Below are 124,777 nucleotides of genomic sequence, written 5' to 3' on the forward strand. Positions count from 1 at the left end.
GGGAAATATCTAGCACAGTTCTTGGAATGTGGTTAATGGTCTGTGAATTTAGTTCCCCTCTTCCCGACCCTCTGACTCTCTGTCCCCTTTCCTATCCTGTCAAATAAGTAAGGTCCTCTTACTTCTTCTTGAAATTAGAAAAAAGTTAAGTTGCATCTCCTCCGGAGGAGCTCCTTAAACAGAAGGCACCCCCAGTTCACAAGACATGGAAAGAAAAAAACCTGGAAAGAACCTAAATCCTGAAAATTCTGAGGTTGGTATTCTCCAACCACAAGATCCTTAACAACTGCCTGGTTCATGAAGGAGATATGCAAAGAGGCCCTGTAAATCACTGAAGGCTTTGTGTAGTCTTCTGTATGAAGTTCCTAGTTTTTTATGATCTGGGGTGCATTGCCTATGAACCTTGAGGTCCCCTTTTCCCTGTCTGCCTTAAGACCTTGCCCAAAAGGCAGAACATGCACCTCGGCCTCCTTTCCCAGCCTACACTTTTGCATGGCCATAAAGGTGATTCCAGTTTAAAGGCAAGGAGAGGACTTCATCATGGGTCAGGGGTTCTTTCACCAAGTTCCCAGAGCTCTCTGGGCATATTTCTGTCACCTATCCTCAAATAGCTAACATGATTTGTCTTCCACTGGGCTAGAAACCTGGTTAGAACAAGTTTGCACCTTATTTGACTTTGTTATATCCTAAATTCCAAGCACAATGCCATTTATCTAATCCTGGATATCTCTGATTGGTGATGCAGTGGTTGTCATTTTGTCTTTGCTTCTTAGTCATTTTTGTATTCGTGTGTGTGTGTGTTAGCCAAAAAACATGAATCACTTTTATAGTAAGGAAAAAAAAACCCAAAAAACGTAGCTCTCTCTGGCTAGGTGTTTCAGAGACTGGGTTGTCTTCTCTTAGTGCTGTCTGCTTTAGTGATATTGAAATGGAAGGCATGTTGGCTAAAAATTAGAATGTTCTGAGATGAGAGACATTCGGGGAATATGGAATGGATGGGTGTGACCCAAGCTGACCTAGTGTGGAAGCAGGATCATGGTCCACGTGTTGATATTAAATTCCCTAAGGAGGGGTCCTAGGACATGGTAGACAGGGGGCTTAGGAGAGTTGATTTTACCAGTTGGAACAGAAATGCTTCAATATTTTCACAACCACAATGGTACATGTAGACTAATTATCAGTTCCAGGTTACGAGGGGTGAAACTTCAGTGGCAGGCACGATCCTTGCTTAGAAAGTCCTCTGAGATGGTAAATGTTCCTTGATTTCTTCAGGTTAGTCAGTAAAAGTGAAAATTTGACCAGTGGTGGAATGGGCTGGAGTTTATAAACTCCGTTGTTCCTTCCAGACATGGAACTCTGTTGTAGTTTAGCTGCCCACTCTGTGCGTTCCACTACCATGGCCTCCACTGTCCTACGGTCATTTCTCACTCATTTGTAGTTTTAAGTGATTTTGTCGGTGTGTGGTCTGGATTCCTCCTTATGTATCCATGAAACATTCAGGCCCACGTGAAGTAGAGGGCTAAAGGCAAGGCTTTCATGTCAGGTCCATCTGGAGGTGGAGCCTGCCTCATCTTGATGAGTGAGTGACTCCAAGCAAGTGGCCAAGACTCTCTGAGTCTCAGTTCTTTCAACTCAAACGGGAAACATAATACTTACTTCACAGGGTTGATGGGATTAAAGGAGGTGGTATTGAACCCAGTGTCTGGAACAGAATAAGTGCTCAATAAATGATAGCTAATATTAGAGCATGGGCTCTGGAGCCAGCCCATGAGGGAAATGAGGCTCAAGAGTTTCAAGGAATGTGTCTAAGGTCACAGAACTAATAAGAGAAAGAGCAGAGATTGAGCCCAGACAGGCTGGCCCAGAGTCCATGCTCTAATATTAGTTATCATTTATTGCAAATGCTTCATGGGGTTATTGTGAGAATTAAAAATGCTTAAATCAGTGTCTGACACATTACTAATGTTGAGTAAAGCTTAACTATTATTAAAATGATTATTAATAGAGATTTGGTCATTCATCTGCTTTGTGCTTGCCTGATTGACATGAGTTATGAGATATGAATTGTCTTGGTTAAATAAGCCCACATCATATTGGAGGAGATAGACAGGTGTACAAATAACATTAGAATATTATTCTGAGGACTGAAATAGTATTCCTATATGCTATGACAGCCCAGAAGAGAGGGCGATTTATTCTGCTTATCTGTATTGTGTTGGAGCAAAAATACTATTTTTCCAGGACATCATCTCAATTCTCCCTTATGTGTCAAAGAAACATTGGGGCTACTTAAAGAGGAGGCCTATAGACAAAGCTTTTAAATTAGGAAGTCTGGAGGTGCAACCTTCAGGAATGAGTAGCCGTGGTTCTGGGGAGAAGGCGAGGAGGGCACCAAACACAGACAGAAGTAACACAGAACAGAAGTACAGGATGTACTCAGTGGAGGGTCAAGCAAAGAAAGAGCAGGCTGGCAGGATAGTTGGGGCCCCAGTGTAGACGTGCCTGAGCATCTTCAGCCTACGGAATTTGGGCTAAAAATGTCACCATAAAATGCTTTTGCTAAACAAATGATATTTCAATATACTACTGTAGGAGTATAGAAGCAAATCCTTTTGCTAATTCTATTAAAAACACATAGCAACATTCTCATGGTTTTCACTCTTGAGAGTTCACATTTTGTGAAAAGAGAATTTCCAAAATATTGCAGAATGGTGAGAGGATTAGGTACTTCAAAATCTGGGCACATCTCATTCTTTTCCCTCTGGAGGCCATTCTCTGACCCTATACAATCTTATACAACTGCTGTCTAGAGGGTTTATTTTTCTTAGTTTCTTCTCTGGTTCATTGTATGTTACCCTTATTCCCAAGCACCATGAGAGCAGAAGTCTTACTGGTCTCTTGGAATAATTTCAGACATAGAAAAATTGCAGGCAATATTCAAAGAATGCTTGTATATTCTTCACCCAATTCCTCAGTTTTTAATGTTACATTTGCCATATGCTTTACTGGTTTCTCTTTATGTATATGCATTGTTATAGACTGAATTGTGCTCCCCCCCTTGCATTCATACGAAGCCCTAACCTTCGGTACCTAAGAATGGGACCGTATTTGGAAATAGAGCCTTTAAAAGGTAATAAGGTTAAAATGAGATCTTAAGTGTGTGTCCTAACCAATCTAACTGGTGTCCATATAAGAAGAGAATATTAGGACATACAGAGAGAGACGCAGGAGGTGTACTGCTACAAAGAAAAGGCCGTGTGAGTACAGTGAGAGGGCAGCCATATGTAAGACAAGGAGAGCGGTCTTAAGAGAAAACAAATCTGCCAACACTTTGATCCTGGACTTCCAGCCTCCAAAACTGGGGGGAAATACATTTCTGTTTGTTTAAGCAAATCAGTCTGTAGTATTTTGTTATGGCAGCCCCAACAAACTAATATTTATATCATATATTATATTCTATGTACATATATTTTTGAAACTATTTGAATTTAATGCCCCTTTATCTCTATAAGTAAGGACATTTTCTTTCTTCTCCTCTTTAATCCCACCCCCTTCTACCCCTGACCCATGGATATTGCCATTTCTCCTTAAGAACTGGATCTCTGAAGGCAGGGTGTCTCTTCCCACACACTTGTGGCATGTGCCCTGGGTTGGTACACCCGGCGAGCCTGGCGGGCCTGGCGGACCTGGCGGGCCCGGTGAACCCTTGGTGGGCCTGGCAGGCCCGGCGAACCTCTGGTACACCCAGGGTGCGAGCCTGGCAGGCCCGCGAACCCCTGGTGGCGGCAAAGCCCTGGCGCACCCCTGGTGGGCCCGGCAAACCCCTGGCGCACCCAGCGTGCGGGCCTGGCGGGTTTGGCGGCGAACCCCTGGCGGGCCTGGCAGGCCTGGCGAACCCCTGGTGGCCGGCGAACCCCTGGCGTACCTCAGGTGGGCCTGGCGAACCCTTGGCCGCACCAATGGTGTGGGCCTGGCAGGCCTGTGGTCAGGTGAACCTGGGGGGCCTGGTGCACTTGGGGTGCAGGCCTGGTGGCCCTGGCGAACTCATGGCAGCCCATATATCCCTGGCACACCCCTGGCGGGCCTAGCGGGCCCGGCGAACCCCTGGCGGGCCCGGCGAACCCTTAGCGGGCCCGGCGAACCCCTGGAAGCCCGGTGAACCCCTGGCCCACCCGCGTGCGGGCCTGGCAGGCCTGGCACACTCTGGGGGCCTGGCGTGCCAGAGGTACTCAGGGGGCTTGGCACGCCCAGGGTGTGTGTGTGTGGGGGGGGGGGGGTGCCTGGCGCACCCAGGGTGCAAACCCAGGACCTTCTGCATGTAAAGCAGACATGCTAATCACTACACTATGAAGCCACCCCCAGGACATTTTCTTATGTAACCACAATTTGACTAGGTAAATCAGGAATTTAACACTGAAACCATGTTATCAGCTAATCTACAAACATTATTAATATTTTGTCAATTGTTCTACAATGCCTTTTTAACAAACGAGAAAGAGAATAAAAGAATGAAAGAAAGAGAAAAAATTATTTTGGTTTGGAAATCACACATTACATTTAATTGTCATGTCTACACTCTTTTAGAACAGTTCCTCATTCTTTGTCTTTCATGAGTGACATTTTCAAAGAGTACAGGCTATTTTTCTTGTAGAAAAAGTTTGGGCTTGTCTGATCTTTTCTCATGATTAGATTATGATCTACTGGCATATTCCAAAATTTCAGAAATACAGTCTTTTCTTGAACTGTTTTAACATTTCAGGTCTGTCATCTTTCCTCTCAATGTGTAAATGCAAAATTAGGAACAATTTTTAGGAAACTCGATGGTTTAGGAAAATGACTTCATTCAGTTTTCAAACTTGTTAAGAGTTAAGAAGTCATGCTTCTGCCTCCATGCATCATATCTAGGGGACACACAATACGTGTCTATCCTTTTACTGGTGGTAAGTTTGATCACTTGTTTAAGGTGATCACTGTCAGGTTTCTTGACTGCCAATTTACCTTTACTATTAACATGTATTTCGCATACACTTAGTTTCATGAAACTAATATAATATTGCATGCCAACTGTAATGGAAAATTTTTAAAATAAAAATAATTTTAAAAATATGTATTTTGTGGAAGAGATACTTTGAGGCTACACAAATAGGGCAGTCAGATAAAATACAGGAAACCCAATTTAATTTGACTTTCAGATAACCAATAAATACTTTTTTTTAGCGTCAGTACGATCCTTCTCCCAAATCGTTTTTCTAAAATTCAAATTTAATTGGATGAGAGTCTCATATTTTTATTTGCAGTATCTGAGAACCTGATATGTGAGTATCTTGTTCCAAATCCAACTTCACCCTGTTATTTTGACATCCATTGATAATTCTGAATCAATTTTCACAATGATTTGCCAAATAGTTCTAACTCCAACATTCTTCTACATTTATTAGTTGGTATTTTATCTATCTTTTTATCCACTCCTTAGAGAGAGTGGCACACAGTAGGTGCTAATATTTGCTCAAGCCATGAATGAACAAACGCTTATGTTGGCGAGCCTTCGGTGGCACCAGCTGCGTCTGGCAGCTTGCGTTCCTCAGCCAATCATGGGATGCTCCCGTAGCTTCCGAGGCTTCCAGGGCTTCGCTCTGGGGCCCTTCTTGCTCCAATCACAAGCAGGGCTTTATTGGACAGGGACCAATGGGTGTCGGCGGGAGGCGGGGCCTGCCACGCGCCAGCCGTATAATCGCGCGGCCCGCGCGCGCGCTTTCCGCCTAGCACCGACACCTGAGCCAGGCTATGGCTGCTGCTGCTTCGCTCGTGTCCACGTTGGCCGCCCGGCTGCTACGGCCCGTACAGAACTCCCGCCTCTACCACCGTCCTTTCCACCTCTCGGCAGTTCGGTAAGAGGATCGGGAGCTGGATCAGCGCGGAAAGCCGAGGGGAGCCGAGCGCTGTCGGGTCGCCTGGGCTCCCGAGGGACCCCGAGGGCTTTTCTTCCTGAGCGCCTGCGTCCCAGGCGGTGGTGGCCACCGAGAGGGGTGTGGCCCGGCGACGTGGCAGCCGAGCGCGGCCGCAGCTGGAGACTTGGGCACTCGCTGGGCGGGGTAGCCTTTCCCAGGAGCCTTCCTTTTGGATGGAGCGGGCCTCCCTCAGGCTCCGGGCATCGCCTTGTTTTCGTGACTCGTCCGCAGGCGAGCGGGACGGGGCCCCGGGTGCGAAGCAAAGGCACTGGCAGGCTCTGGGGCGCCGTGACTTACGAGAACATAACAGGGGTTACGGACCACAAGGTGCTGGCCGCCCTTGGCGGTGAGGCCGAGAGCCGGCTTGCGGAAAGTGCAGTAGACACTTTGGGGAGCGCCGGTAAGGGTTCTGGAAAGAGCAGTCCTCGGCGAACGGTCCTTGCCCACGATTCTAGCGGCGGAGAGGGTTGGGGCATTCTGATGGAATTCGAGTCAGCTTACTCCCCGGGTCCCCGCATTTCCCTTCTCCTCCCCGAGGTGGGTGTGGCTTGCGTTGCTCTTCACGCTGCCCTTTTTCCTCTCAAGAGAATAAATGTGCTGTGGTCACCAGGGCTTTGTCTGCAGCCCACCCAGAGCGGGTCAGTGCCAGGCTGAGTAAATTGAGGTAATAAATACCCGGGAGGAGGAGAAGGAAAGCTGTGTTTCCATAAGAAGGTAATAAGTTTTTCCTGATCTTTCTGATTCAAACTCTCATTCTTAAACCTACATTGAAGTGTCGTTTTGGCGGGGGGTGGGGGGCGGGGAAGGCTGTGAGCACTTTTCCTTCCATCTTTAGAGCATTTATGTTGCCGGAGATCTAAGCCTTGTAACAGCAACTCCTCCTTTCATCCAGACACTGTGCTAGACTATGCAAATTTACAGATGATAAAAACTTGATTAGTGAAACTCACCTACCTGTGAGGGGACAAAACACATGTGTAATTTCCACTCTGTAAAAATGTTATTAGAGACATTGCCAAGGTGCTATTGAATGAAGCACAGAATGAAGATTAATGCGTTCTTGAAAGAAGACTTGGGAGGGGACACGCAAAGCTTTTCTTGGTCTGACCATCGTGACCTGCCTTTCCAGTCCCGTCTCTCATTGCTGTCCTTTACCCTTTTCCTCCGTCCCTGAGTGCTGGCCATGTGTGCCTTTCATGATGGAAAAGAAATTTATAAAAGATCCTCTAATTCATTACCTGAAGAACTGGACCAGTTTGCTTACTCTGCAGTAACAAATGCTTTCTTTTCACTTGCCTTTCTGAAGGAACAATTAGACTTCCACATGTCTGAAGGCAAAACTATGATTGGTATTTATCGTTATGTTGTATTGCTTTGATTACTGCTGGCTGGCAAAATAATATTTTAAAAAATATGAGTCTACACATAGTCCTTTTGGGGGGGCAGTTGATAAGAGGGTTTCAGGAACATAAAGTCATGCTTAGAGAGAGTACTGTGGTCTAGGAGACGATGGGCTGTATAGGGGAAAATGGACTTTGGCGGCAGAGGTTTGCGTTTATATATTGTTTCTTCTGTCCTCGCTTTCCCCTTCTACATAACAGGGTTACTGTAAGAGCTGCAAGGTAACTGAGAACATGCAAAAATTTTAGCAAAATACCTAATATTTAATAGATGTTAGTTCCATCCCCTATTGCATCTGTCTTCACTCATTTCTGTTCCTGTTAATTAGTGGATAACAGAACTCTTCCTAAAATGACACTCTTAAATTGTAAAATGCACCTGATATTAATTTTTGTGAGGAAAATTACAGTACTGTAAGCTATCGAATTAGGAGGAAAGTGAAGATGCTCTCTTGGATTTTAGTTTTTAACTTTATTCAAATAGTCTTTTTGACTTTTTAGTTGTTCATAATTTTAATGGAAAATTTTCTAAACACATCTGTGAAAGCATTTAATTCTGAAATAAATATTAGCTAATATAGTTCATACATTTTGGATTCCTGTGGGATTGAGCTGAGTTTGTGTTTCTATTTGAGGATAGTAGTTTGTCCTTTAGCAAAAGAGATGATGGGAAATTAGATGGTGACTCACTTGTGGGACTGTTTCACATTGCAGAGTTGTGGTATGCAGAAGAGGGCTAAAACAGTTACGTCATTAGAGATATGCAGGCACAGTGCATTGTGTGGCTTTTTTTTTGTCCTTTTGACAGTGTTTTTTGTTTTTTGTTTTTTTTTTAACAAATTGGCATAACATTCAGAACCTGCCTTTGGGACTTGGAACACTAAGTTCTCCCAGAACCCTGTGTCCTTAACTTTAGTGTATCATTCTTCGCACAAATGTGCTGCTTCCATTTTTTCCAAGCTTATTGCTTTCAAAAGGAACTTTTGAATGAAGTGCAAGCTAAGTCCTTCTCACTGATATCTCCTTATGTATAAATAGATTAAATATACCTACTGTATATTAAGAATATGTATGTATGTATGCATGTATGTGTGAAATGTATCTATCATGTATTAAGGGTACGTGTGTATGTATATGTGGATATAAATCTAACCAACAGAATAAGATTAATTTTTATTGAATATATATGCCTGGAACTTTATATGTGTTATTTCATTCAATTTAAATGCATGTCCTGAGCCCTCTGTAAGTAGCGTTTCACTCTACAGTATTCTAGGGTTGGGAATGTATTTCTGGCCTGGGATGGGTATTTCTGGTACTGATATAGATCAGGAATGATAGCAGGGGTATTTGTATCAGCAAAGTCCTTTTAATGAAATCCCCTTCAACTCATTCTGAAATTGATTTGTAAATATTAACACGTTTTCAATTTCTTGATGTACTATGGGTGTATAGGAAATGCTGTTATTATTTTGTGCTATGCTAGTATCATTACATAAAATCTGGGTAAAAGTATTTGGTTTGCTATAAAATTATATCTTCTTAATACCTCACAAAATGCAAATACAGATTAATATAAGGTTTATATATAAAATTACTGCATTATATCTAAGACATTGAGATTTGGTTTAAAGTAGGTATTTAATTGTAATGCAAGTAAAAAGCAGGCATTTTGGCTTAAAAGATGTTAAAACTTTAAAAGAATTAATCGTTTCTAACCATATAAGACATTAGTACCTGGATGTTATTCTTGAGAATTAAATATGTTTCATAAGGGGAAACAGATTGTTTCAATGTTTCAAACAATTGTACATTTTAATGGTCATGAGGTTGGAGCGTTCCTCATGATACAAATCTAAAGGGGCATCTTTTTGCTTAAGGAGCAGATGCTTATCTTACTTTAAGTAATGGAAACTTTATTGGAAGGATTTGTGTAGGAATATAAAAATCAGGAGTCTTCCATATTGGAATCCAGGAAGAGCTACCTAACCAGTTCTTGAATGGAAGAGATAGCCTTTCAGAGATCTGAACATGGTTTTGGTAATTGGAGTTTCCTCCAGTTCTTGAGTTTCCTCATTGCCCATCCCCAACAGCAGTTTGGTCATCTTACTCTGTCTACCATTAACCTGACTACTATTATCTCTGTCATATGACTGGATGCTAACAACACGGGCAAAACACATACTACAAATGGTATATTAGCATACAAGAAAAACAATTTAATCTCTTATTGGTGAGGGGTCAAATAAAACAATGCAAATTAAAACAATGGAATTTTTTTTATTCTTTGCTTCTCAATTTGTCAATGATCAGGAGGAAGAATGGTATGGCATTGAGAGCCCGGACTCTGGATTCAGACAGAGCTGGATGAGGCCCAGCTTTACCAAATACTAGCTATCAATTACTTAAAATTTCTGAGCTTCAGATTAATGATAGTAACTGTTTCAATGAACTTTATCCTTCTAAACATGCAACTGGACACAGATTTTCCACTTTAAACTTGTCCTTCAGATTTTCGTTGTCCCTCTGATTAGGCACCATGTATTTTAATCTAAACTTTAAGTTTTAGGTATGTTTTTCTTTTTCCCCCCAGTGTTATTGAGAAATAATTGACATACAACACCGTATGAGTTTAAGGTGTACAGCATGGTTCGATTCACATATATTGTGACATGATTACCACAATAGGTTTAATGGACTATCATCTCGTATAGATAACAGTAAAAAGAAAATAGAATTTCTCCTTGTAATGAGAACTTTCTTAACTTTCCTGTATATCATACAACAGTGTTAGCTGTAGTCTTCACATTGTACATTACATTCCTGGTACTTATTTATCTTATAACTGGAAGTTTGTATCTTTTGACCACTTTCCTCCAATTCCCTCTCCTCTTACCCCTAAGGTTTTAAGTATTTAATAACACATTTTTATAGTCTGAAATTTACTTTTTACAAAAATTCAAGCTAGTATTGGTTTTGTGACCTGCAGAAATGAAGCTATTGTTATTTCTGGAAGGAAACTTGCCCAGGAGATCAAGCAGGAAGTGCGACAGGAGGTTGAAGAGTGGGTGGCATCGGGCAACAAACGGCCACACCTGAGTGTGGTTCTGGTTGGCGAGAATCCTGCAAGTCATTCCTATGTCCTCAACAAAACCAGGGCCGCTGCAGATGTGGGTACGTGTCACTCCCAGATCCCAACTGCTATTAAATTGAGGCTTATCTGAGACCAACTTCATTGCAATTTATTATTCCTTTTTTTTTTTTTTTTTTTTTTTCTGATTAGAAACCCAAGCAGAAGAGGCTAATGTGATTGCGCTGTAGCCCAAACTTTGTCATCATGAAATCAGGCTGTATCTATTGGGAAGTAGACTAGGACAGAAGGAATATGGTTTCTATTTTTGGTGTCTTTTGAAATGTAAACTAAATTCTTAGTTTATCTTATCTTTGCCTATCATTCTTAGTCTTGGCATTGGACAGACAGGTGGTCTTGAACATAGTTGACATCTACTGACTGATGAGCGTCTCTGGCTATAGTGTTTGAGCACTAGCAGTTTAAGGCAACAAAGTGTTGGTGGGGGAAGATTAGGAGACTTCAGCAATGTATAGCCTAGGACACAGTCATAGATTAGAAGAAGATTAATGACTCTTCCTTCTGGGAAACAGCTTTCGATTTCCTTACCAATTGGTTCCAAAGCCAATGAAATTCTGCAGTTTTGAAGTGGTTGGAGTTTTGAATTCAAAAGGAATAGGTCTGGGCAAAGGGAGGTTTGTGTTCTAAGTCTCGCTGTACTACAGACTGTGTGGCAGTGGACCAGAGGTGGGTGGGCTCGTCTGTGGGTCAGTAGTCTGAACACCAGGTATTCTGCCCTTCTGAAGGGCTGCAAAAGCACTGGCATGGCTGGGCAGTGTTACTGGACCATGACCTCTTAGTATACCCTGTTCTTTATTACTAAGGATTGAGGCTTCCTGCCCTTTTCATTGGAAACCTTTAGAACCTCTAGAAGATAGCAAGCCATGGCTTTCTAAACATTGGTATAGTGGAAAGAACAGGGACTTTGGAACTGGAAAGACTGGCTTCATCACTAGCTGGCTTGTGTTTCAGTGTTGTGCCTGTCTCCTTTCCATAAAATGAGGTTAATGAGGATTACATAATGTACAGAAAATGTCAAGCTGGCATTCTCTAGTGTATATATTTGTGAAGTTGCTGTTTTAGGTTCCTTTCAAGCTGATTCAAGCTTTTCTGCTACCAGGGTAGGTGTGATAATAACAAACCTCAGTGGTAGAAGACCGTGGCAGGCAACATAGCATCGCTCATTAAATGCCTCAATGTTTTTTAATCTAGAAATTTTCTCATAGGAATCAACAGTGAGACAATTGCGAAACCAGCTTCAATTTCAGAGGAAGAACTGTTGAATTTAATTAGTAAACTCAATAATGATGACAATGTCGATGGTCTCCTTGTTCAGCTGCCTCTTCCAGGTGAGTTTTGGACTCCGCCATTTAAAGTGATTTCTGAGGAATGGAAAGGCTTGGTTACTTTATAGAGCTTGCCCCTCTTATGAACTTGACTTAAAGAGAGTGAATATTTTATTAGATATAGGACAGACTACTTAGTGAGGGGAAGCAGTTTGCCACCCTAAAAATAGGCCTTTTGGGATATTGATTATTCTAAGCTAGTTATTCTCAAGAAACAAAAGACTTGGGGAAAACCTTTGACCTTCTCCCTAACTGCCCAAAAGAATTTAGGTAGAGGACCTGCTCTAGCAAGGGAGATATCCTTAGAGATAACTATAGTTCAATATGAACTAGGCGTGATAAGCAGGGAGGTAACCTAGCAAGGCCTCTTTGATCAAAGTCCCTAGTTCCCATTGTTAAAGATGGCTGAGCAAACATTTTATTTACCAAACATTTGCTTTTCCATCTCCATGTGAATTGCCTTCCTGTCCTTTGAAGTCCCCAACCACAACCCCCTTTTTCCTTAACTAAAGATGGCATATAAGCCTCAACTGCTCAATCTGTCATGGGTCTCATATTCTTATGGAACCCCCATATATACATATGTAATAAATTTTGACATTTTCCTCTATTAATGTTTCATATTAATTTGATTATTAATCCAGCCAGAAGAATTTTAGAAAAGTAGAAAGAAAGGTAAATTTTCCTCCCCTACATCAGAATACCTAATACTCCTTGATTTTGAGATCTTGATACAAAGGTCAGAGCAGGGAAGCAGTTGTACAAGAGGACATTGACTTCGGTGTTGGCATTTGGCTTTGCTTGATATGTGTTCCTTCTGTGCAGATGGAGGAGGTAAATCATGGAGGCAAACAGGCACGTTGTGGAAGGGGAACGGTTTGTGCAGCAAACCACATACACTGGGGTCAAGCAGTGCCAACTCTGAAACCATGACTTAAGCCCACTGCTCTGATTTCTTTTTAGAGCACATTGATGAGAGAAAGATCTGCAATGCTGTTTCTCCAGACAAGGATGTCGATGGCTTCCATGTAATTAATGTAGGGCGAATGTGTTTGGACCAGTATTCCATGTTACCAGCTACCCCATGGGGTGTATGGGAAATAATTAAGCGAACTGGTAGGTATACTCCATAATTGTATGTTTGTGTTAGTATTTTAAAAGTAGTACTTGCAAATGGTAAAAATTCATATAGTAGCAAAAAGTGTCAACTCCCACCCTATGACCTCTAGTTCTCCCCAGAGCCTTCCTCTCTTAGCAATTGCCTATGACTATTTTTGCTATTTAATCCAGAAGCGTCAGTGAAGGAAAATTAAACTTTAATAGTGGTGATAGTTCATATTCATATAGCATTTTGTGGTTTACTAAATATTTTCTTTTAGCCCTCACTATGTGAAGGAAGTGATAGGGCCAATTGACTGATGAGGCAGTAAGCTGAGCGACTTCCTTCATTATCACAATTAGATTCATGTCCTAGGCCATCTGCTTTCCTTTTCCTTTGGTTCTCATTCTAAGACAGTCTGGCATTGCTTTTATGCAGGTATGCATATTTTTTCATAGGTATTCCAACCCTTGGGAAAAATGTGGTTGTAGCTGGAAGGTCAAAAAATGTTGGAATGCCCATTGCAATGTTACTGCACACAGATGGGGCCCACGAACGTCCTGGAGGTAAGGAAATTGTTTTATGAGGAGTGTCTTCTTTATGTGAGAGCCTTCAGAGGCTATCCTGGATGTCTAGAAGTGCTGACTTTCAGGGAAACATTGTATTGGTATTTGAATTTGTTATAATTTTGTTAACAGATATTGGGGGTGTAATCTTTGTAGGAGAAGCTGTACTCAGTGTTACTTGAGAGTTTATATAATTTATTATGAAGGTAGTTCAGAAATGGATATGCCTCAAATAAATTTGAGTTTTGCATATAAGCATGGTTGTAGGAGTTAGAAATTTTTAATTATGGCTTTGATAGTTGGATCTAAGAAGCAATTCTTATTCAAAGTTAGTATCCCATTCTGTGTTATTGGTAGAAAAAAATTTTAGACCATTGCAAAGGACTGAATTGATATGACTATAATGTGTCATTATGTCAAATTCTTGTTAATTTGGGAAAAAGCCTCAATTCAGAGTTATTGTGATTATCATATTACGATCCTATATGATTATATCAGAAATAATAGCAAAACTAAATATTTCCAGATATCTTTTAGCACACTTTTTAAAAATGACCTTGAATAATTCCTGTGATATTTTGTTTAGAAAAGATAAAATTCTTGAAAAACTTAAATAGGATAAGGAATAAATCTAATTAGATATGACTGAGGAGTAGAGCTAGGACCAACAGGTAAAAGTTACAAGAAATCGAGTATTAATTTTTTTTAAAAATGCTAATTGGCTGTCCAGAAAATATGGCACACAAATTAAGTCAATTATTTTTCAGAGATGTTGAATTTCTACAATGGTTTGCCTAGCTGAGACCTAGTCTAATCCCAGCTTTGATTCAGAAATCAAGACATTTAATTTTTAACTCATAGGTGATGCCACTGTTACAATATCTCACCGATACACTCCCAAAGAGCAGCTGAAGAAACATACAATTCTTGCAGATATTGTGGTCTCTGCTGCAGGTAAGAACACCAGGTGGACGGAAGGATGTCACCCCAGAAAATGGACTAGAATTTGCCTGCCTCACTATCCTTCCATTCATTGCCCTAGGATTGACAGTGTGAGCTGCTTACAAAGATGAGAAAAGAGTTGTGGTTGGAATAGTGGTTTCTGGCATTCTATTATAGACTTGATGGATGAATGTTATTTCTATAATTTCAAAAGATTTCTATTTACTGTATGAAGTGTAAATGTTTCCTTGTTTAATAGTTTGTACAGGTTTTTATAAAACAAACTAATTAGTTCTTTTGGGTCACTTGAAATTGAAATTAGATAAGATTCTGACAGGTGGAATCTTCTTTTCAGTACTAAATCGATCATTCCTGTCACCATTTCCAGGCATTCCAAATCTAATCACAGCAGACATGATCAAGGAAGGAGCAGCCGTTATTGATGTGGGGATAAATAGAATTCAAGATCCCATCACTGCTAAACCCAAGTTGGTTGGAGACGTGGATTTTGAAGGTAAATAGTATAATTTTTAAAAAATATGTAAAATCAGTAAATATTACCTTTAATGGACATTTAGGACCAATCATTTACTTTTTCTTTAATTTTTAAACTTATGTTACCCTACTAATACCATTTAAAATGCTTTCCACAAGAATTAAGAGGAATCTTTTTTAAAATTATAGACATTTTAGAATTTTTTCAGGTATTTATATCATAAAATTATGGAGACCAGGTATAAACTTTTCAGGGAATTGTTTTTTTTTTTCCTTAGCATTATCATAATTAAAACAACTTCAAGACTTTTAACAAGTCTGACAATTTAATGTGATTTTCTTAAACTGCTGAGCCTCCTAAAAATTGTTACGGATTTCTTATTTCCATATTGAGAGGAGAGATCCCAGACCTGAAATGTTATCACAGTCCAGGAAAAAGCCATATTCTTTAAATTTTGGAATTTTCTAGTAGATTTCTCTTTTCAGTTCTTAAGGTACCATGTTTATCTGAATTTTATGGTAATAATTCTATTTCCAGCTTTCTGTTTCTATTAAAGTAGTCAAACCCAAGCCTAGGTATCCAAGTATCTTTCCTTTAAGATTGAGTTAAAAAATCTTACTTTTTATTTTCCAGAAAATTACTTTGCTTGGTGCTTTGGGAAACAGTATAAATAAATATTATATGTAGAGTAAAATTAAGAAATTGTTTTATACAGACTAATTGAAGTAATGCTTATTATTATTATAGATATACTTCTCGTACAGTTAACCTACTGAGATGTTTCTTTTTAAGTTGACTTAATATGGAAGAAAGTATGTACGGTAAGTTATAGGTTATTTAGATATGTAAATATTCATCTCTGCTTATTCCGTTAATGTTACTTTATTAGTATATTCAAAAGCCTTTAGTCTTGAGTAATTAGATGTGATTTTTTTTATGATTTCAAGGCTTACGAAGGAGGTTATGTATATTATTATTCGAATGCTTTCTCCATGACATGTTAAAAAATGCTTGCATTTTCTTTGTCGTAATAAAGCAAACTGTCTTGTTTCTATTTAGGAGTCAAGAAGAAAGCTGGTTACATCACTCCAGTCCCTGGGGGCGTTGGTCCCATGACAGTGGCGATGCTGATGAAGAATACCATTCTTGCTGCAAAAAAGGTGCTGAGGCTTGAAGAGCAGGAAGTACTGAAGTTTAAGGAGCTTGGAATGGCAACTAATTAGCTGTTGTGTTTTCTGTGTAATGATCAGTATTCCAAGTCAATTCAAGAGGCAAAACAGATCACGAGAAATGCCGAATTTTTATTTATTCTGCTGAAGTGGTTTTAAATGATGCTTTGTATTTACTGAAAGCTTAAATGGGTGGGTGTTTGTGCATATAGTTCTGTAGCACCTCACCAGGGAGCATGCCAGTATCATGCTGGGTCATGTGATCTAGCTATGGGAGAAGCCATTAATCTAGTGATTAACCTGGAAGAACACTGTCACATTGAGAATTGCTGCTTAACTTTATCAGACCACTATAGTTACAATTTGCCTTTTCTAGGTTTGCATTTCCTAAGTGCTATTCCAGAAAGAGTTGATACTCACTTTAGGTTCCAAACCTTTTGAGTTCAACTGGTTACACCAAAGGAAAAATGTTGCTATAGAAAATTAGGGAAAAGGTAAAAAGGATGGTAATTGAGTAAAAAAAGTTACCCTAATTTTATACGTATTGACCAATGACCAGAAGAAAAGCTACATGTTAATAGTTTCCTGAGTGGTCATTTGATAGCTTAGTCATTGGGAAAATGTCTAGAGTTGTTCCATGTGCTGTTAGCCCTTGTTTTATGTGTCCATGAGGTCTCCCCATTTTAGTTTTCTAGGATTGAAAGGCTTATTTTATAAATTGTGTGTATTATCACATTTGGTTTTTTTCTATATCCTTAAACTTCACTGCTAAGTTATTTTTTTTACTATTAGGGGTTTCTGGGTGGTTTCTTTGGTAGATCTTGAAACCTATGTTTAAAAAACAAACCTTGGGCTTGGTGATCATTGGGGCAGCCTATATAAGTAGGGAACTTACTTTTCCACCAAAGAATTGTTAGCAGCTGTCTGCTTTTCTCTGAAGCACCTGTTGGTCCACTGCCCCCACCCCTCATAGGTTTTTGAGAGCTTGAATTACTATTGAATTTAACCAGACTTTCTGATTAAAGGGTTTTCTTGTTTGTTTTTTAATAAAATACTTCCGACAGGTATGGAATGAGTTTCTGAAATACTGTTATCTTCCTCCCTTGTATTGTTTTGTTTTTACCTAACCTAACTTTTCTCATTGGATGTAATTGATCTCTATATTCCTATATGTAGTAACACCCAGCCCTGTGCCTTAAACAATTTGGTTTAAAGAGCAATGGAGAAACCAGCGTACTCTTTTCAGTCTTACATCCCAACAGATTGTACCAAGCTAGCGTTTAATCTGTAAGATTCATTTAAGGGGTTAGTCTTCTAAACCAGCAGTCTCCAACCTTTTTGGCACGAGGGACCGGTACTCCTTTGAAAATTTAATGCCTGATGATCTGAGGTGGAGCTGAGGCCGTGATGCTAGCGCTGGGGAGCAGCTGCAAATACAGATGAAACTTCTCTCGTTTACTTGCCCACCACTCACCTTCTGCTGTGCGGCCTGGTTGCTAACAGGCAACTGACTGGAACCGGTCTGCAACCTGGGGATTGGGGACCCCTGTTCTAAACCATGTGTTCAGTTTACACACTGTTCAGTTTGCAAAGGACTTGATGTACTTGCCACGTTCTCTCTCCACATTTACACACACACACATTTTTTAAATTGGTGTATTTGATTTAACAGATTGTGCACATTTTGAGGCTAGGATGAGTCGCTGTGTATCCTCCACCAGGACTGGGCATTTGGCTTTCATGGAGGCAGAAATAGCTCCTGCTCCAGGCAGCTTAAGGTAGACAAAGGAGAACAATGGAGAGTTGACCTACTTCCTCTTGTTCCTCTGCCAACTGTCTTTACTCTTTTGTTAGTTTTCTGGAAATGAAAGATGATAGTTTTCTGGATTTGCTTTTGTTTAAGTGAAGTGTGTAGCTCGTGTCCATAGGATGCCTGCTGACTTATCTAAATTATTAAATGTGGAGCAAGATGAGACAGCATTAAGTTTTATTGAATTGTAGTTACAAGTGGATTAAAGTACTGACCTACTGCATGGAGAAGTAACAATATGTCAAAGCTATCAAAATTAAAATGTTCATGTATATACAAAATATAAATGATGTGTATAAGGTGAAAAATTACAGCGATCAATTTACAAGAACAAAAAAATTAACATTGTAGTTTTCCAGCTTGTTTGATTAATCAAGCACATTTACTCCTGAATCCATAACATTTCTATAATTAAATTCGGACAAAACGCTATTGAAAATCAAGTTTTAAAACCAAAATGTTAAGGGTAGATTGTTAGCTCTCCCAGGATTGGTACAGATAGATGAAGATAAAGAATTTGTACTTAAATTCAGGTGATAGTTCTAGATTAGCGAGCAGCTAAGAAATTCTGCAGCTATCAAATGATAGCGGTTTAGAGCTTTACCTCTTGGCAGTATCCCTTGGAAGGGAGCTCTGAAATTTAATAAACAGTGAAGAGTTTTCTATGGAGCAGTCACTATGCTAGGCTCTGGGGATTACAGAGGCATTTAACTGTCCCCAATATACAAGGTGTTGACAATCTAGTGTCATTTGTCTTTAAAAAATAAGGAATAAGAGCACCTGCATTTGTCATCTTGAGTAACTGTAGTAACTCTTACCAAACTGATTTATTGAAGATTCAAATCCATAGTTGTTTTTGAGAAGGTGCATTATGGCTATCGGGCACATAGTAGGTGCTAAATAAACATAGTTGGCATTTGTTTAACATGGATTAACGATAAAGACTGATCTTAAGTTTTATGAGGAAAGGATTTACTTCATTAATGACGGGTTTTAATCTGACTTGCTTCCAATCATTCCTTTAAAGTATAATCTAATATTGCAAAGTTATAATCTTTCAAAATTTTGACATCAGCTCTGCCTGGCATGCAATGTTTATGTGAATAGGAGTTTGACTTTGGGAATCAGGCCACTGAAAACTTGCAGGAAGGATTTACCCAAATACGTAAATTTTGATTCTGGGCATGAAAAACCAGTCATGTTAATTTAAAAGATCATTTTTTTGATTTAACATGGTTTGGGATTTTACTCTAACAAGAACTATTTTATTTTAAAAAAAAACATTTATCCACTCAAATGTGTTGGTTCTTTCATTAACAGACTTTTGGAACTGGCTTTTCAATTTGGAAAAGCCCCAGTCACACTTCTGTGCTGGAGCAAGGCGCATTATGCAGGTGGCTCAAAGTTTTCATAAGACCCTTAGCAAACGGAATGAGGGGGATATAAGAGAAGGAACTTTGAGCATTTCTTAATAGTCAAAATTGCAAAACAAAATTTCCAAACTTACTTTGTTGAAGTACGAGTATTTTTAAAGTTTTTTCAAGATCATTTAGACACTTTAAAATCTAACTTTAAAAATTGACTATTGCCCCTTTATCTTAACTACAGTTTAGGAGGCAAGCTTTTTCTTTTTTTAATTTCAAAAGAAATGTTATAATTTCTATATTGGACTGCATTTTAAAATAAGGTATACTATTGAGCTTTAGTTGTTTCATAGTTACAAAGGGAAGAAAACAGTATTGCATCTCAGTAGTACTTTTTATCGACAGCTCTCCAGTTTTCTGTCAAGTGGAATAATGGCCCAGTCTGTTTGGTAAATAAGGAAACAGGCTCAGAGAAGTTCAGGGTTGGGCTCAGACCCTCACAATGAAGACTAAACCATGCCCTCCTTCTGTGCCCTATCAGGGGACACCGTGTCCTAGAGGGTGGTCTCGCCGTCAGTGTCTCTTCCATATATGTCCATGTCTGTGAAGTCACAGTCTGACTCCATCTCTATCTTCACCTGTGGCACCATGAACATTGGGCTCTGTGAATAGTTGAAAGCAGGTGATGCTGGACAGGAAATTTTGAAGTGCAAGGTAATACTAAATGAGAAAAAGGAGGGAAGCATAATTCATTTGGTGTTTAGTTTTCATGCATTTCCCAGAGCAGGGTTCTAATGCAAACAAGTAGTCCTGTCTTTGCTTATGAATTCTTAATGCCCATGGGAACTAGCCGGATCCTAGTTGCTCAGTCTTCAGCTGTCATTACCGGTCTCACTCTGTTTCAACCTATGCCAAAGTGAACTTTCTGGATCACACATCTGTGGTTCTGTTTAAATTTTTCTGTGGATTCAAAACAGAATCCAAGCTCCTTAGTGTGGCAAGACAAGGCCTCCTGTGCTCACACCCATTTGCTTGCAGTTTGACTGCTCCATCTATTGCTGTATTCTTTGCTCTGCGTGTACATTTTCAAATGGTAATTCCGGCCCATTCTCACAGCCTGAAATGCCCTTTTCTCTCCTTCGCTCTATATGATGGACTCCTGCTTATCGTTCCTAGGCTCTCCAGATAAGGCAAATCCCTTCCTTTAGACCACTGTTCTCTTACATGTGCTCTATTGTTCTTGGCACAAGGTGCTATGCGCCTTTGTTCACATACCTGTCTTTATCCTCAGGGATTAATCATCCTGCCTGATTGATCATGATCCTGAATCTTTGTTAAACTAGGCCATTTTGCTGGAATGGAATCCTGCTGGTTAGTGGTCTCTGCTTCCATAGATTTGACAGAATACTAGTGTAGTTGAGAAGTGCTACTGCCAGTTACCAAATTTTCTACATTTCTGACCTGGTCCCATGTTTTTTATTATTGAACAGGGTTTTGGAAATGCCCTATCTTGGTCCAAATTCTTTTTCCACTGATTGAAATTGGGGCAATTAGAGATTCAATTTAGTGTAGACTATTTTAAAATGAAAATAAATCGAGATAGGCAGACTGCTTTCTCCTAACATATTTGTATGTAAAGATCAGTGACTTTAAGGGCACAAGAGCCTTAGTTGGGGCGATGGGATAAGAAGGCAGGCAGGGACGTAATTTGGACGTAATTTGGCTAGAGTGGTCCTGGGCCCACCGCTTAGGGAGGCTTGTACCAGTGTTAAGTTTCTTTTCATCCTAGCATGTGATAACAGCCCCGACTTATAACTCAGATCTCATCATATTTCCTAAAATTTCTTGAGAGTACCATCTAAGTCTGGAAATTTATCTGTCTCTAGACTTTCACTGGCTCAGTGCAGAGTGATTCCTGTCCAGTTTAGGGCACAACAGAGGAGTAAGACTGCCCCTACCATCTTCCCTAGTAATAACTAAGGCAGACTTTCTTGCTTCTGAATTCCTCATTTCCATTTCTGAGCCCCCTTTATTTCCAACCATCCAGGAGTACTACCTTCTTCATGGGTGGCTTCTCATTTAGAACAGGTAGGAATCACATGGTTGGCATGGGGCCTCCTGGAAATCGGGTCTTGAATCCTTTCTAGACTGTTCTTATCTCCACTTAATCTTTGATATTTCCTTGATACCCTTTCTCACCCTTGCTTACTAACCATGCTGTTATTTTATTCCACAGAGTATTAGATTAGCTGGTGTTTTGATTCTTAGAGTTCATCTATCCTAGCTTTCAATACTATATACTTAAGTCATGTCTAATTTTCCTGTTGCTTTCTTTTTTCAGTATTTACTTTCAATTTTCATGTTACCTAATATAATTCCCTTTTCTAAAATGGAATACCATTGTGTGTTGTAATCATGTTATTATGTCAATAAGAGAACAAATTTGTTAGTGGACACTCAGTAATCATACCTGTCAGCCTTTCTTTCTGTGGTGGACCACAAAGGGCTTTTACTGAGACACTGGCTAGTCTGGGAGCTCCATGTCCCTCAAGCTTCCTGGCCATTGCTTAGTCTCTTATCCAACACCCAAAGCATACACCTCATGGCTGTTACCTTCGATCAGGTTCTGAGTCACTGAAGGAAGAATCAGAATGAGTAACTCCAACTGGAAGATCTTTTTCCTGGCAGGAAAATTAAGATGTCAGATGTGGAGCAGTTTTGAGGACTATACTGGAAAATATCCTCTTTTTTCCAGTGCTTCCCTCACCCATTTCTTTTTTCTATTCTCCAACCCCATGGCTAACACTACTCAGAGGAATACAGGGCCCTCAGAGGGATAAGTGACTTCCGGTTCAATTATTCCTTCACCAGAGGGCTCTTAGCCAGGGAAGAGTAAGAAAGGATGATGTAATTATATAAATAAGAAGGAGGAAGAAGACTGAGAAACTCCAAGAGGTACCTCTGATGGAGTGTGATGGGAAGCCCTTTGAGGGCCTTTGAGGAAAGCGGCAAAATCTATTTTAGGAACTAGGTCTGAACTCTGGTTGGGATCTCAAGCTGTGCTGTCTCAATGACAGAACTGTCCATCGATAGGGAGCTGAGGCTGGGAAGCGGTAAAGGCAGCTACAGAATCCCCCAGGCTCTCCATAAGCAATGTCTGATCTCTTCTAGGCAGCCTCCCTTTCAGCAGTTGGAAGGTGCTTGTGATTCATACAGAATCACAGCCTAACCACTAGGACTTCTCTAATTTATAATCCAAATGTGATGCTACCTGTTGCTTCTAAAGAACAACTCAGCTTGGATTTGAGCTCTCAATCTTTTCAACAATCACTGGAAAAACATGGAAGGCTCAGCTGGTCATGTTTAGTCATGTCTGAAATAACAAGAGAGGGCCAGGTGGTGCCACAGGCATCTAAGGGAACCAGGGGAAAGGAGAGGATGATAGATTTTGCCTAAATTAAAGACTGATTATTGGAGTCCCATTCCTGTGGCCCAATTCCCTTTGGCCTTTACCTAGCATAGGGGTCCTCTAGCATCTAAGACCACTAGATCTCATGAATTAAAGATGGAAGTTCCTTGAGGAAGAGGAGGAGGATTAGTAGGAAGGGAGAGACATTATGTGTTTTACTTACTGGCAATGCAGTGGATACCATTTTGGGGATCTGTTTGAACACTTTCCATGGGAATCTTTATAACTGAGGGAGGAGGGAACTGGGGCTGGAGAGAAACAGTGGGAAGAGCTGATAAACACCACCAATACAACAGCTTTGGCTTTCTTGCCAAGATGGAAAATATATCCACAATGTGTAAACTACCATCCTCTTCACATCCAGACTAAACAGTTAGGGGGTGCTGCAAATACTCTGGGGCTCACTGAGGCATCACACAGTTAACCCCCGTCCTCTTCTGGGAACATTACCAATCAGAACAGTTTCAGCTGTCATAGTAACCAGTCATTGGGAGTGAACCTCACACAATAGCTGTGTAAAGACGTGTGTAAAATGAATTTGTGTAAATCGAATCCCGTTTTTCCATTGAATATTATATAATCTAGAGATACTTATTCCCAACCCTGGAATAGTTCCTGGCACATGGTAGCCACTCAAATATTTATTGAATGAATCAATGAAAGGATAATTATTTGCCTTTAAAAGGCACTTAGGTTCTCGGTTTCTTTGTTCTCAGAACCTATCCTTGCAAATACTCTAAAACATCAATGAAAACATGAATGACCAATGGGCCTTCCTGGAAGAGGACAGTGATTAAGGATAAGGGGAGTTTCAGTCTATCGCTACCACCAGAAGATGATTTAATTGCCACCAATCAGTCAGCAAGAATTCGCCGGAGAATAGGTTTGATCTGCAAAAGGCAAGGTCACTAGAAGAACAATTCAAGGATGAGGCAGGGATGTGGTTTTGGGTCAAACTCGAAGATGTTATGGGGAGCTCAGTATATTGGAAATATCAGATTCAAAGTGAGAAATGGTTTTCTTAATTCCTTCTGAGACATTTAGATCTATGCCCATCTTGGGTGAATCACTTACTTTTGGGGGGACAGTTTCATCATCTGTAATAAGCACTTGGACTAGACAATCTTTCTGCCTAACAACATTTTGTGGTTTGCTCTTAGTTCTGAACTGGCTTCTTGTATATTGATTCCCTGAGTGTTTTGCAGGGGCGATGGGGAGGAAATGTGAGAGAAGGGTGGGGTAGTCAGAGCAACCTCGCAGGTATCTGAGGAATGTAGGCACCTCCTTTCAGTGAGGACATGTGCCTCTTTCCCCACCTCCCTCTTTCCTTAGGGCAGAACCAAGCAAACCTGGTCCCCAGTCCTCCCATCTGCTGTGGGCAGTGAGCACCCATCAGTCTCCTCTCCCTAAGCCTGCTCCATTCTTTGTAGGTCAGTTCTCCTAACCTGCTCCCTGGTAGAGCCAGTCTCCACCCTGCTCCCTCAGGGGACTGCACCTCTGTTGATAATGACCCCAAGAGTCCACCAGAGCTGGAAAGAGTGGGGTTAGCTAAACTCTTCACTGGTTAGGGGGCTCTTTCACTTTGGCCCACCCTGAGGATATTCACATTAACAGATAAGCTCTCAGCACCCCAGGCCAACATAAGCAGAAGCCTCAGCTCATCCTGGACTGGGTTGCTGCTGGCCACCTGAAAAGCCACCCACCCCTGGCCCTGGCAGACGTAGAGAGAGAGCCTCTTGATCTCTCCCCCAGGCTTAGGCCTCACATCCTCCCCACCTCCTCGTCACTGTCTTCATGAGCCCCTTTCCTTTTCTTTTTCTTCTTGTCTGTCTCCTTCTTCTCCTTCTCTGGGAGGATGTTGTCAATCCAGGCCAGATCGTGCTGGGAGAAGATGAGGTCCAACAGCCTTCGGACAATGATGAGGCCCAGGATCTGTGGTGACAGTTCATAAGAAATGGCAGGCTCAAGGCCCCAAACTTGGGCACAGTTTTTTCTCCCTCGGCCATGTTCAGGGACTTTTTCTGGTCAGTGTTTTTGGAGCCATCTTACAGCTCTCACAAACCATTATTCACCTCCCGCCCATCATGGTTCCTCTCTGGCTTTCTTCAGTTCAGTGACAATGCCTACCAGTGACCCAGAGGGACAGAAGCTGCGATGGCTGAGGTGGGGAGCCAGGTAGAGACCGTGGGCTAGAGAACTACAGTTATTCTTTAAATCAGTGCTCTTTATACTTGAGCTGGCACCAAATCACTTGGCAGGCTGTTAATACACACACTGCTGGCTGCTGGGTGCCTCAAATGAAAAGCCGGGGTCAAAAATCAGTGACATAGAGCCCTCTCAAGGGGGCACATTTCAAACCCACCTCTGCATCCTCACTCTGGCCCCAACTCCAGCCCTGCAGCCTTCCCTAAGTGCCAGCTCACAGGCTCCGGTAACCCCCAGGAGGGTCCTAGGGCCTCTTCCCTACAGTGGGGCTGAATGGATGCAATATGTTTTTGGCTCTTTTAGTTTTTGTTTTGGAATACTTTCAAAATTTGGAATAGTTACATAAAACTTGCAAGAACAGTCAAAGAACTTCCATGCACTTTCCCCAGCATCACCAAATATCACTTTAATGACAGGGACTTTGAAGTTCTTGATGTCTGATTCTAGTTCTCTCTCTCCACCCCCATTTATCTTGTCAAATTCAGTTAGTTTGAATGGTGAGAGGATTTATATTTAGCATGCATCTACTTCTGTGTTTGGTTTGAATTTCAGCAGTGGTAGCCTCCATCTCCTTATTGATGTGCCCAGCCTCTCCATCCTGCCCCAGAGCAGGGGTGGCTGGGGCTTTTGCTATCTCACTGAGCTTCCCCACCTGAGCTGGGAAGGGGCGGGGGTGCTGAGTTGTCACTACAGGGTCCGCCCACCACACGCACCTTCCCCCATTCCCTCCTCTCTATCTCCCCCAACCCATCTGACTTGGACTCACAACTGCAATCTTGTTCTGTGCCTGCCCCTGTGACCTGGAGAGAGTCAGGCCATTGGGGAAGAGAAGGTGAGGCGGCCCTCCCCATGGACACCTGCCCAGGACGAATCCACTGAGCAAGAGGGGGAAGCCGGCCCCACCTCACCATGACTGGGAAGATGATGGCGGCCATCGTGGACTTGAGGATCCAGAGCACCGCCAGGCAGAGCATCTGCACCAAGGTGAAGAGGTGGATCCGGCGCAGGGGCACGTGCCGCAGGAAAGCGTGATCTGGCTGGTGCTTGGCTGGCATCAGGAAGAGCTTGCAGCGTTCCCAGAACTGGCAAGGATAGCTCGAGGCTCAGCCAGGTAGTGGGGACCCGGGTGGCCCTGCTGGGGGCTTGGGATGTGGGGGAAGGGGTGCTGTGGTGGGGTCTTGCAGTGGGGAGCTCCTCGTCAGATTTTAAGGATGCACAGGAAGGGGATTGGAGGTATAGGAGAACGTATAGCAAGATCTTAGGGGAGGGGGCTTGAGCCCTGGGTGAGGGGTATAGCCATGGAGCTGTCACAAATGAACACTGTCCATAGTCAAGAAAAATGCAACTTAATTGCAACATAAACAATCCAAGACATCCCCGTGTATCATAAATAAAGAACAAGACAAAATGTTTTCTTCTGCCAGAGTTGCCTTAGAGAAGAGAGAGAGGTAGTGAAAGGCTCATTGGAGTCAGCCCAATCTGGGTTTTGAATTCCAAGCCTCAGTTTCCTCATCTATAAAATAGGTATCAGAGGACCTACTAATACAGATTTTATTATATAACACCTATAAAGTGCCTGGTATAGTTATTTTACTTGGCACATAGTAAATGGCAATGTCATTATTGCTATTATTCTTTCATTGAACTGGGAAAGTGAGCACTTGGGGTCTTGGTGACAGAACCAGACTTGGAGCACTGACTACATCCAATCAGTTTGGGGAGGGGAGAGCCTTACCTGGATGCCATTCAGAGAGGCCACGCCCATGTAGAGGAAGACTCCGTACAGCACTGGCATAGGGATGTACTAAAAGAGAGAGGGAAGCAGAGCTTTGGACTGGACCTCCCCCTGTCTGTTCTGTGTGACAGTGTCTGCCAAGTCACAGAGACAGTCTGGCCTGCCTTGATTTTCCCCAGGTGGTAAAGGAACTGGATGTTTGGGAGAACTGAGAGCCTGAGAGCAGATCTGGAGCCAGAGTGTCAGTGGGGAGAGCGATGGTCCCTGGGGCTCTCGTCCCACCTTCTCTAGCTGGGGATAGTTAGCTCAGTATGCCGCTGCTCTTCCAGCTGGTCCCCCACTTCGGGCCCTGCCGAAGCCACATGGTCTGAAGACATACCTTCTAGAACATGAGAAAGCTCCATAGAAAGTCTCCTACTTACTCCTGTCAGCCTCTTCCTACATCTAGCCCTAGCTGAGGGACCCCCAAAGCTGCAGTGCTCAGATTGCAGGAGGCTGGGTACCTTTGGTGATCTGACCCACATTGGCTAGGAGTACCTGCTGATTAACAAAACTCATGAATCACACACACACAATCATATATATATATATATATATATATATATATATATATATATATATATATATGAAAATAGGATGTGTAAATCAGCCACCACTAACTGTCAGCTAAGCAGTTTGGTGGATATGGTTTGGTGGGTATCTTTCCTTCTTATCATGCTCACAGGTAGTTCGTTTACTTTTTCAAAAATGGGATTATATAATTGATACTGTTCTACAGTCATCATTAGGACTCTTAGGGAACCTTTTGAGATATTTCTCCACTGTCATTCTAAGCTGTGTTTCTGCTTCTTGTCTCATCCTCTTTATCTGCACCTGCGGCTTGCCGTAATGAACAGGCTGCTCTGGGGCTGTCATGTTGGATTGCACGGGAGAACCAAAGTACTATGCCCAACTGTTAGACAACATTCAGAATGTCAATAAATCTAACCAAATAAATATCTTCTCTTTTAAAAGAATTTAGACTGTTTTTTATTTTTATTTTTTTAAACAAAGCATGATTTGAACCTGTGCTGTAAACCTCAATCTAAGACATTTGAACTTAAAGAATGGAAATTTGGGGCCATGGCATCATTGTGCATAGCTTATGAGATTTTGTCCTAATTATGAAATAACGTAAAAATTTTAATAAGCAGCACTGTCCTTATCATTCTCAAAGTTCAGGGGCAGTTGAAAGAGAAATAAATCTTAAATAAAAACTTAGATATAATCTGTAATGACAGAAATTTAAGATGGCTTAAAACTTCCCTTTTGCCCTAATTAGTATGAAAACCATATCAAACAGGAGAACTGGGCCAAATATTAGATAATTTGTAGTTACTAAGGACTGATTAGCAAGCTTAGAAAATTGTCTCCAGTTCTGTTATTTGCAGATTCATGCAGTTTTTCCAGCAAATCCCAGAGGCCCATGACATCAAATTCCAAGCAGTGATGGGGCTGTGGTCTCGATTTCTAGATTAATCAGCACAAATCTTCCTTGGATCCCCAGGGAACAGCCCCTTTTCAATACTAATGATACAACAAAGTGGCAAAAAGGTGCCTCTAGTATAATCTTTATGTCACATTTGGACTCTTTTCCCATTTAGAAAAAGAATGCAACTCACTGCCAGGGTTAATTTGACATCACATGTAGGGATGCTATGTCTTCTAGGACTTGACATTTTTGGCAATCGAGAATTATTATATTTTGTAAATGGAAATACCACTACTAAAAACAGAATGCTATAAATAGAATGATGTCATTTGTTTCCAAAGGCTATCAATATACTAGAGCAATGCAAAAATAATAATAAAAGTGAGACATTTCTTGGCAAACTTTGTGGGTAAGCGTAGGACTGTAATCTGCCAGTTATCTCAGGGTAAATGCTGTAGCCGCAAGCGCCACCAGCGAGTGTTCTCAAGGCAAATGTGAAATGGGTTAAAGCAGTCAACAATTATCATAGTCCCACCAACATAAGGACATCACAGCTTTCCCACAGAATTTGAGGATGAGATCATGAGAACAACATGGTGTTCAGAGGGAGAGCTTCTGACATGGTCAGGAGCTTTTCTGAGGCAGAATGCAGAAATCCACAGTCTCGAAGAGCTGTGGCAAAGAGCAAGCAAAAAACAAAACAAAACTTTAGGGTAGAATCAGTCTCTGAGAAAGTGTATGTCCTTATGTTGGTGGAATCAGTCTCTGAGGAAGCTCACTGTCAGTGTTAATTTAACGTCACATGTAGGGATGCTATGTCTTCTAGGACTTGACATTTTTGGCAATCGAGAATTATTATATTTTGTAAATGGAAATACCACTACTAAAAACAGAATGCTATAAATAGAATGATGTCATTTGTTTCCAAAGACTATCAATATACTAGAGCAATGCAAAAATAATAATAAAAGTGAGATATTTTGTATGGGTCTTTTCTGCTATAAAATTTACCAAATAGATAGAGATAAAAGAGTGAAGACAGAGAATATGCAAAATGAAACCATTTTACCCAAGCTGCTAAAATAATTAACATTATGAAATTTGAAGCATGAGGAAAGACTATTCTTATTCTGACTAGCCTGGGAATTGAAACTTATTTTGAACTTTCCAGTTCTGCATCAATGCCTGGATATACATCTGGACCTCTAGATAACCCTCTAATTACCCCCAAAGGATTCATATATACCTCCACCTGACAGCCATTATCCAGACCACGGGGATGTGGCCAAATCTCCTGACACCTATCTTCTAGACTGCCTGGCATCCATCATGCTGACTGCCTGACGTCTGACTGATAACCATCCTGGAACAAGCCTAGGGGTAAGAATGAAGGACTGATAATTCTCAAGAATATACTTTTTACTATAAGAACTTTTAACCTTTCTTTCTTATTGGGAAAATTTCTAGGTTTTTGCTTAACTGTGTTCCTGGTTTGGAAACTCTAGGACCCTTGGATAAATCTCTATCATTTATTTCTAGAAAAGCCTCCAGATTCTTTTTGAGTTTGTTTGATAGATTAACTGGTGATTTAAAATATTATACTTTTTCTATGCTTATTATAAAAGAACATGGGCAGGATTTTTCAAATCCTTTTGTGACAATATCAGAGCATTTGGAGCTACGTAGCCCCATGGAAACTTTTCCATGATTGCCAGAGTAATAATTAACATCTCCCCACATCTGGCATCTTACCCTATTAATAAAGCCCATTTATTTTTATAAGGTGCATAAATTAATACAGAGATACAGTCCACAGCTTGGACAAGTTACAACATTTGAGCCAAGAACTGCATCTTGGAAAAGTTACAACATTTGAGCCAAGAACTGCAGCAGAAAGAGGTTTCCATTACTGCTTAAAATAGAAAACTATTACATATCACCCCAGAACAAGCAATATGACAACACAGCCTTTAAAGAATGACCATCCAAGGCTTTGGTAATGTCAAACCTTATGCACAGAACTATTTTCATTTCCATTATTTTAAGTATATTCTGTTGGTATGCTATTTATATTCAGAAGATGGACAATATTAGTGTCAAAACAAAAATTTACTAAAATCGGATATGTCAAGTATAGAGTGCAGAAGCCTGAGCCCCTCTCACAGGGACAGGGACACAACAGCCATCGCAAAGTGTTTGCAGCAACTTTTGTCCCCTAAAGTAGGATGTTCTTGGATTTGAGCTTTTTAATGCAAATGCTTGCATTTATTACTTTTAAATAAACAAAATACCTGCCTTCCTGTATGTAATCTGTTGCCTGCAACAGATTAGGTAAAATATCCAACCTCAAACCTACTGTTTGGGTGTGTCCAGCACCAGTTCTCAAGCTAGAAATATTTTCCATTGTAAACGAATCATGGTTCCTCAGCCTTTGTTTCTTACAAGGTCATCCTTGAATGAGTTGTTTCGAGATATTCAAAAGGGAAAATATCTGCAAAAGATTGGGGCAACTACAACTAAGATTAATTCGAGGAAAGAAAGTCTGTAGGTATTGATTATGGGAAAGGACCAGTGATAGGGGTTATAGGCTGAATTATGTCCCCATCAAATTTATATGTTGAAGTCCTAACCCTCTGTACTTCAAAATGTGACAGACTTTGGAGACGGGCTCTTTAAAGAAGTAATTAAGGTAAAACGAGGTAATGTGGGTGGGCTCTACTTTAACGACTGGCACAAGAAGAAGGGGTTAAGACACAGACATGTGCACACACATAGGAAAGACCATGTAAAGACAAAGGGAGAAGGTGGCCATGCGCAAGCCGAGGAGAGGCTTCGGCAGAAACCAATCCTGCCAATATGATCTCGAACTTCTAGCCCCAGAACTGTGAGAACATAAGTATCAGTTGTTGAAGCCGCACAGTCTGTGGTATTTTGTTATGGCAGCAAACAAACAGCAACAGGTGAATGGCTGGAATGGAGAGAGGGAGAAACCTGAGCAGAGAGAGACGTTTCTGGGGACACACGTTCAAAGGTTCTCCCATTTGATTTTGTTTCTTCCAGCTGGTCTGGAGGGCCATGAGCAAGAGGAGCTTCGGACTGTGGGAAAAAGCCACTTATGTGCCCAAGACATTCAAGACAGAGAAGCAGAAAACAGGCCCCAAGAACACTTACAGAGGCCTCCCCTGCAAGTTTTAAACTTCAGAAAATGGGTGAGCAAAGAGGGCTCTAGTGAGCCATAAACACAGCAATGAAACACAACCAGTTCGGGAAATTTCTGATCTAGGCAAGGATGGAAATTTCTGAGGGAAGAGTGTTTTTCAGAAAGGTGAGGGTGAACCCCGGGAGGGGTGGAAAGAGCAATAAGGACTGCCTGCTGCTGATAACAAATGATGCAATCATCCAGAAAACAGTGATGACGATGAACCATCTCTTTGGCCTGACAGGATCCTGTCTTTTTAGGGGCCATGTGGGGACCCTCCTCCACCTCTGAGGCATCAGGCCAGTGCTTTCTTAGGTAGATGGGGCCCTAGGAAAGGGTGCAGAGCCTCACCTTCAGGATAGGAGCCAGGAAGACAGAGATCCCAGTTAGGATGAAGACGATGGTGCCTGTCACTCTCTGTTCCCTGGCAGAGAAGAGGACACAGTCAGGGTGGACTAAGAGATGCTCCCTGACCATTCCAGCCTTAGGCCCTCTGTGGCACCTCAAGGCGTGTCAAGGCCCTGGCCTCTGCCTTGCTCCCCTATTCCAGAGAGTAAGCCTGCCACCTGAGGCTCAGCAGACTGGCACATAGGGAGAGAGGGAGCCCCAACAGAGGTGAGGGCATTTTGTAGGGGTATTTGGGAGGTTGTCCAGTGCAGTGCTAATAGCCAGGGTACTTGAGCCAGACCAACTTGGGTGTGCCTTTGCCACTTACTAGTTGTGTGGTATCGGGCAAGACCCTAAATGTCTTCACCTCTGTAGGAGAGAAAATGGCACCTACCCGGAGGGTAGGTTGTCGTGAGGATGAAATGGGATATAAAGTGCTTCTTAGACATACTCTTTCTTTGACTATAATAAGGTCCCATGTCTGTAGGGCATGACTAATGAGGATTCAGGGGAAGAGGGCCTGCTGCTGGCAGAGCGGGTAGGAGGGGTGGGAGGGCAGGTGTGTTTTCCTTTGTGCCCAGGCCCAGACACAATATAGGTGGGAGTTGGCAGCTCTGGGATAGATTGCTCAGGCTCAGCCATCAGGGGCTCAGGAGTCTGGCAGGGGATCCTGCCCTCAGTAGAGAAGCCTCAATCCGGAACGCTGGTAGCCCTGGTCTCCAGAGGCAGTGGAGAGAAGCTCACAGGACAGCCACTTCTGAGAATGCCAGTGTCTGGTGTGGGCTCACCCTGGAGGCCTTTAGAGGTAGAAGATGTGCTTCTCTGTCTGAAACAGGTCAGGGGCCTGACATGGGGCATGAGGGGAGGGGTGAGCGAAGGAACAGAGGTGACAGGCCATGGGCTACAGACCAGGGATGGGAGTGGTTCTGGAAGGCTTTCTGGAAGAATGGAGATGGAGTAGGTTCTGAACCCACAGGAGGGGTTTGGGAGACAGTAGGGGCAGAGCATCTTACAGAGGAGACAAAGGGATAGGTCAGAGGTGGCCTGTGGGGCTCTTGAGTGGCCTATACAGGTGAGAGGTGAGAGTGTGAGTATGGGCCGAGGTGGTGTACTGCTTGGATTCTATTAAGAAGAAAACACCACTTAGAACTGAATTTTCATCTCCCTCCCTTCAGGAATATCACTTCTGTACATGTAGCTCTTGTCAGAGCAGGGGCCCTTTGCACCAAGATACGGTGATGGTAAGAAAAACCTGCTTCCCCTCCCTCAACCTGACCACTCCTGCTCAGGTGGTCCCCAGGCCCAGACCCCCACCTACCTGACCCCCAGGAACTGAGGCTGCTCCCCAGGGGCACTGGTTTCTGTTTCCATCTTGAGGCTGTCGATGTGGGCAATGGAGATGACTGTGGCAGCCACGTACCAGGGGAGCCCCATGAAGGAGCACAGGGCCATAAGAATGCCCACCCAGAACAGGTCCAGATGGTAGCCAGCAGCCTTCTGCAGGGGCGGCAGGAGAGGAGAAGCTATCTAGGAGCCTGTTGCTGACCATCTGTTGGGGCGGATGGGTTAGATAGAAATCTCCCCAGAGCAGACATTTTGTGGACCATGGTTCAAGAGCTCCTTGGGCCTTCTAGAGGGTACCCTGAAGTGGCTACCATTCTGAGGTGCTTACATCTCACCAACCCCAGAGTTTGGTGAACCGGGGAAGGGACACAGGTGTGGGAAAGGTTGGGTGTTCAGGCTTGGAGAAGCCCAGGGCTTGCGTCCTTGTGAAGAAGGGCTTTTAGCAGTGGCCACAATATAGTTGCACTTCCTGAATGAGGGACCCTACCTCGATTGAGCCTAAAGTGATCCAGATTGGGATGGGGGAGAAGGTAGCCCGAATCTGCTTAGATGGAGGCCGGGTGGGAGCTTCAGGGACCAAGTGGGTGAAGGATGCCTCTGCCTCATTGTTCTGGGCCAAAATCCCTATGCAGATCTGTTCAAACTTCCAGGTTCACTGTCAGGAGACACAGAAGCTGGAAGGCCTCTTTGGGAGAAGCAAGGTGCCCAGTGGCTCGCCCTGGGCTTGGTTGCGATCTTTAGATCAAGCCGCCCTGTCCATGGAAGACTTACTGCCAACTAGAGGTCACAGTTCCTCACCGCCCCCACCCACACACACACCAGAACTCCAGTCTTCTGACCTCATATTTTGCTTCACAAGTGGCCCAAAATTTTTATAGACTATCTCTCTTCTTTGTTTCTTCTGACTTTGTGGGAAAAAAGAGGTTGTGCTCCTGCTCCTAACACCAGACTTACCCTCAGCTTGTTCTCCTTCCTGTTGACGATTACGGCCGTGATCTGCTGGTCCATGAAGATCAGGATGGTCACCAGTAGGGCAGGCAGGATGCTCGCTGGGTACACCCACCATGGGTTCTTCCCAAAAGGGGCCACAAACCAGCCTCGATCTGGCCGTGTGGGCTGAGTGAAGCAAACGGAGAGGGCCCTTTCCTCTCCCCCTTGTCCCAGGGCACTTGCTGCCCAGGCTGCACTCTGCCGCCTTCCTGCCTTGCCCTGACCAGGGGTACTTTTCAAATGTAATCTTTTCCCTTAAGACATTGATGCCTGCAACTTTAGAGCAAAGAAACCTGATGCAAACAGGATGCAGGAGATCTTTTGTGGCGGCCGCCCGGGATTGGCTGGGAAATAGGGAAGTGGGCATTGGGAGGGAGCTTGCAGTTACGACTTAATTTCAAAGCAACAAGAAGCAGAAATGAGGCCCAACGGGCGAGAGGAAAGCATTTGTTGGGGCCAGTGCCTGATGCTTCTGTCACTCATCTCAAGTCACCCGTCCAGGGAGTATTACAGAATTGTCTATAAAACACTGCATATCAATTCAGCCTTATATATTGAGGATAAGGAATTCTCTGTGCAGGAGCTGTCTGAAGTTCATCTTTTGTTTTAAGAGAAAGAGGTGCTTTAATTTTCAAGGCCCATACCAGTTTTATGAGATAAGTTTAAGCTCCTCAGGAGAACTCTCCAGTAACGTTGTGAAGGTCAAGCCCTCAAAGGCAGGGAGGGCAGGTTCTAGAACCCGTAGCCCCCAGCCAATGCCTTTGAGAGGGAGCAGGGCTCAGAGCTTAGCTACAAGCAAATGGCACCAACTCTAGACTAATGGGGAACTTGGGAAGCAGTGGTTGAGCAGCTCCCAGAATGCCCTGCAGGTCTTGTTAATATGGAGAATGCTGGGCCCCACCTAAGTGCTTCTGATTCCATAGGTCTGGGGCTGGGCTAATTTACATTTCTAAAAAGTTCCAAGTGATGATGTGATGGTGGTCTGGGCACCACACTTTGAGAATCACTGTTCGAAGGGATTATTTTCAGAACCCAGATGGCCCAGCTTGCAGACTGCCAGGAGCTGGGAAACTGTAGACCCTCAAGTGGAAATCAAGGGCTTCGGCTAGATTCCAGCACCTTTCTCATCCTGTGGCTACGCAGTGGGATTTCAGTATTGTGAATACTGTGGCCAACCCACCATTTCAAAGGACTGCCCCCATCCTATACAAGGAGGGTGGAGTTTGCATGGAGAACCCACATGGTGAAAGTTTGATCAGTGAAAAAGGGAAAAGGATCTGCAACTGGGGACAGGCAGAGCTAGTGCCCAAAGCAAACCTTGATGACACTGGGAACGTGAAGCTTGGGGGTTTCCAGCCCGAAACAGGCATCGATTCCACAGAACAGCATGATGGAGAAGACAATGGAAAAATCAGCTACCAGGGCCCGGACCTGCAGAAAGATGAGCAAGTGAGTGAAGTACCTGCCTGCCTGCAGGTGGACCCGGTCCTCAGGCAGCAAAGTGGAGACTGGTTAAGAACTTGGGCTCTGAAGTCAGCAGGCCTAGGCTCAGATCCCTGCTCTGCAATCTTGGGGAAGCATGTCATCTCTTGGAGCATCAGTTACCTCATAGGCATAAGTGAGCTATGATGCATACTGAAGGCTTGGCATGTATCAGTCAAAGTGGAACTTGTTGTTATCCATGTGGCATGGGAGCCATCTCTGACCACACTTTCTGGTGTGACAGACTGAATTGGGTAACCCATGAGGGGTGGTAAGGGCAAAGGCTAAACTCTGAAGGAAATCTTAGCTCCTAAAAACGTGTGACACATTGTTGCATTGCCACCCAAGCTGGAGGGGAGAGCCCCCCAACTCTGTTGGGAACCCCTGGCTACTCTCACACCTTCTGTCTTCTAAGAGTCCTTGGCTTCTTGCTCCTCTCTTTCAGGAGGCCCATCCTAGGCCAGGCTCTGGACCTCACCTCCCTGCCCTCCGACAGCCCTTCCAGACCACCAGCTATCCTGCGTCCTTTTCTCTGTCTCTTCAGAGACATCAGTTTCCAGAGAACAAGGAAAGAAATTAGGAAGGGCAGGGCAGTTTGTGGCACAACGAATTCACTCCCTACTCCTACTTCCTACTCCTCTTTAAAATCGATACCAAAATAACATGTGTAATTAATTAAAAACCCATGTAGTATAAAAAATAAAGTCCCCCACTTCATCTCTTCTTACTCAGGTTCCCCTTCTGGATACTCCCGTATGTCTACTTGATTTCAGTTGTTCTGGTGGTTTCTTTCGTGTCGTTAATGAATATGCTACACTTTTATATTTTGATTCACTAACTTAAGGCATTATCGATTGATAAGATTTAGCTTACTTCACTATCCCTCCTGCCCTTTCCTCATTCTCAGCCTTGAGAGTTATTTTTAGACTCATTCTATGGGTTTCCTTGGTACTTTCAAGTTATATAAACAAACCTCTCCACTAACTTTTCCAGTATCGCTCATTCTCCAACATATGAGCCCAGGCTCGCTGCCCCAGCCTCCCCACCACGTTTCTTCTCCCCCAACCCCTTCCATTCTGTGACTCCTCCACTTTGATCTTTACACTGTCAAAGCTGAGAATGTTCATAGTCTCTTCTGTAAACACGTCTTCTGTGTTTCATCTATAAGTTGATCCTAAAAGTTGAAAATCAATAATGGCTTTATATAATGATCATACAAAAACATGGGTCACAGCAAAACCAAGCAGTGCGCCAGGTTTACACTTGCCTTCCTCAATATTCCTAGCACCCAGATCAAAAAGTTATTAAGTTAAACCATATGAATTTTTTTTTTTGTAGATCAAAACAGTCATAGATAATGGTAGATCCTCAAATAACGTCATTTCATTCAACATTGTTTCATTATAATGTTGAATGGGAAAAAATTGATTCCCAGCCAGGACCACTGTCTGTGTGGAGTGTGCAAGTTAAATGGTGTGGTCTCATTCTTCTCTGCCACACCAAGTTCCAAGAGGCAACAGATCAATTTAGAAGTAATTTGAGGGGGGTTGGGGAAGATGGTGGTTAAAGAATTTCAGGCTACATGAATTATATTTCATCCTTCAGGAAACAGACATTCTCAGATGCAGTCGCTGCTCTACAATTTTTATGTAAGAGGTGACTTAGGGGTATGATCTGGTTAGAAGCGGGTAAGAAGGAAGAGAATTTATCTTGAGGCATTTGTGTTGCAAGCACACTATTTTTTACTCATTTTATATATTGCAAAGCTTCATAAAGAGATTTTCTTTAATCTTTACAAAATATTGGGAAAGATCCAATTAAAAATTTTTATCATTATTGTTATCAGTAGCAGTAGTAGTAGCGGTAGCAGTATTTAAGATGGCTTTAGGAGAATGCTCATGGGTTTATGGTAGAAGAGGGTTGCTAAAATTCTACTGAATGTTTCTCTCCATTGTGCAGCCGTTGTTCACATATGCATGTTCTGTTTTGATTAATTAATATTTTATTCTGGCCACAGAACAGAAAATAAAATTAAAACTAATAGTTAGCATTTATAAGAGCATTAAAAAAAACCTAAATACCTAGGAATAAATCTAATAAAAAAACATGCAAGACCTAAAGACCGAAACCTGTGAAACATTATGGAGAGAAAGAAGTCCTTAATAAATGATGAGGTATATACTATATTCATGAGTAAGAAGATTTAAAATTTGAAGGGTGTTAGTTCTTCCCAAATTGACATGTAGAGTCAATACATTCTTATCAAAATTCCAACAAGTTTTTATTTCGATGAAAAATTTAAGATGGCTCTAAAACTTATGTGGAAATGCGAAAGGCCAAGGTATTATTGAAAAAGAAAGACAAAGAAGGAGAGGTCAGTCTGTAAAATATAAGCCACAGGCTTATAAGCCATAGAAATGGAGATTGTTATATTGGCATGCAAATAAACCAGGGAAACAGAAGAAAGAACCTAGAAATAAACCCCATCATGTATGAACATTTGATTTATCAAAGAAAATATTGCAGAGCAGTGGGGGAAAGGATGATCTTTTTTTAAAAAAAGTGCTGGAACAATTGGCTACCTATATAAAAACAAAGAAATATTATCTCACACTATATGTCAAAAGCAATTCTGATAGATTGTAGATCTAACATAAAAGGAAAAACAATGAAACTTTTAGAAGATAACATAGGAGACTATCTCTTGTCTAATATTTTCCTTGAGGAAAATTTTGGTATATTTGATTACAGTAAAACTAAGAATTTCTATTAATCAGAAGATACCATTAAGAAATTAAAAAGGCCAGTCATGAACCAGGAGAAGATATTTGCAATACATATGATCACAGGTAGGTTTCTATCCAGAATATGTAAAGAACTCTTGCAAAAATAAAAAGTCAGACACTCCAACGGAAAATGTGTGAGAGATTTAAACGAGCACTTCAAAGAAAAAGGTCAAATGTCTGTATGGCCATGATAAGATTTTCAACTTCATTAGTCATCGGGGAAATGAAAATTTTAAAAACACAAAGAGTTACTACTAGACACAAAGACTAAAGATAAAAGTCTGACAACACAAAGTGTTGTCAAGGGTACTTGGCAACAAGGGAACCCAGTTGTCTCTGACTTCAAGTCTGAGCTCTTAACTTGAAAAGCCTCAGTGAGCCAGTGCTGATGTGTCCATTCTGTGAGTGGGTCAGAATCCTTGCAGGGAGATCTTGAGAACAGTCTGACTACAGGTCTCCTCCTAACGGCAGGGTGAGCTTACCTTGGTAGGGAAATAGCGGCTGAACTTGAACTTTTTGAGGGTCAGGGTCATGGAGTATGTCCCGAAGAAAAGGATGAAGGACATGAGTGCCAGGTCTGGGATGAACTGGCAGGAATTCCCAAGCAGGCGCCCACCATAGTACAGACACTCTTTCTTGCTCAGCAGGGACCAGTCCAGCTCTGTGAGGTTTAGGGGGTTGTACTTGGAGACCAAGCACAGGAGAGAAAGGGTCAGGATCTTCCCAGCAGGTTACCTGTGTCCTCCCCCTGCAGTCCTCAGGCAGCCCACACTCCCCGTCTGTCCTCAGAGGGACCCCTACCCTACCTGGCCCATGGTGCCCAGCAACAGAATGATGTTCCTGGGGATAGGTTGCCTTAAGGAAAGACCAAGAGGAGGCTCCTTGGAAAGATTAGGAGCTGACATGTGTTTCTTCGTTGTGTTCTAGGATGTGCTGCTGTGTTAGCAAGGAGCAAAAGCAGAGGGGGGGGTTGCCCTCTCCCTCAGCAGGCCTGTCTTCTGTCTCCGTCAATCAACCACGGGTCCTGTCAGCACTTCCTGGAGTGTCTCACATTTGTTCTCCACTTTCCTTCCCCTATGCACACCCCTTCACCTGTGGGGGCTCACATCCCACCCTTGTCAGGTTCTTCTCGGGTCAGTTGCTTCAGTCACTTCCCCTTTTGGTCTCCCAGATGCCTGAAGTCCAGGGCACACAAGATAATTATTTATATATATTCTTATTTATGTTCCTATACATCTATATTCCTATATATGTGTTCCTAAGTGTGTGTGTGTATATATGTGTGTGTGTGTGTGTACAAATATTACATATATACACATATATACAGACATGTATTTATATATGTTTCTAACTATAATAAAAGGAAAGCAATTTGTAATAAAATTTAATATATATTTTAAAAATTTACTGTGTAAATGTTCAGGAACCTACATAATGAAGTAAACAGATGCTTGCAACTAGCAATGATGGATATTTGGATTGAGAGAAGTGTAGTAGTTTGATATGACGGTCCCCAATAAATCTTGCCTCCCTGTGTTCATGCTCCTTTGCAATGTGATGCTGATGGTCCTCCCATCGAAAGGAGAACTCTATTTCTCCACCTCTTTGAATCTTGACTCCCCCAGGCCTGCTTAGACCAATAGAATGGGGAGGAAGTGGCTTTGAGCAGGTTCTCAGCCGAAGCCTCGAGGGGCCTTGCAGTGTCTGCTCTCACCTTCTTGAACCCTGAGACCATCATGCCGAGAGAAAGCTCAGGCTTGGAGAAAACCACAGGAAGAGAGAGGCCTGGCCATCTACTGAATGTCAGAGAGTCCCTCAATCCCTGTAGCGATTAAAAATGCTTCCTGCAGTGTAACATGCCTCTACCACCCACTGGCCTGGCCCAGAGTCTCTCTCCCAGCTCATCTCTGTGGCTTCCCTGTGCAACCCCGCCCTCACACTGCCTCGGCTCATAGTCCACCCACTGCCCTGGAAAAGGTTTGTGCTTTTCCTCCAGTGCTGGTCCCTTGGCCTGGAATGTACCTCTCTCTACAGAACCAACTTTCCCAACCTCCAAGACCAGATCACATTCCGGTTTCTCCATGAGGCTTTTCTCTCCAGCACGGAAGTGCACATTTGGCCATATTTGACGCATGGCATGCTCTGCTTTGCTATCCATTACTTTTCAGGTTTGTCTCCACAGGCTTATTGCAAGCAAGTTTGAGGGAAGGCCATGTCTCTTTCTTACATGTCTTTTTAACCTTCAAAGGGCACACAGCACCTTGCTGAATATAATAAGTATTCAGACATAGGTGATGACTAATTCCATTCTTCTCTCAAAATCAGATATTTGAAAATCTTCAGTTAAGCTGCCAACTGAGCAGTCAGCTACCTGTACGGTGGTAACTAAAGCAACCTTGGGGACATGAGATGTCTAAGAATCCTCCCCAGGGCCTACCAGGTGCTACCCCTTCACCTGGTTTTGGACTTCCCACCACTAGAGCCACTTAGGCTGGGCGTTCTCTCCTGAGGGCCACCATTCATTCTTACTGGAAGAGGCAGACCAGATCTGGGGGCTGGGGGACTCATGAGCACAAAGGACAGATCGGGTTCACTGAGGGGGGAGCAGGAATATACTTTCTGGTGCTGGGGAATGGCATTGTTGGGTGAGAATTGGGAGTCCTAGGCAGAAAGACAGGGAAGAAGGAAGAAAGATATGGGAAACTTTGTTTACACATTGTTTGTGCACTCCCATTTACCATTCCTCATGTCTACCTCCCCTTGTGTGTGTGGATGTGATATTCATGCACATGGAGTTAATGGAATAAGACATGTTTTAAAATGGGATTTTGACAGTATGTATGTAAAATAAAATTGTGCATTGACTAGGCTCCACAAGTGACCTTTCGGGCAGCTGGGGTTGACCTCTGTAAGTGTCGGGTGCCATAAGATGGTCTCAGTTTCCCAACTTTCCTCACTCTCCCCCAAGACGAAAGCTCTCGAATGTCTGATGTAAGAGGAAAGGACTTACCAGAGAAGTGTTGGTGTTTGGTGGCAGCAAGGCTGAAGCATTGAACCCAGATGTATTTGCTGTGGATGAGCACAGAGCACAGGGTCAGCAGCTGTGGGGAGGGGAGCCTGCGATCGTCCCCCTCCTGGGCCCCCTCCCTTTCCCATCTCCCTCCAGCTCCTTGGTGCCAAGGGTTGGCTTCCATTGTGAGGGCAGCTCGTCAAACCCCTGCCCCTTTTCACCTCCTCTCTTTGTCCAGGGAGGCGGCGGTGGTAAGGGGAACCCAGGCGGTGGTAAGGGGAACCCAGGGAGGCGGCGGTGGTAAGGGGAACCCAGGCCACAGCTGTGACAGACCAGCTGGGCCAGGCTAAGGCAGCTCCTGACTGACACTGAAAAGGTGGCTTTAAAATCTGAAGTAAGGGGTCTGCCGCCAAGACAGTGCTGACACAAATTAGTGAATGTGCTTTATGAATCCCTACCAGCCATGGGACCCATGTCTGTGCTCTTTTTTTTTTTTTTAACTGCAGAAAAGTAAAGCTTTATTAGAAGGGATAATACACTTCCAGACATGGAAGCAGGCCTGAGCAAGAGAAGCGTGGCTCAAAGGACAATGTCTGCACTCTTAAACATTGTCAAAGAACTTACTCTATGCCATGCACCATGCCAAACCCTTACACACACATCTTGCTAAGTTCTTAAATCCGGAAGAACTATCCCTGTTTTAAAGCTGAGGTAATTGAGGCCCAGAAAGGTTAAGTGACCTGCCCATTGCCCAATGTCACACAGCTTGGAGGAGCCATGACCCATACCAGGCAGGCCGGCCCAGAGCCTGAACACCTCTTGGCTCCACGCAGCAAGCTCCCTTCCCTGCTCTGCTCTCCTCCGCACACACTTCCCTTCTCTCCTGCCCTGTCCATATGTATTTGTTGTTGTTGTTGCTGTTGCTTTTCAGGTCAGCTGGGCCTATAAGCATTCATTGGCTTGATATTATCTTCTCTAATCTGCCTCTTGAGTGTAAGCTGAAGAAAATTAAACCCAGGACCTGGCCTCAGCATCCTTAACTTTAAGCGGAACATATGGAAGTTTCCATCAGAAGAGTTGAGTGGAACTGTGACCACCCCCCTCCCTGGGGGATGTGGCCATTCATTATAAAGGCAGGCCTTGGGTGGCCCCATTTTTCCTCTCTCTTGTTCCTACCCTGCATAGGTGGAGGAGAAGGGCCAGGTCCTCCTCACCTTCCTCCTCCAAGTGAAGGCAGACCGAGCAGGTTTAGGGGGGCGGAGTGGGGGAAGGCCTGCCAGTTTGCTGGCAATAAATCTGAAATGCATTGCAAGCCCCTTTTAGCTCCTGCTGGCTGTGGTTAAGAACCCAAAGAAGAGGCTATTATTGAAGCTCTCTTCAGCCTTCCAGCTGTTACAGGGTGGTTGTGATCACAGGGCTCCTCTATGTTGCCTGCTTCTGGGGCAGTTGGGCTGGGAGTGGCTAAGGAATTCGGCCTCGACTTAGGTCAGAATACTCCTAGAAGCTCTCTAACTCAGAAGTTTGTTATGATTGTTCTGAAGAAAGCTTCGCTCCATAGCCGCCATGGACATTTGCTTTCTTTTCTCATACCACTGACCATTGTGTGACGTGCAATGAACCATGGAGCAGAGAAGGTGGGCGTGAAGGCTAACTCAGGGCTATGCACACAAATGCTAGAGGACTCCCAGCTAATGCCTGAGCCTGGTGAGTTCAGATGCCTTTCCACTGCCGTGGTATCACACCAGACCGTCCTTGATGTCTTCTGCTGAGGCTTAGCCATTCTTTTATATTGAGAACTTTGTATGATTTATCTGAAAGCCACTTTGAGAAGAAGGAAGAGATATAATATGGCAAATTCCAGAGAGTGTCCAAGTATCAAATATTTTAAAATTCTAGTGTTTATAAACGGTACTCACTTGGGATTGAAAGCAGCCAAGTCAGTGTGTGCAGCGTCCGTAAACAGAATACAAATCAGTTACAATGGAAACAAGATTAAATTTTAAAAGAGCGTGCCCCTAAACAAGCTCTTATGATAGATGAAGAGTGACAATGTGTGATAGTGTGCCATAGTCAGACTGGGTTTTACAGTAAAACTAGGAATATGAAACAATTGATACACGAGTAGTCCATGGACTGAGAAAGAAACCCTCCTCAGTGAGTTCCCCCCTCCTCAGTCTCCTAAATGTCTAGAACTTTCCTTTTCTCATTCTTCTAATCAAACCTAACTTGTCTTAGTTTCAGTTCCTTTGTTCTCTGCGAAGAAACTGAACGTCCAATCTTACTAGTTAGTGGTTAATAATGGCTCAGTATTCCTAATTACTAGTTCAACAGAGCAATAGCTCTCAAACTTAAGTATGCATCAGAATCACCTGGAAGGCTTGTTAATATACAGATGGTGCTACCCCAGACTTTCTGATTCAACAGGTCTGGGATAGGGCCCAAGACTTTGCATTTCTAACAAATTCCTAGATGGTGCTGATGCTCCCAGTCCGGAGGACACACTTTGAGAACCGTGGCAATAACATGACCCAGAAATAGGAGGTGACATCAGGCACCTGGGTCAGTCCAGAGGGGATGCTGTTTGGAGGCAGTTAAATTTCTTTATGCCCCTCAAATCCTGTCTTATTGCTTCTACATGCCCTGTTTCTAGGATACCCCTGGATTTGGTTTCTCCTGTGGACACAGGATGCTCAGGATGGCCAAAGACCCTCACATGACCCCAGAATTTGGGCTGTTCATTCCTAAAAGATAACAAGGACATGTATTTCCAAAAGCTTTGTTTGTAGGAATATTTGTGTTCAATGCAATGCATCTACAGAGGGCACAAGTAGCACATGAGAATACCATGATGGGGCCCAGCCCACAGAGGTGGGATTTGCTGTAGGGAAGAACAAAAAAGGCCTACAGGTAGTATCGCCTTGATTCCATGGGCAACCAAGGTGTCCCAGCTTGGGACAATGTGTCCATTCACTCATCATTGGAGTTAAATGGAATAACTCAAAATTAATGATAGAAAAAAAATTAAGTCTGGACTTCTTTACAAAATCAGTGCAGTGATGCAGGGAGAGAGGACACTACCAGAATCATACTCCCTATGACCAGGACAACTTTATCTCCGCACGGCCTAGACTGAAACAGGGTGCACGATAATTGTGCAGCATATATCTTTGATTGACTTATGATACATTTTTTTAATTGATAGTATTGTTAAAGGGCTGAGCAACACAATATCTACTTATTTCCTCCTACCCAATTTGGATACCTCGCAAGAGTTCCATGAGACTGGTAGGGCCAGCATTGATGTCCCTCTCTTACAGCTAGAGAAACCAAAGTTCGCTGTGACCTCGGGTGGTCTCTGGACCTCAGTTTTCTCTCTGTAGTTTCAGCCTGGTGGTACTCAGAAATATGAATGGATTTCTGGGTCCTGCTCCGGAGCATTCTGGGCACTCTGGGCACATCCCACTGAAGGCTCTTTGGGTCATGATTATGACTGGGAAGGAGGTCAGGGGTTCAGAATATGGGATGCTCTAACTTTACAGATGACAATTTTTTGGTCAGAAAGGAACCATAGGATTGGCATAGAGGATTGACCAGTTGTTGATTTAGCCCCCTGTCCAGTGCAGGGGTCCTTTTTATAACACCCTTGGCAGATGGACATCTAGGTAGTGTCCAAGTAGTTTGCGGCCACCCAGTGGGGCTAATACTCAGGATGATGGCTCCTGCCGCTCTAAGTTATCCCCTGAATTTAGTCAGCATCTTGTTCCCTGGAGCTTCTGCTTCTTGCTCCTTGTTCTGCATCCTGTAGTAACACAGGGTGAATCAGGGACCCCTGTGACGTGACAGTCCTTCTCTCATACCTCTCCAAGATGCTGAATAACCCCAGGTTCTCCAATTGTTTTTCAAATGACATGGTTGTCAAACCTTCCCTCACCCTGACCAGCCTTCCACCTTAGATGTATCCTCATCTGTAGGGATGTTCATCTCTCTGGTGTGGCCTCACCTTACATTCTGGGAGCAAAGTCATGGAGAGCTTGTGATATCATGCTCTCATGGAACTAGAAGGGATTTTAGGCCCCATCAGGTCCACCTTTGGCCTGCAGCAGGGACCTTGGGCAGCATTCCTGACAGGTGTGGCCTCCCCATCACCCCCACACTGAGGCAAAGCAGGCCTTCTTCTTGGGGTGTTCCTGCTCACTCCTGATTATGACTCTCATCTCTGGTATTATGATCCTCATTACAGCCACTGTCCCTTTGGCTTTCTTCCAAACACTGGGTTCAAGACCTGCATTTGCTCCCTTGCGACAGTAGTTGCCCTCCTAAGCAGGCTCACCCTCCTACATTTGAGTAGAGAGATGTGAAGTGAGAGAGTGGGGGAGGGGGGAGGGGGTGGGAGCCCAGGGCACCATTGGGGTTCCTGATCACCTGTGTCTGGAGCGACGCACTCGCATCTGTAGGTGGTGATGGAGTCAGGCTTAAAGTCCATGTTGATGGGGTAGTACTTGAAGGCACCAATCATCTTCTTGATGGCATCATAGATGAAGATGAAGCTGATGAGGGTGGAGAAGCCCTCCTCGGTGAAGCGGGTGATATACTTGATGATGAAGCTCGCGTCTGTGGCCACCAGGATAAGGCACTGGACGGCTGAGTGTAGGCCAATCCAGAGGCGGAACTCCATGTAGTCCAGGCCATTGCCTCTGGAAGGCAGAGGAAAGGGGGTGCCTCCAGCTCAGACTGTGCTTGGCTCCCTAGACATACCCCAGAACCCCCAAGAAGTTCATCTGCCCCCCCCATGGCACAGATGCCCACCTAAAAACTGCAAGAGGACTGGGGACAGGGACAATTCCTAGGTGGGGTTGTTTGGTCTTTGAGAATTATGAGAATCTCATGGGGGTGGCATGTAGGTGCTAGGACATCTCATGTCTCACAATTTGGAACAAACGTCCAGAGTGAATGAAAAAACAAAACGAGGAATTTCAAACTGACAGAGCTGGGTTAGGTCTTAGAAATAGTCCCATGTTGTAGATGAGGCAACTGAGCCTGGAGTGGTGACAGGAGCTGCTCAGGTGAGGATGTAGCCTTCTGACCTCCAACTCAAGACTTTTCATACACTGGACTGACTTCCAAGTCAAAATTGTTCACGAGCAGAGTGGCATGAATTCTCTTCTCTCATCTTGCCTGGATGTCTCCCCATCAGCTAGGTTAATATGCACTCAGATGGCTTTAAAGCAGGTAGCTGGAGGGATTCAGGAGGGACCACCCAGTAGTCCTTCGCATAGGTAAAGACAGCTTGGTACCTCCTACCCCTACCTCCCCTTTGGGCTTATTCTTCCGCCCCAACCTCAGTGGACTGCCCCAGGAGTGAGAACAGGCACTGGGGGCCACCAAGGGGCACCTACTTGCTAAAGTCAAAGAGGAGCTTCTCGAAGATGAGGATGGGCCCTGTGCTGCTGAGGATGATGAGAGGCTGTCCCGAGAAGAGGCAGAACAAGGAGCCGGCCATGGCAGTGCCCAGGAAGCTCTCCATCACTCCCTGGGGGCACAAGGAGTTTGAGGCTCCATAGAGGCAGGAGAAGGGCCTCTTGGCACAAAATAGAACCCAGCTATCTCACCTGGGACCCAGGCCACAGTGCTCATCCTTTATTCCAAGCCTTCTGCTCCCCAAATTTTGCTCCCCATCTCCCACTCTACAACCCGCCCCCCACATTCACCAGCATCACTCTCTTGAATTACATTTGGATAAAGGGCCCAGGCAACTTCCTTTGGGTAACCTAGGGCCTTGAAAACAGGGCTGCCAATGGTTCTGCTTGTCCCATTCTATTCTCAGCTCAGCCCAATTCATCATTCCAATCATTTATTCATTCAAATATTTGTTAGGTGCTTTTGGAGGTTAGACCATTCATTCATTAATTTGAAATCCTTTAGGTACCTACTGTATATCTGGCATTGTGCTAGATATTGAGGACCCATCAGCAAACAAGATAACGCATCTTCAGTCTAGTTGGAGGTACAGACAAGTAACCACATGACTTTTACACAGCAGAGTTTTTCAACCTCAGCACTGTTGACATTTTGAGCTGGTTATTTTTGTTGTGGGGAGCTGTCTCGTACGATGTTTAACAGCATTCTTGGCCTCTACCCACCAGATGCCAGTAGCACCCTCCCCCAGTTTTGACAACCTAGACTGTCTCTAGATATAGCCCAATGTCTCCTGGAGGGGTGGAGGTGGGTGTCAAAATCATCCCTTATTGAGAACCACTGCCAAGGAGTATGATAAGCTGGGATAAGGTTGGGGTGCTATGGGAGCACACAGGAGGACTGAAAGGGTGGTCGGGAAGCCCTTCCAAGAGGTGAATACATGGAAACTGAGACCTAAACATTGAGCAGGGAATTGGCCAGGAGAAGAGGGTAAATGGAGTGATGAGGAAGAGTATCTCAGGAAGAGGAATGGTGTTTGTTTACAATGGCCGAATGTGGAAGAGAACATGCCTTTAGAGAACTGAAAGATGATGATGACTAATGGAAAATAATGCAGAATGCGTGAGGAGGACAGGAATCTGAGAAAGGGAATCTTGGGAGATGAGGCATGAGGCAAGTAGGACCATGTCATGAGGGCCACTTGGAGAAGCTGGATTTGTGAGTCAATGCACAGACAGCCGGGTGAACCATGGTGTCACCCACTCGCTGTACTGGTGGAGTGAAGGGAAGATGCAGTGTAGGCCCGGTGAATTGGGGTCCACAAGGGGCAGCTATATGAACGTGCCCAGGAGGCATCTGGATAGTGGACTGAAGCTCAGGAGAGTGGTGTGGACAGGAGATAGGCATTCATTTCAATTTTTCTGGGAAAATGAGTCTTCACCTGAATGCTCTGAGCTTTCCAATGGTTATATCTTGAAGGTCCCCTTCAGAGAAGATTGTTGTTTGGGTCTCAAGCTAGTGTCTGCTGAGTTGATGTTCTTCCTCAGGGAAGACTATGTCGCTGTTATAGTAACAGTTTACTATCTTTCTAAAAATGCCTTAACTCTAAGCTAAGAATTTAAGGTTTTGTGTTTTTTAAAGAAGTAATTGTGCTGATTAAGTTCATCTAACCATCAGTGGGAAAAGTATCAAATAAAATAGATGATACCCCTTAGAGTTTAATCTATTTACATCATCCTTAAATTCGGTCTTTAGTAACATGATTTAGCTTTTGATATTTTAATAATGTTGGATTGATATTAATTTTTTGAAGGGCAAAAGATTACTAAAAGTGATGGTCTAAACCTGGATGGTAGATGAAACCCCAGCTTTGGTTTTGGGGTTACAGGACAAAGCTCCTTACCGCCACCTGGTGGCAGCAGATCTTACTGAGGTTTGCACTCATGGCCCACTCACACATACCTGATAATTGTCAGTGGCATCCCCCAGAAGCCCACCAAAGGTGATCGCATTGGTGATGCAGCCGAGGTAGATGAATAGGATGGCAGAGATGGACTGGATGTGGAAGCCATCATAAAAGTCACTTAGGAACCAGGGCAGCTTCCTCTTGACATCCAGACACAGGCCACCGAAGAACCTGCTCAAGACAGGCCAAAGGGCTGCTTTCTCACCCCAAACACCAGCACAGGGACAGGGCTATTTACAGGAGCCTGCAGAATCTGGGGTGAGGAAGGGAACTTGACTAGGAGTGGATGAGGGAAGGAATCTTTCCACCAGAATATTTAAGACCAGGGAGGAACTCTCTCAAGACTGAAGTTTCTGGTCGATGCCCTCCCCATTGGGACAGCCTAAATGGGGGAGGGAAGGCCTGATGGGACTATGTCTTGGGGTAGACCTAACACTCCATGGGGAATGGAAGTCCTGGTGTCCACAGATGGCCATCCTCCCCATGTCCCTGATCATCTGCAGAGCACCTGTGATTGGTAAAGAACAGGTGGGTCTAAATTTAGGAGACATAGACATCTCAGACTATAACACAGATTCATTGTGTTCCTCCAAAAGTTATATCGAAATCTTAACCCCTGGTACCTGTGAATGTGACCTTACTTGGAAATAAGGTCTTAGCAGATGTAGTCATTTATGGTGGGCCTGAATCCAATATGACTGGTGTCCTCATAAGAAGAGGGAAATGCCATGTGAAAATGGAAACGTGGGGGAGAATACCATGTGATGACAGAGGCAGAGATTAAAGTGGTACCGTTGTAAGTCAAGGAACACCCAGGACTGAAGGCACCACCAGAACTAGGAAGACACAAGGAGGGATCCTACCCCGAGTCTCAGATGGAGCGCAGCCCTGCTGACACCTTAATTCGGAACTGTAGCCTTCAGAACTATGAGAGAATAAGTTCTTATTGTTTAAGTCACTGGTCTGACTGGGACCTAGTATGTGGTACTTGGTTATGGCAGTTCTATAAAACTGATAGAGGTAACAAAGGATATCTCGAGAAAAGTTTGGGTTCCTCCACTCCTGTGCTGGGTCCTGTTTCCCCACTTCTGCAGGAACCGTTTTTTTCTGGATGCAGGAGGGGCTATGAGGGTGTGGGGAAGAAAAGTGTGCAATGGCCGGACCCCATGGTGTGAAGTGGGTGCTGCAGGGAGAGGTGGGGAAGTTTCCTACAAAGTGAGTAGGAAGGAGACAAGTGCAAAGGACAGCTAGTGTTGACTGTCACTAGCTAGGGTGGGCACCTTCCTGTCCAGATAAGTTCTTCCCCGATTTCATGCATGGCCGGCATCTCTCGGTCATTCCCGCTGCTCCCTCCGGCTCCTGCTCCACTGCTGCCACCACCGCCGCCTCCACCTCCAGCGCCACCTCCTGCAGCTGCTCCGCCACCTCCCGTCACAGAGCCGTTCATCTGGCCTAGCTCGGTCAGGGAGAACACGGATTTCCTGGAAGGAGAAAGGGGACGTGGGACAGTGTGGCTCCAATTCTGGGAAGGGCTCGGCCCCTCCAGGACTGTCCCTGGAACACCTCTCCAACAAAAATCATGAAATATCTTAAAATACAGAGAAAAATGCAGAAAATTGTAGAACAATGCCCACACACAGTTCACCCAGATTTTACAGATGTTCAAGTTTAGCATACTTGCTTCTGATTTCCTTTTTAGAGAAATGATATGGAACTGGAGGAGTGTAGTATAAACCCATGTAAGCTGACATCTTTCGCTCAAATCCAAAAAAGAAAGGAACAGACTTGAAGCTCCCTTTGGACCACTTCTCCTCTTGTCACCTTTCCATTCACATACTCACCTCTTGTCCGCAGAGGGCACCTTCTTGGGGGGCTCGATTCGGATATTTGGGTCCCATTCTCCAGGGGGAAGGACGATGACCTCATCTAGAAACTCGTCAATCCCGGCGATCAGATCCTCCCGATTGCGGGCTTTATAGGCCACGTCACTGAAGAGCTGGCAGCAAAGAGAAAGGGAAAGGTCAGCTCTCTGGCCTATGTCCCCTTCTACCCACATCCTGGGAGCACACCGCACAGTTTCAAAGAAGATCTCTTTGAACCATTGATCCTGCTGCCAATTTGCTCTCAGTTTTTGAGATGAAAACAGATCGGCCAGTGAAACAAGGCCCAGTGAGAAACAGCAGCTTTGGGGGCAGATGGCGCCGCTTGGAGCTGAAGGCCAGGTCTTCATGTTCCAGCTGTCAGGCGTTGGTTAAGTGACTTTACCTTTTTTGTAGTCTTGCGAACTCATTAGAAAACCTGTTCAGAGCCCAGTTTGAGAAGCTCACCTATTTCAAATCTGTTTATAACTCCCTAGCCCTTCATCCTTGGAGGGCTGGGTTGCCTCATTCCACACTGTCTCCATCGTGTTCTTTCTGACTTACGGATCTGACCTCATCAAGTCTGTGTGTAAGATCCACTAGGCTGCTCATCCCACCAGAGACAGAGTGTGAACTCTTTGCCCTGCTCACAGGCTCTGTGTGCTCTGACTTGCCTCTTCATGTCATCTCCTGCTCTCGAAGCTCTAACGCCGAGCCTACATGAACCCTTTCCATCCAGTTTCTCTGTCTCTGAATCTTGGCCCCTGTTCCCTTTGTCTGGAATCCCTGCCTCCTAGGCTTGTGCTGGGTCTACCTGCCTCGTGCTCATCCGTAGCTTTAAAGCCCCTCAGTGTGCGAAGCCTCCCAGGCTGTCTGTATTATAGGTCTGTCTCCTCGACTCGGTTGGCGTTCCTAAAGTGCAGTGTCTATTCCCTCATTCGCATAATCTTCAGCGCCCTGCACGGAGGCTGGCACACCGTAGGCTCAAACATGCTTGCTGGATAAGAGAATGAATCAACGCACTGTGCTCGATGCGCAAGCCACGGCATTGTTTTTCGTTACCACTTACATCATCCACCATGAGGGTTGCAATGGCACGGCCAATTTCATTGTAGGACTTCGCTCTCCCAGAAGGTCCCAGCAGTATGAACAGAAATCTGCAAAGAGGATGAAGGAGGAAGAGGAGGAAAGTGAGAAACTTGTCTCTTCCCTCTTTCGACTTCCATATTTGCTTTGGAGAGACATTTCCTTCTTGCTCCCATGAGCTCCCCCCTGGGTGGGCGTTCCAGAGCGCATCCAACAGCATCTCTCCCAGCTGTTAGCTCCTGCTTTTAAACGATTATTTTAAATAAACTCTGTAAAACTCTTCCCTAGTCAGAAGATTTCTCTCCCCAGCCAATTCCCTAATTTTCCTTCTATGCTTCAGCAGTGTCTTCACCAGTGCTGTGTGCTGACTGCATGGACAGCTGGCCACCTGAGGGCAGGTGTGGTGGGCAGATTTCAACGGCCCTCACCTGGTGGGGACGGGCACCTCGGTCACTCCTCCCAGCATGGCCGACTGCGTGAGACGCACGAAGGCGATAAAGGGCTGGTCCAGGAAGTCCACCTCGCCCACGAGCACGTTGGAGGCTTCTGAGTCCTTAGGGATCTTCTTCATGAATTTGTTTTTCCGCTGGTCGAGGAGGGGAAAAGAGACTTTCGTGGTCACTTACACGCAGTGGTTTCAGTTCCCACTCCCTCGCCCCACTTCAGATTGCTGTGGGGCCTATCTTTAAAAAGTTCTCTCTGCATTTCTCAAGAGACTGAAAGAAATAACCACTCTTCCCCTTTCTGCAGGTGAAGAGACTCAAAGTTGATTAACCCCAGCGACCAACTAAGCCTTTTTACATGGAAGGAACAAGCAATGACTTGATCCCTAAGATGTTCCGTGATGGATGAAAACTTTGTTCAACTGAAGAGTGAGTTGAGGGGTCAGAGAAGAGAGTCCTGGGCTTGCTGGATGTCACGCCTCATTCCCCAGCTGGTGAGGCCCGAGCAGACAGAAGTCTTGGCTCTTACACTCCGGCTGCCCACCCCTTCCTTTCTGCCTTCACCTTGGGTGGCTGTGGGAGGGACAAATCTCTTCTGATGGCCACAGCGGACACACTTTGTTTTTTCTTTGCCGCCTGCTTCCTGGCTAACAGGAACCCCTAGGCCTCTGCAGGACACTTCGGGGGCCCCAAGTCACCCCCAGGGACCTCCCAGGAAACTCATAGTTTCTGAGACTCTGCAACTGAGACTGTTCAGGTGCCCTCGCTCCAGTCCCTCTGGCTGGTGTCTATTCAGGGCAGGAAGGTCCAACAGGCAGAGCAAGTGGGGTCTGATGGGAGAGGTGCTGGAGACAAGCCCTCTTCCCAAAATTATTCCCGCTCTCTGCATTTATGATGTCATTTTTAGGGTAAGACCTTGTCTTCTCTTGAGTCCCCTTTTGCAACGAAAACGCCCCAAGGACAGTCACATGCAAGAATACTTCTTAGGATGCATTCATTTTTCAGTGCTTTTCCTCTGGGCAGCAAGGGGATGGGCAGGGGACAGACGATTTTGTAGAGAGAGGGTAGAGAGGGAACATCTGGGAGGGCAGGGCTGGTGGAAGTCCACAGTGATCAACAAAGGAAGAAAGGGCCCAGAAGGAGGAGGTGGGCACTGCGGAGAGATCCTGTGGACACCACAAGTTTGCCACCATTCCCACTTGGCCAGAGCCTCTCCTGTGGGCACAGAAATGTCTATTTCTCATAAGCTTAGTGGAGACACAGGTTCTTTGTTTCTCCTCCTAAACTGGGGCGGGGTTAGTTGTGGGCATGGGCCTGGCCAGCAGGTCCTGACCCTGTGGGCCCATAGCCGTTTCCTGATCCACTCATGGCGGGCGTGATACACACTGGGCTGGGTGGCTTAGCAGTGTGAGAAAAGGCATGTGAGCAAGGACTGCACCCTTATAATCTTTTAAATCCAGTCAAAAAAATAAAACTCTCCACAACCATTTGTTCAACAGCCCCAAGGACCCTGAGAACGAGCAAGGGCAGGAGTTAACAGAAAAAGGCCAGAGTCCCCACAACTCAAAAAGTCTCTTTGTCCCAGCTGCAGTCAGCTGACTCAGAAGCAGCGCTCTTCGGGATGGAGGGCTGGTGTGCCAGGGAGGCTGCCGTCCCCTGCCTCCTCTGTGCCCTTGAGCACCAGGCGGGAGCGGGTCCAGGGAATAGAAGACAGAAGGGCCCTGGAGAACAAGGCTTTGACAGCAACAATGCCGTAGCCCAACCAGCACACTCCAGCTAGGAAAGGAGAGGACCTGAAATAGGCTCATGACCCTCCCTTGCAGGCGGTGGTGACATGTTTGGTTAGGAGGTCGGGTGGCGACATCCCAGAAACGGGCCATTCTGGTGTTCTGGCCACCCTGGCTTAGCCATGGTCCGGACCAGACACTTGGCCTTGCTGACCCCACTTGCTGAACCCGTGAGGACTCTGGTTCTGCTCTGCTGAGTCACCACACCAAGACAGCCGTGCTGTCTGAATCCATACATTGCTCCCTGGAAACATGCTGACCTGCCCAGGGCGGGCCGGAGTGGTGAAGAGCCTGCAGAGCAAACGCCTCAGGGCTTGCATGCACCTAAAGGGCGCCGACTGACAGACAAACTGCTCTTCCAACAACAGGCCGTGGCTGCTGCCGCAAATACTGCGAAGCAGCAGCATCACCTGGTCAGCTCAGAGAGCCTGGGCTGGGCTCGATCCCTAAGTCAAGGCAGCGTTGCCTGCGGGAAGTGGCGGCTAGTGTTCTTATTACCATTTAGACGTTTATTAAAACAGGCTGTGAAAGACTTCGATTAGGCAACGCTTCGCTATCGTGGCCCCACTGTCCGCGTGCTTCACCATAGGTAATAAAGTGAGAGCCTTCTCTGAATATCCCAGAATACTCATTCCTTGATCACTTCCAAATTAAGGGCTCTGGAGGCAGACTGCTGAGATCAAATCATCGTTCTGCCACCTTGCAGCCGCACGAACCTGGGCACGTTCTTCAAGCCTCAGTGTTCTCAGTAGACTGGAGATGATAATAAAGATGCCCAGAAAACACTCAGCACGTGTGGTGTGTGCAGCGTGTGGAACTTACATGTTGGTTGATGCCGTTATCGCTGTTTTATTATTTTGGCCACCACAGGGCCCTCGGGACACCAACATGAGGAACTGCTTTTGGTTTGCCTGTCACCAAACTTGGGGTGCCTTGAAGTTCTGGCAGTCACTCTGAGGAGTTCTCACTAAATTTCAGGGTTTTTAAAAATCACCTTTCTTCCTACTCCTAGGGGCACAAGCAAGGGGGTCATGAGAACTTCTGTCTTTGAGATGCGCAGGAGTTGGAACGGAAGTGGTTTCTCTGGGATTCCTGGCTGTGGGCCTTAGAACACGAACCCGGCCTGTTTGTAGGGTTCTGATCTCCTCAAGATGATTTCAGCCAAGCTGGTGAGGGACAGAAAGTGACTTTATCCTGCTCAGGCAAGGAGAAGACGCACTATTGGGCAGTCCAATCGACTCAGTGTCATTGCTGTCCCCACACGAAGGCCCCATTACTTGTCTCTACCAGCCTGAATCCCCACTCCATCTCTACAGGTACTCGTGTGTCATGCAGGTGGTGAACTCTGCATGCTGGTCTTCTCTCTCCAACAAAGTCCAAGCTCAGGGACCTCTGGCACCTCATTTGATCATACTTCTCTGCCCCCCACACCTCCCAGGGCTTGACACAGAGCCAACACTTGGCCTCAGTCAGTACCCAAGTGACGGACTGGGCAGAGTCACCAAGGCAGCCCAGAGCCCCCATCCAGGTCCTTCCTGGGGACTCCTGCTCCTTCATGGGATTGAAGTCCTGTACGCAGGGGGTCCTGACCCCCGAAACCAAAGGCTTCTCCCTGCCCTGGCCCTCCACTGCAGCCCGGTGCGGGGGCTTTACTACCTGATCAGTGTTTGGAGCGCAAGAAATATCATTCATGCTTCTGCTCTGGGCGTGACCTAGGAGACAAGGAAAAGAAGGTCCATCAGGGGAAGCCAGACACTCATATGTCCTTTTCCCTTGGTCCTTACACATGCTTCTCCTCTATTCTTAACCAAAGCAAGAGCCCCCTTTCCCCTAATCCTGAAGCCTCCTTGAACTCACCTCCACTCTCTTTTCCTCCCTTCAATGGCAGCTTTCCTAAAAGGGTTGCCAGATCCCAGGTTCTACTTCTTCCTTCTTACTCCTTGATCTGCTGCATTCTCCTCTCTACCCTTCACCCCACCTTCTTGGACAGAGACCAAGATGTCTGCTCTATGCCAGGCCATAGGGGTGGGGAGAGACACGGACACATTATCAGGTGAGGTGCCAGGTATCACTAAGCTTGGATCTTGTTGGAGAAGAGAAGACCCGTTTCAGCTCCATCCTCCATGATCCATGTGAGTCTTTAAAGACAGGGATTTGGGCCGGCAGAGGATGGGAAGGTGGGCTCCCCATGGAGAGACCTGTAGTGGTGACTTACCTGAAGTGCCTGTTAGTTCCTCCCTTTGGTTAAGGCAGGAGAAGATCAGCCAGATCCAGAGGCACTCTTACACCTGTTACCTCTTGGCTTTCTGTGGCCTAGGGCATCCCCTCACTTTGAGAACATGCTCCCTTGTCTCCCCTCCTCTTCTTTCCATCTAGGACCCTCTCCTGCTGGGCTTTCCTCAGGGTCTTATTTTCCCCTCAGCCCCTCGAGAGGCTTCTCTCCTCCACCTTTGGTCAATCGCACACTCCCATCACTTCCACATCCACATCGGCTGAGAATGTCCAGCTGGGATCTCCAGTCCAGACCACTCCCCGGAGCTCCCAACTCCTCTGGCACCTCAAACTCAACACTCTGGGAAATGGAACTCATTGTCTTCCACCAACTGACTCCCCCCACAGACCCTACTGCACCCGGTGCCCCTCCCTCCCACCCACTGGCAATTAGAGCAGAGATCTAGGTGCTGGCCTTGACCCCACCTTCTTCCCCGCCTCCCACTCCCCCCAGTCATCAACTCCCACCTTGACCTTCTCTCTCCATTCTTGTCCTCATAGGCCCAAACTCTTGCTTCCAGTCTCCTCCCCTTCTAGTTTATTCTTTCTCAAATAAAAATCTGAGCACAGTCTGCCCCTGCTTAAAACTTCTCAGGGGTCTCTGCCACCCTTCGAATAAAGGCCGGTCTTTTTTCAGGGCACATAGGCCCCCTTCAGTGTGACCCTCTTTCCCATAGGCCCTGCGGACCTGGTGAACTGCACTTCGGTATTTCCCTGAATACACAGGACCCTTCACAGTGTTTTCCCTTCACTCGCTGTTTGTCTCCTTTGTTTAGAATGCCCTCCTCCATGCTCCTGGAAAACGCTTTATTTTCCAAGAATCAGGTGAGCGACCCCTCCTCTCTGAGCTGTCCTGGGAACCACCTCAAGGTGGGCGTGCTGTAACTACTTATTCATGCCTCTTATCCCAGCCCCTGCCACTATAGCCTGGCAAAGGAGCTAAGCGACCTCAAGCACAATGAATAAGCGAGCAGAGGGCCTGTCTAGGAGGCATTCATGCCTACTGACTGCTGCCTCCTGGCATCCCTACATAGAATCATCAAATCCAGGGAGGACTAAGAGGACCCGGAGATAAAAGCCTGTGACAAACTTCAGCTGAAGCCTCAGATGGGGAACCACATCTCCTCCCACATCATTCTTTGGGCCTGGCAGGGCCACAGCCTTGGGATGTGCTTGGTCATACCATGGCATTTTAGTAAAAGTATTTAAAGGAAAGTAGAATTTCTATTTTCACACTGCTTTTTATTTTCATTTTCCAAGTTCCCTCTTTTTTTTTTTGCCTCACAGCTCGCCCATCCGTTCATTCATGAAGAATTGTCTGAAAAAGCCCTGTCTGTGACCAGGTACCTCACAAGCCCCCGCCCCTATTCCCAGCCTCAGAGGGCAGTGACTCTGCCAGCGTTTCATTGTTGTGATGGCTTGAGACTGTCACCCAGTGGTAGGAACATTCTTTGACTGTTCGGGGAGAAAATACTTCACCTGTTTTTAATTCAGTTTCTAAGGAGGCTTCTCTCAGAGTACCCCAAAACAGAGTACCCTCGAAACAGGGCTTATGATCAATTTGATGAAAGCAAAGGTGTAAACTAATCCACAAATGCTTAGCATATAGGATTGGCTGCTGATTCTGCCAGGATGTGATTTAGTGCTGCAGTTTGGGGAGTAGTTATACAGATAATTACGGTAGTAAATCAGGCTCTGAGAGCAGCCCAGGTTTGGGTCGAAAGATTTCTTCCCACACCTGTCCTGAGAACTCTAGACAGATCCTGATCTTTAGCTCCTCTGCCTTGGAAAGTCTCTGAAAGTTGACACGCCACAGCTGCCACGGCCGGGATGAAGCGGTGGCGCAGTGGCAGAGAACGCACTCACACAGACGGCCGTAGTTGGCGCTTCGCCGCACCCTCAGGTCCTCCGTGGAGTGGTGGAGGCTGGCGCCCGCTGCAGGGCTGCGCGCCGGGCTGCGATCTGGGAGGAGGAACAGAAGGGGTTTGCCGGGGCGGTCTGGCTGGAATGGCACAGCCTCTCCCATTAACGTGGTACATTTATTGTCATTGTGCCTAAATAAGGCTGGGCTGCAAGACATATCTCTTCCCCTCCCAGGAAGAAAGAGTGTTTGGGTTGTTTTAGTTTCTTTTCTTATTTGGAGTTTTTTTTTTTTTTTTAAGCTATTTATAGTCTGAACAAGATTAGAGAAAATATCTGTACTGTTTAAAGTGAGATAGATACCCAATCAATTAAATAGGTACCAGGTGTTGTCGATGACTGGCTTCATCCCTGATTGCATCACTTACTGTGTGACCTTAGACAAGTGACTTAACCTCTCTGTGCCTCAGGCTCTTCATCTGTAAAATGGAGATGACAAGACCATTACCTAGTCACAGGGCTATTGCGAAGATGAGGAGAATAATCACATGTGCCTGCAAGATGGTACGGGCCAAGTATGTATCTGCTATTATTATGATATGCTGAATACTTCCCATTCCAAACAGTTCATCTAAAAAGATCCCTCAAGGCTCTTTATTTAGCAACTTTATCAAGTTTGTTCTGATTGCTGCATTTACCTGACAGGCCTAGCAAGGCTAGCATCCCGGCATTTTAACTCTGGGATATCAAGAGTGGAGGGTAGCAGGTTTGAGACGCATGCATGGGACAAGCCATTCTCCCTAATAGCTCAAGGCTCTGCTAATCGGAATGACACCAGCTGCCAGGTTTACCAGCCTTGGCACCCTTGAGAAGACCCAGTCCTTTCTACCACCTTGATGTGCTTTGGTTTCTGCCGAGGCTCTTGGCTCTTCTTGGGGGTCTGGTGGAAAAACGTCAAGCCCTTACTGTAAACACACCACATCTACAGCATTTTGCAACTCTGACTACACCAAAGAATTCTTAGAGAGCTTTATAAACCCCCTATTCCCAGGCCAAGCCCCAGACCAATGGAAAACAATGCTCCAGGGTAGGGCCTCAGTTTAAGAACATGTTTCACATCCCCAGGTGACTGCGAGATACAGCCAGGGCTGAGAACCAATTCTCTTCCTAGAAATGGTTCTGCTCCAGGTGGAGAAAACACTGGGGTGTGCCTGGGTCCCTGAGGCCTGCCACTGAAGGAGGCTAAGGAAGCCCAAGAACCTCGGAATTTCTCCAGGATCATAAAATTCAGGAAGCGTCCAAGTTCCAAGATTCTCCAGCCACTAAGGTGGGCTTACCTGGACACCAGCGCCTGACACAAGCCCCAGCATGCCCAAGGCCTGCAAGCACAGGGCCTGACTCACTGGTGGTGGAGGAGACCGACTTTCCAATGTCGACCAAGGAGCGGTGGATGGGCTTTTTGGTTTGGTGACGGTGTTTCCTCAGGAGAACGTAGCTGACCCTCTCCCGGAGCTCCGGCCGCAGGAGTCCATCCTCGATCTGCTTCTCAATGACATCATCTAAGTGGGAAACAAACACGCCTCATCCGTGAGGAACAGAATGGTCAGGGGTATGGGGTCTCCAGTTCCATCTGTTATTTGTGGGATTAAAAGTGAGCTAAAGGAGGCAAGGGATGTGGAAATAGTCCCATCTTTGCCACAGACTGTTGAAACTTGGGTCACTCATGAACCCTCAGCCTCCTCACTTGTAAAAGGGTGCGTGTGTCCTCGTGGGTATGCATGTGTGCACACACATGTAGACACATGTGTATGTAGAAGTCTATCTATCAACTGTGAAAAGTAAATGAAATCATACACAACAAAGCATTCTAAGAAGCACAGAAGTATTGTATTAAATGGTTTTGGTCCTAACATGAATTCTTTTTAGAAAAATATTTTGGGTAAAACACTTCTGGCGAACTTGAATGTGCTAGAATAAAATTCACAAATGTTTCAGGGACGATAAGGCAAGCCATTTTCTCCTTTTGGCACTCCGTTGAATGAGAAGTAATTTTCTAAAGATGAATGATGAGCCCCTCATCCTAATAAGAAACAGGTCGCCACAGCAACAGGTGGCTCTGATCCACGCTAAAGAGCTGCTCTCCTTTTTGCTATGTTGCTAGATGGCATTTCAGAGGATGATCTTTTCCTCCATCAGACCTCTACATGTGACTGAAACTTGGAGCAACTGTGATGCCGCCTTGGGAGCATCAGACCCAAAGCCCTGTCTGTAGAATCAGGCAGGTGTCACAAGTGGGAAGGTCACATAGACCAAGGGTGGGCATAAGGCGGGAGGGGGAAGGGTTGCCCTGGTTTGTGGGACCTCAGCGGTCGCTGCCTCACCTATGATCTGTGGTAAGGAGCCACTGTTCAAATCAAGCAGCACCGTTCCCGTCTGGAGGCAGGTCCGGAGCTCAAAAAGGCTGTGCAGGGACAGTGTGGCCACATGGGGTTTACTCCAGCGTTCTCCTCCTTCCTCTACCTTTTCTTCAAACTTTATCCACCTGGAAGAAGTAAGGATGGGACTCAGCATGGCCAGTGCCCTCAAGAGAAGCCCCTAGCTGGGTCTCCTCAGGAGAGGGGTGCTGGCCTGCAAGCCATGATGTTGGGGCATTGGTTCTAGACTCATAGGCAGAGGATCTCTTGGGGATCCCCTCACTCTGTGTCCCATTCCTCATGCTCAGGGCAAAGCGGCATCCAGAAAATGACCATAAATGGGCAGGAGGGATCTTTTTAGTGCGATGGAAATGTTTCAAAATTAGATTTGGTGATGGTTGCACAACTGTACACTTAAAATGAGGGAACTTTATGGTATTCTATAACAACAGGGCTGGTCACACATGTTTTCAGTGTCTGCTTTATGGTTGTGGTTTGCTGGGAGCAGGGACAGCAGGGTCTGAGGTTTCTAAGTATCCACTCTGGATTTTGGTTCTGAAAGTTCAGGTTAAAGTTCAAATGTCATCTGGGGGAGGAAAGAAACTAAACCAAGGATGTATAGGAATTTAGAAGCTTTGGAATCACAGGCTGGATGGCAGGGGCCCAGGTGGGGTGGCCTTGTATAGCTGCAGCACCTGCCTGTACCTCCCTTACAAAGGGTAGCACCAGATGGCCTAGAGAACAAGGTCCCCTAGCTCAGCTTTGTGAGATGTCGACCCTGAATTAGTGGGGAGCTTTAAGCTATTCCAAACAAAGTCCTAAGGTAGTATTTTTGGATCATGACTATCCAATTCTAAAGTTCTTCTGAAAAAAGGAGAATGGTTGGGGAAAGTCTCAAAAAGGAGAATGGGGATGGGACATGCTTCTGGCGGATATAAAAACATGATGAAAAAATTGAGTAATTAAAACAGTGTGATTCCAGTCTGGATATAGACCAGGATCATGGGACAACAGTCCAGAAACAGACTTGGGCTTCCACAAGAATGTGGGTTTTGATAGAGGAGTTGTTTAAAAGATGACCAACCTAAAAATAAAAAATTACTTCTCACCGACTTCTCACCAAATGCAATATTAAATTCTTCACAGATTAAAGTCTAAACATAAAAATAAATCTATAATAGAATATTACTGAGCTTTAAAAAGGAAGGAAATTTTGACACTTGCTACAACATGGACAAAACTTGAAGACATTGTCCTAGGTGAAATAAGCCAGTCATAAAAAACAAAGACTTATTCCACTTTTATGAAGGACCCAGAGTAGTCGAATTCCTAGAGAAAGTAGAATGGTGTGTGTACCAGGGCTGAAGTGAGGTGGGGAGGGGAGTTACTGTTTAATGGGTATAGAGTTTCAATTTTACAAGAGAAAATAGTTCTGGAAATAAATGATGCTGATGTTTGCACAACAGTATGAATGTACTTACTGCCACTGAACTGTACACTTAAAACGCTAAAGTTTATGTTATGTATGTTTTACCACAATTTAAATAAATAAAAACATTTAAATCTATAAGCAGAAGTATAAATATAATAGAAGAGACAATAGGAGAGTAGTCTTATATTCTTGGCCATGGAGGTAGAATCCTAAACAAAATATAAAACCATAAAGGAATAATAATTATATTTCATAACAAAAAATAGACTTCTGTATAACAAAATAAGATATAAATGAAGTTCAAAGAAATGCAACATATTGGAAAAATATTTGCAACAGAGCATCAAAGGACTGATACTTATAATATAACAAAACTCCTTCACATCAATAAGAAAAACTCAAATTACCCAGCTGAAAAGTGAACAATTCTGAAAAGACATAAAAATGGCTCATAAACATATAAAAAGATGCTCAAGTTTACTAGTAATTAAGGATGCTTAAATTACTGCAAGTGAAATAACATTCTTTACTTCACATATTGGCAAAAATTAAAAAGACTAAAAACTTCCTGTGTTGGTGAAAACAGGGGTGGGGGTTGGGGGAGTGAGAATTTAATTACTAGATGTATGTATATAGTATATGTATGTATCTATACATTGTATGTGTATAGTATATTACATATATACTGTACATATGTATAGCATATATATGTATATATCTATGTATATACTATATGTATTTAAATAAAATGCATATATACAGTGTATACATGTGTATAGTGCATGTATGTATACAGTGTATGTATGTACATGATAGCAAAACAGCCTTCTTGGTGTGGGAGATTGGGCAGCTTCTTTGGACATTTAGTGTGCATGTCTTTTGACCCAGTGGTTCTACTTCTGAAAGATTATCACAGGAATATCATTATACAGCTGTACACAGTAGTATGAATACCAGGATGTTCACTGTAGCTTTCCTTGCTAGGGTAAAGTGATGGTAACCACCAGTTTTCAGCAGAGTCAAGGTCACATTCATTCCCTATGTTCATGATTCAGAATATCCCTCAGATGTAAAAAGTTTGTGGATTAACTATGCCTGCTGACAAGATAGATAGTACCATTTCAACACACACACACACACACACACACACACACACACACACACATTTGCGTGTGTGTGCATGTGTGTCTGAAAATGCCCAGCAGAAAATTTGGAAGGATACCTGTTCGATGACTAACAGTGGTTACTTCTGAAGAGAGAGGTGGGATTGCTGGTAAGGGAGTATTTAAGGGACTTTCACTTTATTTGGGTTAATTAGTGTAGTAAGAGAGCAGACAACCAGGTTTCAAATCCCAGCTCCATTAATTACTAGTTGTGGACCATGGGCAAGTTACTTAATCTCTCATCACCTTTGTTTCTTTTAGGAATAATAATAGTAGAAAGCAATTACTGACACCATAGTATCTAAAAGACATCCTTTCATATTTATAAAATTCATATCATTTTAAAGGTTCTTTAGTATTCCATATAAATGAAGCATAATTGATATGAATGATCCTCACTTCGTGAACATTTATTTGGATTATTTCTAATTATTCTTCATTATAAACAAGGCTGGCTTGAATATCTTTGGTCCCTGCCCAATATTTCCTTGGATAAAGTCTCGGAGTTGCTGTGTTTGTATATTTATAAGTATATGACATACGTTGTCAAACTGTTCTCCACCAAGCTTGTGCCGTTTTACACTTTCCCCAATGTCTAGGAGACCTCACATTTTTCTCTGAATTCTCTCAAACTCTACTATTGTCATTCTTTTTCACCTTTGCTCATTTGGTAACTGAAAAATCATATCACATTTCTGTTCTCTTGATTACTAGTGAGGTTGAAATCTTTTCCCTCGCCAGATTCCCTCTTTACACGATTGCGTGAGCACTTTGCATTATCAATGTTTAACATCTGACTTAATACCTTTATTTGAGACCAGTTAGCCAGGCACCTAGTGGGGCCTTGGGGGCTTGAATGGATATAGTATGGGGAGGTTTGATTAGAGGGAACCTGGGAGGTGAAGTCCTAAAACACAGGGTCTGGAGCAGAGACCACACAGACACTTGCCTGGGACACTCACCAGTGTTGCTGACTTTTTAAATGGGGAAATCTATTTGGGAGGGCATTATTTAAAATATGGTATATCTAAGCCTGTATGATACAAATACAAAGTTTTTTTTTTTTTAAATGTATTAACATAAGGGTTTGCAAATAAGAGATCAGAGGAAAAGTCTAAATGTTGTGGTCAAAAGGATGCTCACCTTCTCCTTGAAAGTCTTTCTTCTATACAAGCAATCACATTCCTCTTTTTTCCCTCAAAAATATACAAGATAAGTTATACTGTTATTTTGCACTAAAGACCGTTTTGCTACTCCATGGCCTTACTCCATTCACTCAAAAGTGGCATGTTCCAATGCACGGGTCACTTGACTTGATTTCTCTCTACATTGTCTCATAAACATCCTGGGATACATTCTCGGACAGCTCTCTCTCTGACATCCCATTCTTCAGCTTTCTGCCTTTACAAATGCACCTCTACCAGGAAGGAGAGGGTGAGAGCATGCCTCCTCTTTGAGACGTCCTCTATTAACTCCGGATAACAAGGGTCATGGGTCCTCCCCACCTCTCAGAACTTCAACTATTTATACTGTGTTGCTTACCCATTAAACAGCTCTATACACAAACAGATGAGGGCACCAACCCACTTGAGCACAGACTGCAGAAAAGCAAAGTTACCTATTCTCAAGTTCAGGGTAATATCAGAACTAGACTCCTACCACTGGCATCCCCTGGAGAACGTGATTTCCAAAAATGCTGAGATACTTGACAGCTTCACTAGGGACACCTCTCTAGTCCTCCTTGCAACTATTTTGGGACTACAGATGTTCAAACAGCAAGCCTGCAACCTGGAACTTAAGTTTGTGTTTGTAATAGCTACAGCTATAAATTGAGCTCACTTTTCACCTTGAGTGGAACATGGAAACATGGAGGACCCAAGACCTGCAGCACTGTTTTTCAGCTTGGGCTCCCTGTTAGAATTGCGTGGGGAGATCTTAAAAATACTGCCTGGATGTTTGCCTCATCAGGAGGGTGGCCTGGCCATGGAAGCTCCCAGGTTGTTGAGAGTTGAGGAGCCTTTGCTATATAAAACTGCGCCTGCATTGAGATAGTCTGGGATCCCGATGCGGGCCAGCCATTCTGTGCACGTGGACCCTATTCTCCTTACACAAGAGGAAATACAGGGGCAGAGGAATGTGTTAAACGCCACCACAGGGACGTGATGAACAAGATCCAGAATGTGGAAACCTGTACAGGACAAATGGTGCTGTTTCTTTAGTAGTAACAACAACTATGAAGGAAAGATAAAGGAGGAAGAAACTGTAGATTAAACATGGCTTAAAAGACATGTCTCTGAAATGCAATGTGTTGACCAATTATATTTAAAACTATGAGATGATCTGTACATATGGACACTGCCTGGATAATTTGATGAAAATAAAGAATTGCCATCATTTTAAAAAAGATGGACAGTGCTATTATGGTTGTGATAAAAAGAAAGAGGTCCTTACCCAAAAGAATTGAAAACAGGGTCTTGAAGATATGTTTGCACCTCCATGTTTATAGCAGCGTTAATCACAACGGCAAAAATGTGGAAGCAACTTAGGTGTCCACCAATGGATGAATGGATAAGCAAAATGTGGTACGTGCATACAGTAGAATATTATTGAGTCTTAAAAAGAAAGGAAATTCTGACGTATCTTACAACATGGATGAACCTTGAGGACATTGTGCTAAGTAAAATAAGCCAGTTGTGAAAGGCACATACTGTATAATTCCAGTTATATGAGACATTTAGAGTTGTCAAAATCAGAGACAGAAAATAGAATGGTTTCCAGATCCTGAGTGGGGTAGGGTGGGAGAGGGAGTTATTGTTTAATGGGTACCGAGTTTCAGCTTCATAAGATAAAGAGAGCTATGGAGATGGGTGGCGGTGATGGCTGCACAGCATTATGAATGTGTTTAATACCACTAAAATGCACACTTAATATAGTTAAGATGGTAAATTTTATGGTAAGTGTATTTTACCTCAATTAAAAATATTGGAAAAGAAAGAGGCCTTATCTTTTAGAGACACGTACTGAAATATTTACAGATGGGATGATATGGTGTCTGAGATTTGTGTCAGCATGATCCAGTCTGGGTCTGGGTAATGGGCAGGGATAGAGACACAAGAGTGGCCATGAGTTAGCCAGTACCCATTGACTCTGCGTGATGGGTACATGGGGGTTCATTCTACTACATACTACTTTTGTATAAATTTGAATTTTCCATAATAAAATGTTTAACCACTTTTAAGAATGAATAAAGAAATGGGCTCTTTAAAAAGCCCCCACCCAAAGCCAGGTTTAAACTCTTGGAAGCCTGGTAAAAGAGTTAATGAGTAATTCTAAGCAACTCATTGCAAAGTGACCTTGATGCCATGGTTGGCTTCAAAAAGTGGAGAATTAGAGTTGGTGAAGCAGGTCAAGTAGAAAGAAAATCTCCGGGCTGGAAAAGGGCTCTCAGGGATTTTGTCTGGGCCAGAGCAGAGCAGGGTGCCAGGCACCCCTCTCCCAGCCAGGATGGAGCTAAACAGAACCTCGAAGTCACATGCTACAGAAAGCAGTTCTCTGTCACGCAAAGGGGGTCCATTACTGAGGCCTTTCCTGTGACTAGTAACTCAGTCACAGACACGATTAGAATTGCTATTCAGTTAATACCAAGGGCGGTGGAAAGCGTATGGGGCAAGCTACCAGGTGCAGCCAAGACTTTCCAACGTTCAAACCATGGGATGTGAGAAGAAGAGGGAGGGAGGTTCTGCTTAAAGGAGGGTCTGGAAAGGGTTGAAAATTGAGACACCTGAATTCTAGTTCCATCCTCCGATGGAGATTTAAATTATAACCCCCGCTCACCCTGCCCTGGCTGGCATATGTATCTGCGGCTCTCAACCTCAGCTGCCTCAGACCATCTGGGAGCTTTTAACAAATTCCAATATATGGGCTGAACCCCAGACTAATGACATCAGAATCCCAGGGGCCCGAGAATCAGACATTAATGCTTTTTAAAAAGAAGACACAGATCTTTGAGGAAACAAAACAAGGAGTGGGCCATTATGTGAAGTTAGACAAGAATAAAATCTGGAGACTATAAATAAACATGTGATTGGGGTGAAGGTCCTTTCTATACTTATTTTGTATATCATTATCATTAAATTGTGTCCTGGCTAATTTGTTTGCAAAAATTCCCCTTAGGACATCCTAATTTTAAAAATTAAAAAAATGTAATCTATAGAATGCATCCTTTAGCCTTGGGGTTATGTTGGCTCTAAACATTTGTTTTAAGACATATTTGTGTGAATTTGTTTCTCAGATGAGGTTACATTTACTCGCCTAAAAGTTGTGAAGCACATCCCCACACTGTGGTAATTCTCTATCTCTGTGGCCTCCCTGACTTTATTCTGTACTCTCCCATCCCCACCCCATCACTCATCACCCTAACACTTGACATCCATGCACTAGTTACAAAGTATGAAGACATGGTGTTTTTGCTTTCTGCCTAAGGCCCATTGGTAATACATTTTCTGACCCTAACAGATTCGTTTCTTAAAAGTAATATGAATGTGAGTGTTTTTTCCCATTATCTAGGAAAGCTATCTAACTTTATGTCGAGTCATATCAGGGACCTGAATTTTCTAGCAGAAACCAAAGGCGAGTGTGAATTCTCTTATGAGTCAATGAAGACTTTTCCTAGAGATATCTGAGAAACCATCAGATATTCCCATGGTTTAGTCTTTGACAGAGATGCTTTTTGATTTATGGAAAGAACGCTTTTCAATAGGGCACTTTCTAAGCAAATTCTTCCCCATTTCTATAATTTATTTGGCAAATTCTCACTACATATTGACAAGCACACGCATTAAAATATATATGTGAAATAATGCAATAAGTTATTTCTACAATTGATTAAAACTACACATATGGTGTGTATGTTAACAAACCAAACTTGACGGTGAATTTGAAAGACTGTAAAGTATAAAGGACTGAGTGGGTAAGCATAGGTCAAGGGTCAACAGGCAAAAGTTTAAAAGGTACCAGGAGGACCTAATGAGCAACAGAAAGCCCTCACAGGCCTCTCAGGGTATCTTATCTACCCCAGACCACATCCAAAAATCTGTCTTCTTATTGTCCCAGAGATGATTAGGTCCAAGGATATTAACTAATACCTATCGGGTTTATAGGGGTTGATGTATAAACCCATAGGCCAATTTATTTAATGATGAAATTTACAACAGATATAGGGGTTAGTTACATCTTACAGTCCTTGCATTCTCTCTTTATAGGAAGACCTCTAGAGAAAGTTAAATTATCAGAAAGATATAGAATCAAAATAAGGCACATTCAAATGTTTAATATACTCAGGATAAGATGTCTAGAATCCTTTGACTTTACAAATGAGATTTGCCTGGGACTGGGACCAGACAGGTGGGGGCCTCTTAGACTATTTGGAATTAACCTTCCAAGCTTCCATAGCTGACTAACTCTCTGTGATTGAAAGTCTTTCCTTGTGTTGGCCTAAGAGTCTCCTCTAAGAGCCTTCGATTATGCAGTCCAATCCGGGCACTACTGGAAAACTACTCAGAAAGTGCACCCAGTGGTCAGCTGAGCCTATGGTTCAAGCTCATGCATGCAGCGATGGTCTGTCCTGCGCCACATCATGTCTTCATTCAGGGGTGAGGGGGAGTCCACAGCTAAGTGAATGCCGCTTGTCTGTGTCCAAGAGGTGTTTGTAATTCTCCCATGGGACTGTCATCTACAGACTCATCAGTCTTCCGCAGAACCCGCTGGCACCTTCCCCTCACTGCCCATCAGGAGAGGCCCTCTCCTCCACTTGAATGCTGTCTCTTCCACTTCTGCTATTCAGGAGCTGCTTCAAAGGCCACCTCCTGCATGACAGAGCCTCCTCAGCTGGAAGAGATAACTCCTTCCTCTGACTCCCACTGCATTTTGTGTCCGTCATCACGTAGCACAATAATACCAAAATGGCTGAAGCTTACTGAGCACTTTCTATGTGTCAGGCACTATACTAAGACTTTACATGTATTGTCGCATTTAATCTTCAAATCTATCCCATAAGGTAGGTCATGGCTATTTTCATTGTACAGGTGAGGAATCCAAGATTCTTAGAGGATAAGGAACCTGCCCAAGGTCATGTAGTTTTAAGAGACAGGGTTTGAGGGCAAGTTTTTTGACTCCAGAGTTTTGTTCTCACCGCTTGACACATATTGCCCTGGGGTTCTCTGTTTATGTAAGCACATTCCTGTCTTTTACAGTGGATCAGGGGTCAAAAAACATGCCCTGTGCACTAAATGTAACAGCCTGTTTTCTTATGGCCGGTTAGTTGAGAATGGTTTTTACATTTTTAAAAGAGTATAAAAAAGGAGAAGGAAAGAGAAACAATAAATTATATATGAGCAAAAAGCTAAAATATTTACTATCTGGCCCTTGGAAGATGTTTGTTGACACCTGCACTAGGCACTTTGAGAACAGATTCATGTCTTACTCATTTAAATTCTCCTAAGGACCTAAAACCTAACATCCCCTGAAATGTTTTTAGAATGAAAAAAAGAAAGGCAAGGATAAGACATTTTCCAAGTTCTCCCAGACCCATAGGTTAGAGCTTCTAATTTTCTACTGCACTAGAGACTGATGTAGAGCTGCAGTGACATCAGTGAATGTCCATGTGCAAAGATAGGGTGTGATCTCTGAGGTGCTTGCCCGAGAGGGGGATGGGTTTGCAAAACATCACCTGTACTTCCATGAATGATATGAAAAATTCCGGAAGTTCTGGTTGGCATAAAAACTGCAACTGCAGCCAAAGAATAGATTACATATAGTGCGTATCTTCACTACTACATATGCCAAAAATGTACTCAGTGTATCTGTTCTGCTGCCATCCATGGGGATGTGCTCCCCAGGCTTTGGCCAGCCCTCCACATACCTCCCTGTAACTCTGATCTGGGTCATAATGATGAAACGACCAAAGTTGGGCAAATCAGACTCTCTTTGAAGATTTAGGAATTGGGGATGAGGAGCAGCCAGGCACTCTGGCACAGTCCTTTGTGCAGAGTAGATGTAAACATGGAGGCTAAGGAATGACTAAGGGCAAGAGTCTAAAGAAGATGCCCAGAGAGAGGGAGAGATCAGAAATGGAGAAAGAGGACAGCTTGGTTTCCCAGGTCCATCCCTTGAAAGGTCTGACTGTCCCTGGGTGCTGTGAGATCCCCCATATTCTGCTGATGCTCCCTCCTTTTGCATAAGTTAGCTTGAGTGCCTTCTGTTACTTGCAGGCTAAAATGTCCTGACAATGACAGTGGCATTTTAGTGTCCCTTGGGCATCATGCACAGGCCTGGCCAGCTCACTGGAGCTTATATTGTGGTCATTAAAGATGGGGTTCTTAGCACAAAGAACTGCTGCCAGAGGGTTTTCAGAGGGGAACATTCCTTCAGTATCTCTAGAATCTGATGGTTCTGATCCTAACAAGATGGGAGGCATAACTGCCAAAATCAACGTGTAGATCTTGCTTTGATCCTAAGTTGTACACATCGACAATAAAAAGATGTTTTTGAGTCACTAGGGGAAATTTGAATCTAGACCAGATATCTCACCATGCTAAGAAATTATTCTCAATTTTGTTAGGAGATACAATGGCATTGTGGTAGTGTTTACACTAAAATGTACTAAAATGTTTATAATGGTTGGGATTTAAAAAAAAATTCCAGCAAAAATAAACAATGAAACAAAATCTCTGAAAGGAAACAAAAAATAGTGGTGGAGAGAAATATTATTCATCGATGAAGGTGGGTGATGGCTATGTAAGAGTTCATTACACTATTCTCTCTATTTTTTATGTTTGAAATTTTCCATAATAAAAAATTAAATGTATATATGTATACAATTTATATAATAGATAGATAGTTAGATAGGTAGGCAGATAGATAGATAGATAGATAGATAGATAGATAGATAGATAGATAGATAGATAGATGATAGATCGATCGATCAGTGGGGATCTTGGCATGTAAGGTACTCTGATGGTAAGGTTTCTCCCCTCCTGACAACTGCAACTGTGGGACCTGTCCAAGCATGTCCTCTGTTCGGGGGAGGCGGTCCTGCTGGCTGACCAGCCAGCCTCCAAGGGCTCTGAGGAGCTGCCAGTCAGGCCCGGTAGAGTCCCTGACCTCTCTCCTACTTAACTAGCCTCCTACCATACCCCTTGACCAGCTAATCCAACCTACCATCCTGGCTGTGTACTGGTACTTCTCCAACCTGACTGCAGGCCCTTTGAAGGTGGCCCCTCCTGGTGTGCTAGGCCCCTTAGCTATGCTAACTGTAAGTGATTACCAAGTCCCTGAAGGAAGGAATTCGCCTAGCACAGCCCTCATTCTGTGTTCACACAGCTCAAAGGCGCGAGCACTGGCTGGAACCAGGGCTCTTGAGACCAGGGCAAACCTTGCCCACTTCTACCTGGGACTGGATCCAGGTTTTGATATGTATAAAATCACTTTTCTCTGTTTACTCAGCGTAAGCTTCAGGTTTCCTGTTTGACTAGTGGAGAGAGAAGGAAGGACCATGTTAGATATTGGATGTAAAGCTTGATGACAAATAGTGTGATTATTCAGACCAGGAGATAAGCATTAAGTCAAAGTCAAACAACCATAAAAGCTTTCTTCTGACCATGACCCTCCATGTGTGTCTCTACTGCAATAAAACAGGATGGCCACAGGCCTGGAGCTGCTTACGTACCTCAGGACCATTTCGCAATCTGCAACTCCTCCATTCAACTCTCCCACTCTCCCCACTCCTTAAACAAGAAGCCAGGCCGGAAGTCACCAGCACAGAACTCTCTCAACTCTGCTAAGAACCCCTAGACCTCGCTGCAGGGGCCCTGCCCTCTTCTCCTTCCTTCCTGTCACTGGGGAAAGGTGTGGGCCTTCTTGGCTGGGGAAGCCCCCAACCTGTGCCCATACAAGGTATAACACCAAGAGTTCCCCTAGTGTAAACTATAGACTTTGGTTAATAATGATATGTCAAGACACATTCAACAATAGTAATGAATGTGCCGCTCTCCTGGAGGATGTTGATAATGGGGGTGGCTGTGCGTGTTTAGGGCCCTGGGGGCACATGCAAACTCTTTACCCTCTGCTCAATTTTTCCGTGAATCTAAAACTGCTCAAAAAATATATTTTAAAAGAAAATAATATATTAAATTGCATGGTCAAAAGAATGAATGTCTCAATCGACCTCTTCTGTATGTCCCCACCGCCAACATCTGGGGCCAGGGGCTCATCATCTTTCAACCAGGACCATTCTCCTACCTGGCCCAGTCTTGCCTCCTTTCATACATTCTCCACATCGAAGCTAGAGTGATCTTTCTCAAATAGACAATCCCGTCCCACCCCTCCTCCAAATTCGTCACTGGTCCTCTGAAACTCTCGGTATCAGGTTTGAACTCCACAACACGGCCTGCACAGGACCTGCCGCTCCCAGCCCCTCACTCCACAGTCCAGCCACAGGGAACTTCTGCTCCTTCCACTGTGTGTTTGTTTTCACTATTCCAGGGTTTCTTTCCTCTTCTGCACCCTCTCCACCTTTCAGGTCTCAGTGTAAACACCTCTTCCTCCTACACATCTTCCTTGATCCCTCTTGTTTGGTCTTGTGCTGCTGGGCTTTGATTTCCCCAAAACCAAATGCCCAATTATTCACTTCTGTGCCTCATTAGACTAAGAGCAGGGGTAGCATCTGCTGTGTTTATTTTTGTATCTCCAGCACCTGGCTCAGAGCTTACAAATAGTAAACTCTTAGTAAATATTAGTTGAATGAATGAATGAGGTTTGTTAACTTCTGTGCTAAGAGCTTCAGCTTCCTACTCTGCTTTATACAGAGAGTGGTCAGCTCTAGCCCCAGGTGGGTGGTGAGACGGAGGCTGGGGGTGCGTTCTGCCCCAGAGTAGAAGCAGAATTGATGCTAGGAGGGCAACCTATAAGAGCTTATGCGGGAGTAGTTTCAGACTGAGACAGGCTTCCTCTCCATTACATGCAGAGTGAAAAAGCACGTCCACCTACGTGCCAAGAGCCCTTTAGGGCTTTTGAAAATGTCCTGATCTGGTTTGACCCAATTAAGCTGACCCATTTCTTCTGCCCCTCTTTCTGTCCTTTCCCAGTCATTGCAAGAATGTTCTCAGGATACGTGTCTCATAAAAACTTTCTGGCAAGTTCATGCTTTTGGTCTTCTGAGTTGAGATCAGAGGCAGCTCGGATTTGAAACTCACTTGCAGAGCTCTTGGAAGGCTCTTAACTCTGGATATTTTTGAGTAACCCCAAAGGGCCCTCCATATTTGGGCAGGTTCCAGCTAAGGTCATTCTCCTTCTCTCCCTGTCCTTGCATCCAGGCAGACTTGGGCTTGAGAAGGGTGGGAATTCTGGGCGAATCATTTGCTTCCCCCACCCCACCTGACCCAACCCTCCCTTTCGGCAAGGTCAGTCAGTATCAGCAGCCAGCTGCATTTCCCTCCCGGGAAAGCTAAAAAGACAGAGTTAATAAAAATCTATCTCATTAACGGCCTGACCTACCAGCATTGATCACATTAGAAATGACGCCTGCACACACAGTCCCCATTATGCACAGAGGGGCAAGGCTCAGAGGAGCTCAAGCAGACATTTAAATCTGTCCCAGTCCAGCGGTGACTCCTTCTCTGAGGGCCCGAAATATCCCCCAAACTAATAACCGGCGACAAAGCACTGCCAGTGAAAATTCCTTGAGGATTTGAGATTTTCACTCTGCTAATCTCCTGACTCAATAAAGTAAACACTCCTGCAGCAAATTAAATACTTTTATTAAAGGGTTTCCGCCCCCATTCTCTTTGATGTGGGTATAGGCCTGCAACCCTCCCAGGGCCTGAGTGTCCATGTGAGAGGTTGACCCTCCTCCCTACCATTTTCTCCTGTTACTCCAAGGAGGCCCAGAACCCACTAGGATTTGCTCATTCTTGGATTCTGGAAACTTCTGAGACCTCTGACTTCCCTGAAGAGATCCCATAGCCTGTTGGCTGAGAAAACTGTGTCTAATTCTTTTGTGGAACTGACAGGCCCTAAGCAGCTCTACTGCCCCAGTCTGCCCGAAGGGGCTCCCAGTACCTCTGCCCAGGCCAAGGTGGGCTTACTGGCCAATGGTCAAACACTTCCTCTGGCCTCTGGTCATACCTCCAATGGTTGGCCGGAAACCAGATGGAGTTAGCTGGAGAGACTAAAGAAGGCTGGGGTAGAGAAAGGAAACCTGGGTGCAGAGGTCCTGAGCTCCTCTCCTCCCATTGTTTCCTACCCCTAGGTCGTCCATCAAGCATCTCCTCTCTCAGATCTGCCTGGAATTGGGCTCAACCATTTTAACCTCTTCTAGCCACCACTTTTCTCTCACTATTGGTTTGAGGGCCACTCAGTTTATGTTGAGGCCCTTCCAGGGTCTCCTCAGATGCCATCCTCAGAAAGGCTACCTTGTGGGAAAACCCACCAGCTTGCAGATGGTAACTGTCAGGCCCCTTTATGTTTCAGGAGACACCTCTTTCTAGAAACCTCGTCTATAGTTTATCAGTTTCACTGTGGGGTCTATAGTGTGGAAGACTTAATGGACCCACTGTCAGAAAGGCTAGAAAGTGGGTATTTTATCTATGGACCATCAGGTCTCTGAGGGCCCTAAGGCCTTCTTAGCGAGGGCTCTGTGGCTAGGTGTGACAGGCTCTCATGCAAGGTCTGGCTCTGAGGCTGGTGGGGAAGGGAAGACGCCAGGCCATGGTTGGGGGCAGCCGTCAACCCTGGGTGCTGTGTGGCCCCAGGGAGAGTCAGTCCTGGGCACAACTAGTCCATGCATTCTCAGCTGGGGCAATATCAGTCCCGACTGGGCAACAGTTGGTTCTTGGGGGATTAAATAAGTTTTAGATATTACAACGGTTTGTGGCCCTCCAAGCTCAGCTCTACCTGACAAAATCTTATTTCTTAGTATTTAATTTCTCTCATTAGAAATAGACTCTAACTTAATAAAGTTAACATAAATTAAATTTTTCTCAGGGTGGGTGATGTTAATAGGAAAACAAGGTTGAGAAACGTCGGTATGGTTTGTCTCCCAGAGTCTCTCAACTTCCCTCCCAGGGTCCGTCCTTCTCCTCTCACCAGCCCCCCTACCGCCTCCTATCAAATTCTCCTCCTCCTTGGACTCTTGGCAGCATTCGGCACTGCTGACCAGTCCAGTTCAGTTCAGAGGTCACTCTGTCCCAGGCACTACTCCTTACCCCTCTGGGCTCCCGTGACTTCACTCCGTGGTTCCCCTCCAGGCGTCTGGCTCTCTTTTTCCTTCTACTGCCCCACGGACACAGCTCTCTGGTCTCCACGCCTGCATTCATGGCTCTGCTATACTTGTCCTGCCCCAAACTCCACCGAGGCCCTTTGCTTCAGGAGCCCACTGACCACTCCATCTGGATTCTTCCTGCCACACAGCCTCTCCCTCCCCGTCTGCCCCAGCTGGCTTGGTGCTTCCCCTTCTCCTACAGAATTTAGTTTGAACCATTCAAAGTAAAAGAATACATGGCCTTGTATTATTCTCTCATGGTCTCATGGATGTCTGTTCTATCTTCCCCCTTGGATTTCAGTTTCTTCGAGGATAAGGACAAAGTCATAAGTTTCCATTTTCTCTTTAGTGTCCAACCCAGTTTGGATACCAAGAAGTGCTGATGAGAAAGGTCTTTAGGGGCCAGGAAGTACCCTGGCAGAACTCAGAGTATGATATGCCACTGGTTGATAATCCTCCCAACAGCTCAGCCTGGCCCTGGGCAGATGGCAGTGGGAAACCCCCTTCTACCTCCCACCTGGGGCTCTGCCTCACCTGGCCGATTCCTTCCACTCCATCTGGTCTCCATCATGCTGTAGAGTGTCCATCTCTGTGAAGAGAGTGGGATTGGGAGCCTCATCTTCCTCCCCCAGGATGTCCTGGAGCTGCTCAGCAGCTGGGGACCCTGCAAAAGGAGGATAGCAGGGTCTGCTGAGTGCCTTGTGGGAGGTGTAAGGCTGCAAGACTCATTGAAATGGAGCAGCAGCCAAATGCAAGGAAATGTATTTCCTAATTCAGTAAAACTAAGTCCAGCTTCTGGGCAAAGCTGGATTCAAGCCTCTGTGGGTTGGATGTGGGTGAGATATTCTTTGAGATAGCAGAGATGAAAGGATTTAGTCTGCATTCAAACTCCAGGGACTTGCAGCTGACAATGAAGAAAGATGGAAAATGGCCAACCCCAGGGCAGCAGCAAGGACAGGAACAGAATAGAAAAATAAAGTGAGAAAAACTCTGACCCAACTTCTGTATAACAAACTCAGAAGGATTCTTTTCCCACTGGGCCCCAAACCAGTCAACTCTCAACATTGGCCTTTAAGGGGCAGATAGCCATGTGAAAGGACACGCTCATACCAGTGTGTCGTGTGGGCCCACCTTCGCCATGGGCACAATGACAGCCTGTTCTTGAGCTCCTGGTCTGCTTTCTCAACTGCCCACTGGATGTCACCACCTCCTGGGTGTGTCTCAGGCACCTCAAAAGTTAGCATTCAGACATTGAACACAGACTCCTCTCCAAACATGCTTCTTCTGTTTCCTTCCATCCTTCCTTCCTTCCTTCCTTCCTTCCTTCCTTCCTTCCTTCCTTCCTTCCTTCCTTCCTCCTTCCTTCCTTCCTCTCTATATTTAATGTGTTAGGCATTGTTCTAGATAGTAGAAAACAAATTTGTGCAGCCCATATATCTTTGCTCTCTTAAACGTCTGTTCTAGTAGAAGAGACAGACCATAAACAAGTAAACAAATCATAAACAATTATGTCAGGCAGTAATAAGTATTCTGAATAAAATAAAATAAAATAAAATAAAATAAAATAAAATAAAATAAAATAATAAAGAATGAACAGGGAGCTACATTAGATAACATGGTCAAGAGAGGTCACTCTGAGGAGGGTATATTTGAATTGTGATGTGAAGACAGGAAGGAGTCACCTGTGCATACCTAGAAGAAGAAGTTCCAGTATTCCAAAGACCCTGGGGTGGGGGGAATGTGCTGGTCAGTGTGTCTAGAGCATGGTGAACAAGAGAAAGAGTTATGACATGATGTTGAATGCCTTGGTTAAAGGCATAAGTGCCATACGACTACACAGGTTAGACACCAGGTGTCATCCTCACCTCGCCTCTTTCTCTCACCTCCACCCAGATTGAAAGTTTTCAAGAATACATTCCCTCCTCGCCAATCCCATTGTCCCTGCCCTGGTTCAGTCTCTCACCGACTGCCTCCTGGGCTTCACCAAGTCTTCCCTTCCTCCAAACCTCCTCCATCCCCTCAGCGTATCACCACCTTTGGCCTTCGTGTATTTCTGCATGGACCCCCAATGGTCAATGATTTCAATCTCTCTTTTATCATGACTTCCACTCTATTACTTCTTGACTTCTCAATAAAACCAGCTAATCAATGTTCAAACAAGAATTCACTGGCCTAGTCTTCATCTCTGCCAGTGTGTCCTGGGGGTACAGGGAAAGGCAGTGGGGTACGGTGGTATAGCAGAGTCAGGGTACTTTCGATCTAGCTAGATATGGGTATGAATCTCAGAGTTGCCACTTATTTACCAGTGAAGTCTAAATGAACGGGGCTGTTGGGAGGAATAAATCAGATGAGGAGAATAAGACACCGTTCACAGGGCCTGTAATGTAACAGGTGCTGATCTCTTTCACCAGCAACTCCACCCGCAGGCTCACTGAGCCCCGCTGATGCAGGTAGAAGGTTTTGCAAATAGAGGGTTTTCACTCTAGTAGGTTTCAGAAGTGCAGCCACCTTCCACTCACCCTCGTCAGCACCCTTTCCCATGTCCCTCAGTGCCGCTTCTGACCTTTGCTCCCCTCTTCAGGCCTCTTCAACCGTCTCCTGTCCTACTTCGTTAATAAAATACAGGCCTACGGGTATGAAATCCATCCTCTTCCTCCTTTCCAGTCCTTCTATTCCTTACCACTGTTGCATTCCATCTTTGAACAAAGGAGTCCTGCCTCCAGCTTAATCTCTGGCACCATCCATTCCCTTCCGTTGGATCCTTATTTCATCGACTAGCTTTTCCTTACCGAGGTCCTCAATTTCTCTCCCTCCACCCACTTTTGCCAGCCTATAAATAGCTCTTCTTACCCTAAAGCACCCTTCCCCGACCCTGCCTGCTTCCAAACTCTCCTGCTCTCCTTTCCCGCCAACTTCTGGAAGGAGTGCCACACTTGTCTCCACTTCCTCCTTACCCAATCACTTTCCAACCTGCTGCAGTGGTTCAGCCCCACCACAGGAAATGACGAAGGCAGAGATTTCAAAGTGACAGCTCGAAGATGTGTTTAATTCAGCCTTCATAGAACATAAAAGTTTTTGAAATTGTCGCTAGCACAAAGAATTGTGAGATCTCATATAAAAATCAAAAAATTTGACTTTTTTTGGAAACTTAGATGCTCTGATGACTGTGCCAACATTTCTGCTTGGCAACAACCAGTTAGAGTGATGGCTGCCTTCTGTACTTGGGCACACGCATGTCAGTTTGCCACAGTCCCCACCACTCCCAACATGCCCTGCTAATCTCATTTATGTGATGCACCTGAGTTTACAACCCCACTCTCAGATCTCTCTTGTTATCTTTATTCTGAAACCAATATGTTAATAAAATCAATCAAACCAACAGCATTGTGAAGCCATCGTCTGGCTTGTCCCTTGGAACTGAAATGCTGCTCTCGGCTTTCATAACACAGCACTTTCTTGATATTTTTTCCTATCTCTTTGAGGACTCCTTCTCAATATCCTTCCCTGGCCCCTCCCACCGTCTCACTTAAATCTTGTTTGTCGCAGGTCACCCTTGTCTGTATCGATTATTTCCAACTGCCGACTGGACTGCTCCATCTGGGAATTCTGCAGTCTTCTTGAGTCAACCTCAACATATTTAAAACAGCTTATATTCTTCCAACATCCCAACACTGCCCTCCTCTGTTTTGGTTAATAGTACCCCTACAGAGCCATCCAGATGAGAAATGTTGGACTTACTCTAGAAGCCTCCTTCTTTTTTATCATCCACGTCCAATCAGATACTGACTTATTTCATTTACTTCCTAGATATTTTTAGCTCTGTCTCTTTTTCCCCATTCTCTGCCACCATCTTGGTTCAGGTTCTCCTCATCTCTTGTTTCGATCACTGCAATAACCACCTACTGCTCCCATTGTCTCTGGTTGCCCCATCCAGCCCCATCCTCTATGTAGCAACAGAGTATGCTTTTTAACATTTCAAACATGTTCATGTGGCAGATTCCTGGGAGTCATGGTGCTCTTTTGGCAGTACCATGAGTTAGAAATATGAGTTAGAAATAGTTCTACTAGCAGAAAATACTATTAATTTACTGTATATAGCTTGATGGACCTCATTTATTTAAATAAATTTTATTTTAGAATTTTATTATTACTTTAAACTTAACATTCTTTTTGTTGGCTTATTAATTGCTCATACTTGCTAGCAGATGTCAGAGGTTTAAGGAAATTTTATAGAAGAAAAACTAATAACCGAACAAATAACCTTATTATTTTTTTCTTTAAATGGGGAGAAAGAAGACTGACTACTTGATTCTGAGAGGGCACACTAAATTTCCACGTGGTCAGAGTTCAAGAACTACTTTTCTAAAACATAGATTTGATCATGTTACTCTCTAGGTGAAAAACCTTAAATGGCTCTCAATTACCTAAAGCCTAGGGCCTATGACATTGTTCAGAATATCCCTTGTGATTTAGCCCTAACTTGCCTTACCAATATCTGTCATGTCCCTCAACCAGATGCCCTGGACCACAGCCACCTGAACCCCAGCTACCCTCAACCCTACTCACCCTTGACCCTGGCTATCCTTGACCTCAGACACCTGGACCCCAGACACCCTTGACCCCAGATTCTCTAGACCCCAGCCATCCTTGACCGCACATGCCCTGGACCCCTGCCACATTAGACCACACACAGTTCTCTAAAGAAGAGGGTACACCATTCCCCGAGTCTGGAATCTACTTCCCCTTTGAGGCCATCTAAGAAGGCAAATAAATGAAGTAGTCATGAAGAGATGAGACAGGGAAGAGAGCAGGATCCCTGAACCAGCCCTGTCTGGGGCATTACCTGCTCCCTGGAATAGCTGAGTGCTGGGGTCTCCGGCTGTTGGCACTGCCTCTGGCCCCAGCCTGTTTCTGCGGCTTCCACCCTGGCCGCTGCCCCCACACGTCCTCTTCCTGGCCGGACACAACAAACTCACTTTTGTTTCCAGTTAAGCACCAGGAGAGGCGTGGGGTAAGAAGAGGGAGAAGGGGCGGGAGGAAAGAGGGAGGGGGGGGAGAGAGAGAGAGAGAGAGAGAAGGAAATATATGAATGACTGGGAGGTTGAGGGAGAGGGCTATATGTGAGAGAGAAAAGAGATATAGTGTGAGAGGGATTGTGTATATAAGAGAGAAAAACTATATTGAACGTGTATCAAAAATACTGTTAGTATGAGAGAATTATGTATGATTGTGTGTGCGTGTGTGGAGAGAGAGAGAGATTGAGATTGATTCTCAGATGCACTGAGAAGAGCAGCGAAACCTCCAGCAGCCAGTCCCCACGGCAACAGGGACAGTGGCAGCTAAGGACTGTGAGGGGGCCGGCAGAACTGCCTCTTTCCCCCTCCCCGATGAGCCCTTCCCTCGATGCCTAGGGGCCCAGGCACCTCTCCTCGGACCCCTTTATAAAGACAGAGGTAGGATTTGCCTTGAAACTCCCCAGGGCCCCCTTAAGAGCTTTGGCCCAGCAGGTGACCTGGCTGGAGGCCTGGTAGGACAGGTACCTCATCCACCTGCCTTCCTTCCTGTGGAGGGGGGGTTGTTGCGGGAAAGTTGCTGTGGGGTCTCGCATTTCACAGCAACCAGGCTCAGTCACTAATGCTCCATGGAGCTGGTTTCTCTCCTTCCCCAACTTTAAACCCAAACTCCTGATTCTCTCCCTCTTTGTCTACTTCTAAGACAAAGTCCCAAACGTCATCACTCAGTAGGTGTTTTCTGAGAGTCCGTGGACAGTGGGAACTGGCCACTTCAGGGTGTGTGGTGAATCTCACCCGGGAATTATTTGCTCTGCCGAGAAACTCCTAATCTCCTGGGTTCAGTTCAGCAAGCGCTTATTGAGTACTTAGAATGTGCCAAGGTTGACTAGAGGTCACTGAGCGGCTGCTGCTCCAAGAAGCTCTGAACCCTGAATTCACTCAGGCTTAGAGCTAGAAGGGAGCTTAGCGATCATCCAGTCCAAACCCTTCATTTCACGGATGAGAAACCTGAGACCAGTTTACACCACAGAAAGCCCCAGGTTCAGGGAACCTGGTGGAGGGGGAAGTCTGCTGACATCCTCCACCCACACCGCCCCACTGGCTGGCTCCACTTAAACCACTTTCATGCCTGAGGCTCGAGGATCGAGTATGGTGCTTTAACAGCACCAGAGGGTCAGCAGTGTGGTTTTTGTGCATAATCCAAGCAAATGGCACCATCGAGGAGTTCCTGGCTTGGTGAGCTCCTCAGCAGGCAGGACCATGAGGGGGATGGGCCTCTCTGAGGGTCCCAGGCCGTATAGCTCACACTGCGCTGTGGCTGAAGTTGGCCCAGCTCCTTCTGAGCACCACTGGGCAGCTCAGTGACATACCACACTGAGTCAGGGGCTGTGGGTGACCTTAACACCCAGAGAAGCACCCGAAGAGAGATCACCAAGGATCCAGAGGTCTCTCTCTCTATTCATGTGGTGCTTTCAGAGCCCAGAACTGGGTTCAACACCTGACTCTGTTTATTTTTAGCAGTAAGATCCTGGCAAGGCATTAAACTCTCTGAGCCCGAGTTTTCCCATTTATAAAGTGGAAATTTTCACACCTGCCTTACTACGTTGTGGTGGCCATTAAGATAATATATGTGACATGGCTGTCGTAGTGCTTAGCATATACCAGTCACCCAATTAATATCACCATTTTTATTGCTGCCAACAGGTGACACCATCTTCCCTCATCACTCATCACCAGCTTGGCCCTTCTAAACATTCCAAGGGCTCAATCCTTTTCAGCTTCCAAGTGCCCACGCTCCCATGGTGCTTCCCTAGCCTTCCACCCTGAGGCCTCTTCCTTCCCTCTGCTCCCCGCTCCTGCCCAGGGGAGGTTTAACACCCCACATGCTGGGCTGCTGGATCAGGTAGCTCTAATGCACCGCGAGCCCCCATGCGTGCAGCATGTCAGAAGTTAATCCATGTGATGGGAAATGCCACAGATAACAGCCCTTCTGGTCAATAGCTCACAAGATGTACAGTGACACTCAGCTGTAGGAATGGACTCAACTAGCAGTCATTTGCTGGGAAAATCACAGCCTCTGTGGGAACGAACTTCAGGAAGCACACTAAAATAAGCAACCGTAATCGGTCTCTTACTGGGTGGGGATTGTCCAGTCATTGGATGAGTAAAGCACCAAATGGCCTATTGGACTGTGAACTGGCAAGCTTTCAACTTTTAATAAAGACCTAAGAGGCATTTAGGACCATCAGGAAGTCAGTATGAGGACTTAGTTCTTGGGTCTTTGGCTCTGGGCCATCTGTTTAGAGGCTCTCCCTCTCAGGCTCCACGTAAATTGTTAGCCAGCCATCTTGGTGAGGTCAGTGCCTGTCACATTAGGCTGCTGGCCCCCATCACAGGGCTCACACAGAATGAGCACTCGATAAATATTGGCTGGGCAAATGAATTTTACTGATTAACACTCATGAGCTTATCAGCTGGGATTAAGCTCAGCAAAAAAAAAAAAAAAGAAAGAAAAAAGAAAAAAAAGAGCTAAGAACAAGTAAATGGAGCTGGGGGCATAGCTGGGTGGGGACTTCGGGTAGCTCAAGGCCAACGAGTGTTGGAAAGTAGGAGATGGACCCGAGGATTCTAAAGTCATGTTTGCAATTGCGTGAAGTTGGTCTTGAGAGGGGACTTGAAGGCCCCAAGTTTTAGTTTCATGGGCAGTAAAATTTTTTTTCTAGAAAGCTGTCCATAAACTCCAAAAGTGTTTGCTGAGAGAGGAGGAGGAGAGGATCTGTCCACTTGCAGTGTTTATGGGGGCCCCTCCAGTTATAGGTAGCTTTGGGGATGTCAGCCCAGCACATACCCCTCTTCCCAAATGGACAACCCTCTGGCAGCAGTGTTTGTGGAATGTGCGACTTGCGTCCCTTGGCTATAGTTAATTGGACCAAGAACTGTTCTTTGGACACCTGACTCAAGCTGGAAATTTTGAATTAGTTTTCTGAGATAGCTGGGCCTTTCCTGATGGTTTCTGGAAGGGAGAGCATGTAAACAGAAAGCTGAGGGCACAGAGAGGCAGAAACAGCTGCAGAGAGAGAGGGCAATGAAGCAGGTCTACAGGAGAAGCCTGGGAAAGAGGCCATGCTGTCCCAGAGATGTGAATGAGAAGGTCCTGTGTCCATCTACTGAGCCTGGCTGAAGGGTCCTGCTTTGGAACTGTGAAAAACTCCTTTGCTGTTGTAATATAATCTCTCTCTCTCTCTCTCTCTCTCTCTCTCTCTCTCTCTCTCACACACACACACACACACACACACACACACATACACGCGCGTCCGTGCGTGCTTGCACATCTGTCCTTGGCCAAGCCAGCTCAAGTACACACTCCATCCCTGGATTCCCTTTTTAATCATAAGCACCTTATATGAAATTCTAGGGTATGAAGATTTTCTTCTGTGTACCTTCTTTAAAACTGGACGTGTAAGACTTATAAAGAATGTTGAGTTATGGCAGTAAAAATAGTTAGAATAAGAAGGAATAGGGAATCAGTAAAAAAAAAAAAAGGGGGGGGGGGTAGAGCAGGCCAAAAGAAAAAAAGAAAAGAAAGAAGGAAGGTCAAGAAAGGAACTCTTGGCCCTGGCTAAGGGAGGAAGCTGTGTGAGAGGGTCCAGGGAGCCTGGTAAGTTCATTGCTAGCTCCCCCAAAACACCCTTGGATGGAACCAAGCCTGGAAGATCTCCATGTATTGGGCAAGGGGGAGACTCAGCCAAGGCTGGTTGAGAAATTCAAATATAAGACCCCTCAGCCTTCCCCCACCCCCAGCCTCCCACTGGTGGGGAAGGGTATCAGCTTCACTGTGAAATCAAGAGACCTGAGTGGTTGTAGGAAACCCCACAGAGAAAAGACAACAATGACACTCTTCGTACTGGAACCCCAGAGAGGAGATTCTGTTATTCCTGGAGAGCCAAAATAGTAAAAGGCAATTGTTTGTATCACATCCATGATTCCTAATTTAAGATGTAGAACATGTCAAGGATGTACTTCAATTAGCATGTAGTCCTTACTGGTTTCTTTTTCCTTTCTTTCTTTTTTTTCTTTTTCCTTTTGTGAATATAAATGCAGTAAAATGAAGAAATTGTTGTTTAAAATCAAAATTAAGAGCTGCCGCTTCTCCCTTCTAAGACCAGAGGAGCATGGGGGGCTTGATTCCTATGACGGAATCTTAATGCTGCCTCCTCCCTTTTACAGAGGCCGATGGGGAGGGAGAAGGAGGAAAAGGAAATGTCAAGGCCTCTTTCAGGTCTTCTAGGTTGCAGAAGGGCTAGACTTAGAGAAGATGGTCTTTTTGTCTAGTTTAACACATTATGTGCCTTTAGTTGTGCAAAGATAAACCTGGATCCAAGGTGAGGGGCAGAGGGAAATCGATGTGACTGAAAAGTGAGGAGAGTTAGTTTCCGTCTGTGTGAGGAGACAGGGTTCAGAAACCGAGAAGCAAGGAGATGTGAGGGACTCAGGAGCAGGAGCAGGGCCAGGTGGGAGTTGCCAAAAATAAGGGAAAAGCCTGGAACTACAGAGAAAAGTGGCCAATGAGAAACTTCCAGTCCCAGAGTGTTTTAAGAACAAGGTATCTAGTATCTCATTTTAAAAATTGTGTTTCTCTGCAATGTTACACTACTCCATGATTCCGAACCATCAGCAAAGACTGCTACTCACATATATGCTGTATGTAACCAATTTGGGGGAAATCAAAGAAGGTCTGAACTCTATACCTGAGCTAGCCTGGAGGTGAAAGCAGAGAACAAATACAGGAGGTAACACAGAGAGAAACCAAGAGCTCACCAAGGAGGGACTTGGAGCCAGAGTGACACTGAGACTGAAAGCCTCCCGGAACTCATAGAAATTGAGGCAGCGGTATGGACCTCCCCCAGGATGCAGGTGAGGAGGCTAGAGACCTTTTAGCTGCCCTTCAAGAAATGAGGTAAATCTGGCTAATGTATGATTTATAAAAACTTTATATGTATTTTTAACGTATTAGGACTTTCAATGGCTCACTTGCAGACTCTGGCTCTAAACTCTGATCTCCCCTTAAGGCCCTAAAGCTACTAATTCAGCATCCTCTTCTAATAGGAATTCTTTGTTTATTTGTGTTTTTGTTTGTTTTTAGAATAACTGTTGTGGTTGGGAAAGGAATGCTGTATACATTGACAATTCCAGGAGATCCAGGTTTTAGGGTGTCAAAGGGCAAGAAGAGAGAGAAGAGTAGATTCTGAGAAACATGGTGGAATGAGAGACATCCTCAGATCTCTCTCCTTGAAACAACAATATACTGAACATATAAAACTCAACAAAAAAGCACCCAAATTGCTCACCAGCACGTCTGAGCATGAGATCTGCACGTAAGAGCTACCACAGGTCAGAACCAAGGGTGTTGGGCAGTGGACTGGGAGAAATAAAGAAGCTGCCTCTTGCAGCCTCTTGGAGCTCCCTGAAGGAGTAGGGGGAGGGGAGAAGGTATGGTGACTTCCCTGAACAGCTCTGTCTGGAAGTACTGTGAGTTCCATGCAGCCAGCAGAAGGGCCCAGCCAGCAGGGCAGAAAGCAGAGAAGTGGGATGGGACCACAGAGAAATAACAGTTGATTTTTACCAGCTCAGTTGCAAAACTGAGGCTGAGCCTCAGCCCCCAACTCCCAACCCAGAGGGCCCCTCCCACCATACCCTCTGAGACCTATCACCGCGGAGCCCCAGGGGAATCGGAGCAAACACTGAGACTGTAGCCGACACTGACAGGAACTGAAACTGAGGGTAGTGAGCATGATTAAATATCTACAAGAAAATTAAAAAGGCGTTATTTAGGCTTTATATAAAGCAGGGATCCAAGAGGCTTGGACACCACCTCCTGGAAACCAAAAGGAAGAGTGCCTTCTTTGCAGCAGGCTAAAGAGAGACCTTTATATAATGAACCTTCTTTCTGGAAAAATAGCAGAATACATTTCCATTAATGCCCAGGCCAAGAAACAGTCCATTAAACTCCTTGAACAACCAAGGTGACAAGGCATCTCAGAAAGAAAGAGAAAAATCTCCAGAAAATAAGCTTACAGACATAGAAATATGTGACTTAAATGACAAAGAATTCAGGATGGTACTTCTGAGAGAGAAGAGTAAATGCAGACTTCCTTTGGGAAATTTGCCTTCCTGCCTGCCCATCCCCCACGAGGGGGCATAAAAGGTCTAGAATGATCAGCATTGTTTCCCCTTTTCCTCCCTCTTTTCCTTTTCTCTCTTCTTGTATCCTTCCAAGATACAAATTGATAATGTGGACAAAGTTGAGGAAGCCACCTCATTTTAAAGTTTTAGACTCTAAAAGAAACCCAATTGTCATTGCTCCTGCATTGGAGACATGGAATTCTTGTCTCAGGAACTCCTCCATGGGGGAGATACTTTAGAGACTGAGGAAAGAGTGAAGATAGGAAACATATAAAATGCAGTCACTTTAACCAAGCCGCTAAAAGTATTAACATTATGAAGTTTGAAGCATGAGGAAAGACCCTATTCTTGTTCTAATTAGCCTAAGAACTTAAACTTTCTGAACTTTTCAGTCCCGTGTCAATGCCTGGACATACACCAGACCTCCAGATAACTCCCTGGTCGCCTCCTGAAGGACTCACATATCCAGACCACCTGACATCTATTATCTAAACTATCAGGCATGACCAGATCTCCTGGGTTCATCCTCTAGGTCACCAGGCAACTATCATCCAGACTGTCTGTCATCTGACAACATCCTGGGCCAATCCTAGGTCTAAGTAAGCAGGACTGATTGTTCTAAAAAATGTACTGTTTAGAAGAACTCTTAACTTTTCATTCTTCTTCGGAACACTTCTGGGTTATTGCCTAGCTATGTTTCCAGTTTGCAAACTCTAAGACCTTTGAATAAATCTTTATCATTTATTTCTAGCCAAAGTCTCCAGACTATTTTTGAGATCATACAACAAGATAAATGTCTTCTGTCCCAACCTTTGCTCCTTTCCCATCAGAAACAAGAAAAGAAAGAGCACATGAAATACATCTTTGGTTCTCAGGCCTTGGAACCTCATATGGCCCAAACGTCTTCTAGAAAACTGCTTTTCTCTCCTTTATTGCTCATCTTGGTGTGGTTTTGATATTTTAATGATCCAGAGTTTTTCAGTACATTTTCAAGGCCTTCATAAGTTTTCACGCCCCTTCTACCAGAAGCATCTCATAAGTCCTTGATATCAAGCAACCAAATCAAATCAATATCCACTTGTAGAGGGACTCCTTGCTCTAAAACTGGGTTAATGTATATCAATAGAACTAACTTATGTTACATTCCTACTATGCACCGTGTGAAGTACTTTATATCTGCAAGGCCCCCCACATTATGCACAATCCCCCTTCTGAGTAGCAGGAGACCTCACTTGTGCTATGTGGCCAGGCCAGCTGCTTGGGTTATCTGCATGGATTCACAGAATAGACAGGACACTCAGAGAGGAAATACATATGCAATCAGCTACCCTATGGCAAAGAAAATTGGGAGATTCCGACAATTTTCTAGGTGATAAGGGTAAAAGGATTTTGGCACTACTTTTTTTTCCCTTCGGCAGGTCATTGCCACTGCCCTTGTGATGTGGTAGAGCAGGGTTTATATCCGCATCATGCAATCAATGCCCCACTTGGCTGAGAAGAAGTGAATGACTGAAGGGGTGTTCTGCCACCTCTACCACCCCATGGAAAATGGAAGGGACAAGCTCAGGCCCCAAAGCTACAGAAGATACAGAAACATCGCTGTGGCTGTGGACCTTGCTAGCAGGCTTTGGTGTTTCCCTTAAATCAGTGCACCAAGAACTGAGTCTGAAATGTGTTTTTAGGTTTTTGGGGGTAGGTGGGTTCTATTTGAATTTTTAAATTTTGTGTTTTTATTTCGATGATTATCTTAAAAAGGTTTCTTTTATCAGACATAAGGATGAAACTTTTCTATTGTTATAATTCAAAATTAAAATACATTTTTATGGAATAAAACCTTAGTTAATTAAGATGTTTCTCAAACTGGAATTTTTATGGCTCCCCTGGGGCTCTACAAACATACAGATGAATTTTCATGGGTCCAAAAGAAGCTATTTTCCCTTTAAAAGGAGTCCCTACTTTACTCCAGTTTGAAAGACATAGCTTGAAATTTCCTGTCCTCCTAGGCGCTTCCATTCTTCCTCCTTTGTTCCTTAGCCACACCAGGGACGAGCCAGTAATGTGTGTGCGTGCTATGGGAAAGGCAGGCTGTGAAAGGAATGGACCAAATGTACAAAGGTAACAAAGGATTCTACATTCCCCCCATTTTGGTTTCCAGTGAAACCCAGGGTTCTCTTAACTGAAGCGGAAACCACCAAAACAAAGTACCTTCCACTATTCATGACCACTCTCATGATGCACCATATCACATCCGTAAATACCATTTATTAGGCCTCCTTCGAACCCTTTGAGCAGAGAGCACCACATCTAAACCATTTTCCTCTCCCTTGGCTCAGGAGGGACCCAGCAGACTCGACTTTCAAGGAAAGACTTTGTCCCTGAATGTCGTGCAGCGGTATGGTGACAGGGGGAGGCCCCGGAAAGTTAGCGTGAGGCATCCAGATCCTGCACGGCAAGCAAGAGTTCTTCCCAGCAGGCTTGCTCTCTGCTGGGTCTCTGACATTCTTATCCCTGAGCATGTGTGTGTGCAGATTCACTTGTGTGTGTGTGTGTTTGTGTGTACTTGTGCATGGGCATATTCTAACCAGTATTTATCTCTTACCCTAGATACCTCCAAAGGACTCCTCATTAACCCATCTCCCGCAAACACACACTTACTCTGAAAAAGCCACAGCCCCTAATAGACTTGGTGCCAACAGGGCAGCTGCGGGGTTGGGGATGGCTCTGATAACCCTTGGGAGCATGTGTGTCAGGTCTCCTCTTATAGGGACATGAAGACACTGTTATTGCCTCTGACACTCCTTTGAAGGTTTAAATGGTAAAATAACTAATTTTGCCTTGCTTAAGACAGTGGAGATATGTAATAGAAACCAGTTCTGTACCATTTGTTAAGCAGATTTGGGATATGCTGGGGGGTAAAATCATATCCCTAGAAACAGTAAAGTTTCAAAAGAATAAAATGTTCTAAAGAGTCCAGTCTTTCTATTCTCCTTAACAGAGATACCTTTCTTTCCACGGGAAAGAACAGAAGACTGATTTTTAGACAGCCCAGAACTGCTTTTTACAGCAGCAGAGAAAGGCCTCCAGGCTTTGTTGACCTGGGAGAATGCTTCCCTGGGGTCTGCAAGGCCCCATGCAGAGTCCTGGACTATTCTGTATCATTCCTTCAAGTTCTGGTGGAGACAGAGGGTAGCGGTAATGTGAGCAGGAATTCCATTTACTGAGCACAATGACTCATACCTAATAGTCATGTGTGTTATAGGTTCTTAAGAAGGGCAAGGGCTTGTGGTCCCTAGGAATGTAGAAATGAGGGAAATAACTCTGAGAATTAAATTATGACATCAACACAGAATAATCTGAAGCAGAGGACTCAGAGTCACCAGAGGGCAAAGGGGCTTGGCTTGACTAAAGGGACCCCCGAGCAGTGAGGCTGTCTGCAATGGCAGCAGCAGAGCAGAGTGGGCCTGAAGGCCTGAGCCCCGTTCCCAGAGAGTCCCCCTGCCCTGCTGTGCCTGTCAGGACCCACAAACAGATGGCTCCTCAGACCGTGCCTCTTAAGAACTCACGGGTCCTGCCGACATGATCCACACTGCTGTCCCGCGTGCTTCCCCTGCTCCCGGCACCGGTCAGTTCCTGCCGCGGCTTGTCAGGCCACAGGCCCCAGCGGACCTTTTGCCGGCCTGAAAGATGTTCCTTCTGGTCTCTTTTCCTTGGAGGGTAACTGGGGACTGAAAGCCCAATGTGGATGGAACGATGGTCTATGGGCACAGCACAAAAGAGGGGGAAAGCAAGAGTTACTAAGAACTGGAATTTCTCCTTCATATCCTCCAGTTACAAAGAGCTAAGGCCACCAAAGCAAAATGGAAAACATGAGAATTCTGGACAGGGCCACTGCCCCAAGGCTTGGGTTTGACAAAATTCCATTTCTGAACCATTCAACAGTTGCTGGAAAAGATAGCCTTGATGCTATTTAGTGAGAAGTATGAAAAGGAGCAGAACTCCCACATCCGCTAGGAAGCCCAGGTGCTATTAAAGCCCCTACAAGGTCTGTGCACACAGAGGCAGCGGAATGCTCTCAGCTCGAAGGGAGGACATTCTGCTACCAGCTTCTTATCAGAGTTGTCTTGAGTTAGTCAACAATTTGTTTAAAAAATTAATAGATTTTTTAGTACAGGTTTAGACTTACAGAATAATTGAGCGGACTTCCGTATACCTAGCCCACCGTATCCCCACCTCTACGGTTTCCCCTATTTTTCATTGAGGTATAATTGACATATAACACTGTATTCATTTAAGATATACAACTTAATGATTTGATATATGTATATATTGCAAAATGATCACCACAATAAGTTTAGTTAACATCCATCACCACACAGTTACAATTTTTTTTTCTTGTGATGAAAACTTTTAAGATCCACTGTCTTAGCAACTTTCAAATATACAGATAGTTAACTATTTTCCCCTTGCTGTACATTACATCCTCAGGACTTATTTATCCTACAACTAGAAGTTTATACCTTTGACAACCTTCACCTACTTGGCCCACTTCCCCACCACTCACCTCTGGCAAACACTAATCTGTTCTCTGTGTCTATGAGTTCGGTTTTTTAAGATTCTACATATAAGTGAGATCACATAGTATTTGTCTTTCTCTGTCTGACTTATTTCACTTAGCATAATCCCCTCAAAAGCTGACTATGGTGTTGCAAAAAGCAGGGTTTCCTTCTTTCTCATGTCTCAGTAATATTCCATTACACACACACACACACACACACACACACACACACACACACACACGTATATATATGTATATGTGTGTATATATATATATATTTATATATATAAAGAAGATGTGTATACACACACACACACCCACACACACCACATTTTCTTTATCCATTTCATCCATTGTTGGACACAGACTGTTTTCACATCTTGCCTATTGTAAACAATGCTGCAATGAACATGGCTGTGCAGATATCTCTTTGGGATAGTGATTTTGTTTCCTTCGGATATATATCCAGAAGTGGGATTGCTGGATCATATGGTAGTTTTCTTTTTTAAGTTTTTGAGGAATCCCCATACTTTTTCCCATGGTGGCTGCACTATGGAAATTTACATTTCAACCCACAGTGTACAAGGGTTCCCTTTTCTCCGCATCCTCGCCAAGATTTATTAACACTTGTCTTTTGATAACAGGTATGAGGTGATGGTTCATTGTGGTTTTAATTTGCATTTCCCTGATGATGAGCGATGCTGAGCACCTTTTCATGTACATGTTAGTCATTGGATGTCTTCTTTGGAAAAATATCTATTCAGTTCTTCTGACCTTTTAAATTGGATTGGTTTTGTCTTTTTGTTTTTCTTTTTCTGTACTTTTTTTTCTATTAAATTGTATGAGCTCCTTATATATTTTCAATATTAACCCCTTAACAGATAAGTGATCTGCACATATTTTCTCTCCCTCTGTAGGTTGCCTTTTCAATTCGTTGATGGTTTCTTTTGCCGTACAGAAGCTTTTTAGTTTGGTGTAGTCCTACTTGCTTACTTTTGCTTTGGCTGCCTTTGTTTTGGGTGTCAAATGAAAAAAAATCATTGCCAAGCCAGATGTCAGGGAGCTTATTCCCTGTGTTTTCTTCTAGGAGTTTAGGTCTTACATTCAAGTCCCTTATCCATTTTGAGTTGCTTTTTGTGTTTGGTATAAGATAGTGGTCCAGTTTTATTCTTTTGCATCTGGTTTTTCAGTTTTCCTATCAGCATTTATTGAAGACACTATCCTGTCCCCATTGTATATTCTTGGCTTCTTCGTTGTAAATTAATCGAACGTATGTGCATGGCCTTATTTCCGAACTCTCTAGTCTATTCCATTGATCTATATGGAACAGATCCATTTGTTTGTTTTTGTGCAAATACCATACCATTTTGATTACTTTAACTTGATAATACAGGTTGAAATTAGGATGCATGATGCCTCAAGCTTTGTTCTTCTTTCTCAAGATTGCTTTGATTATACAGGGTTTTTTCTGGTTCCATACAAATTTTAGGATTATTTATTGTATTGCTGTGAAAAATACCCTCTCCCATGCTTCCTTTTGCTCTGCGGGACCTCTCCTCTCACTGTGAACAGCTGGGCAGTGTGCTCAGGACAATGCCAAGGTCTCCTAGGAACTCCTCACTGCATATTTCTCCACTGACAGCCCCAGAGTGACTCTACACATTCTGCAGCTCAGTGATTATCCAGCTGGGCAGCGAGATTAGTGTTTCCTTCCCAATGGAGCTGGGGTAGTGGTGGGGCAACAGCCTATTGCCTCTTCATAAGCTCTGTGACTGCTTCTCTGTTAAGTGTAAGATCCTTAGGGCCTCTGAGCCAGCTGTTCTGGAGCAAGAGAAATAGCCCCGCTCAACACCCTCTTCCACTGGCTTTAACTGAGCTGTCATTTCTAGAATCTATAAAATGGTGATTTTTGCATTTTGTATGGTTTGTAGATCTTGTAAAATTAGGAGAATTTAATTTTGTGCCCTAATCCATAGAAACAAAGTGCCAGATTCATGTTTTCAGCATGATTATGTGGTCCCCGTAAGGTAGAATGAAAGCTAGGTCCACTAGATCTAGAGAAGACACTGCGGGTGGGTCAGGGAAAGGAACCAGCTCTCTAGATTTCCAGTTAGAAGGGCTGTTGTAAGGATATTCAAGGAAGTCTCAGACCCTCGTAGGATTTGCATCAAGTTCTCAAAGTGACCTTACCTTCCTGATCCTGACATCGCCTCCTGTAGTTCGCAGGGTCCAGCATCCCTACCCCAGTCTTCTTCTCCTCCACCTTCATAACTATAAAGTAAAAGATGAACCCAACTTCAAAATGTATGCAACGCAGTAGGGTAGGATTTCAAGTGGAAATGGTCAAATCCACATTCATAGTAGGAGACTTTAATGCAGATTTTAAAAAAGGCAAAAGAATATATAAACAAATTGAAGAAGCTCAACTATCTGTCTCCAACAGATAGAGAATGCACCTCTTTTTCAAGTACAAATGGAGCATTTACAAAGAAAGCACATATACTAGGTCACAGAAAAACCTTAGTAAATTTCGAAGAATTTGTATCATACTTCTATAGTAAATGTATATGTATAGACACATATGTGTTTGGAAATTAAAAATATTTTTCAATCATGGGTTTAGTAGGAAATCACAATGGGAATTATTAAATATTTAGAACTCAACAATTACAACTATTATATATTGAAACTTGTGGGATGCGACATACATAAAGGGAAGAAGGAAGAAAGGAGGAAAATAAATATGATAAGCATTCAGCTAAAGAACCTAGAACCAGAACAAGAGAGAAAACCCAAAGAAAGTAGAACATAAATATAAATGATAAAAGAAAAAAATAATGAAATGGAAAATAATCAAGCATAGAGATGGTTAATAAATCTATAAGGCAAGTATTTGGAAAGATTATTAAAGTGGGAAACCATGTAAGACTAATCAAGAAGAAAAGAGAATATTCATAAGTAAACAACATTAAAAATAGAATAAAAAAGAGACATAATTAAAGATATAATAGAAAAAATAAATTATAAAAACTTTATGTCAATACATTTAATTTAGATAATAATAATAATAGCTACCATTGCAATATGCCAGAAACTATTCTCAATGTTCTGAAGGTATGAATTAATTGAATCTTCCTCACAATCCTATGAGATAAGTAACATTATTATTTCCCTCTTACAGATGAGGAAACCAAGGCACAGAAAGCTTAATTGACTGCCTAAATGGAGGAACAGGAATTTAAACCCGTATATTCTGTTTCTGGAAATTCAGCTCTTAGACACAAGGCTAGTAAATGGGTACTTTATTAGAAAAAGAAGAGAAATGATCAAAATTGACTTTAGAAGAATTAGAAAACCTGAATTAACCAATAACTACTAATTGAAATGATAATGGGAAAGGTGTCACAATTAGCCACATATATTGATAATTATTGGAGCTGGATTATAGGTACAGAAAGATAATCCTATTATTTTATCTAATTTTGTTATGTTTGAAGTTTTTTTATAATAAAAGAAAAATAAACACCAGGAGCAGATAGTTTTTTTAAAAATGTTTTGTCTCAGCCTTCAAGAATTAGATAGCTTCCAACTTATACAAAATGGTTCTCAAAAGTAGAAAAAGAGGAAATCGGAGGCAGTAGATACATCTGAAGACCAGGATTTAAAGTGGGACTGAAAACAGGAGAGTTGGTTAAAAATCTCCATAAGGAGTCAATTAAACACTCAGATTTCTCTTAGGCTCCAGTCTCCTAGAATTCCATCCCCCGCCCCTCACATAGATGGAGGAGTTAAGCCAGATGGATCCCAGAGAGCTAAAGGTAAGGAGTCATTTCATTGAGAGAAAAAAAGGGTCTAAGTAAAGGCAGTTAGACTCTTAGCCCTCTGTCTGCTTTACTCTTAGAACACTAACAAAGCGTTCATGCTCCAGGCAGGACTGGAGGACTTACAGATTCTGACATTTTGGAGACTTCTAAAAAAATGGCAAGGGCTGCACCCAATTGTTCACCATAGTCTGTCATTCAACAAGTACAGCCTGTCAAATAGCTATTTGGCAGCTCCACCCCAATATATAATGGCCAGCCAAGAATCACCAGAATGATAGAGACCAAACAGGACAAGAGGAAGTCTGAGGAAACAGGAGCAATATAGACAGCCAAAAAACCATTTTTAAAAACATATAATCAACATCTTCGATACAATGACAAAAAAGAAAAACAGAATGCTGTAAACCTGAGACTTTAAAGAATAAGAAAAAACTCTTGGAAATTAAAGATATGTTAGAAGTGAAATTTCAATAAAAGAGTTAGAACATACAGTTGAAATAATTATTAGATAATAGAGCACAAATACAAAGAAAATTTTTAAATAGTAGAAAAAAGACAAGGAAATTAAGATTAATCCAGGAGATCGAACATCAAATAAGGAAACTTTCCAACATCTATTACTTCCTCTTTCCTCCTATTTATAGAAAAAAAAAAAAACGTTTTGTTCAGGTAGAGATACAGGGCCCTTGATTATGGTAAACATCTTCCCCAATTCAGAGCATGAATTGTGATCTGTTTAAAATATCCATAGTAATCTTGGCCAATAACTGATCTTAGGAATAGTCATGTGACCCTATCGAGCCAATAAGATTTAAATGGGTAGAGCTTCTAGGAAAGTTTTTATTTTCCTAATAAAAAAATGACAGATACAGCTGGAGTGCACGTTTTGCCCTTTACCCTCCCTCTTTTCCTGCATTAACATTGGACATGAGACTTCTAGATGAAGCAGACATCTTGCAACAGTGATGTGGCAGGTATGAAGATCAAAGATGCAGGTCAAGGACAAAGCAGGCTAGAACAAACCTGGTTCCTGATAACATCACTGCGCTCCAGATGGCTTATATCCGGGCTTCTTGATATGTGGGGCGGGGGGCGGGGGGGGGGCGAAACCTACCTTATATATTTAAACTGCTAGCCAAGTTTCATTACTTTTAGCTGAAGGCCTTCTGAAGTGATACATAATGGAATGCTACAGGCAGTTCAAATCAATGAACCAGATCTCTATGTATCAACATGTATAAATCTCAGAAACATAATAAGTAAAAAAGCGAGTTGTAAAAAGGTACAAACAAAATGACACTATTTACATAAAACTTTAAAATATACAAAACTTTAAAACACACAATATTATCTATTGTTACCCTTATAAGTAACAAAAGTATGAAATCCTGCAGGGGATTGAGACACACTGACTTCAGGTTACCACTGGGGAGAGGTAAAGCTTAATGGTGATGTTTCAGCTGTACCTTTGATGTTTTGGATAGATATAGATGTGATATGATAAGACGCAAGTATGATAAAATTTTAACATCTGTTAATTCTGGACAGTGATATATGAACATATATAATTCAACAAGTTTGAAATGTTTTATTATTAAAAATTTTAATGTTTTCTTAAGAAATAAGATAACTCTTCACTATGACATAATTCTCTCAGATAAAATGGGCCAACTGAGTACTTTGCACAAAGAATGATTGAAGCGGGGAAGGGAATCCTCCCACTTTGACACGTTGTTGTGAAATTTTAGAGCATTAAATGTGAAGAAAATAAAATCCAAAAATCTTCTAGAGTGAAATAAACAGAAACAAGTCACCTACACATGAAGAAAAATCAGTCTTTGGTCAAGCTTCCAGTCTGCCTTTCTTTAAAAAAAAAAAAAAAAGTGAGGATAGAAGATATTTTTGGACATGCAAAAATTTATTTTACTTTCTCTGCTAACCTCCTAAGAAGTTACTCAGGTATGTTACAACCATGAATCAAGAAAGGGAAGACAATGGAAGCCAGGAGACAGTGGTCCAGCCAGAAGAATAACGAAGGGAGGTCCCTAGATGACAGCTGTGCTATTGCCCTAGAGAACAGTTGGTCCTCAAAAGAGCTAAAAGTGAGGTTTCAGAAGGAGCCACCCCCCTCCCCCAAAGAAGATGAAATGCAAGAGATTTGACATACTCCTTGAGAATTTGGAACACCTTAAGGGAGTGACAAAGACAAAAAAAAAAAAATGCAAAGAAAAAGAAAGGCAATCAGAAACACCAGAGGAAAATTAAAACTGCAAGAAATAAAACGGATCATGGTCCCTAATCATGAGTATAAATATTAATTTTTGAATTAACTAAAAACTGATGATATATCTACATTGGGAGGATAAAGAAGAGGAGATGAGTATATAGTAAGATAGTTAAATATTCACCTGTTAGGTGGCTAATTTCTAACTTGGATAAACAGCAGGATATATAGAATTAGAGGGTAACCAACAGAAAAAGCTACAAGAATTCCAACTGGTTGTCTTTGGGAAGTGAACTGTGGGATGTGTGAAAAGCTAGGATGGCACTCTATTGCTTTTTATTATAAGTTCTTATATATATTAATTGATTTTTACATTATGGTTCTATATTATTTTTATTTTAAACATTTTTAAGGCAAATAATTCAGTATAACACATGTGATCCCACTATATGTGATAATTGTATCCTCTGAAAATCCATGCTTAAATCTATTTGTTCAAAGTGAATCATGTTTAAAATGCTCAGGAGAACTCAAAACAAAGAACCTTTAAGAGAGTGGTTCTCAGATTTGAGCATGCATCTGAGTCACCTGGATGGCTGGTAAAAATCTAGATTGCTGAAATCTACCACAGAGCCTCTGACTTAGTGGATCTGGGGCGCAGCCTGAAAGTTTGCATGCCAGCAAGTTTTCAGTTGATGCTACTGCTGCTGATGCAGGGACCGTGCTCTGAGAACCGTTTTAAGGAACTAGCTCCCGATTTATATTTTCTATTAAATCGAGTCTCCATACACTGAGTTTGCTTCATATACATAATGATATCACATTTTTCCATTCAAACTGAGCACTGTGAACTGGTAAGCTTAGTGAGAAGGCACTGGTAGGCTCATATAGGTTGGTAACTATTTTGAAAGTTGATACCTTCCTCCTACCTGGCATGGCATGAAGAGTGAAAAGAAGCTGTTCTTCTTTCTTATGGAGAATCACCTCCTCATGGTTTCAGTAGGGCTGACTCCATCTCTTCCCAGTCTCAAACAGGAAAGGCCATGTGACCCAGCATGGCCCATCAAATGCTTCTGATTCCCCAGCCGCAGAGACTGGGATGAATCTTTGCTCAAAGCTGGGCCAGTGGGAATTCTTCCCAGGACATTTCCGCTTGATCCATACAAAAGCACTGCCTGGACTCTACCCTAGCCTTGTGAAGCTGATAAGCATGGGAGCTGCTATCTCGCCTGCCACGTACAGGGAAGCATCCAAGGAACGCAGAGAAACAGAGTCCTGATAATAGTAACTGCCTGAGTCAGTTAATTCTGAACTGGCCTTCTCAGTTGTGTTGAGCTGATACATTACTTTATTTTTTCTCACATTTGAGTTGGGTTTCTGACACTTGCAGTCAACGGTTTCTGACTGGTACAAATGAAATCGTTTTCCGGCATGTTTTTAAAATATGTTCTTTCATATTTAAAATAGTATAGATTTTCAGATTGGAAACCAAACAAAAGTGAATACAAAATGACAATACAGATGTAAATAGAGATGAAGATTCTACAGAACTATGGAAGCGCGGAGATATAATGTAGCCCGTATTCGGGTGGATGCCTCCCTCCCGGTTCTGCACTAGTTGAGAATGTTCCCTTCCCACCTCCTCACTGCTTGAGGGAAACTCTCTTCCAGGAGTACTCAGAAGTCCACTGCGCCCAGTCATCTTCAAAGGAAGCTATCCCTTTGAAGCCAGGCGTTGGCCATACGGAAAATTTAGATTAACTACTGTTCTGAGCGGCAGCTGCAGGGCCCATCATAAAAATTCCTAATCATGACACAACCCATGAAACAAAATTTCTATCTGCAGCATTTCATACAATGTATGCTAATTGATTGTTAGATATTTTGCTTTCATAATCTCATTTAATCCTGCCTAAAATTCAGTGAAGTACATAATTTTCACCCACATTTTTCAGAGAATTAAGTAGTTTTTCTTGTGTCACAGAGTCAGGTAGGGTGGAACCAAGATTCGAATTGGAATCTCTCTGATTCCCAGACTCAAGCAAGGGAGGGAGGAAGAAGAGGAAAGAACGACGGGAAGACATGAGAGACGGGGGGAGGGGAGAGTCTCAAAGGAGCCTTGTACTTCTGGGTCCCAGGCCTTTCCTGACGTCTCGCTGAACTGCCATCACAAAACCTCCCAATGGCCTTTTGTTACCCCCGCTTTTTCTCTTCAGCTAACTTCAGTTAACTTGAGTTACTTTCATCCAAAGAGTATTAACCAGCAAATCCATCCACTACAATATGTCGCCAAAGGAACTGTGTTAGTAACACACCAGCCCCTGCCATGTAGCAAGTGAAAGAACTTGTAGCAGCAGTTTTTCCTACACCAGTGCCTCCACTGCCCAACTAGCTCACCCACCGTCATGTTCCATCCATCTTTAGGTCATAGATTGTCTTGGTGGAGGGCATGGCTTTATGGTGAGGGATCAGATCAAATTCTATTCTGTCCTGAGTCATTTAAGGGCCCAATTCCACTTGACTGTCTTTGCCACCAACCTGAACTCACATTGAGATCCCGGAGAATCCAAACTCTACTGACAAAATCAGTGTCCTAAGCCTGTAAGGCTAAGGACCAGAGTGCTACACGAGTGAACAGATACTCACAGCCCCTGCCCAAGCAGCCTTCATGTCCACTGCAGCAAGAAGATGGTGATATAGCCGTCCTTATGGGTGAACAACACATTTTGACAATCAAAATCCTCGTGACTGAATCACCTGCCATTTCAAACCCCCACCCCCATCCACAAGAGCACATCAATTCAATTCAACAAATCCAATTTGTTCCAGATATTTGCAGTAGACACTGGAAACAGAACAAAATAGTTTAATTATTAGGGGAAAAGGGCAAAATATGTCCTTATTGAGATGTTAAGTTCTCAAGATTAGATATCCATGTCTCTGAAAGAAAACTAACTAGAAAAAAGGTTGTGCCACACTCATCAGTCAGCCTTTGGGGAGCTTTTCCTTTCACCCCATCTTTTAAGCCATTGATCTTATTATATTTAAGAATATGGGATCAACCCAGCAAAGTATCCTGTGAACCCTCTGAGAGCCCAAAATAGTTTAGAATAGGGCACATCTGGAGTTATTTTATGAACTAAATTAACAAGAATGACACCGGGTCATGCTGGGTTGTAAAAAGCTAAATTAGAAAGTAGAGAAAGGCCACTCTCCTAGTCGATGGCTTTTCCATTGCCCCTGGGCCCTCAAATCCTCCCCTCACCCACCATGCATGCCCCAGAAGAGGAAAGACAAAACAAGCAAACGAAACATCCCTAAGTAACTGCCAGTAACAAAATCAGGTACTGTATCCAAAACCTAATGACAGACATATAAAATGAAAGGAGGCTAGCTAGCCGTTACTCAGTTTCTATCCCAAGATGTTACACTAACAGATGTACTTCTTTTTCCATAGATTCCTAAGGAAGAGGCATATCTCAGGATTTTTGTATACTTCATAAATATTTCAGCCAGCCTCATAAGTTTGGCAAAGACAATAGAAATTTAGGTGCCTAGAAGATAGAGCTTCTCAGTTCCATTAGATGAGACAAAAAAGAACCAACTCACCAGTCTGTCAGAGAAAATGAATCTCCTGTCATTTCTGTTCATGTGGCGAATGTTTTATGCCCCTAATCAGTGAACTCAAGGCATCAGGGTGACTAATACAATATAACTTTTTAAAGGAAAGGCAGATATCCAATGGTCATTTGGCAGATTTATCCAGCTTTCATGGTATTCTCCTTCTCAGGGTGCCGAAACTCACTCTTAAGTACTCTGTGCTTTGAGTGTAAAGCATATTTCCCCTTATCTGCATTGCAATGTCCACTCTCCCTGAAGTGCCAAGCTGCAAACTTACCTTCACAGTCTTAGCACCAGAAACCAAGATCCAAATCACGGGCAGGCCAGAGTCAGCTCTGTGGCTGTTGGGTGGCAAGAAGGACGCTCTGTGATTTCTAGGCCGAACAGTATTTGGGGCATTGGAGATTGACTTGTGGGGCTCAGTGGCCGCCAGCCATGTGACCAGGGTGGGGGAAGGGACACTCCTGCAGAGTGAGCAATGATGCCTTGTTGGCTGACAGACCAGGGTAGTGCAGGGTCTGCACGGAGCTGGCCAAGATCATAGGGAGACGACTTTGCTCTCAGTTTCTTCTTGGATTTTAACTTGGTGATCTTTTTACAGCAGTGTTACATTTCAGCCTGGATTTCGAGCTGTTGGTTTGTCTCCCTGAACAGTTTCTATCCTAGATCTCTTTTGAATGCTGTCTTGTGTGTGTGGGGGGGGGGGCGTTAGAGCTAAAAGTTCAAGAGCCCTTAGAGATGATCCAGCCCCCACCAGTCACCCATTTTATAGGCAGGTAGACTGGTGACAGCCCATCTGGAAACCTGCAGAGGCCTGCATCTGGTATTACATATTGGGGTGACCCCAACTGGCTGATACCCAAAATGACAGCTCCTCTGAATATCTTTAATCTATAGGTCATTAGATTTGAGGACTGCTAAGATGCCAATAACAGATCTTATCACATTGCAGGAACCTAAATCTTCAGCTATCAGATTAGGGCATGGCCTAAAGATAATGGCAGTTTGTACTTGTGGTTAATTAGTTTGTGTACTTATGTTTATGTATCTTCATTCATCACGATCTTCACAAAATACTCCAAAATGATTTTTTTGGAGGAATCAGGTGACAGCAAGAGCTGGAGCGGTCTTGGATCTCAAAGATCTGGAAGCCTTTTTGAGACCAGAGCCATGTGAATAACCTTCTAGTTCACTTCTGCCTTTCTATCCAAATGTTCCGTGCTGGCTGCCTGCTAACAAAAAGGGCAGAAATGGTAGAGGAGGAAGTACTAGACAGAATGGTAGATGTGGCAATGTGGTGGTTGGGTATAAATAGAGGTGGTGGAGGTGTAGACAGAGGAGGGACATGTAGACAGAGAGGGGGGGAGGTCCAGATAGAGGTGGTGGGGTGTAGATACAAGCGGTGAGGTAGAGGTGGAGGTGGTGGAGGTCTAACTGGAGGTGGTGGGAGCAGTGGTGGTGATGGAGGAAGGGGTGGGAAGGCCTCTTCGGGATGGAGTAAGAGATTCATTTACTGATTATTATGCTGATGACCCTGAATGAACTTGACTTGCTGTGATTACATGTGTGAAAGGGTAAAGCCTTGGCATTAGGAGCCTATAGAACTTTATTCTGTCCCAGGAGCTGTGTGACTTTGGAACAGAATTTGCATGAAATACATGGTGGTTCTTTAGGGGGAGCTCATCTCTCTCTAAGCACTTTATCCTTCCCCACAAGGTAGGAACTTCCGTCCTTTCTGAAGTCTTGAAAAAAAGTATTCTACTCACCCCTACCTCCTCACACTCCTACTTAGCAGAGCGTGAGTGGCTCACATGCTTATCAAATTAGGGAGAATAAAATGGTACCATGACTCATCTTTCAGAGAACTGCCTGCTCCAGACAAGGCCCAAGCTGTCCACCCCTCCTCATCTCTTCACAGTAAACTTCTCAGGACAGGCTCTTGCCCAGCATGTAAGGGGTCTTTCAGTGCTGGGTAAATAAGTTTGATTCTGGGAGGGAAATGAGGAAGCCTGGTTCTTAAACATCCTAAAGCAAATTCTCCAACTGGCTTTACCTGTTATAAAACTGAAAGATGGATTGGGAAGCAAGAGCTAGACCTAGGTCCATGGTGCCTATGACCAACTCCATCCCTGCCCTCCCTGTGCAGCGGTTTATTTTTGTGAGTGAAAACCTACTGAGAGAAGATCCAGCCATCCCTTTCTTCTTCTCCCCCTCCCCTCTGGCCTCTTTCTACATTACTGCCAAGGAGACTGGTTCACTCAGCTGGGTTTAAGCACTAGGGTAAATGCCTAGGGCTGTCAGCCCTTCCTCATCACCAGAGTGCTATGGCTGAGACTCATGCTTTGGCTTAGGGCAAAGGGAAAAGCCTGGTCCCAGTGGCTCTCAGTCAGAGGTGCTTTCCCTCCAGGGGACATTTGTTAATATCTAGAGACATTTTTCGTTGTCACACTGGGAGGAAAGTACTACTGGCCTCTAGAGGGTAGAGGCCAGGGATGTTGCTAACATCCTACAATGCACAAGACAGCCTCCATACAAAGAACTAGCTGGATCCCAACTGGCAATAGTGCCGAGGTCAAGATATCCTGGATTAGCCCTTTTAACCCTCTAATTCTATGTTCCAGGCTCTAACTCAGGTCAAAAAAGCACTCCACATGAAACCCCCTCAATCACAGCCTCTACAAGGAGGGAGAAGGAGCAGAGTCTTAGCAGTTTGCAGCTTTTGACCTTTGTGCCTCTGTTTCCTTTAGACACCCGGCAGACAGGGGTGGCTATTCACAGGGACAGATTCCCTTTCATCTCCAGGCCAAATGTCATCTGAACTCCATCTGGATTTAATACGTGGCAATGTTTAGGCAAGATTTACACAGGGCCCTGGCGTGGGGTGGGGGGCAAAGTTCCATGAAGAGAAAACAGGCTTCCTATGCTGCAGAGGCCTACGAGGTCCAGGTTCCTGTGTTGGTGGAAATAAGGATTAATTTGGGGGCCCCAGCAGGCTTGCCTAGAACTTTTACCCAAACTAAGTCCCCATGAGCTGGGCAAAACTCACTCCAGCATGTGTAATTTTTGGCTCTTGGATTGTTAGTGCCAAGCTTTGGCAGGTGGTATAAGACTGGCTGCCTCAGATTCTTGTCGACTTTAGCTGATTTTGAACTGTATCCAGGGTTGAGGAGGGAACATACTGTAATGGTATCAAGACTGTACAGGAGAACAGAAAAAGATGAGAGATAGCTTAAAGCGAAGCAGAGAAACCCAAGGAGGCCAGGCTCGAATTATATGGTAAATGGGTCTTCTCCTTTCCCATTTCCACCTGCCCCCAAACACCGCTGTGGCCCCTGGCAACAGCACAGAGCTCAACTCACTCTGCACAGCCACACTGCACGTCCTGCTGTTCCTCTAACATCTCAAGCTCATTCCCACCTCAGGACCTTTGCACTTACTGTTTCCCCCACCTTCAGCATGTATTCAGCTCTCTGATCAAATGCCACCTAGCCAAGGAGGTCCTCCCTGACCAGCTCTTCTAAAATGCCCCTGCTATAGTCCTTAAATCTGCCCTATATGTCTAGATGTTATTTCTATTCAAAACCATATTATGTGTTTGTTTATTCGTTTATTGTCTGTTCCTCCAATATGGCAGGAACCTTGTCTTGTTCACTGATGTATCCCTGATACCTAGAATGGAGGCTTGTAAATGGTTGGGTTCAATCCTGGCTCCACTAACTGTGGGATCTTAGGTAAGTTAACTATCTTTTTTTATTTCCTCCACTGAAAAATGGGAATAACAATCATACTCATCTCAAGGGTTGTTATGAGAACCGATTGAATCAATGGGTACAAAATCTTAGGTTAATATCTGGCCCACAAGAAATAATTAGTGTTAACTAGCAATGTTATTATAATGAGTACACTCCTAGGAAGCTCAAGACATGTCTGCTGTGAGGAGATGGGGTGTTCTTGGCAATTTGCAGGAGTGAAGCAGCCATTGCTACTTCTCTGGGAACCTGGGCGCCCCTGCAGGCCCTGAACCAGGCTCCTTCCCTCCTCTGTACCTGCTCTCTGCTGCCCTCTGGAGGCCTGGGGTGGAGGCTGGCAAAAGAACATTTAGGAACTCTGCAGATGTTGTATTTCCCAGAAAAGAAAGGTTTTCTGGGCAACGGCAATCCCTTTACTTAAGCAAGCCAGACTCCCAAGGCAGCAAGCTTGGCCCTTGACAAACTGCCACTGGAGCCATCATTTGGCAGATGCGATTGGGGATCTCTGAGGCCGCAGAGGAACTGTGGGTACCTGGGAACTCAACCCTCAGACAGGCAGGGGGAGGGACGCAGAGCAAGCCACCTCTCCTCCGCCCCCACCGCCCCTGGCTATACTTCCTGGGCCAGGGGACAGTTCTCTGGCCACCTCGGCAAACCTGAGCCACTTGGAAAACCACCCTGTTCCTCGTCTTCTGTCGGAGTATATGTGACCTTCATATCGTCAGCCTAAAATAAGAGGACTATGGGGACATCTGGGGGGGGGTGTCACCAATGAGAACCTGGAGATACCCACACTGTCTGATTAAAATATATAATGGAGAGAAAGATTTCATTTTCAATAGTGACAAAACTCCTAAAATGCAAGTCTTATATGAAGACACGTGATAAAATTGCTATAAAATAAGGTACCATATTCCTATTCCTGGATAGGAAAACTGAATAGGGCAAATATGTTAAACATTCAGAAATTTATGTACATTTTAAATACAATTTCAATGGCATTTTGGATGTGGCTGACCAAAAATCATGTTAAAATATAAGCTAAGAGGAGAAAAAAATGGCATAGATGATAGAGGCTCTGTTGATCCCTCTGGCGATCAAATCAAAGTTGTGACAAAAACAAGGAGCAAGCAGCAAGGAAAATCACCTGAGATCTAGATGAACAACCCACACAACTAGGGAGAAATCCAAGAAATCACCCTGTAATGGCAGAAGGTAGGATGGGGCGAGGACGCAGCGCTGCCCGGCCTTCAGCGGCTGAGCAAGACAGAGGCTGCAGCAGCGGCAGACATCGCTTAAAGGAACCACGTCCGTGAGTGGATTTTTGCGGTGAGGAACCTGCTCACTCTGAGCACCAGTGCCAATTTGGCTGTGCACAGGGCGCACCAAGGACTTACAGGGAGACATTGTTGGAGTGAGAGCTGAGGCAAAACACACTTGGTACAGAAGTGCCAGTGGTATCCATTGTTCCCTGTTGAGCCCTCGTCCCTACCAGTGCACCAGACACAGTGTCACCACAGCCAAAGTCATCAAACTGGATAACAGAGGTTGCTCAATCCAGAGGATTCCCTGAAACCCTGCCTCCCCCAACTCATGGCGCCACCCAAGCCATATCCAAGTATATCCTCAGTGAGTCAGGTGTTCCTTGCTGAGCAGCGCCTAGACTCACACTGGAGGCAGCTGGTCTCGGTTTCTGGTGTGGCTTTTTGAGGCAACTCTAAGCACTGAATCTGTGGATTGCTTGTTGAATCTTAACGGGTAGCCCTGGAGTGGCAGAGGCTTGGGCTAAGTTTGGCCTGCAGCTGAACCCTTCTCAGGACTGTGCCATTGGAAACCTACTTTGCCAATCCACACTAATAATACCAGGAGACTTAGGAGCTTTGCTTAGTACATAGAAACAGACATGGCAAGGCAGCTCTAAAATGGGAAGAAAAAGAAGCAGAAACTGTATGAGAGAACAGAACAGAAATCCAGATATAATGGAGTCAAGTAATCTAACAATGCAGAGTTCAAAACACTGGTTATAAAGATGCTCAATGAACTTTTGGGAAGTGTAGATAGATTCAGTGAGAACTTTAACAAAGAGATAAAAAACATAAAGATAGAAATGGAAATTATAAAAGGGAACTAGTCTGAAATGGAGAACACATTATCTGATATGAGAAGTATATTAAATGGAATAAACAAAGGAATAAACAAAGTGAATAAAGAAGAGGATCAAATGTCTTAGCTAGAGGACAGGAAAGCCAATCAGGACACTCAATCAGAATGGCAAGAAAAAAGATGCTAAAACTATAAAAATACTTTAAGGAAGATACTATTAAGACTTCAAATATTCATCTGATTGGCATAACTGAAGAAAATCAAGATGTTGAACAGCTATTTGAAGAAATAATAATGGAAAAGTTCCCTAACTTGGTGAAAGAAATGGACACAAAACCCCAGGAAGTACAGAGAATTCCAAAAATTAGGGATCCAAAGAGGCCCACACCAAGATACATCATAATTAAAATGCCAAAGTTTAAATACAAAGAAAGAATATTAAAAGCAGCAAGAGAAAAACAAATAATCACATTTAAGGGAAAACCCATAAGACTGGTAGCTGATTTCTCAAAAGAAACTATGCAGGACAGAAGGGCTTGGCAAAAAAATATTTGACAGGATGAAGACTCAGGATCTACAACCAACAATAACTTATCCAGCAAAGCTATCATTTAGAGTTGAAGGACAGATCAAGAGCTTCCCAGACAAAAACAAGCTAAAGGAATTTATCACCACCAAGCCAGTATTACAGGAAATGTTCAAGGTCTTCTTTGGAAAAAAAAAAAAAAAGTATATTAAAAACAGGACTAAAAAATGGTAACAACCACATTCCTATCAATAAGTACCTTAGATGTTAAAGAAGTGCTCCAACTCAAAGATAGAGTGGATGAAAGGGTAAGAAAACAAGACCCTTACATATGAAAAGGAAGGGGATAGAAAAAGATGTTGCTTTGATGGACCTAGAAGGTATTTAAGTCAGACAGAGAAAGATAAACACTATATGATTTCACTTACATGTGGAATCTAAGGAATAAAAAGAACAAACTAATCAAAAACACACAAATATAGTGAACAATTTGGTGTCAGACAGAAGGAATGGGGATTGGGGGGGGGGGGTGCTGGGAGAATGAGGAGAAGGGCTAAAGAAGTACAAATTAGTAGCTGACGGATGGTCACAGGGATGGGGAGCACTGCGTAGGAAATGCAGTGAGCATTAATATGTTGGCTGGGTGGAGGGTCAGGGGAGGGAGAGTGTAATTGGGCGGATCGTTTTATGAACAATATAGATGTCAAATCAATGTACTGTATACTTGAAACTAAACAAAACTTTAAAAATATATATATAAGCTTAGAATTTATTGGGCTTTTACTATGTATCTTACATATTTACAGTCAGGATTAAATGAGGTAATATACAGGAAACTTTTAGTGTAAGCACTTAATTGATATTAACTAATGTTACCCTCATTTATGGATGAGGAAACTGAAGCACTTGCCCAAGTTCACATAGCTGGTAGATGCCTAAACTGGCCTGAGGGGTTGGGGTAGGGAGGCGTTCCTAAAAGATATAGAAAATTATGAAATCATAGGAGTTAAAACAGGAAGTACACTTTACAAAATACATTTATCTATGCCTTGCAAAATAATGTTCTGAAAGATTAGCCACTGCCGCCAGCAGCCTTATATATTCTTTACCTCTTCTCCTTTCCCCACTCAGATAACCAGACCATTCTGTGCTCTGCCTCAGAGAGGGTATATGAGCAGGAAGAAGAGATCAAAGGAGCCTCTACCCGTAGGGGACTAGAAGAGCCTCCTGGCCTAGACCCCAACTGAAGTGTGGGAGAAGATGGTCAAAGCTCTCCCCTACCCCTCATCCAAGGCAGCATGAAGCCGCGGAAAAGAGACTCTGAGGGTCACAGTGACCTGCAGAAACCAACGAACAAGGACTAGATGGGACAAGGACACATGACATAGAGCGCAGGGAGACTTAGTAGGTCCCTAAGAGTCTAGAACTCTCCCCACCCATTTCAGCCCTAAAATGTAAATTCAGAACCAACAGGGATTTAAGTGTCAGCATCTTTTTTAAATGTGGGCTCAAAATATAGATGGAGAGCTTTAAAAAATAAACTAATGTTTCTTACACACTTGAGTTTGGGAGCTGAAACTGATATTCCAGAGGATAGATTTTATCTGTGAGGCAACCCTTGGTTGACCTCACAGATTGCAAGGATCTTGTCAGTTTACAATCCCTTATTTTTTATTTTTTACTCCTACAGCCCCTGGTGTTCCTAGGTGGTCTCCCATCCAAGTACTAACAAGGCCTGACTCTGCCTAGCTTCCAGAGATCAGAGGGGGTTGGGCTTGTTCAGGGAGGCATGGCCATAGACAAATAGATTTTTTTTTTTTTTTTAAAGAAAAAAGTGTTGGGGAAATGTGCTATTTTTTAAAATCTCACTTAGAGAAGAACCTTGGGCAGTAGACAATGGCAGCAATTTAATCATTCGTTGGCCTCAGTGTTTTTATCTCTGCCTTGAAATTAAATGTGATTGTTCCCTAAGACTGGGTTTGAACTTGCATGCCAGTTTGCCCCGGACAGTCACCCTGTTGTCGTGGCTTCATTATTAGCAGTGCCCCTTTTACTCTCAAAAGGGTTCTGGTTTGGAAAATAACTAGATGGTTACCCTGCTTAAGATTTAAAAGAGGGTAATCCCATGGGTCGGCCAACTCTGAGTTCGGCACTGTGAAACAGAAAGTAAGCATTGCCAGGCAGGTGCGGCTGGAGGGAGGCCAGTGGGGCAACCAAGCGAAGCCCTGCAGTTGCTGAACACTCATCTGCGTGAGAAAGGGGGCGGGGCGGGTGGTGCGGGAGGAATCGTGGTGAGGCGGTCAGGGGCTGTGTGGACAGTGGTGAGATGTTTGAACTTAACGTTTCAGACGTGGAGCAGCTCAGGGGAACAGCCTGGCCCTTATTATGAAAAGGGCGCATGGGGGAGAAAGGGCACACCGATAGCATTTTGGGACTGGAATTGGGCAGCTAGCAAAAGACCGGGAAGGGGCTGGCTATTCTATATCCTTTTACTCCTATTGAATTTTGAATCTTGTGACCCTATTATTTATTTTTAAAGATCGGTAAATAAAATTAAAATTTAAAGGTATCCAGGCTACCTTGCCCATAGGTTCTCCGAGATCAACTATGGAAACATTTACCAAGTTTTTAAAACCCTATTAGTAAAACAGGCAGCCTTCAGACATTTGAAAAGATGTACCTCATTCATTTAGGAAAAAAAAAAAAAGAAGCAAATTAAAGCTGTAGTGAAATGCCACTTTTTTGCCTTTCAGACCAGCAATATACAAAATTTTCACAACCCCAGCAGTGGAAGGAAAAAGGCCCTCTTCCACACAGTGGCTGGTGAGACTGTGACGGGCACAGACTCTGTGGGGGCACATTGGCAATATCTGGAAAACTTAAAAATCTGTTTACCTTTGGGTAGCATCAGCTCTTTGTCTAGAAAGTTATCTTACAGACATACTCCCATCTGTCGGCAAAGACGCACGTGTAGTCTGTGACAGTTAACTCACCTCTCTGCACTATGTCAGAGGCTTATTGCGGGAATTAAATGACATAATACTTGAAAGGGATGTGAAAGAGAGCCTGGCATACAGTAAGTGCTCAGTAAATGCTTACTGTTATTATTACAACATCGTTCGTGCAGCAAAACATTGGAAACGACCTAAATGTCTCATTAACAGGGGACCGACTGATAAAAAAAAGTTTCTTCTGTACATTAGAAAACCATGAGGCTTTTAAATAAAATAAGGGTACTCTTTAATCAGTGCTCTGGAATGACCTCTTAGAAATATTGTTAAATGGGTAAAAAAGAAAGTTTAGAAGAATGCTTGTGGTTTGCCAGCATTTGTGTGTGGGGTGTGCCTTTGGGTACACAGTCTCTCCAGGAAAGAAGTCGTAAGAAACTGGTAACAGTGATGATTCTTGGGATGAGAACTGGGAGGCAGGGGCTCAGGGTCACTGTATAGCTTTTTGTATCTTTTATATTGTCTATCATAAGGATATATTCTCTGTCAAAAACAAATGAATTCCACTTCTAGGTATATATCCAAAAGACTTGTAAGCGGTACTCAGATACTTGTATGCCAATGTTCATAGCATCATACAATGGAATGTTACTCAGCCTTAAATAGGAAGGAAATTCTGACACCTGCTACAATGTGGATGGACCTTGAGGACATTATGCTAAGTGAAATAAGTCAGTCACAAAAAGATTAATGCTGTATGATTCCACTTACATTAGGTTTCTAAAGTAGCCAAATTCACAGAGACAGAAAATAAAATAGTAGTTACCAGGAGCTAGATGGAAGGTCAAATGGGGAGTTAGCGTTTAATGAGTACGGTTTCAGCTGGGGATGTTGAAAAAGTTCTGGAGATGGAGCAGTGATGGTTGTAACCCATTGTGAACATAGTTAATGCCATTGAATTGTACACTCAAAAATGGTTAAAATGGTAAATTTTATGTTATGCATATTTTATCACAAAAACAATCAAATAATTTTAATAATAAATACAGAGTTTTTAAACATACTTTGATGGGAGTTATATTAGATGTAGGGATGAATTACAGGAGCTGTACTGCATGAGCCACAACAAAGAATAACCCTCTCCAAAAAAGGAATCTAGGTCTTCAAATCCTGGCGTTTTTCATGCCAGGTGAACCTGCTGCGCTGACTGTCTTCTGGGGGATTGGTGGCACAGGGCAGAAGTGAAAGGCTGAACCAGGATGGGGGGGGCGGGGGCGGGGGAGGTGGCTTCATCCAAGAGAGGAACAAAAGGGAAGGGAGGAGGTGGCAGGTTGGGGCAGAAGCAGAGGAACCTCCCACCCGACCACGTCCCTTTCTCCATGAGGGAGGAAGTCAGAGGTTGGAGTGTGGGTTGGTGGTATTTTGAAGGGGGTGGAAATATTGGCCTTTGAATAACAGAGGGGTCAGAGCAGGAATGTGTAAAAGAATCTCCGTGTTCCATATGTAGAGAGGATTTTCCTACTCCTCCCACCTCTTCTCCCTCCCTAGGCAACAACCCTGAAGGGGTTGCAGACTCCTGGTAGCCAAATGAAAACAAGCAGAAACCAGACTCCGCATCCAGACCACCAACCACCGCCGGCTTCTCTTCTTCAGAAGCAGCAAGTTGGAATGCGAAGAGGCCTCAATTTTACATTGAGATTGAAGTTCGGATTATTATTGGACGGACATTATAATTACCGAAATGAGACTGAGACCAAGGGTGGCCAGAACAACCATGTGATTTGTCTAAATTTCATCCAGGGGCAGAGCAAGATCTAACCCTACAAAATAAATCTAAAAGAGCAGAAATTGGCAAAAGTCAAGTTGCTTTCTGATTTTACCCCAGGAGTCATGCTGGTTCAACAGAATAGTTAACACGATTTTATCTTCGGTTGTTAATTAACATGCATATATCTCGCAACTCCCGCTAGACTGTAAGCTCTCTGAGGACAAGGCCCACATGCTATTTATCCTCCTATCACCCCCACAGCCTAGTGAGGTGCCTCGCATGTGCACAGCAGGCACTGAAACGGCTGCTGACCAAGAGGCATTACCCCATGTGAGGCAGCACTGAGCCATTAACTGTGCTTACACCGTGTCTGGCACTGAGCAGGTGAGTGACAAGACCTGGCTGAGCTGAACTGACTCTTCTAGAAAATATAGCCAGTGTTCTAGGAAATCTGATATACAGTGTTGTTGTAGGTTGCCCAGACTTAGAGTGAAAGGGGCAGAGATGGAGTAGGTGTGGATGGTCGTTTTCTGTTTCTCTGTTAAGGCTAAGACACAAAAGGAGGGTGTGGTCAGACCCAGCTTATGACCCATGATACCAGAACTGAGCATTGCAATGCCTCTTCAGGCCTCAAACCAAGCTGAACCCATTTTTGAGTAAGAGAATCTTAAAGGGCTCCTGTCCTCAAGATTATGCACAATCATCCCAATTATGTACTTCTGAGGTAATAAATTAGCAGAAGCACAGAGCCCAATTCTTCAGACAAGGAAGCAGCCCAAGAAGCAAACTTTTCTACAGATGAAGGCTGAGAAAAGGAAACCCAGGACCGGTTGGCTCTAGTTTGGGGAATGATGACATTGGAGAACGCTCTCTCCCACCTCTGTTTCTTGTGACATTGCTCATACTGAAGTATCTCCTTTGTTGGCATGGCCATCATCCCTGTTCACAGAGCAAGGAAGTGAAAGAGAAGATGTTTGAGGATCTCCATTATTAAGGCTAAGTGCTTCGTTAGTGTCTCTCTGAAAGATGAATGTGGCTGGAAGGAGAGTGGGCAGGCATTCAGTCAAGCAACAAGCTACTTACAGAGCGCCTGCAATGGATGGGGAAAGAGGGCTCTCCTTAGACTTGTCCACCCAAATTAGATTGGGGGTGAGGGGAGAGAAAGAGCACAGGTGGTAGGTGTTCAGGGTACTCCTGAGAACATCCCGCAGGTCACGAGCTCACAGCTCAGTTCCAAATCCCAGGATGCCTGCTCGAAAAGAGGGTAAAACACCCTCCTTCAGGGACAGAAGCCCACAATGCTAAGGACTCTGGATTTCTGAGCCAGAATTTCATCAAGGGCTGGATGACCCTGTCGTTGGAAAGCTCGCTGATCTCTGGGGGTCTTGACACGCAAGAACTACACAGCCCGTTACATCTACAGAGAGAATGTGGACTAGCTCCATGGCTTCTCATGCATCCCCTCCCTCTCATTCCCCAAAAGCCCAAGAATCAGTAAAAGGACATATCCTTTGGGTCAGAAAGCTTTGCTGAAGTGGGCATTTTTATACAAGTCCCATGTGCTCTTAGGAGCTCCTGGAAAAATGTTGTAAATAACCTTTACTGAATTTGAAGAAGGGTAAAGTAGGCACAGGACCAACCATTGCGAAAAGCATGGATTGAAGAGGGGTAGTCAGACCTTCGTGCAGAGAATATAACTAGTTATAGATCTCAGCCCTACACTGCAGGTCCGACGTTGCACAGATGTGCAGGCATATTCACACTCCCCTCTCCGAATGTGGGGATAGGGGAACACAGGAAGCAACACTGCTACAGGACTACCTGGCCATTATCTAACTTAACCTGTGACTGCGTTGGGGTAGTTATAGGTTCATTTAAGCAGTCAGATTGTCCCTTATCTTTACCGTCTAAGTCTTGCACAGGCCTTTGGAAAAAAGCAATCAAATCCTCACCTGACTCTCGGAGGGCTGGGGATTCCTGCCTGTACTATTCAGTTCGTTCACTCACATCCCAAACCAGAACCTATAACCAAGCTGTATCTCCATAATTTAAAATTCACTCTACTCACCCCCAGTGCAGTGGCCCTGTTGCTCCTGGGCCTTTGAATCCGATCCCTTCAGGGTGGGCCTTGCAGTTGGAACCCACCCACCTCCGCTTTTCCTACCTCTGCAATTAACATAGCCCCTCCTCTATTGCCTCACCAACCAACTATTTTAGAACCAAAAAGTCTTTGTCTATTCATAGACACAGAAAGTAACTTTCATTTTATGTTTTTTAATCTAATGTCTGTGTCTTCCATGATTCTCATTGACTTATCTAATCAACATGTCCTAGGGAGGCTTATTACTGGCTCCTTTAGCTTGTCCAGGCACAACAGAGCCCATGGAAGCAATTTGCCAGGGGAGAATCAGCTCCTCTAAAATAGACAATTCTTGAGAAAGATGTCAGACCTTTCGCCTCTATTCTCTGTGGGCCTGAATCTTCCACAGCCCACTGCCACTCCAGCACTGCCAGCCCCAAATCCTGACTCTTCAGAGGATACAGACTAGGAAAATAAGGCATTTGAATGTACAAACTCTGCAAGAAAAATATTGCATACTTGTGGTTTTTCTAAGTTTTATGCAGATTTTTGGCTTCATTTTCATTAATTTCTTTTCTTTAAGTAGGAAAGGCCTGATGAGGGAGGAGGAAGTGGGAAATAGGAAGTTTGGAAGGAGAGAGAGTGAGTGGGATGTAGGTGTGGAAGGGAGGCAAGGTCGCAGGGTGGGGAGGCGAAGAGGAGCATGCTGGCAGACCCAGGCACCAGGTGTGCGGTGTGCTACTACACACGTTTTCCCTCATTTAACTCTCAACTGTCTTGTGAAAAGAGATTTTCATTTCCAACCTTGCAGATAATGGAAGCTGAGGCTCAGAGAACATAATACTTGCCCAAGGCCCCATGAACACAAGAGAAAGAGCAGAGGTTGGAAACTCTTGTTAAAAAATGAACTCTACTCCCTTCTTGTGCAAGCCCGTCCATGGAGTCTCTCAGTTTCTTCAGACACATATTTCAGGGTTTACTTTCACTTTCAGATAAGTCCTGGTTTAAAGTCCTCACTTAATTCCTAGTTCACATGGCGTTTTCCCTCAGTGGAAAGCCATACCCTTGGACCTCGGGCCACTGACAGCAGACATATAGAAAGATGTGTTTTGGAGGCCATGGCTGAGATGTGACATTAACCCTCCACCCTAGTTTCTCTTAACAGTCCATGGAATCAAAGACTGGCAAGACTAGAGTGACCAACTAGTCGTGGTTTGCCTGGGATTTTCCTGGTTTTAGCACCAAAAGCCCCACGACCCAAGTAACTCCTGAGTTGTGGCAGATCAGGATGGCCTGGGTAAATCCAGGTGCCTCAAGGATTTTCAAGCAAGATGGATTAGACAAATTCACCAGCAAAAGGAGAGGCCCCTAAAAGAAGTCCAAAGGGAGAGAGGGGTTTAGTCTAGTAAAAGAGAAACTGCAAGTGTTTAGAGGATTAATTGTCCCACAAATGAACATTGCTCGCCTTTTAAGGGCTAGGCCCAGTGTGTTAAAAAAAAAAAAAAAGAAAAGAAAAGAAAAGAAAGAAAAGAAAAGAAAAATCGCTTCATGGAGAAAATAGCCTTGCTCTGCACAGTGAAGGGGTCAGGTAGGGGGTAGGATTTGGAATGGCAGAACTACCAAAGGGGGGCAGAGGGATGGGGACTTGAGAAGAGGAAGAACACAGTGTTTCCTGGCAACTAGAGCTGGTTTGGAGAGAAAAAGGTTGGGGCCTAAAAAATAGGCTTAGTCTTTTTAGAGAGAGGCATAAACATCAGCAAAGCTCCTCATCCGACTCCTAATTGCCAAAGTCTGTGGATGCTTTTCAGGCCTCTCCTCAATAGACCTGTTACAATGGACATTATCAACAATTCTTTCCTTCTTGAAACCCCTTCAACTAGAGTGATTTTGTTTGCCTGTTTGTTTTGTTTGGGAATATTTTGGGACTTCTGGATCATACTGGGTATGCGTACCTTCATCTTTGCTAGAAACACACAGTTTTCCAGAAGGGTTGTAGTACTTCACACCCAGCCTGCAGCGTGAGATCATCTAACTGGATTATTTAAGGACGAGAGTTGTTAGATCTGGAATGTTCTAGGTCTCTGCCTCCTAGCATTTGCTCAGTTTTCCCTTTGCAACTTCTCCCCACAAATCCTCTCTCTCCTGTGAGCTTGAGTCCTGTTGCTGGCCTAAGCCAATCCTACCACCGTCAGCAATCTCCCCCCAACACAGACCAGTTAAGAGCTTTATAGATTCCCCTTCCTGAAACCCTGCTTTTGCATTTTGTTCTGTGTTCCAAAATTGCCAGTGGCTTCCCAGGGAAGTCGAATAAAGTCTGCACTCCTTGGACTGGCACCCAAAGCTTCTCCCTACCTGGCTTCCTCATTCTTTCTAAGACTTATCTCCCCTTACTCCCCAAGGGGGCACCCTTGAATCCAGCCAAGGGACCCATCTTGTTGCGGGGGGCTGGAGGGAGGAGGGGAGGAGGGCTCAAATTTGTAGAGCCACTCTGCAAAAATAATGTGGCAATATTTAATAAAGATGAAAATACATGACCTAAATGACCAAGGAATTCCACATTTATACATACGGGGGCACATAAACAAGAATGTTTCTACAGCATTCTGTAGGCGCTCAAACTGGGAAGCAATACGAGCATCCATCAAGAGTGGAACGAATAAATAAATTCCAGTCTCTGCACCTATATTCACTTTGTACCCCTAGTGACCCTAGGTCAGTGGACATGTTAGTTTTTGAAACAATGTATGTTCATTTAAAGCAAGAGAAAGTTGGGATTTTTTCACTGAAAAATGAATTTCCAAAGTCATTGTGTTAATATGTAGGAAAACTCTAACAGGTTGTGATCATGTTCCATCATTTCGTTAATTTAAGTGTTCCTTTTCTTTTTTAATTCGCTATTTAAAATTTATATACAGCAAAATCCGTTCTCTTTTGATGTTTAGTTCTACAAGTATTAACAAATGCATACAGCCTATCCTTTGCTTTTTTGCTTTTTTTTTTTTTTTTTTACAAAAGAGTATCAGGATGGGTTTAAAGTGATTTATCTTAGATTTCGTTCACTAGGGCTTTGGAAAACAAAGTTTAATTTCACAACTTGGTAGGGACGCTGTGTTTACTCTATGAGTTCAAAAAAATTCAGTTCCACCTATTGGTCCTTGCTCGATTGTTTGAGCTTCTGATTGCCTGCCAGAATGACCAGTACTGGGCTGACCCTTTCCACTGAAGACAGAGAGGTCCCTTCTGGCAAAACAGTCCTAGCTTTCGCTCTCTATGGAAATGTAACAAGCCGTTAGTGCTGCTGAAAGACACAGCAAAGGACCTTTCTAAACCAGGTGCTCTTGGCTGCTAAGTATGTAGGTGACCTAAAATTCCAGAGGGTCTGCTGTATATGAACTACCTTGTCCTCTAGAAAATATCAGAATTCAATGGCCTACCCATTGAGAGAGAGTGAAAACTTGTCCCTTCACTTTTCCAAAAAAGGCAGGGAATATTGGAGTGTTAGTAATCATAGAGTTTTCAAAGTACATTAAATTAGCTAAGTTAACTATTCAAACATAGTGCACCATTCCAATTGTTATGACATTACGCACATTATTTTTAAATTTTTCACTGATGGGAAATAAAAATCTAGAAATACCTGCATGCCATCCCATCAAGAGACCAACTACTACCTCATCCAATATTTTACCCCTTCACACTCCTGTTGTTTTGACCTTTTTACTTCATTGGGTGACTACAAAAATGGGATGCTAGGCCCCACCAAGATGGTGATGTCAATGGCCAGGCCCACTGGGATGAGTAGGAACTAACAGCTCTTGCAAGTTCCCAGGTGATGCTGATGCTGTTGCTCAGAGGACCACACTTTGAGAATCACTGCTCTAAATTTAACAATTTATAGAAAATGTATAAGGTAGAGGAACTGACTAACACCATGAGGATGCATTAAAACAAAAATCTAGACTCTGAGAAATAGTTCCTTCAACAAATAAATTATAAGGAAAAAGCGAGCAAGGAAGAACCTAGAGATTAAAGAAGACTAAATAAGCTTGGAGAGCAGGTGAGAGAGCAGCCCAGAGTACAAGCCTTGTCCTGTGCATGAAGCTGGATGTCCGCATCTACCAGAGTCTACCATGGGCCTCCAACAGCAGCTCCAGGCTGGAATTTGAGCCAGCCTACTTAGACTGGTCACATCCAAATCACTTTAAAAGTGAAGATGCCTATATCAACTCAAGTATAAAATATCAGGAGAGCTCTTTGCTCAGGCACCAGTAGAACAATATCCTGGCTTTGCTGGGGAGACAATGACAGATTTTAGCTTCTACTTTGTAATCTGGTTCCAAGATGACAGTAGGCATAGCACTGTCATGGGCATTCACTTTATAGCTCAGAGTGATGCCTTTGACTTTAATATTTTTTGTAAAACCATTTCAAGTGAGTAAAGCAGGTATCTGAGATGTCCAAAAAATCTGAAATCAAACCTGGCTATGGAAACCATTCCTTCAACTTCCTGTAGTTCAGAATATACAAATTGCATGTAGTTAGCTATGTTGTATTCAATTATTATTGCACTTAGCTTAAAATAAGAATTGACATTGCATTTATAGGGATCAATGAGTTACTATTTGTAAAACTGTACATTTTGTGCGCCACATATCAACATTACCTATAAATCAGCACTTGGGAAGATTTTACTCTCTTACCTATTAATACCAAGAATAAAGTATAAAAAGTTAAATAGAAGAAAAATGATGCTGGGAGCACAATCTTTGAGGTTGGAAACCCCTTCTCTCAGCATGAATAAGTCCAGAATTTTGACAGGGATAGAGATGGAGAAGGACATCTTTCCTGGTCACTGTCCTATACTCTTCTGCACCGTGCTCAGAGCAGTTCCATGACCCTCTTGTGTGTTCATACATCACTTCCCATGATAAAATAGTGGCACCTCCACTATTTTCTGTTGGTTGAAAAGTACAAGATCTTTGGATGAGTTGGAGAGTTATAGCTTTAGCTATTTTACGGGTTTTCCCAAAGTGAAGGCTTTGATACCCATCACCTCAAAAGCAAGTTGCTCTCTCTTTCCTTTCCCACTGCCTGGCCTGTGCCATACACAGTCCTTCTCAGTTGGATGGGTGCTATCTAGTTGGTTCATCAATGGGTAATTTAAGGCAGAAATAAGAGGATATAATTTATTTTCTTAGCACCTATCTGGATGCTGTTATGAACTGAATGTTTGTGTCTCTCAAAATTCACATGTTGAAATCTAATCCCCAACGTGATGGTACAAAGTGGGACCCGTGGGAGGTGATTAGGTCATGAGCACGGGGCCCTCGTGGATGGGATTAGTGTCCCCATAAGAGATCTAGCTTACTCTCTTTCTGTGAGGATGTGGGAAGTCAGCTGCCTACTAGCAAAAAAGCACCCTCTTCAGAACCAGACCGTGCTAGCACCCGATCTCAGACCTCCAGTCTCCAGAACTGTGAGAAATAAATTTTTGTTGTTGTAAGCCAGCCAGTTTATGGTATTTTGTTACCGCAGCCCAAGCTAAGACAGATGCTTACACTCTGAAGGAAAGAAATCCTTATAGTCAAAGCACATTCTCTCTCCTTGACTTCCATCTTTTCTCTCTTCCTAACGTGGGTCCATTTTGTTTTTCATTGTACTTCCCCCTCCAGCATCTCTATTCTCGCAGTCATGGCAGGACATCTAAGTTAATGTTTCAAAGAGAAAACACTAAAAGAAAAATATCTACAACCATTAGTGACTAAAGTACTGGGAAGCTTCGTTCTCATTCTTTGTATCCTCGGGATGATAATATATTTTATATTTAAATTGCTGGTACATTGAAAATAAAGTTTAAGATACATGCATCTAAGCATATGCTGTATTGGTGTAATAACGCTAATTTGAAATTTGAAATATTTGTAGTACATTGCCTTTCTCTTGAACCTGTACACTTACTGTAAAGCACAAAACATTTATGAGATAATTAGGGAAATTTTAACACTGGACATTTGATGAACTCTTTGTTTAGGTGTGATAATGGTATTATAGTTTTCTTTTTTAAAGAGTGCTATCTTTCAGTACTAAAACACTTTTGGATGAAATGATGATGTCTGAGATTCACTTCAAAACAATCTTCAGGGGGAGGAGAGAGAAGAGGGGGTTTGGATGAAAGATCGGTCTTGCAATGATAAATATAGGCACATAGAAATTCATTACACTCTTACTCTCTTCATTTGAATGTTAAAGTTTCCCATAATAAAAAGTAACAAACAAAACACAGGGGGACAGACATATATTTCCTGACACTAGCTATCTGAGCAAGACATCTCCAAGTCTCATCCCTAAACTCCTCAGCCTTCTGGGGAGAAATAAAAGCGAACATCCCAGGCCACCCCTCTGATCACCTCGGCAGTAGTGGTCACCCTGGGAGCAGTGCTGCCTGTTTAAGCTGGTAAATGAATATGTTTCTCAGTATACACAGAGGAGAAGAGGGCTATATGGAGCATAACACCCACAGGGAGGCAGGAGGGGCTGCTCACCCTCAGAACCCATGTTCTCTGGGTGTCCTGGGCCTCCTTAGCAGGGATCAAGAGATTCTGTGCCATGAAGCTTCCTCAGTTAGAATACAAGTGCTACTGGTTCACCTTCATTCCCAAGGCTGGGTAGGGTGGAATCAGCCTGGGCCTTGCATTTTTCCTAGGCAGACTCGGGTCTCTGTATTGCCCCCACTCCTACTACCACTGTGGAGTAGCACAGAAATTGGGAACCAAGCAGGTAAGTTGGCTGGGAGAGGTGGAAAGTGCCACGAAACTTTGACTCTCTCTCAGCCTTGGCCTAAGAGTAGAAGGAAACAGTGCCTGAATGGTAGAAAGATAGTAGCTACCCATGAAAACCAGTCAAAAGCTGGGCTACCAATGGCTGCCTATCTTTCGGGACCCAAAATATGGTTGTACCATAAGTGTATGTCTTGGGAAAGTGGCTGCTTATATCTATTTCCTTTTCCTTTGTTCAATATCAGCCTCCCTCAGGTTTCCTTTTTTATTGAGTACCTGTCTAAAGCATACTATTTCATTTAATCTTCCCCTGATGATTGCCTGAGGAAGGGATACCACCTGAGGGAGGTGCTATTAACCTCACATTACAGATACAGAAACTGAGGCACAGAAGTTAAGGAACTTTCCGAAGTCCACAACTTGTAAGTGGAAGAGAACAATTCTTACTTCACAAAGCTGCCTCAGTACTGGGGAAGATGATGGCGACCTTGAGAATCTGCCTAAAAACCTCAAAAAGAAAGGGGGTCCTAGGGAATAAAATTGAGACTGCTCATACTCTGCCCCTGCCAGCCAATCTGCTTGGTTCGCATGTCATAACTGGCAATTCTAGGTTTGGATGGATCGAGGGAGGCGGTTCCCATGCTGTGTTCCATTCTTACCTCCCTAGGCCTCTCTCTCCACCATCACATCCCAGTTTCCAGAAATCTCTCAGGCCCCATGAGCAGCGGCTCCCATTGTCATGAGTGGGCAGTGATGCTCGCATCAGCTGTCTGCCATCCCCTGGCCACCCAACTTCCCCACTGAGTATCAGGCCACAGTAATGCACTTGTGCTGCTCTCTCTCTGCTAACCACAACCCAGTTTCTGCTCCCGCTAGCCAAAGAGACTGCTCTGGCCAGCTTGCCAGATTCCCGAATGCTACTTTCTAGAACTCAGCCCACCTGACCTCTGAACTCTGTCGGAGGCTGTGACTACCTCTCCTGATCCTGGCCCTGTGACACTTCCTCTGGGGGCCTCTGCTCTAGTGGATGTGAGCTCCTTGAGTCTCAGGGCTGCACAGGGCTCTGCCCTCCCCGTCTTGTACACTTTCCTCAGGTGACCTGTAGCATCCCCTCACTCCCAAGCCTCTGGCAGCTTGCTCTGCCTTGACTAAGTCCTGTAGGCCAGTGCCCTTCTGCTGGCCTCACCACTTCGAAGTTGAATAGCTGAATAACATGCCATGCTGCAGGACACGGGAGCCGGCTTCCAGTGGCCAAAGTAATACATCTCAGCAAGTGGGGGGTGGGAGGGAGTAGACATACCACAGGGCCAATAGCTAGCAACAAAGGACAGGAGATGAACTTGTTTTCCATCCCTTTATCAACCCCAACATAATGGTCCAGCCAGGTGTGGTATTTCTGTGTAGTTTATCTGGAGACATCAAACATGGGCAAGGGGCCACCCAGGTCTTTGTGACGCAGCAGCCAATTCATTAAAAGAAATCTTTTGTTTTCTTCTCCTTCTCTGATGAGTTTCCCTTTCTTATTGCTCTGGGATTGCATCTGCCAATAAAGTACCTGTAGTTCAGCTTTGCCTCAGGTTCGGTTTTCTAAGTAACCTAAATTAAGACAGTATCTCACTCAAATCATGCCTTCGACTACCACTGACACGTTCCCAACTCATTCCCCAACCTTTATTTGCACTCCAGACTTCTCTACTGAGCTCCAAACCTAATGGACAGCTCCTCTTGGACATTCTCACAGGTACCTCAGACTCATGTCCAAAATGAAATTCAGCAATCCTCCCCAAACATGTGTCCTTTCCCTGTGTTTTGGGGATGCAGAGATGGAAGACACCCTAGAGGAGCTCTCAGTCTGTGTAAGTAGGAGACAAACAGGTTAACTAACAATTACAATAGAAAGAGACACTTAGTGGCATAAAGCTGTGTCGTAGAACAGCGGTCCCCAAACTTTTTGGCACCAGGGACCAGTGCTTCTATGAGAATCTAGTGTCCGATCTGAGGTGGCGCTGAGCTGGTGATGCTAGTGCTAGAGTGGCTGCAAACGCAGATGAAGCTTCGCTTGCTTTCCTCCTGTGGAGCCTGGTTCCTAACAGGCCCCTGACCAATACCAACTCATGGCCCGGGACGGGGGCAGGGGTGGTGTTTAGGGACCCCTGTCATAGAGGCATGTACTGAAGGAGAGCAGAAAGCCTGCGGTGCACCAGGTGCAGTGCTTGAGGCTTGCCTCTGTTACCTCATTTAGCCTTTACAACAGCCCTGTAAGGTACATTATCCCTATCCTGCAGTTGAGAAAGCAGACCAAATAAACATAGCAAGGTCACGATGCAACTAAATTCAAGCACACTTGAAAGCAAAACATTCATAGTTTTTGCTGCTTCCAGGAGAGGAGCACCTAACAGGTCAAAGATATTAGAGACTTCCTGAGGTGGTGATGTCACAGCTGTCTTAATAGATGACAGGATGTCAGCGGAGGAACAGGGTGGGGTGGGGACAGAGAGGTGGAGTAGAGGGAAGGAACTAGCTGGCCTCTGGGTAGTGGGGAGTCCTGAGAGGACAAGGTGGCAAGCTGCAGGTGTTCACTACAACTAGATCACAAAGCATATGTGGAGAAGTAGAGAGGCTGGAGAGGTGGCAGGACCTAAATCGTGGATGGCCTCACGTGCCATTCTAATGAATTAAAATTTTAATTTCTAATTGAAAATTAGAAATTGGATATTTCTTATTGTAATTTCTAATCGGAAATTAAATTTCAGAATTTAAGACACGAAGTGACATGGCCCAGTATGCATTTTGGAATGGTGCCTCTGGCATCATTGAGAACTGGTAGAGATAAGGGAGATAGGACGACGTACCCAGAGCAAGAAATTATACAAAAAGTTAGCAGTGGAGGGAGTGTAAAGAGTGAACAGATCTGAGAGACAGTAATGAAGAAAAAATTGAACAGGGCTGGGTAACTAAATTAGCTAAGGAGTAAATTAGCTAGAGAGAGTAAAGAAGGCATCGGACATCCAGGTTGTGGCTCGTCGCATCCAGGACATGGAAGAGATGATTTCCGTTTTAAACATGCTGATGTTGACGTAGATGGTTACCAACAAGCAGTTGGACGGATGAGTATGGCACTCTAGAGAGCAGAAGTGGTGAGACCACTACCAAGGGAAAATGACAGAACCAGCCTTGCCGTCTTCCCAACAAGCCTCCAAGAGTTGCCCAACCTTGGCCTTTGGTATCTTAACTACCAATCAGAGGGCAGATCAGAAGCTTGGGTAAAAAGGACAGGGACACAATCCAATCCCAGGGAAAGGACAGTGTGGTCTGCAATTTCCTTAGCCATAGAGGAACCCAATTTGGAGCGGTGAGGTGAAGACTCTGGTATCAAGACACAGCAACTCGTCTCAACCAGTTCTGTGAGAATTAAGCCCTAACACCCTGAGGTATCACTTGTGTGTAACAAATTATAACCTGAGCATCTAGAATAGTATTAACCATGCCTCATCTTGAGTACTGAGGAAAGTCACCCAATCATTTTCTCTTTGAACCCCAGTTGAGAAAGGCTGCGGTACAGAGCAGGTATCAGGCGCCAGAACCTGGCCCTTCCCAGAGGGTACTCGGCTGGGACTGTGCTCAGCACCAACTGTGTGCACTGAGCTCCCAACATGGAACCTCCCAGACCTGTCTGCTTCTCTTCCTCGAGAGGAAGCAACCAAGTGGAGGGCCTGCCCTAGCCAGAACTGCTCTTAAGTGCTAAGGGTCTCTTCCGCCAGCTGGATCAGACACCTCTGAGCCAGGCCAGGATTTCCCCGAGGAGGTAATAAAAGAGTAGAGCAAGGAGCCAGCCAACTAGACTAAATGAGTGCTAAGCTCTAAAATGACAGGGTGCTGCTCACTGGCCTACGGGGCCCCAAATCTAGAAGTGATTTCAACAGGTCTCGGTCAGGGCTCAGAAACATACGCATGTGTTAAAGAAGCTCCCCAGATACTAATCTGCGGAGGGACTTGTGAGCAGCTTTGTAACTTCTTCCTTACCAACCTGTTGCTTTGGTCTTCCCTC

The 124,777-nt window shown here is 44.1% G+C and overlaps 2 protein-coding genes and 2 long non-coding RNA genes across 10 annotated transcripts; 3 read left to right on the forward strand and 1 right to left on the reverse strand.

Annotated features, from left to right (window-relative positions):
* Positions 1-5,740: 5,740 nt before the first annotated feature.
* Positions 5,741-17,163, forward strand: MTHFD2 (methylenetetrahydrofolate dehydrogenase (NADP+ dependent) 2, methenyltetrahydrofolate cyclohydrolase). The gene is made up of 8 exons (XM_016130633.2): positions 5,741-5,888; positions 10,338-10,522; positions 11,705-11,827; positions 12,788-12,940; positions 13,382-13,489; positions 14,351-14,443; positions 14,820-14,945; positions 15,987-17,163. Exons 1-8 carry the CDS (start codon positions 5,785-5,787, stop codon positions 16,148-16,150), a joined length of 1,056 nt encoding a protein of 351 aa, XP_015986119.1. The 5' UTR covers positions 5,741-5,784; the 3' UTR covers positions 16,151-17,163.
* On the forward strand, positions 5,897-8,174 carry LOC118605179. The gene is made up of 2 exons (XR_004951964.1): positions 5,897-6,348; positions 6,534-8,174. It is a non-coding gene; the product is annotated as an uncharacterized LOC118605179 (long non-coding RNA).
* SLC4A5 (solute carrier family 4 member 5) lies at positions 16,700-114,025 on the reverse strand. Of its 7 annotated transcripts, none has more exons than XM_016130630.2 (27): positions 113,942-114,025; positions 93,301-93,381; positions 90,119-90,310; positions 75,895-76,024; positions 60,417-60,577; positions 59,373-59,594; positions 58,042-58,137; positions 55,561-55,616; positions 52,103-52,260; positions 51,658-51,745; positions 50,571-50,725; positions 50,010-50,210; positions 48,726-48,900; positions 46,745-46,878; positions 45,771-46,042; positions 41,349-41,407; positions 38,821-39,021; positions 35,388-35,501; positions 34,035-34,196; positions 33,055-33,233; positions 31,701-31,773; positions 26,680-26,748; positions 25,853-26,026; positions 24,516-24,671; positions 22,903-22,987; positions 21,884-21,951; positions 19,877-19,990 (listed from the first exon to the last, which is right to left on the reverse strand). In XM_016130630.2, the coding sequence occupies exons 2-26, from the start codon at positions 93,377-93,379 to the stop codon at positions 21,917-21,919; spliced, it is 3,426 nt and encodes a 1,141-aa protein (XP_015986116.2). In that variant the 5' UTR covers positions 93,380-93,381; positions 113,942-114,025; the 3' UTR covers positions 19,877-19,990; positions 21,884-21,916. The 7 variants fall into 7 exon arrangements, with proteins under 7 accessions (XP_015986117.2, XP_015986114.2, XP_015986115.2 ...); XM_016130632.2 differs by having other exon boundaries at positions 59,439-59,594; positions 113,942-114,024; XM_016130631.2 differs by lacking the exon at positions 22,903-22,987 and having other exon boundaries at positions 16,700-19,990; positions 34,035-34,076.
* LOC118605180 lies at positions 25,929-31,659 on the forward strand. Its single transcript, XR_004951965.1, has 3 exons — positions 25,929-26,055; positions 29,322-29,530; positions 31,211-31,659. It is a non-coding gene; the product is annotated as an uncharacterized LOC118605180 (long non-coding RNA).
* Positions 114,026-124,777: the final 10,752 nt, after the last annotated feature.

The sequence above is a fragment of the Rousettus aegyptiacus genome, unplaced genomic scaffold (assembly GCF_014176215.1).
Source record: "Rousettus aegyptiacus isolate mRouAeg1 unplaced genomic scaffold, mRouAeg1.p scaffold_m13_p_7, whole genome shotgun sequence".
In the NCBI taxonomy this organism is placed as follows: domain Eukaryota; kingdom Metazoa; phylum Chordata; class Mammalia; order Chiroptera; family Pteropodidae; genus Rousettus; species Rousettus aegyptiacus.

Bases quoted from the DNA above. Each gene is read 5' to 3' on its own strand.
- MTHFD2 (XM_016130633.2), top strand. From the start codon at position 5,785: ATGGCTGCTGCTGCTTCGCTCGTGTCCACGTTGGCCGCCCGGCTGCTA. The intron at 10,523-11,704 runs GTACGTGTCACT...ATTTTCTCATAG, and splicing joins CAGGGCCGCTGCAGATGTGG to GAATCAACAGTGAGACAATT. The intron at 12,941-13,381 runs GTAGGTATACTC...ATTTTTTCATAG, and splicing joins GGAAATAATTAAGCGAACTG to GTATTCCAACCCTTGGGAAA.
- SLC4A5 (XM_016130628.2), bottom strand. From the start codon at position 93,379: ATGAAGGTGGAGGAGAAGAAGACTGGGGTAGGGATGCTGGACCCTGCG. The intron at 50,726-51,657 runs GTAAGTGGTAAC...CTTTGCTGCCAG, and splicing joins CAACCCTCATGGTGGATGAT to CTCTTCAGTGACGTGGCCTA. The intron at 26,749-31,700 runs GTGAGGCTCTGC...TCTCTCTTTTAG, and splicing joins TCCTGGCTCCTATCCTGAAG to TACATCCCTATGCCAGTGCT.